General features: G+C 38.0%; 3 protein-coding genes across 3 annotated transcripts; 1 reads left to right on the plus strand and 2 right to left on the minus strand.

The window, feature by feature from the left end:
• The first annotated feature begins 14,493 nt into the window (after positions 1-14,493).
• On the plus strand, positions 14,494-56,019 carry mkln1 (muskelin 1, intracellular mediator containing kelch motifs). Its single transcript, XM_051689021.1, has 18 exons — positions 14,494-14,694; positions 18,419-18,488; positions 20,824-20,966; positions 24,785-24,873; positions 25,541-25,650; positions 26,596-26,788; positions 27,069-27,146; positions 27,461-27,526; positions 32,854-32,966; positions 35,078-35,290; positions 36,205-36,426; positions 37,596-37,725; positions 49,148-49,295; positions 49,988-50,102; positions 51,103-51,242; positions 52,596-52,698; positions 53,123-53,177; positions 53,353-56,019. The coding sequence occupies exons 1-18, from the start codon at positions 14,615-14,617 to the stop codon at positions 53,472-53,474; spliced, it is 2,190 nt and encodes a 729-aa protein (XP_051544981.1). The 5' UTR covers positions 14,494-14,614; the 3' UTR covers positions 53,475-56,019.
• Positions 56,020-56,846: 827 nt separating this feature from the next.
• On the minus strand, positions 56,847-73,140 carry LOC127435486 (podocalyxin-like). Its single transcript, XM_051689030.1, has 8 exons — positions 72,734-73,140; positions 62,940-63,563; positions 62,061-62,248; positions 61,943-61,972; positions 60,385-60,496; positions 59,947-59,990; positions 59,710-59,859; positions 56,847-59,204 (listed from the first exon to the last, which is right to left on the minus strand). The coding sequence occupies exons 1-8, from the start codon at positions 72,762-72,764 to the stop codon at positions 59,010-59,012; spliced, it is 1,374 nt and encodes a 457-aa protein (XP_051544990.1). The 5' UTR covers positions 72,765-73,140; the 3' UTR covers positions 56,847-59,009.
• A 22,511-nt stretch (positions 73,141-95,651) lies between these two features.
• Positions 95,652-135,039, minus strand: stab2 (stabilin 2). Its single transcript, XM_051689018.1, has 68 exons — positions 134,847-135,039; positions 133,565-133,692; positions 133,318-133,424; positions 126,800-126,885; positions 126,636-126,702; positions 126,440-126,535; positions 126,214-126,336; positions 125,876-126,072; positions 125,331-125,461; positions 124,472-124,605; positions 124,237-124,319; positions 124,010-124,153; positions 123,664-123,807; positions 123,379-123,441; positions 123,183-123,299; positions 123,001-123,054; positions 122,827-122,907; positions 121,435-121,587; positions 120,955-121,014; positions 120,611-120,706; positions 120,336-120,422; positions 119,524-119,635; positions 119,229-119,406; positions 118,981-119,074; positions 118,744-118,902; positions 118,561-118,656; positions 118,383-118,478; positions 118,203-118,250; positions 117,257-117,393; positions 116,987-117,095; positions 116,776-116,853; positions 116,578-116,667; positions 115,940-116,047; positions 115,694-115,825; positions 114,811-114,939; positions 112,933-112,995; positions 112,723-112,818; positions 112,270-112,465; positions 112,054-112,149; positions 110,595-110,640; positions 110,269-110,348; positions 110,044-110,169; positions 109,670-109,746; positions 109,096-109,167; positions 108,314-108,433; positions 108,181-108,225; positions 107,719-107,799; positions 106,315-106,473; positions 106,083-106,223; positions 105,547-105,606; positions 104,862-105,038; positions 103,891-103,980; positions 103,468-103,614; positions 103,206-103,265; positions 102,837-102,960; positions 102,354-102,503; positions 102,139-102,243; positions 101,933-102,040; positions 101,457-101,650; positions 100,713-100,854; positions 98,900-99,033; positions 98,609-98,774; positions 98,378-98,484; positions 97,420-97,539; positions 97,152-97,301; positions 96,449-96,697; positions 96,243-96,338; positions 95,652-95,960 (listed from the first exon to the last, which is right to left on the minus strand). Exons 1-68 carry the CDS (start codon positions 134,940-134,942, stop codon positions 95,901-95,903), a joined length of 7,650 nt encoding a protein of 2,549 aa, XP_051544978.1. The 5' UTR covers positions 134,943-135,039; the 3' UTR covers positions 95,652-95,900.
• Between the last annotated feature and the right edge of the window lie 9,140 nt (positions 135,040-144,179).

The following is a 144,179-nucleotide window of genomic DNA, read 5'->3' on the forward strand; positions in this document are numbered from 1 at the left end:
AGGACGTGGCCTTTCCATTGGCCTTGTTTTAACTTCCTTTCTGCCAATGAGAACTGATTCACATCCACCAAGAAATCTCTCCACCAAGTCTTTCCAGAGCATGTAAAACCAATTCTATGTGAGTACCTATGTGTTCAACTGAGACCTGCATTGATACTGCTTGGTCATAACGTCCTGCTCTTTGGCCGATGATGCCATGAGATCTCTTTCTTTTATCTGATGTAACAGCACCATATGGGTGGATACTAGACAACCTGGACTCTGGTTTAAAATTTCATGCAGACGGTGTTAAAAAAAGTAGGAATCAAACTTTGATAATAATCTGAGATACAGCATCAAAAGAGGCAAGCTAGTGATGCTCTTGGAAAAGGAGCGATTTGTATTGTAAAAATCTAAAAACAGGAAGTGGTACAGCAAATTAGCCATTACATCTCTCTAAGACATGAGTAACTCTTTATAGCTTGCCACTTTATTGACTTCACAAGCTTGCAAGCTGTGAGATTGGTTACACTATCAATACGTGTTCTGTAAATTTTGTGGCTGTTAGCAGAGGAGCGATGTGTGGCTGACCTCAGTTCTGCTTTCTGTGTTTTTTTTAATCAGCAACTCCAGGGAAAATCTGTGACCTGGCTAAATATGGTAACCACACTAAGTCCATTTTTATTGCATGTAGGCCATTCAAGCACACAGGAAAAGAAAGGAACAGAATCTAACACAGCAATCTAAAGGTCAGGATCCAGATATAATAGACACACTGGCTGATTGTATATAAGGGTGAAAAGTCAAGACATATGTCATATTTAATCCTAAAACGAAAAGAAAGAAATACATTTACTATGAAAACTAAGCCTATTTTTAGGCCTGTTAAGACTATTTGCATTGTAACTTTATTTGTTATTTATTTTAATTATCATTATTTTCATGATAATCCAATCATATTAGTCATATTTTAAAAAAAACTTCAGGACGAGCTGCTCATTAGTACATTTATTTTCCTAACTGGCTCAAGTAGCGTTCGATAATGCAACTGCCTGCATCTTTAGTTTTTTTTTTTTTTTTTTTTTTTTTGCTTGGGCATGAATCAGCAGTTTATGTGCTTGTTTAGCCTGACAGAAAGCATTTTTACAGGTTACTGAAAAACATCTGATTAGTATACCATTTCAAGACATTAGAGCTAGAAAGGAAAAGAAACCTTTGCCTTAAAATTGGGTTCTGCTACAAGAAAATGCATCTTAAAGGACTAGCCATGGAAAACAGACTTCATTGATTTGTTTGTTTGCATGGCTTCAGTTCACCCCTTTGGCTTGTTTACTTCTGCATCAGTGGCATTCAGATGACAGGGAGAGAAGAAAGCAAAGGGAAAGAAAGAAAGAAAGAAAGAGAGAGAGAGAGAGAGAGAGAGAGAGAGAGAGAGAGAGAGAGAGAGAGAGGATGGTTTTAAATATGGGATGAGGGAAGCTTTCCACTGACTGAAATGACCCAATGGAATTGACCCAAAGGTTTTGGATGATTGATTTTCAATTGCCCCAAAAGGTTTTGGATTCCAGCTAAACAAACACCCTGCCTAGATCCTTTTATAAGTTAGAAACAAGTCAATACTGTACCACCAAGGAATTTGCTAACCAAATAATCTTTACTCACCAACAAAAAGTGCTGCTTAACAATAATCTTCAGAATTTACCAGACTCGACCAAACAATTTGGGAGTCATGTAGGTTCTGTCCAAGCGAAAATGACTTATTATTGTGTATTATTACAAGTTTCTCAATAAAAAAAGCAAGACATCTTACTTGGAATTTCTTGCTCACATTTTTCTTTCATTGACAGAAGCTCTAAAATTTAGGGAAAAAACGCAGAGTTGGGAGTTTTTTGATGCAACTATGCTTAAGAACATAGCAAAGTTGTCTAAAGTTGTTAATGTAGCAAGTAAAACTGTAGATAAGACACAGAGGCAACTAAACGATAAATACATATATATCCAAAGTAAAACAAAAGGTTTTGGTGATTATAGAGGATCTTACTCATCCTCAGGGAGGCATTTTAGGCAACCACAGGCAATCAAGAATGTGTATCAGATGCCATTTGTGCCAAATGCAGTCAGATTATTAAACGCGTAGCTGTATATGTACATAGACATGTGTGTGGCTATTTAAATATGCCTGCAGAGGGTATACTTTTAATGGATCATATTTGTTTGTTTTTTCTATGCTGATGTGTAGTTTTTTTATTGTCTATGGTGAAGCCGAAGACAAATTTCCACATTGTGGATAATAAAGTCACTGAACTGAACTGAACATGTTGTCCTCTCCGTTTCGGCAGAATCAAAGCATTTTTGCCAAGTTGAGCTTGTGTCATTACTCTGTGAAAATGTAACCTCTTTATGCGGGTCACTTTGAAAGCCAAACCACAATAGCTCTCAAACTCCATCACACAAAAAACCTCATCGTGATAGATGGGGTATTGAGTAGGGTGGAACACAGTGCCCGTGGAGAGTTGCTTTTGTCAATGGCATCCTGAGTGAGATATGAATTCACATTAGGCAGTGAGGACTCGGGAAGGGGCCAAGCCAGCTTTGCTTGCCCGGGCGCATTCCTCTCCCATTCAGCACTTTGGGAACTGGGAACTCAGGGCACAAATATCGGCCATCCCTGCACTCTCCCTGCCAAACTTATAAGCCCTGGGAAGAGAGGAAGGATCTCTCACAAAGCCAGATCTGAATAAAGGATTTTAAACTCAAGTACCAGCAGTCTAGTGTTTTTCTTTAACACAAAGAGGTATTTAGTGCTTTGAATTGCTTAACTTGTATTGAGCTCTGAACACTCATTTAATGTTAACTGGCACTAAATTACTGCATTAAATATTACCTACAACAGGAAAATTAATACCAAATTTGGCTATTGCTTAATATTAACTAATACTCTGTATGTCATAGGTGGCATCAGCCAAAAAGTCAAGTCATTTCAGAGGCATAATAAGTCATTACATTTAACCAGTGTTGGGAAAGTTACTTAAAAATAGTAATCCACTACAAATTACTAATTATGTCTCTAAAATTTAATTTAGATTACTACTGACTTCATTGAAAAAGTAATCACATTACTAATTACTTAAAAGTTAAGTTACTTTCTAAAATACTTTTCTGCTCAACAAATTCAAAATAATCTCAATATTTCTTGCTCATTGTTACACACAAGTCAAACACTCTTCACCTCACATTTCTCCTTCAATGACTTGTTATTGGGCCATAATTAGTGTATTCTACATATATAAAATATCAGAAATAAGCATAACCCTATAATGTACTTAAAAGTAATTAAATTAATTGAAAGTCAGTAACTAATCTGACTAAAAGAAGTTAAAATGTAGCCTTTCCTCTTTTTTTATCTCTCTTTCCAACTTTTTCTCTTCCGATATTTTCTCTCTGCTGGTATCCGTCTTTTTAAGTCTTCTTCATTTCTTTTCTTTATTTATTCTGACTCTCTCTTTCTCCCTCTCTTTCACTATCTGTGCATGGTAATGGCGGCATCCTCAGCCTCTGTTCTGCTCCTCCTGCGTCATCACTCACTTCCCCTCCAATTCACTGTTGGATGTTTATACACTCAGTCACATGGGAGCAGTACATCATGACCACACACACCCCACAGCGGAAACACAGGTTTCTCAGCTGAGCTAAAGACCAGCATGAATCACATGCTCATCCACACTGAAAAAACCCTACTGCACGCATGCGTGCACAGACACACATGCATTTGAATATCATTACAACATGCTAATTCAAACCTTAACAACCTGACAAACACAGATGCATCTGTGCATGCCAACAACAACTTAAGAAACACATGTTAACACTGGAACAAATACACCGCGAGTGCTCATATAAATAGTGCCATTTTCATCAGGAAATGAAACACACATGGTGCTGCCGACTTTGCTTTTGCTGTTCTCTAGAATCGTACATTTAATCTCGGGTTTCCTGTAAAATGTTTGCATTAGGTGCCACGCCATAGTTGACTCATCAAAAGAGGAAGCTGATGAACGTCAGTCATTCAGGGCTTAAAAGTGTTGGAGCTGGCGTACAGCTTGTGAAGCGTGTGATCTTATTGCCTGGAAGACTTTATGGAGATTTGGAAAGGCATTTCGGATGATGCACAAAAGGTGATAGAAGTAGATGTAGTAACACCATGTAGAAGTTTAGCAGAATGCTTGAGCTGCTCTCTTCCATACAATGAAAGTGAATGGGGACCAGGAGATGTCAAACTTAAAAAAGACAAAAAGCACCATAGCAACACCATAAAAGTAGTCCATACAACACTATATTCCAAGTCGTATGAAGCTACATAAAGTGTGAAAAATAGACTGAAATTTAAGTCGTTATTCACTGAAAATCTTGCTTGAGAGTCACTATTTACTTTCATTGTATGGAAAAGAGCAGCTTGAACATTCTGCTATAAATATTTCCTTCTGTTTTCCACAGCAGAAAGAAAGCCAAACGGGTCTGGAATGACATGAGGGTGAGTAAATTATTAAAGAATTTTTGTTTTTTGGGAGAACTGGGTTGGGAACCACTGCTCTAGAATATGCTATGCAATTCTAGAGTTTTGTTGTCTGTATTTCTAGCAGTAACCCAGATACATTGTGGCTGATGACGCACATCATGATGTCTGTTTTTTTTTTCGGAGGGGAGGAACACACGTACACACGCACACACATTCATAACAGCCTCTCCCATACTTTAGCAGCTCTTGGTTCATTTTTAATGCAATGTTAATCGTATTGTTTTTCTCCATGCAGTAGTGAGTAAATGTGCTTATGCACTGTTCATCATTAAATCATGTTCCAGTTGTTCATATGGGGGGGAGGGGGTATTTAGACCTTTTTTTTTATTTATTTACTAATTTATTTACCTATATAACCTTGAGCTTGAGCTTGAAAATTGAATTTTCTTATGAATATTTTCTCAAATACTTAACCAATCCTCATAAATGATATACCGTTTGAAAGCTTAAAGTCTCAAGAATCAAACTGTGCTGGCCATTTAAAATAAATAAATACCAGATGAAATTACAAGTATGTAACAGTATAAGGATGGGCAAGTAGGAGGGGGGAACCAGCTGAACAGTCAACATAAAGTTTTATCAGACACTCAACATAAAACAAACATAAACATAAGGACACACATGCAACGCGGCCACGTGCGTCTCTCTCGAACTGGTTCCTCCGTCTCCCCTTTATCTCGCTCTCCTGCTGATCAGCTGATTCAGCACCAGCCGTGCACCATCACGGCCCGGCCATGCCCTCCTCCTCGTCACACTCCTCCCCCGCCCGATTCAGGTTGGGGTGCCACCGGTCTGACTAACTCCCCTTCATCTCTGGTGGTCCACCCTGCCTCCTGTGAACCTGGGGGAGAGACGAGGGGAGGCGTGGAGAGAGGGAAAGGGTGAGCGGAGACACACAGAGAGAGAGAGAGAGAGAGAGAGAGAGAGAACAACTTGCTTGCCGGCTCCCGGACGCACTGTCGCCCAGTCCTCAACCGCACCTCCACCCTCTGGCGGATGCCAGCTCGCTCCTCCCTCGGCAGATGTCAGTGAGTCCTCCGGTCCCTGCCGGACGAAACCGCTCTTCCCCTTCTTTGACAGACAGCAGCGGTTCCTCCGACTCTCGGTGGCCGGCAGCGACCCCTTCGACCCCAGGCTGACGGCCGCGGCCGCTCCCCTGGTGGATGGAAGCGGTAAGAACTCTGCGACAGCGCATCCCTCCTCCCTCCCGGGTTTCGGCACCACAGTAACAGTATAAGGATGGGCAAGGAGGAAGCGAGAACCGGCTGAATAGTCAACCTAAAGTTTAATCAGAAACTCAACGTAAAACAAACATAAACATAAGGACACACATGCAACGTGGCCACGTGCGTCTCTCGCTCTCTCGAACTGGCGCCTTCGGCTCCCCTTTATCTCGTTCTTCCGCTGATCACCTGATTCAGCACCGGCCGTGCACACCCTCCTCCTTGTCACAAAGTATAAACACTAGATGGCTGCAGAGAGCTACTTATTCATCCCTGCTTGAAGAGAAGACGATTTCTAGATTTTGTCACAAGTTCTGCATTTGGATATATATTTAAACATTATCAAAGACTATTTTTGTCAAAGTTTAGCATTTTGTTTGATTTGTTTGAGGTTATTTTTGTCAGGTTTTGCATCCCTGGAATGAGTAGAATAACAAGTAATAACCAAATTTATCCCTGGTTGTAACAAGATGAATGTGTGTGTGTGTGTGTGTTAGTGTGTTCTCCAATTTCTTTGTTTGTGTTCAGATATCAAATGGACGAAAATCTCCAAGTCTCGTACCCGTCAGATAAAGGAAACCAGTTTTATTGAAGAAACAAAATTGATTTCGGTCAAAAATGACCGAACAGTGCATGAGGGTTAATTCACTCCAGAGTGGAAATAACACCTTACAGCACACTGATCCACTTAACACTCAAAAGAACAACATGGCCTCCACTTGGTTTTTCCCATTCACCGACATGAGCTAGTCTTATAAATACCATCCTGTTCAGTGGAATGTTTACAAGGTACAAAACGATCAGAAAACCCATAAAAAAATCTGTCATATTAAGTCAAGTGACTTGTAATTCAAGTGACATAAAGTCAAGTATCAGACTTGATACATGGCATTGAGTTCCCAAGCCAACATTTGTTGACATGGAAACCAGCCTTTTGGATTATTCAGACATTTACGGAAGATGGGCAGACAAAGTTTTACCAGTTGTGATTTCTTTTATTAGTACAAATTGAACTTGCCTTATCTTTAAAATATTAGCATCCAGTTGTGTTTGATATCACTTAAAAGAATATTCCAGGTTACAAGTTAAGCTCAATCAACAGCATTTGTGGCATAATATTGATTACCACAAATATTTATTTTGACTTGCCCCTCCTTTTCTTAAAATAAATAAAAATAAATCGAGGTTACAGCGAGACCCTTACAATGGAAGTGAATGGGGCCAATCCGTAAATGTTAAAATACTCACTATTTCTAAAGTATAGCCACAAGACTAAAATATGATTTTAGTTTGATAAAATTGCCTACTAACCTTTTCTGTGTAAAGTTATAATCAATTTTACAATTTTGTTGCCATGATGAAATAAGGTCAACATGGGCTACCCTAAAACCCTAAATTGACTGTAAAATGATTATTTAAACAGCATTACAGCTCTTGTTCAGTCACTTGGCATAACTAGACTGGACTACTGTAATGCTCACATTGCAGGCCTCCCTGCATGTGCAATTAGACCCCTGCAAATGATCCAGAATGCAGCAGCACGTCTGGTCTTTAATCAACCAAAGAGAGCGCATGTTACATCACTCCTCGTCTCTCTTCACTGACTGCCGGTTGATGCACGTATCAAGTTCAAGGCTCTGATGCTGGCATACAGAACAGTCACTGGGTCTGCTCCAGCATACCTAAAATCATTTCTGCAGTGCTACGCGTCCACTAGAAGCCTGCGGTCGGCTAAGGAACGTTGTCTTGTTGTACCAACACAAAGAGGCACCGAAACACTTTCCCGGACTTTCGGCTTCATCATACCACGTTGGTGGAATGACGTTCCCAACTCCATCCGTGAAGCTGACTCACTTTCTGTCTTGAAAAAACGGCTAAAAACACATCCTTTCCAAGAGCACTTAACCACTCACTAAAAAAAAAAATCTTGTTGCATTTTAATCTGTTTTGAACGCTATTCTGATGCTAGTGAATCTTTGTAATATGGCACTTTTGTACCACTGTCTCCTTAAGATGATTTGCTTATGTGTTCCTCTTTTGTAATTCACTTTGGATAAAAGCGTCTGCCAAATGAATAAATGTAAATAATAAATTAGTTTTAACAGAAGAATTCATGTGTGCTTTTATGAAATTATAAGCTTCATATTTCTGCCTTTAAACCCTCCAAAATTGGCTCCATTAACTTCCATTGTAAGTGTCTCACTGTAACCTCGATTTTTGCATTAAGACAAAAAGAAAGAAAGAAAGAAAGAAAGAAAAGGATGGAGTCTAAGCTATTTTTTTGTGGCAATAAACATTATGCCAATATTCCTAAAAGTCACATAATCCAGAAAAGATATGTCAAAACAAATATTTAACATTATTTTCTTTCCAATTCTACTATCTATTCTAGTAGCTATAATGGTGTGTTGGTTACAAGTTTGATGACTGACACGGTTGGAACATTCAGTGTCAACGTCACCAATCCTCTAATACGCCCTTTACCTGCTATGTTGCTTAGCGACCTACTTTATGACCAGCAGTTTCGTCCAGGTTACGTCACTAACTATAAATCAAAACCATACTTCCCGCGTCCTTCGGACTCCGGTTTGCCACGCTTCGCTGTCTGGCGCACGCGACGGGTTCAACCTACATGTTGCGTGTTCTTGTCGTGGCTGCGCGCACGCTCAGGTTGTTGTCCGGTGCTCGGTTGTTTTACGCCCGACCCGACATTACCACGACAACACAGTAGTGGCGTCGCACGTTATTACGAAATAAATAGCTTAACAACCGCGAACTGAAACCTGAGGGAGTCTTATTCCCTCCAATATGGATCCACACACATGTCGTATGCTAATTTGTCACATCAGATGAAGAATATATTCGCGTATCAACGTATAAAGAAAATAAACGTAGCCTACAAGCTTTTAGGACATGCGCATTGATCAAACGCGCACTGAAACAGGCTGTCGCTTATGAAGATGCTGTATCATACCTATAACTTAAAATAACAACAGCAACTAAAACTAGTTTCACACTCATTTAAACACCTTCAAAGTACAACAAAAATAAATACAACCCTTAAAAATTCCTTTATACATGAATGCGGCAAATTCTTGTTAATGCGACTAAAGCGAAATATTAACAGAAGAATTCTCAAAGGCTAACACAGGCTAATATATAAATGTTTACACTGAACAACATTAAAATGTATTGAAAATCTCAAAAGTCTTACGTGGTTATCAGAGGCATCGAGCAACCGGCTCTTGTTTTCTTTGAAGTTTTGCTTCATATCGTCAAAGCTCCTGTTCCGCTTTATGTTGTGTAATGATGATGATGACGGTACTGAAATAAAAGCGCAACTTCTGAAAGTGCTTATACACACTTTAGATCTCCAACGAACTCTATCAGGTTTCTGAAAGCTTTGACACCTTAAAATATTCCGTTCATCGGAAATATTAAAGTCTGAGCTGCATGTACGCAGTAACATTTAGGTGATTCGGTTGCTGTGACATCCTACAGCAACTGCGCACTTACAGGGGGCGTGATGTTCTTCTTTAACAGAAGTGCACTGTTATTGCCAGGGGTTTTATAAAAAAGACATCCACATGTCACATTAAATGCAGGTTTATGGGTTTATATTTCCCCACCGTTCACCCCACAATTTTGGATTTTAATCTGCGCAACAGAACTCGGAATGCGGACGTTGGCAAGGGTTGGCAGAGTGAAAGAACCTTACATGTGGCACATCACCAAATATCTCCTCTTAGCAACAGGAGATCCTTTGCTTTATTCCAAAACACACACAAACATTGCAATAGCCTAAAGCATTATTCTACACACTTACTTCGGAGTTGTTGTTCATAACGAGCCTCGGGAGCACATATCATCCGTTCTCATATGCGCGAGGAGTTTGCAGCAATTGTGATATTTTTCGCAAATAACTTCATTTTCGATGCGCACGCCAAGACCGAGATGCGTCTTAATGCAATCTTCGCGTGCATTTATATAAAGTGCATATTATGCGTGGCAGCAGGTGCATTCGGCTCCGCGCAGCGACACCCATCACTGGCTGATGTTGGAAATACTGCTGCTCCAATAGCTCCAAATCAGATGGGCGGAAATGGGACGTTTACTGGACGATTGCGTTGCCTTACAGTCTTATTTTGTAGTCATGGACACACACGCACACTTGGCTTTTCTGTTCGCTGATTCATTATAGCATGTCCATCATGTGACAGCGCGGCCTCCCTCAATGGAAACTTAAAGGGACCTCCTATACTGACTGGCTGCTGGATCCTATTCGCAGTCCGTCCCGAGTGGGACACTCTTAGGTGATTTAACAGTTTGTTATGGGCCAGGCTGTTGATTTTTGTTAACAGGATGCCTAACGTTTCAGATTTCTATACATTCTATTAAGAAGGGCTATAAAAACAAGTATACAGCGTATAGCCTATTTATTACACATTTTCTATAAAATATTATTTTATATAATTCATCATATATTTTGTACTTACCTAATTCATCCACGACTTTTAAGTTATCATATAATAACTTTAATGTTTTTTTATTTATTTTATTATTTTTTTTATTGCAAGATTTTACTCATGGAAGAGGTTTGTTGTCTTGTGACATAATTTCTAAAGAAAATTATTATTAAAATCTGAAAGTTTCTCTACTTAGGGATATTAAAGGAATATTCTGGTTTCAATACAAGTTAAGCTCAATCGACAGCATTTGTGGTATAATGTTATTACCATAAAAATTAATTTGACTTTTCTTTAAAAAGAAAGCAACAATCCAGGTTACAGTGAGGCACTTGTAATAGAAGTGAATGGGGCCAGTTATTGGAAGCTTTAAAAGAAATGTGAAAAGGATAGTTCACCCAAAAATGGAAATTCTGTGATAATTTACTCACCCTCATGCCATCTGAGATGTGTATGAATTTCTTTCTTCTGCAAAACACTTTTACAAATTTGTAGAATAAGATCCAGGCTCAGCAGGTACTTAGAATAAGAGGGAATGGTGATTAGATTAGTCAGCATAAAAGTAATCCATCCTGTCTCCAGCAGTGACATTAATGTCTTCTAAAGCAAATCGATCACTTTGTGTATGAAAAAGAACAATATTTAAGCACTTTTTAACTATAAAAGATCGCTTCCAGTCAGGCGATGAAGAATGGCCGAATTTACCCGAGTCAGTACTCCTGTGACTCAAGCTTGAAGCTTATAATTTTATAAAAGCACTTGCATTAATTCTTCTTTAAAAACTGATGTATTATTTGGGCTGTAAATTTCTTTCAATCATAATTTTGACAGTCATTTTAAGGTTTGTTGACAACTTTACACAGAAAGGGTTAGTAAGTGATTTTATCACACTAAAATCATGTTAATATGCAGATTGTTTATGTCTTGTGGCTACACTTTTGAAATAGTGAGTATTTTAACATTTCCGGATTGGCCCCATTCACTTCCACTGTAAGTGTCTCACTGTAATTCAGATTTGTGCAATTTTTTATTTTTTTTTTAAGAAAAGGAGAGGAGAGTCAAAAATATTTGGTCATCAACATGATGCCACAAATGCTGTCGATTGAGCTTAACTTGTATAAAACCCGGAATATTCCTATAAGATATGCAATACAGATGTGCTGTATATTTTCCCCCACTATCCTCATACAAAATGTCCTTTACCTCATTGCACACAGGTTTAAACAAATTACGACACAAACTGTCCCCATCCATTTACGGTAAATTAAAAGAGCTCTTGCCAAGATCTGGCCATGCACTTAGCAGAAATGAAATTATCTCTCATTCCTTACATCAGCTTGTTTCCGGCAAAAGACAGCATCACTGTGGTGATTAACCGAAGGCAGAATACATTTGATCTGGAAGGTCATTGTGTTCTTCAGTGGTCTTGAATAATTAGCCTCACTGATAACACATTTTGACTTACAGGCATGTCCACAGTATTCCTTTAAATTTTGTTCAGGACAGTCATAGAGTGATTTTATACTGAGGTCTTCAATTTGTACAGTTTCACTAATTATCTATCTATCTATCTGTCTGTCTGTCTGTCTGTCTGTCTGTCTGTCTGCCTGCCTGCCTGCCTGCCTGCCTGCCTGTCTGCCTGTCTATCGATCTATCTCTTTTTCTTTTCTATCTGTCTGTCTGTCTCTCTCTCTCTCTCTTTCTCTCTCTGTCTGTCTCTCTCTCTGTCTGTTTGTCTGACTGATAGAGAGGATAATGAATGTAGGCATTGAATTAATGTTTTATTTATATCCAAAACTTTACAACTTCTTTAAGGATCAACCCTGTCTAATCTTCTCTTTTGTCTTCCAAGTATCGAAGAGCCCAGGAGATCGTGTGAAAGCAGAAGTCCACAGTTCTGCAGCCAATAAAAGACCCCTGATGCATGGAATTAGAGAGGATTACTGTTCACTCAAACAAAAAAGCACCTCCGCCTCCTCATCCCTCGCTTTGCTGTCTGGCTACGAGCATGGGATCGCCCCCTGGGCTGTTCGTTTGGCTACATAGCCTGTTCTCATGCTTGGAGAGTAGCCACTAGTTCATTTGCTTATGTCAAGAATAGCCTACTTTTGGGCTTAGCTGCAGTAAATTTGCTCAGAGCAATGTTGAAATGATTAATGATTCTTCTATAGCTGGATGATTCATTTATAGTACCAGTGTAATGTAGGTCCAATGAAAATATTAGGTGATGGAGGAGAGGGAAACGTTTTACTTTACAGCAGCCTAATGTGTTGTATAGCTGAATGAATATTAAGTCTCTTAGGAATTCCTTCAAAGTGGTACTAACATTATCTAGTTTACAAGTAAAAGACATGTAATTGTCTAATAATTAGTGTTTAATTGAAAACTTCTTTTAAAATATTCACACAGTAACTCTGACCTTGACCCTCATTTAATTTGGTAATCCACCATTTTGCATTAGTTGAGTTACCAGATGTATTACACATTATACTTTCAACACAACAATAACAAAACCAAGTTTTTATAGAAAATACAATAATAAAAAACACGTTTTTATAATACCAAAAACATCATCTCTCATCATCTACTCACCCTCATGCCATCGCAGATCCTTTCTTTCTTCTGCTGAACACAAAGATTTTTAGAAGAGTATCTCAGCTCTGTTGATCAATACAATGCAAGTGAATGGTGACCAAAACTTTGAAGCTCCAAAAGCACATAAAGGCAGCATAAAAGTAATCCAAACGACTCCAGTGGTTAAATCCATAGAAATACATAAGTAGACGCCTTATTCGGCTGGTTTGGATACTTCAACCGCAGCGCCATCTTGGAACAGTCAGGAACAGAGAGCTGTTTGATGCAAGTGAATGAGAGATGCCTCAGACTGCTGCATAAACGGCTTTTCTGTGGAAGCAGTTCATCAAGTAATGAACTGACTGGGTGCTAATTTTCAGTATGACGTAATTTGCAGTTTAAAACGAAAAAAATAAATAAATAAACAAATAAATAACTAAATAAAACCCATTTCAGAAGTGAAGTCAGGAAACTGCATCAGGTAAGTTTTATTTACAGTAACTTACTATCATAAAACTCTGAAAAGTTCTGTATATAAATACAACTTACTATGTGTAGTAATATGACCTTACTACTGATGTTATATTATATTTTAGATGTTAGATTAAAAAAACAAATGTATGATTTGTATAAACAAACATATTATGGAAGTTTTTGGAGTTAGATTCCTTTATGGTTTTTATGACGCATCTATCCCATTGCGTTTGTGATCACTAGAACCACCACTTATATATTTGAAGCTTCCAGCTTCAGACAGTGCCCTGATTTCAACATTATTTATAAGAGCGTTTTACCAATATTCAGTTTAATTGGGAATTGTATAACATCTAAAACGTTGCCCAGTGTTTATGGAAAATCAGATAAACATGAATGCTTTCATGTGTCAAAAAACGGCTCTTGACTGTTCCAATTTGGTGGCATACCAGTGTATTGCGGTCCATTGGAACAGCTGCTAATAAGGTATCTACATATGTATTTCTATGGTTAAATCCATATCTTCAGAAGCGATATGATACGTGTGGATGAGAAACAGATCAATATTTAAGCACTTTTTTACTTTCAATCTTCACTTTCAATTTCACATTCTTATTTTTGGCGATTCACATTCTTCGAGCATATCACCACCTACTGGACAGGAGAATTTCTAGTAAAAAAGGACTTAAACATTGATCTGTTTCTCACCCACGCTTATCACATTGCTTCTGAAGATATAGATTTAACCACATGAGTCTTATGGATTACTTTTATGCTGCCTTTTTGTGCTTTTTGGAGCTTCACAATTTTGGTACCCATTCACTTGCATTGTGAGGACCTACAGAGCTGAAATATTTTTCTAAAAATCTCCATTTGTGTTCAGCAGATCTCATCTGGGATGGCATGAAGGTGAGTAGCTAAATGACGAGAATTTTCATTTTTGGGTGAACTATCCCTTTAAATAATTAAGAATGAATAAATTACATAAATCAGATTTGCTCCATTACAAATCTATTAGCAAGTTGAATTATTATTTGTATTATTATGATGATTTTTTTTTTTTTGTTGTAATTATTATTTTTATTATTGTTATTATAACTACCCCTAGGGCCGCATTTAAACTTTAGGTGCCTGCGCTGTGTGTGTGTGTGTGTGTGTGTGTGTGTGTGTGTGTGTGTGTGTGTGTGTGTGTGTGTTGTGTGTTTGTGTTTGTGTCTGTGTCTGTGTGTGCGCGCGCGCACATGTGTGTATATGAGTGTGAATATGTATGCATATAAATACTGTATGTGATTGCGTATGTGTGTGTTTTTTTGCACATCAAGATGGCGGTGGCTCCTGACAGCAGAGTGCTCTCTTACAGTGTTTATAAATGGAGCTCGTACTCCTCTACATATTTACCCGAGTGAGTAACACACACTAAACACACATATTGTGTCATTATATGTTCAGCTTAACACAGACACAGTTTTAACTTTAATTTAAATCAAATCTATAGCTTTATTTATCAAACGGGCCGGGCTATAACAGTAGGGAATAGATGCATACAGCAGCCGCAAATGGATAAAGAGGAAACTGTACAACAAGCAAATTCTCTAAATGTACACATTTACGTGCACATGGATGCGGAAATGGCGCTAAATGAGGCAAAACATGCGTGTGAACGTGCTGATTTGACAGTGATGTTAGCATCTATCTCAGTTAGCTTGTGCTAAGCTAGTATGAAAGCATCTCATGTGATTTTATATAAATGACAAACCTGAAACACACGTAGTGTTTTATGTTACCTGTCCTTATACAGTTTATGATAAATCTTTAATAACAAGACAGTTGTCTTACTGTACTTAATGTTTCATTATTTGTTTTTAAACAAATATAAGAACTGGAGTGTTTTGCCAGTTAGCTTCATTGCTAATTAGCTAATGAGCTGTTAGATGAAGTAAATGAAACCGAAAACAGTGACGGACAATTGTAAACATATTTATTTAGTCTCAACTTCTCTCTTTAAAGGCATCTGGGCAAAATGCAACTAATTTAGGTTCATTGGACTGTATGTATAAATGTACGAAGATGCTGTGGTGGCTAATGCTAAACTGTGGGAACCTGACACCCTCAGTCACACACTATTTTTATCCTTTCTTTTTAATCTGCTGTTAGTGATACTACAGAGTTAGTCCACAAAATTATATAACCATACTTCCACGGCAAACTGTTTTAACAAAGGGGCTTGCATAGTGAGTACATGCTGTAACTTATTGCTGGCTTGCAAGACAGAAAGTGGCTGTGTTTCAAAACCTAGTGAGCTGCCTACCTAGACAGCATTTTTGGACATAATAGGCAGGGGTCCCCAAAAATGATGTCTGGATAGGCAGCTCACTAGGTTTTGAAACGTATTAAATGTGGTTTGGATGTCTATTGTGATATAACATGTAATATGTCTATAATGTGTGTTCTGTTTACCTTTGTGAAATAGCCTACATCATCTGCTACAAGCTTGCTTTCTTTCTAGTCTCTATTTTATGTCACAGCATATGCCGACATATGTTTCATCAGTTCATTAACTACTCAAGAAGGAGTGACATCTTGTAGCCAATTGCATTGTTGCAACACCAGTGAACCCCTTGTCACTTGTTCTTGCAGATTTCCTCAAGCCTATAGTGATGTTCTTTATGTATCTTTTATGTTCCCCTTTGTCTAGAAACCAGCAGTGTTAGATGGGTTTCGGACTTGAAATAGCCATATAATCCAGTTGAAAGAGTAATTGTGTAAAGTTGATCAAGTTAGAGTCACGTTTGTGCATGCAATCATCATGTTTAAGTGGACATCATCATTGCATAGGCGGCAAAGTAGACAATATGTTATTTATGAGTTAAAGGTGCACTCAACGATTCCTGAGAAACACTGCTGATATTCGAACTCAACTGCCAAAACAAACACACCCCTCCCTTCAATGCTCCTTTGGAAGCTCTGCCCTCGACTTATCATAATCCTTCTTTTTTAGTTTATATTCGTCTGACATTTTTCTCTTGGTCTGTTTCTCAGCCATTTGTCTTCCTTGGAGTTTAGAAAGTTTGCATCAGCCAGATTTGCCATCACTCTTCTAATGAATTTCTCTCTCGCTCTGCCCCCACCCCCATCATGTGCACGTGCAAGAACCACCCCCTGTTGCTGATTGGCTGGAGTAGTGTTGTGTGGATTGGTCTGATCCACTTTGTTTTTTGTCCCATTTACAGAGCCAGGGCTGTGTACAAATAGTAGATTTTTTTTCAGCCCACCCACAGAACGGACAGCTAGCAGACAGTTAGGAGATATTTGCAGAATTTGACAAAAAGTGTATTGGATTAGAATTACTGAGTGCACTTTTAAAGGGATAGTTCACCCAGAAATGAAAATTCTCTCATAATTTACTCACTTTCATGCCATCCCAGATGTGTATGACTTTCTTCAGCTGAACACAAACAACGATTTATAAAAGAATATTTCAGCTCTGTAGGTCCATGCAATGCAAGTGAATGGTGACCAGACATTTCAAGCTCCAAAGATCATATAAAAGCAGTAGGGGTGTAACGATCCATCAATCTGGATCCATGCATCAGTCCAATAACCAACGATCCAATGTTATCCATACTTTGCGTAAATATCGATATAGACATTTTTTAAGATGCACCTTTATTTTAATACTCTCATGTCAGCCACGGCTGTATGCATTTCCGTCAGGCGATGAAGCAACCTTATTACATTCATTTCACTTTATGAGCGCTAAATACAGCTTTTCATGTGGGATAAGGATGTGCGCAGGGTCTGTGAAGCCAAATTGGACTCTGCTATCTGTGCGCACACGTCAACCGAGCTTCCCGCGAAATGCGAGCTCCAGACCAGTGACAGGATCAGTGCGCACACGTCAACCGGGCGCTCCTTAAAATGTGAGCAAACACAGAGCGGCTCACATGCGTGATTAATTTGGGCTTCCATCGATATTGTTGCGCATGCAACCCGTTTGAAATTTACATGAATTTGCTATTTAAAAGTACCATGGAGCAGTTCAGCCATCATGTGAAAAATCTTGACAACGCCGACATTCTGAACAGCACTAACAAGGGAAAGAGAAACACCTGCTCAGCTCCAGCATCAGTTATAAGATTTTACACATCTACACATCAACACCCTTAATAAAATTTATCCCAGTTAACTGTAACAGACTTTTTCATTACAACTATGGAAGTTGTAGCCAAGAAAAGCACAGATAGTTGGAAACAAGTCATGGGTATGTAAGTAATTTGAATTGGATTAAACTGAAAAATAAGCTGTAATCAAACGATTGTGTGACATTATTTTTTATATTATTTTCTGTATAATTCTTTTCAACATCTGAAGTATCTTATTTCCCGGTGGGCCTGCCGCGAAATGGGGCCGCATGGGCCGCCACGTTATGCAAAACGTGCCACAAAATGGCGGAAAGGGGCAGCGATATGCAGAAAAGGACAGCACCACCCCCCATACACCCCCCCCGCTCAACTTTTGGGCCAGTTTCAATGTAAAATCCCAGGCCGAATTTTCTTCCCAGTCCGCCCCTGCCTTATTTTGTTGTAGATGTCCCAATGTGGATACTAAATTTGCACATTTCAGAGAGCTCAATAAAATTTTCAAATTATATTTAAGATCGTATTGTGATGAAACGTCTGATTTACACACCTAAAAAGCAGCATAAAAGTAATCCATATGACTCCAGTGGTTTAATAAATGTCCTCTGAAGCGATGCAGTCTGGGTGAGAAAAAGATCAATATTTAAGTCCTTTTTTTACTATACATTTATGGTAAAAGGGACTTGAATATTGATCTGTTTCTCACCCAATCCTATTATATCGCTTCTAAAGATATAGATTTACCACTGAAGTCGTATAGATTACTTTTGTGTCACCATTTACTTGCATTGTATGGACCTACAGAGCTGAAATATTTTTCATTTTTGGGTGAACTATTCCATTTAGTCAACACAAAAATTGTTACAGGTCCATATTCTTGCATTTTGACAGCATAATAGAAGCACAGCTTTGCTGCCATGCATGCAAGAAAGAAAGTATTTAAAAAAAAAAACCTTCTCTAACCTGCTGTCTGATCTTTTCTTGCAGGAATATTTTAGTGGACAAACCTAATGATCAGTCTTCCAGGTGGTCATCTGAGAGCAACTATCCTCCACAGGTAAATTCACCACTACAGTATACCTGTGCTGGTTTGCTTTAGTTAATTTCCTGACTCAATGCACAGTAAATGTCCACAAATGGTCTGATTAGTGGACTAGTTCTTGATTTTTAAAAAGGTCACCATGTCAGTTGTCAGTTTGGCTTCAAAGGTGTGTGTGATGCTCTGCATTGGCTATTTCAAGTGAAGTCATTTTTATTTGTATAGCGCTTTTCACAACACACATCATTTCAAAGCAGCTTTATAGAAAATTATGCTTTCACAGAAAAAGCTGTAATATAGTAATGTCTTACAAGTCATAATAGTGTGGTTTAATAAAAAACATGATTGTAAATTGCACCTTGGAATAAATAATACAAAATACGTAAATTATATTTATATTTAGACCCCCAGTTAGCAAGCTAAAGGCGACTGTGTCAAGGAACACAAAACTCCATAAGATGTTGGTTAATAGAGAAAAATAACCTCGGGGGAAACCAGGCCTCACTGTGGGGGCCAGTTTCTCTCTGGCTAAACAACATGAATATAATGCAAATATTAGTTATTTATGTGCAGTGCAGGTCATGGTTTAAAATAAGTAAACTAAGTAAGTGTTGGGGGCCAGTGTTTAAACAAAAAGATTTTGTATAAACTGTAAGATTAATTACTAAAGTCTTAGAATTAACATGCTGAATTATCTGCAGAAGTGCACAGAGATGCATTGTCCTTTGTTATTTGGCTGACGAAGGCTGCAATTAATTTATTATCTATGTATTCCATTTTAAAAGTGTAGTCCATCCTTTGACCAAGGTGATGCAGGCAGAGGTCAGTAAGATGCACTGCAGTTCGACTGTAGGCTTGTGGACTATTTATTACAGTAGATTGATGAATCAATTACAGTGCTTGTATATTTTGAAATTTTGTGGTTTGAAATTGTCATTCATTGACTATGTGACGTGCTTTCATCTCATTTGAAAAAGAGGAAGCCTCCACTCTCTGGCTGGCTCTATGGCACAGACCATGTTGTGCAGACAGACTTGTGGTTTTGCAATAAAAGGAAATCGAAAGTGCGTGTTGGCGGTACAGTTGCACGCATCCTCAACTTTTAACCTCCAGCCTAAACTCAAAGGCTTGTGTTTTCTCACTTGTGTGCTTCCACTCTTGTCCTTTCTCTTAAAAAAAAAAAAAAAAGCAAAACTACAGTCACCACCTCTACAGAGACCAGAATTTCCTGTCATTAGCTTGCAGTTTGTTCCCAGAAGCCTTCCATATGACCTATTTACATTTTTTAAATCATAACAGAAAATTCAATCAATATATGAGCTGTAGGATTGATGCACTAAATGTTGTAAAACCAATTCTTTACCAAGCTCTTAGTGGACTCAGCCATCAGCGATGATGGATGGTGAATTGCAGTCAATCCGTGTCAAACATTTCCTCCCTGTCTTCGATGACAGAAACACATAGATTTTTTTGGCTGGTCTGTCATTGATGTCTAGTCAATTAAAGAGGGTGCCATGAGTAATGGATTCCCTCCTCAACCCCTCCTGTCCACCTGAATTTGAAGAGGGTGTTGTCACTGAGTCCCTAACCATTTTAAGTGTGTTCTTTCAGATCAGATTATTTCAATACGTTCTAGATACATTCTGTGTGGTGTGGTCTATGGACTGTAGACTGCACATTTTGCCAAACCATAAAGGTACCATAATGCATTAATAAGATGCATTGCGTTTCTAAGGTGTTGTTTTTAGTCTGAAACAGTTTAGCTGAGACTTACCACTTTAAAATGAATGTATGGACAAGCTAATTTGATGTATCTTGGCTAGAATAGAGCCTAATAGAGCTGTTCAGCTTGTAGTCCAAAACCCAGAAGAGAATTCGCCGTGGGTTCCCGCTGGATTTTTCCTACGGGTTATTATAATGGGGTTTTTGAACTTATGGGTAAAATAAGGTCTGTGGTAAACTTTACTTAAGAAAACATGGAAGTTTTGATCTACAACATAAATTACATACAGTCATACCTCAAAAGTGAATTTTGAAGCCGTATTGTATTAAATACTTTTTATTTAAAAACACATTGCGGATTCAAAATTCACATTTGTGGTATGACTGTGTGAAATGTATGTTGTAGAACAAAACGTCCGCGTATCATCAAGTAATGTTTACCACAGACCTTATTTTACACAAGTTCAAAAACCCTATTATAAAAACCCATAGGAAAATCCAGAGGGAACACATGGCGAATTAGACTTCCGGGTTCACTTACAAATAGACGTCATGGCTGAAAAGCTCTATACTGTTGGCTATTTGAAGAGTAAAACATAACTGATCATAAGCCTTTTTTTGCTACCTCTAGTACTTAATCTTAAAACTTGAGAGACCAGCTATCGTTCTGAGCATCACCTATGGCAAATATGAAAAAACCCACGTGTGCAACCTGAAGAAGTTCAAGGTTTTTGGAGGCATGAGTGAAGAAAACATGACGGAACTCTTGTCCAGGTGAGTGGGGTCAGCGAATGATGATATGTGATTACAATCTTCTTACAGAGCACTCTAGGCTAATCTTTATGATAAATCAGTTTAACAGAATCTTTGCTTGTAGACTTTAGTCTTAAGAGAAGAAAACCAGGGGCTTCATTTATAAAGACTTTCGTAAAATTATCTTAAATGTGAACGTATGACAATTTCCTAAATGTTCCCATGAACTATTTATAAAACATTCGTACACATGAAGAAATGTTCCTAAATGCATCCAACTTTATAAATCGCAATTTATCTTAAAATCATGTAGATTAAAAGGGCATGCACAGGTTATTCTTTTTTTCATTTATTCATTTACAGTATATTTCTAAATAAGTGAGTGCAGATACCGGTTTGTGCACATATGATGTAGCCTATTCAACAACTCCTCATTAGTTATTCATTTTCATAAGAAATAAGAAATGCATTCATTGACTGCGTTTACTGTAAATGCACACCATTCTTCAACCAATGTCTATATTCCTGCTAAACTTTAAAGGGGTCAAGAAATGGAGAATCAAATTTTCCATGTTATTTAGGTATATAGGAGGTAACTGTCCTATAAAAACATTTCAGAACTCAAAACTTCCTCCTCAGTCTAAAAAAAGCATTTATTGTTGCCACCCTGCTGAAACATCTCGTTTTAAAATCTGTCTGTTTGTGCTGTCATGACACATTGCTCATTTGTATTTAAACATCCCACAACATGTGTCATTGCACCCTTGGCCCCACCCACTGGCGTGCTGTTCAAGTCAAGAGAGTAGGCCTTTTGTGGCTAACCATTTCTAACATAACACCAAAGGGGACCCATCTGGACTATTTTTAATTATTTTGTAAATGAACATGAACTACACAGACTCTTTGACCGCAGTCATGTTTCTCTCCACTTTTAAAAGAAGTGGTGTCAAGTTATAACTCTGAAAGTGAGAAGCAATTCTCTTTCATTCAGATGCTGTCTGTGTTGCTTTGAGCCCAAACGAGTCTTTGACGCGTCCTTTTGCCCATCTGCACTATTTTTAATTGTTGGTGTATGTAAACATAGGATATCTTTGACAATGTACATCTTTGATGATGGACGTCTTTGACTGTTTCATTGTGTTTCCGGCGATGTGCCTTCAGTATGTGTGTGTGTAATTTCACCGTGCTTTGGACAATGATGTGTTCGATTTTTTTCTCGGCTCATGTCAGTGTCGATTGTTTGTGAACCGTCACAATACGATTCCAGCTTTGCAAATGAATTACTATTGGCGTTCAAAACACTTAAAAAAAAAAAAAAAAAAAAACTTAAAGCATTTCATTCATAAATATTTCAAATGTCATGACTGTTTGATAGTTTATGGTGCTGAGTGTTAACAGTTGTGCTTGAGATGAACAGTTTAAATATTCGGGTGCAATGTGTTGGATGTACGTTATGTGTAAACACTTGTAATTTTGTTTTATTTTTGTTTTGTTGAGGGGCTTGTACATTCTCTTCCGATTGAGTTATAACAATGGCCGTTTATGTTGAAGTTTTAAGGAGGCGCCTAGGCTAAAACCATGCGTTTCTGACAGAGGGCCAAAAACAGGGTGGAAAATGATTATATATTACTCAATTGTGACTGTTTTGGTGCAAAAAACTTTTATAACATTATCATTGGACCTCAGGGAAGATAATAATTTTATAAAAAAATAGCCCTTCATGACCCCTTTAATTCCACAAAGACATTTGCATGCTCTTTTACCTTACCTTACAGTACATGCATACATGGTAATCATGTTCTGTATAAAATGCACTTTCTTTTTCCGCTATACTCTTTTTCTTGCTCTTGCCATTAATTACACTGCATTTTAGTATTTTAGTAAAATCATTTGTTTTTAATTATGTCCTCGTAACAGTAGACAAGAGGCTGAAGGATGAATTGCTGAAAAATTTATGAGGCAAATTTTATATATGAATAGTGCTTTCCACTCCAAAATAAAACATTTACATTACACATACATAATCCAAATAAGACCACATTCTGACTCCTATCGGAATATTCGGCTATGTTCGGACTGCCACTAAAAATCAGATTTTTTGCATATCCAGATTGTATCCAGATGAGTTTTGTTAGTCTGGACAGCAAAAAACCACATGAAATCTGATTTTTCTGAATCTGATTCAAACCGCATTGGGAGGTGGTTTCAAATGCAAGTGAAATCAGATTCTTTCAGATGCGTCTCAGTCCGGACGCTCTGGCTGCTCAAATCGGATTTCAAATGGTCTTTTGCATCACTCTTAACGCGACACACAACAATGATTTCAAAAATCGGTGACTACAGTGCGGAACATCACAATATTTACCAGTCACCTCCGTCGCTGAGTTTTTCTTGTGCGACGGAGGAGTTCTGCACCGCGACTGGACAGGGCGCTTATTTGGAGAGCGAGATGATGCACCTCCATTTTTCCCGCATCTGTTTTGAAAGCATTGTCACGTGGGTACACCTACGTCGTTACCAAAGCAACCCATGCAGATAGGTTGGTTATGTCTGAACGCGCAAATCTGATTTGATCACTTGCAATTAATAGTGCGGAAAAGATCAGGCAGTCTGCCTGAAAATATCTGATTTGAGAAAAAATCTGATTTGCCTGCAGTCTGAACATAGCCTTCTTGTTCACGTAAATGTGCTCACTCATTTGTTACTATATGTAGTCATTCACTGACTCGTATTTTGATCACTAAAAAAAAAAAAACATTAAGCGTGCACTTGCACACCGGAGCATAAGCACAAAAAATGTATGCATGCTTGTCAGTTGACGTACGCATAAGAACATTTTCAGGTCAGTTTCTGCCTTTTATAAATCCCCATTTGTTCCTCACTTTTGACCTAGGATCAAATCCATAAAATTTAAGATAAAATCTAATCGTACATATGTTTTTTTAAATGAGGCCCCAGGTATCCTGCACATAGTAATGAGTAGGGATGGGTCTTTCTTTCACCAACGGACTAGTGAATTTTTACCAGTGAACATTATTCTCATTTTTGTTTTAGCTTCAATATTTTTAGTGGTGGTGCTTTACAGGGGTTGAATTTAGAGACGCAACTTCTCGGAAAGGATTTTAGCATGCTAACAGCTTGCTATGCCTAAGAGGGCTGTCCGATAAGTTGCGTCTATAAATTCATCACCTTTAAATCACCGCAACAGCCATTAAAGCACCGCTTATGTAACAATCCACCGTCTTCAACAATACTTTTCAACAGTTACTTTTGGACTTAAGCCTATTAAGCCTTTTATACAGGATGTCCTTGAAGGAATAGTTCACAGAAAAATAAATTTTTTTTCTTCTTCTATGAAACACACAAAGAGATGTTAATGTTAGTCAGCATTCACTTTCATTAAATCTTTTTTTTTTTTTTCATACAATGGAAGTGAATGGTGACTGAGGCTGTCAATTCTGCTTAATATCTCCCTTTGTGTTACATGGAAGAAAGTCATACGGGTTTGGAACAACGTAAAAGTAAGTAAGTGGTAACAACATTTTCATTTTCATCTCTTTAAGACAGACAAGTCGTTTAGACAACCCCCCGACTATTCAATTATTAAAATATATTGTTTTTTGATAAATAATAAAGAAACAGAACAATTATATATCAGGCCATGGCTGTTTTTGCCTGTTAATGATATTCCTTTGCTGTTTGCTGAATTATTATTTTGTAATAGGTTTTCTTTGGCTTCAATTTGGACAGTAGTGCCAATTAAGACAAGGAGAATTTCTGGGGAAATGGCTTTTTGTAATGTAATGATGTCATTCACAATGTTCATCATCTAATCCTAGTGGCCTTAAGAATGACTTCAACAAGGAGACATTTACGCTAAAGCACAAGATCGATGAGCAGATGTTCCCCTGCAGGTTCATTAAAATAGGTGAGTGTTTACAAGCCAGTTAAAGACTGAGTGAACTCATGTGCTGACACATTTAGGCGAAAGATCAGTCATCACATGAGTTTAGAGGAAGACAGTGAATTTGGTGAATGCATTTGAATGACACTGCAAGTCTCGGAGGAAACAAACAAGTGCTTGTGTGAATGCTGAACGGGAAGAAACATTTATTTCTTAGAAAATGCAATGCAGAGTTGTACTGCTGACAATTAATCATACAGTCTGTTTTAGACATTGAAATCACTGTTATTAGTTTGAGAAGGTGCAGTCTGAGATCACAGTAATATAGATTAAAATATTAAATGGAAGATATTTGCTTGTATCTTTTTTCTACCCTCTATTAGAAAGATATTACATGTGTAAACCTGAAGAAAAACATTTGAAAGCAATGAAATAATTTCAAAATCTGTAAATGTTTCCTTTTTTTTACTTTTTTTTTACATGCTTTTTCTCTGAAATTTTCCACGGACCCATTGCGGCCCCCTGGGTGTCCCCAGACCCCAGTTTAAAAAACGTTTTTTTTTTTTTTTTGTAAACATTTTTTATTTATTTATTTTTTATTATATGGTTAACTGCTGTGAACTTACTGTTTGTCACCACATGTTTGAATGTCCCCTTTTGATGTATTCTGTGTGTGTTTGGTTGTATGCAGTGCCGCTGATGTCATGGGGGCCCAGTTTTAACTTTAGCATCTGGTATATTGAGTTACATGGCATAGAAGATCCAGATGTTGTCCAGCCCTGCCTTAACTGGTACAGTAAGGTGTGTTTTGTCATAACATACACCTGCATTGGAACTGTGGTTTGAGGGTGAATCACAAATAAATTATCTGGGTCATATTTCAAAATATTTCACCCCAAAAGCAAAATTATTATTGTTATTATTTGCATGAAGAAAAAAAGCATATTTTTAAGACCATTTAGATGCATTGCGACATTATTTGCATTGTGATTTATATGTAATTATCACAAACACATTTTCTCCCCAAATTCTCATTCATGTGAAAAGCGATTGACCGTTCTTATAACTTTAATACAGTAATAAAATAATCCTCTCTGTTTATCTGATTAAATCAAATTCAGTAGAACAAATGCATATATATAAATAAATACTTTACAATTTAAAATTATTATTATTATTGCCGTATGAGATGAATGAGAATGAGATTTTCATAATACAAAAAATGTTTAATCATTTTCTTTATGCAAAACAAAAATGAATGCATATATTGGCAGGTTTTGTGAGATTAACGTCTCAATTTCTTTAAAGGTTCACATTCTGCAGTTGTGTGCCATCACTAACCACTATGAATTAAAAAATTTAAAATATGTCCAAGCAGGTTATATTGTGTTGGTTATAAAGAGGAAGTGAAACATCGTTGTATTGTCAGGCAGCTCGGATCAATCATGTCGTCATCATTTTATATTTCCCTAACATCCAAGAAGAATATCTGCATGTTCATTAACAAAATAATCCCTGTAAATTTACTTCAGTAATAAAAATATGGCTTTCTTTCTTGTAAACTACGTCATTCTCTGTGTACGTCATAATTATTAACAGTTATTTCACACTGTTTTTAGGTTGCCAAGCTGTTCCAGCACTGATAAATACAATCATGTTTTTATATTATCCGCACACCATTTGCAAAAGCAGTTTCATACAGTATTAAACATGGATTGCAAATGACGTTCATTTTTGTCCGGACAGTACCGTGAACAGGAGGCTATCCGCCTGTGCCTGAAACACTTCCGGCAGCACAACTACACTGAAGCCTTCGAGTCCCTGCAGAAGAAAACACGTATCGCTCTGGAGCACCCCATGCTAACACACCTCCATGAACGACTGGTCCTCAGAGGAGACTTTGATGCCTGTGAAGAGCTCATAGACAAAGCCGTGAGAGGTACCTCGCCTCACCCAGTGTTTCATCATTAAGTTGGGAATGTGGGCATGTTGATTCAATGTAAGGAAGAGGCTTGGTGATCTGGATAAAAAACATGTTCACTGTAAAGTGTGTTTTGGATGAATTTTCAGTAGTTTTGATATCTGAAGTGTCATTTTAAAGACCCCATGAAATCAAAATGTGATATTTGTGGCTTTTAGTTAGCTTTGAAGTCATCTATTTGGGAGCACGCATTGTTAAATTAAAACACATCCATCACTCAATATCTTTTCTCTTCCAGATGGTTTGTTTAATCAGTACATCAGCCAGCAGGATTATAAGCCACGCTGGAGTCAGATCATCCCTAAATGTAACAAAGGTACGATTGCAGCCTGCAGAATACATGAAGCACGCGGCAGTGGTCGATGGCTCTGAATCTAATACTGTGTCCTTACCATATGCAATGCGATAGAGCTCCAGGACATTTTGCATATTGCTTGGTAGCCCTGCCCACTGTGAAATTTGTTTGGTTCAAAATCCAGCTCCACATAACAGAACATTAAATGTAAAATATCTTGTGTCACGTCCCGCAGCAGTTTCGCATTCAGTGTGGAGAGACAAATTGTTTGGTGCTGGAAACATTTCACATCGCACCTCTCTCCATTAACTTCCTATGTTCTCTCTTTGATGTAGGTGATGGTGATGATAACAGGCCTGGCATGAGAGGAGGTCATCAAATGGTCATTGATGTTCAGACAGGTAAGTCTTGCATCAGACGGCTGATTCGTGAAGTTTCAGAGTGGGTGGTTATCAACTCAACACAGCATCATTTAGCCTGTCGTCATTTAGCCTGCCATCATTTAGCCAGGCATCATTTAGCCTGTCTCTGGTTGGGCATTACATGCCCAACCAGAGACAAACATATATTGCGTCACTGCTACACAACAAAGGATGCATATCGCTCTGTCCCTAGAGCAGCTTTGGGACTCTGATCACTGTCTGGTTCATCTTCTTCCAAATTACAGACAGAAACTAAAATCTGCTAAGCCTGTAGTAAGGTCTGTAAAGAGATGGACCAATGAAGCAGAGCTGGAACTAAAAGCCTGCTTTGACTGCACTGATTGCAGTGTTTTTGAGGCTGCAGACACCAATCTGGATGAGCTCACAGATACTGTTACATCATATATCAGTTTCTGTGAGGATATGCGCATCCCTACTAGGACTTATTTAATGTTTAACAACGACAAACCATGGTTTACAGCAGAACTCAGCTTCGTCAGGCCAAAGAGGATGCTTACAGAGGTGGGGATAAAGTCTTGTACAGTCAGGCCAGGAACACACTGAATATGGAAATCAGAGTGGCTAAAAGAAGATGAGAAGCTGAAAAACAAGTTTTCAGCTAACGGCCCTGCATCAGTGTGGAGTGGCTTGAAACAACTTATGAATTACAGGACTCCTACCCCCAACCCTGTGGTGGACCAACAACTGGCTGATGACCTGGATGTGTTCTACTGTAGATTTGAAAGGCCCAATCTCACATCCCACACCCGCTATGACCTTCACTTCACACAAACACCAACACCTCCTTCAACCCCCTCTCCTCCCCCCTCCTGCTACTCACACTGCACTTAAGATCTGTGAAGATGATGTGTGCTGTGACTTTCAAAAACAAAAGATATGGAAAGCACAAGGCCCAGATGGCGTTTCACCTGCATGTCTTTAATCCTGTGCTAACCAGCTGGCCCCCATCTTCACAGTGATTTTCAATAGATCACTGGAGCAGTGTGAAGTTCCCTGCTGCTTCAAACCAAAAATTACAGGACTTAATGACTACAGACCTGTCGCCCTGACGTCTGTGGTCATGAAATAATTTGGGAGACTGGTGTTGGCCCACCTGAAGGACATCACTGGACCCTTTCTAAATCCCCTTCAATTTGTTTATCGAGCAAACAGGTCTGTGGATGATGCAGTCAACATGGGATTGCATCATATCCTGGACAGACCAGGGACATAGGCAAGGATCCTTTTTGTGGACTTCAGTTCGGCTTTCAACACCATCATCCCTAAATTACACCAACTCTCTGTTCCCATGTCTATCTGTCAGTGGATCACCAGCTTTCTGACGGACAGGCAGCAGCTTGTGAGACAGGGGAAATTCACTTCCAGCACCTGTACAATCAGCACTGGTGCCCCCCAGGGATGTGTGCTCTCCCCACTACTCTTCTCCCTCTACACCAACGATTGCATCGCCAAGGACCCCTCTGTCAAGCTCCTGAAGTTTGCAGATGACACCACAGTCATCGGCCTCATCCGAGATGACGATGAGTCTGCATACAGAAGGGAGGTTAAACAGCTGGCTGTCTGATGCAGTCAAAACAACCTTGAGCTCAACACGCTCAAAACGGTGGAGATGATTGTGGACTTTAGGAGGAACACCCCAACATTGTCCCCCCTCACCATTCTAAACAGCACTGTGGCAGCAGTGGAGTCATTCAGGTTCCTGGGCACTACCATCTCACAGGACCTGAAGTGGGAGACCCACATTGACTCCATTGTGAAAAAGGCCCAGCAGAGGTTGTACTTCCTTCACCAGTTGAGGAAGTTCAACCTGCCACAGGCGCTGCTGATACAGTTTTACTCAGCAGTCATTGAATCTGTCCTCTGCACTTTAACATCTGTCTGGTTTGGTTCAGCTGTGAAATTGGATATCAGAAGACTACAAAGGACAGTTCGGACTGCTGAGAGGATTATTGGTTGCCCCCTGCCCTCCCTTCGAGAACTATACACTTCCAGAGTGAGGAAAAAGGCTAGAAAATCACTCTGGACCCCACTCACCCTGCCCACTACCTTTTTGTGAACTGTTGCCTTCTGGCCGACACTTCAGAGCTCTGAGCACCAGAACCGTCAGCCACAGGAACAGTTTTTTCCCTCAGGCTATCCTTCTCATGAACAGTTAAAACTGCCCCATTGAGCAATAATTAATGTGCAATATATATAACCGATTTGTATTTAGATTTGCACTACCTGTGTGTGTGTGTGTATGTATGTGTGTGTATATACACTACCGGTCAAAAGTTTTGAAACACTTATTCTTTATTATAATTTTTTTCTTCACATTTTAGAATAATAGTAAAGTCATCAAAACTATGGAATAACATAAATGGAACTAAGGGAATTATGTTGTGACTAAACAAAATCCAAAATAAATCAAAACTGTGTTATATTTTAGCATCTTCAAAGTAGTCACCCTTTGCCTAGAATTTGCAGACATGTACTCTTGACATTTTCTCAACCAGCTTCTTGAGGTATCAGCCTGGGATTCTTTTTAAACAGTATTGAAGTAGTTCACATCTATGTTGGGCACTTATTGGCTGCTTTTCTTTATTATTTGGTCCAAGTCATCAATTTCTAAAAAAAATTTTTTTTAATTACATTTTAGTTTTATAATGAAATAAGTTAATATGGTGGCACAATTATATTTTTGTCTACAAAACTAATTTCAAACATTTAAGCTTTCGTCTTCAGATCAAAAGATTTTTAAGATCATGAGAAACATTTCAGTCAAGTGTTTCAAAACTTTTGACCGGGTGTGTGTGTGTGTGTGTGTGTGTGTGTGTGTGTGTGTGTGTGTGTGTGTGTGTGTGTTGTATTATATATATATATATACACACACACACATACATGTATCTGGATTGGAGTGGATCGCCTGTGACTGACTCAGATGTATTCTTCGTCTGACTGCATGCACCGAACCGTGACGTCAGTACCATGATGGTTCGGGACGAATACATGTACTGTTACACCCCTAATGTATATGTGTGTGTGTGTGTGTGTGTGTGCGTGTGTGTGTGTGTATGTATATATATATATAACTCAGCAAAAAAAGAAACGTCCTCTCACTTTCAACTGCTTTTATTTTCAGAAAATTTAACATGTGTAAATATTTGTATGAACATAAAAAGATTGAACAACTAAGACATAAACTGAACAAGTTTCACAGACATGTGACTAACAGAAATTGAATAATGTGTCCCTGAACAAAGGGGGGGTCAAAATCAAAAGTAACAGTCAGTATCTGGTGTGGCCACCAGCTGCATTAAGTACTGCAGTGCATCTCCTCCTCATGGACTGCACCAGATTTGCCAGTTCTTGCTGTGAGATGTTACCCCACTTTTCCTACTAGGCACTTGCAAGTTCCCGGACATTTCTGGGGGGAATGGCCCTAGCCCTCACCCTTCGATCCAACAGGTCCCAGACGTGCTCAGTGGGATTGAGATCCGGGCTCTTCGCTGGCCATGGCAGAACACTGACATTCCTGTCTTGCAGGAAGTCACGCACAGAACGAGCAGTATGGCTGGTGGCACTGTCATGCTGGAGGGTCATGTCAGCATGAGCCTGCAGAAAGGGTACCACATGAGGGAGGAGGATGTCTTCCCTGTAATGCACAGCATTGAGATTGCCTGCAGTGACAACAAGCTCAGTCCGATGATGCTGTGACACACTGCCCCAGACCATGATGGACCCTCCATCTCCAAATCGATCCCACTCCAGAGTACAGGCCTCAGTGTAACGCTCATTCCTTCAACAATAAACGCAAGTCCGACCATCACCCCCGGTGAGACAAAACTGTAACTCGTCAGTGAAGAGCAGTTTTTGCCATTCCAGTCTGGTCCAGCGAAGGTGGGTTTGTGTCCATAGGCGACGTTGTTGCCGGTGATGTCTGGTAAGGACCTGCCTTACAACAGGCCTACAAGCCCTCAGTCCAGCCTCTCTTGGCCTATTGCGGACAGTCTGAGCACTGATGGAGGGACTGTGCATTCCTGGTGTAACTCGGGCAGTTGCTGTTGCCATCCTGTACCTGTCCTGCAGGTGTGATATTTGGATGTACCGATCCTGTGCTGGTGTTTTTTTTTTTACACGTGGTCTGCCACTGCGAGGAAGATCAGCTGTCCTTCCTGTCTCCCTGTAGTGCTGTCTTAGGCGTCTCACAGCACAGATATTGCAATTTATTGCTGGCCACATCTGCGGTCCTCATGCCTCCATGCAGCATGCCTAAGGCACGTTCATGCAGATGAGCAGGGACCCTGGGCATCTTTCGTTTGGTGTTTTTCAGAGTCAGTACAAAGGTCTTTTTAGTGTCCTAAGTTTTTATAACTGTGACCTTAATTGCCTACCGTCTGTAAGCTGTTAGTGTCTTAACAACCGTTCCACAGGTGCATGTTCATTAGTTGTTTATGGTTCATTGAACAAGCATGGAAAACATTGTTTAAACCCTTTACAATAAAGATCTGTAAAGTTATTTGGATTTTTACTAAATTCTTTAAAATACAGTGTCCTGAAAAAGGGACGTTTCTTTTTTTGCTGAGTTTGTGTGTGTGTGTGTGTGTGTGTGTGTGTGTGTGTGTATGTATGTATATATATATATATATATATATATATATATATATATATATATATATATATATATATATATATATAATTGTGTATTCTATATATACTTTATTTTCTTTTCAAAATTTATTTTTTATTCAATTTTTAAATATTTTTTAAAAGTCTTGTTGCTGTTTTGTATTGTTATGTACTGGAAGCTCCTGTCACCAAGACAAATTCCTTGTATGTGTAAGCATACTTGGCAATAAAGCTCATTCTGATTCCGATTCTGTTCTGGCTTGCATGTAGTGGAATGCAAGCTAACACTGTGTTTTACCCAATAGTCGTGAGTTAAGGGCTGTTTAAAAATGTATGTGAATCTGTGAGCTTGTTGTTTTGGCGGGTTAGAGGAACAATTGATCTCCAAGCCCTCACGTAGCCCCCTGTGCTCAAAATGACCTCGAGTAACCCCTTCTACAGCTGAGCGCCTCTCAAATGCTCAAACAACTGTCTCTGCTTATCACCATGGCGACATCAGCTTCTCAACCTTACAACACAGTCTGTGGCTTTGTTGACCTGCTTTTGAAGAGTGATAATATGTTTTATAATTTGAAAATGCCATAATACTCTTATTTTTCTTTTTCCTTCGGTTTCGCATTCAGTATCTCACCCACTCACCCTTTCTTTCTCTTTGTGTTCGCCTTTTTGTTTGGCAGAAACCGTGTATCTGTTTGGAGGCTGGGATGGAACGCAGGACTTGGCCGACTTCTGGGCCTACAGTGTGAAGGAGAACCAATGGGCCTGTATCTCCAGGGACACAGAGAAAGAGGTACAAGTGAAAGTGAAAGACGAGAGTGGGGTTTTTTTCTATTATGGCTCGCACAAAAAAATCCCCTAGACTTTTTCCATCATGTCACTGAGTTTCACATTCTCCATCGCTCTTTGTGTGCAAGTGCATTGATAGACATAGTCTTTCATCTAGATTACTGAGATGGGAATTGTTGACTCATAGTTGCAATAGTTTATGGATGAGAATGAGAATGCGATGATTGTAATGACAGATATGTGCAGTGGTGGCCGTAATGCTGACAGAGGATATCATGGCGGTAGTCTCGCAGAGCTAGACTTTTGACTATCGGCACACACATTTGTACACAATGCAGTTTGTTCTGACCAAGAACTGCTCACTTAGACATGAAGGGGCTTTCTGACTGACAAGTCAAGTGAATAACCACAGTTTGATTTATTCATGTGACATTTAAAGCTACACTATGTAAGATTTTTTTGTTAGAAATGAACAAAATTTCATTAATGAGCAAGTACACCAACAATATGTCTTCGAAACCATGTTTTTGCCTTACCCTGATTAACTACGGTAATCCTATAATAATTATTAATATTTTAGAGCTATCAGGATGGATTTGGTGGGAAATTGCATACTTGGTCATTTGTCCGTGCGTGTTTACGTCATGTCCGTAAATGAAAGAAAAATAAGATCCAGCTACTACAGCGCATGTATATGTGCAGTGATAGTTGTGGTAGTAGTTTGAAGCTGAAAGTTTGTAGCCACAACAAATGAGCGACACTGACCATGGATCATTCAAAAAGGCAACCCTCTGGGGAATCACAAATTTTCAAAATAAAGAAACCGAGAAGAGTCTGGAAGCAAAATAGAAAAAACGACAGAACCCGTAATAATTTTCAGAGGTGGCGACAACTCCGAGATCTTAAAGGATTTAAAACCGACCATGAAATAGGGTTTTTCTTGCTGGGCAGGTAAGATATTTTATTGGAACGATAGTGAGCCAGGAAGCTCTTAGCGTGGTAATTCGTTAGATAACATTAGCCACTCTAATGGGGCATTTTATTATGGATTGTGATACTGCAGTGTTTTCAATTTCATTTTCGAGGAAGGAAGGAGAATGGAAAATGTAACTTTTATACTGGTAACAATGCCAACCTCTAAACTTGTTAATACCTTGGTCTATTTGCCTGCTTGTTAATGTATAATAGTTTTCACCATTTGATTTTATCTGATACGACTAGCATTCATTGTCTGATGTCATTGTTGCCTAACTTTTGTAATGCTATTTATTTTAAAACTGTTTTCAGTAATCAAAACAACAGCAGAATATATTCTACTTACCTGCTCATAAGGCATATTTTCAGATATCCGTCTTTCTCTTCCTTTTGTTATTTATTTATTTTTTGAGGGGAGGGGTGTGAGTTTTGTTGTCCTTATTGACATTCGCTCTGATGATCACCCGTAACCATGGTTACTCCTCAAACCATCAGATTCATCCGCGCAGAAGAGCGGAGGCAAAGCCCAACGTAATTTCCAAAGCAGTGTTCCTCAGTTAGTAACCTGCAGTTTTATGCTTCAACCGCTAGAGAGCCAAAAGTTACATAGTGTAGCTTTAAGAGGTGGGTACATTTTAATTCAATGACCCCACAATAATAGACACACATCAAAGAAATACAATTTGCGTAGACTTTGTCAGATTTTATGAAGTATAGGTCTCTGCGGAACAGTAATGGGCATTTCCTAATCTGTGGGCGTTTTCAAACTGGGATGGGCATTTCTCAACTATCCAATTAATGTAGGGAATCTCAGTGTAGTCTGATTGGGAAACACCCATTTTTTTTTCTTCAGACACACAAGTCTCGATTTTATGTCTGTCCTAAAGTAATAAGTATAGATATTTTCCCCACAACAAAACTCACGAAAAACTCAAAGAATATGCATTTGTGGTTGTGGATATTTAGTTTAGTTGCTACTAACCAGCCAGCCAGCCAGCCAGCCAGCCAGAGAGGAGCGTGTGATTTTTAGCGATTTTGAGAACCTTAATTGCAATATGCATCAGACGGTTTATGTGTGTATGCCATCAGAAGATTAAACTATAATGATGGTGAGGTTGTTGAGCATTGTGCTTCTTTTAGAATGGACCCAGTGCTCGCTCATGCCACAAGATGTGCATCGACTCTCAACGGAGGCAGATCTACACTCTGGGCCGTTATCTGGACTCCTCTGTCAGAAACAGCAAGTCCCTGAAGAGTGACTTCTACTGCTATGACATTGACGCCAACACGTGGACCCTGCTCAGTGAGGACACGTCTGCCGATGGGGGGCCCAAACTTGTGTTTGACCACCAGGTATATACTTGATGCTTCTTATTGGTGTACATAGGATTTGCACATACAAACCAACAGGAGTCTCCCTTTTGTAAACTGGTGGTTCGTAACGGCTCTCCTGGGTGAATTTTTAGGAAAAATTCTTACCGGCTGCTAAACACCTTCCTACTGCCACTGGTCCACGTCATCAGTAGGTGTGACCTAGAGCTCCACCTACCTTTGAGGCAGTACGATCGTTCACTTAGAGACATTTTCCAAGAACATGTAATGTATTTTTTTTTGTTTTGTTTAATTAGTCTGCAAAAGGAATCAAATGAATTCAGAAGACAAATTAAACATTTTCTACTGCAGGTATACTACTTTAAATCATCATTGAGTGGTTAAAACAACTTCTTTTAATGACCTTATGTGAATTCTATTCACAGAATGAGGCATAAAGTCATTGATAAAATTTTTTAGTGTCACATTGGTGAAGGTTTTACTGAGCGTCCTCATATTTAAATGTACTTCTAAACGCCTCCCACAGTGGTGTGGTGGGCGTGTAAATGTTCGCAAACAATATGCCGTTGCTCGGCTGTTTAGAACTTCTTTTTACCCCTGAACGAAGAATGAAGAAGAACTTCTCCGGAAGTATATCGGGGCCTTTGTGCTTTCTTTTTTCTGTAGAACACTAAAGATAATGTTTGGCAGTATGTTAGTCTCTGTCACCATTCACTTTCATTGCATCTTTTTTCCATTCAATGAAAGTGATTGGTGACTTGAGCATTCCGCCTAATCTCTTCTTTTGTGTTCTACAGAAGAAAGTAAGTCACACGAGTTTGGAACAACACAAGGGTGAGCAAATTATGTCAGAATGTTCATTTTTGGGTGAAACATCCCTTCAGAGTTCAGTATTAGGCAGGGTAAAAGTTTTTCTGTCTTTCCCTCTCTTTCAGATGTGCATGGACTCTGAGAAGCACATGATATACACTTTTGGCGGACGGATTCTGACTTGTAACGGCAGTGTGGATGACAGCAGGACGTCAGAACCTCAGTTCAGCGGGCTCTACGCGTATCGCTGTCAAGTTGGCAGCTGGAGTCTGCTCAGAGAGGACTCGTGTAACGCCGGGCCGGAGGACATCCAGTCACGAATTGGACACTGCATGCTCTTCCACACGGTCTGTCCCCATAGTAACGACCCAAAAAGAACACAGTTCCATTTGCAGCTCAGATATTTTACACATCTCACATGTCTAGTTATTTGTGTTTATTGTTGTTGCAGTTAACTGCAACAGCCAGTTACATTACAAGCTACCAGATTCAAATCAGCTTTCACACTGACACAGGCTGCACTGGTCAAGCGCCTGTAATTTATATTAGCTCAAACAGTTACTCATACAGTCTTTTAAACCACAAAATAAGTTTATTTTATATATATACATCTAACTCGTCACCAAAGTACCATGATAAAGTTTACAGCTCTTATACGCAGTCAATACATCAAACGCGATCTTCCTCCGATGCGTGCAGAAATGTTTGTTTACATTAGTAGCGGTTGTCATTCATCAAACAAAAAGTGACTCAAAGAGTCTTTTCAAGCACACAATATATTTGTTTTATGTAACAAACAGCCAAATTTAGACCCTACTCATGAAAAGTTTAATACTGTATATTAATTCTTGTCGTTTTGGGTGTGAATGTGCATAACATACCATGGGGCCAAAAGTCTGGTACTACTGGTGAAAATGGTGAAAGTTTTACTAATTTCATTAAAAAAATTTTTTTTAATTACAAATCATGTTAACAGCATAGCAATCTGAATACAAAGTTGAATGTCAGGAATTTGTTGTATTTATTATGTCCCCCTTTGGCTTCAAAGACAACATGCATTCGAGCTGGCATGGACCCCACAAGTTTGTGCAAAACCTGATGATCCATGTTATCTCAGCATGATTTGAGGATACTCCAAAGAGCATCTTATGTGCTTCAATGGAATCAGGGATATTTGACCTTTCTTACTTTCTTACTAGCAGCCTAGAAATAGAGCACAAACTTAAATATTTCTTATTAATTTTTAATCATACCTGTTCCTTTTTTATGTCCTAAAACTTTGATATTTCCAAGTTTAAATGGTTAAATGGTTTTCAATGAGGTCTCAGATTTTTTAATGCCACTGTATTTCCTGATGAAGAATGAAGTTAATTAGAAGAGAGATATTTGTACCGCTTCTTATTTTTTCAGATGTACTTTCATTTCAATAACATTGCCTTAGTTAGAAATTAGAATTTGTAGGTGGGCTTGACTGTAAATTTGATTGGATTATTTTTCTTCTCTCCGGCTCATGCAGAGAAATCGCTGCCTGTATGTTTTTGGAGGTCAGAGGTCCAAAACATACTTGAATGATTTCTTCAGTTACGATGTTGATGGCAACCATGTGGAGATCATCTCAGATGGCACCAAGAAGGACTCAGGCATGGGTATGATGATATCAGCAAGCTGTAAATGTGTAAATAATTTTATAAACTATGTGGAAGTTACCAATCTGGTTTTTCTGAATTTATTTTTGTATTTAAAGAAGCAAAAAATGTTTTTACTACTTGATTACATAATGGTGATATTTTTTTGATGGTCATCATGTGACTGACTCCTACAAAGCAATGCCCTGAGAAAACACTCCTTAAAAGGACAGCAGATGTATGTTGGGCATGAATGTGACATCATAGTTAGAAATAGTGGAATCAGGTGGGGATTACGTCACTGCTGTGGCTTGTTACACACAGCTTTGACGAGCATGTGATTTACCGCAGCCTACCATTCAAAAAGCTAAATCAGTTTGACATAATTTGTCTTCCCAGCACTGGTGTTTACAGATGTACAAGTTTGTAGTGGTGGTGAACGTTGCTCATGAGAATTGTCATAATGATGGGTAAAAAAAATAGCAGCAAATTTATGTAGATGTTCTCATGTGAAGACTCTGCATAAAACACGTTTTGCATTTTAAAAACCTTTGCTGGTGTACTAGCAATTTGTAGCATTAGAACTGATTGCTTTACATTTTCTTCCTGTGCAAAACTCGCCGCAATCATTCAGTCAGTGGTGTTGTGGGTTGTTGCCAGGGTGTTGGTATGCTGTTGTTAAGGTGTTCTAAGTGTTTTTTAGCTGGTTGCTAAGGCATTGCTAGATTTCTTTTTTTTTTTGTAATTAACATTTTCATTTATTCATATGCACATGACAGTGAAAAACTCAACACGTATATAAAGAATCAACATTTTACATTTAAACCCCACTAATACAGTCCCACCCTGACCCCTAACGAACACCCCTGTGGTCCCACATAACACACACACACACACACACACACACACACACACAAAAAAAATTAAAAAAAAAAAAAAATTATATATATATTATATAAAATAATAAGCATACATGATTAAACTAAACTACACTCTCCACATCCCCTCCCAGAGAGTCCCCAAAAAAGCTAAATATTTGCCCCATTTTTTTAACAAATAAGTCCCTAAACCCCAGCCTTCTACTTAGCTCTTCCTCAAATGCAGCTACCCTCCCCATTTCCATACACCACTCCGAAAAAGAGGGTGCTCCACTTGACTTCCAACCCCTTAAAATTACTTGTCTGCTGATCATGAGACTGGTCAGAACCCAATTTTTAATGTGATTTATCCCCTAAATTCATGACCGCCCCATCACCCAAAATACAAAGTCTGGGACAAAGCAAAACCTGAATGTTCAAAACATCACACAAATAACTCTGAATCCTCAACCAAAACTCCTGGATTTTAACACACCCCCAAAATACATGGGTAGTGTCTCTAACTTCTGATTGGCATCGCCAGCAGGTGGGTGTGTCTTTAAGACCAAGCCTATATAATCTAGAGGGCGTCCAATAAAATCTATGTAAAATCTTAAATTGCATAAGGTGAACCCTTGCATCTCTAGATACAGACTTGACATTTTTCAGAATCCTCCAATACCAAATTCAAATCTTTTTCCCATACTCTCTTGAGAGAAGTCAAGGCTCCATCCCCCAGACTCTGAATTAGCAGGGAGTAATACACTGATGCCTCATGACCTTTTCCAAAAGCAGCAATCACCTCTCCCAAAGCACCTGCTGCTTTAGGGGGGTGTGTGCTACTCCCAAAAACAGTACGGAGCATGTGGCGCAGCTGTAAATACTTATAGAACTGAGATCTGGGAATCCCAAAATAATGAACCAAATTCTCAAAAGATCTCAACACTCCACTCTCATACAGGTCGCCGAGTGTAGTAACCCCCCTCACAATCCACTCTGACCAGCAGAAAGGGGACTTGTTGATACATAATTTGGGGTTCAGCCATAGGCTTGAGGCAACATTTAAATAAATGTCCGAATGAAATACTCTGGCCACTCTTGTCCAAATCACGTGCAAATGTGAAATAACGGGGTGTGATTTAACTTCTCCGGTTACTTTGATAGAAAGGCTTTGCAGTGGCAAAATAGGGGCAAGGACTTCCTGTTCAATAGAAAACCAGGGAGGGTCTCTTTCAGGTGGAAGTGACCAATGAGCCAAGTGCCTGAGGCCAAACGCATAATAATAAAACAAAATCTTGGGTAGGCCTAGCCCACCTTTGTCTGTCGGCCTGTGTAACTTATTAAAATGCAATCTGGGACGTTTACCATTCCAAATGAAGGACTTCGCTATGCTATCAAATTGCTTGAAATAAGAGAGGGGGGACATCTACAGGGAGAGAATGTAGCAGGTAGTTAAATTTTGGAATACAATTAATTTTAATAACATTAACCTTCCCAATCATCGATAAATGTAATCAAGCCCACCTGCCCACATCACACGAAAACCTTTTTATATAAAGGGTCAAAATTAACACTAACTAAATCAGATACATTTGCTGGGAATAAAATCTCAAATACTTAATGCCCTGTTTGGGCCACTGGAAGGTGCCCGGCTGGAAAGCCGTTACTGGACAGTAGGCTGTCAGAGCCAAAGCTTCAGATATAGACCAATTGACTTTGTATCCTGAGAACTTGGAAAAGGAATGAATAATTCTGTGGAGGCAAGGCATAGATCTAGTAGGTTCAGAGACTAATAATAAAATATCATCTGCGTAAATGAGACTGATCATTCGCTACTGACCACATGATATTAATGAGACGCCTGATGTTATCAGAAGAGCTACGGCCCGAATAAATCCCACCTGATCTATATGTATAAGAGATGTCATAACCTTACTTAATTGGTTAGCCAGAATTTTTGACAATATTTTTACATCTAGTTGGATCAGGGAGATTGGACGGTAACTTTTACACGCTTTGATCTTTGTCCTTTTTAAGAATCAGACTGATCTGGGCTTGTGTCATGGTTGGAGGAAGCTTTCCATTCTTTAATGATTCAGTATAAACTTCTAACAAAAGTGGAGCCAGTTCTGTATCATAGGATCTAAAAAATTCTGCAGCAAAACCATCTGTCCCTGGAGCCTTGCCAGTAGGTAGGGACTTAATTACCTCGTCAAGCTCCTCCAAGGTTATCTCAGAATCAAGAGAGTTTTTTTGCTCAATCGTCAGTTTAGGAAGATCTAATGGTTCCACAAAGTTTCCAATATCTTCATCAGTAGACGAAGATGTGGAACTATAAAGATCAAGATAGAACTCTTTAAAGGCATTATTAATATCAATGGCTGAGGTAAAAATTTCACCACCAGCAGATTTCACTGAGGGAATGATAGAAAGAGACTCTCTGCTTTATATATCTAGCCAAAAGCTTCCCTGCTTTGTCACCCAACTCAAAGTATGACTGTCTTGACCTGAATAACCAAAACTCCACTTTCCGTGACAAAATAGTATTATATCTATATTTCAATCGGGTCAATTCTCTGAGGACATCAGCTGACATACGGCGCTTCAGCTCTGCCTCTGCACTTTTAATATTCTATTCCAACTCCACGAGTTCTCGTGCTTTGGATTTTTTGATGAATGAGGCATACTGTATGATCCAACCCCTAAGAATCGCCTTAAGTGCCTCCCAAGCCACGCCCACAGAGGATACTGAGGACCAGTTGGTCTCCATATAAACATTGATTTCAGTCTTTAACATTTGTTGGAAATCAGGATTTTGCAAAAGGGACACATTAAGGCGCAAACTATATGATTTCTTTTTCTCTGTATATGGCAACACCTCTAAACTCACCAGGGCATGATCTGAGACTAAGATATTTCCAATTGAGCAATCAACAACAGATGAAATGAGGGATTTGGATATCCAAAAAAAATCTATTCTAGAATAATTCTTATGGACTGATGAAAAAAATGTTTAGTCCCTACCCGATGGGTTCAAAAATCTCCAAATATCCATAAAACCAAGATTTTTACACATCCTGTGAAGCTTCAATGTTGCTCTAGGGGGTTTACACACTTTTGCTTCACTGTGATCAAGGACTGAGTCCATCAAAAGATTAAAGTCTCCTCCCAATATTATATCATGAGGGGTGCCAGCGGTTTGCAGCATCCCTTCAAGATCTATAAAAAAGCCCTGATCATCAGCATTAGGTACGTAAATGTTAGCCAAAATCAACTTTTACCCTTGAATTTCAGCTAAAACAATAATGACTCTCCCTAATTTATCTTTAGTCTGTTTGAGACATTTGAATTGTAGATGTTTATTAATCAATATAATGACTCCCTTGCTTTTACTTGAGCCAGCACTAAAAAAAAATGTCCACCCCATATCTTCCCAAATTTTTCAACTTCCTGCGGGGAGAGATGTGTTTCTTGAAGAAACAAAATATCGTATTTCTTATATTTAAGAAAAGTAATAACCTTCCTTCTTTTTATGGGGTGCCCCAACCCATTTACATTCCATGTGGAGAGAGATAGTACACTCATATTAACATTTGACATATTGATATTGTAGAAAAAGTTAATTGTCTGTCAAAAACAAAATTATACAGACCACATTCCCCATTAGTGAAACAATCAAACCCCGAACTTCCCCCCGAACAAAACAAACAGGAAAAAAGAAAAACGTGTGCATTAACCCCGCGCATGAAAGCGCCAACCGGCGACAATCCCTCTAAACTCAAAAGGTCCATGAACGCCTACGAGCCCCCACGACAACTTTGCCATCGGATTGCTCAATTTTGCCTCACAAATTTGTGAGGCAAAATTACATAACAGAAAATACTTTGTAAAAGCCAATAGGAAGAATGAAAACAAAGAACGTGTAGATTCATTCACAGAACTTTCTCAAAGGTGTGATCTTCCACAAAACAAATTCCAGCTGATATAAAACCATTCAAATTCCTTAGACAGACAAACGAATATTCAGTGAGCTGGCTGTTATGAGTTCAGCAGATGACGTAATCATTCCAGTGTCCCGTAAAAATACTCAACAAAACAAACTCCAGCCAGCAGAAGGCATAATCATGAAGAACGAAAGATTAATCCCCAGCTGTTCCAAAGGTGTGTTATTCAATAGAACAAGCTCCAGCCGCTAGGCAGAACCAATACAAAAAAAAAAACAACCGGCATCCCGGTTCCCCGGATGGTCGAGTCAATTCACTCGGCGGCCGCATAAAAGTATACACCATGACTTACACAATCCGTCAACTTTATAAAAGACATCCTTTGTGTGAGCATGTAGATATTTTGCGGTCATCCATATTGTCCACTCTCAAACTGGTCGGGAACTTCAATGCAAAAGTAGTCTTTCGTCAATGCAAAAGTTTCTTTAAGGAAAAATGTTATTCAAAAACAAACTCCAGCTGCTCAGCGGAGCCAATGCAAAAAGCAAAAAGAAACCAAAATGACGCCCAGCTTCCTCAAAAGCCAGAGTAAGTACAGCGAGTCGACCCACTCACATGAGAAACACCCAATGGTTTACTCACCCATTGATTCAATAAAAGACATGTAAAGACTTTGCGACCGTCCTTCGTTTCTATTCTCAGTTTGGCCAGAAACATCAGAGCAAAAGTGATCTTTCGCTGATGTAAGAGTTTCTTACATTCCTTGAACTGATCGCGTTTCTCTCTTGTCGAACTCGCAAAGTCCGGGAACAAAAAAATATTATGGTTCTTCCAAGAAAGCTTCCCTTTGCTCTTCGCCTGGCGCAACACAAGATCTTTATCGGATGATCTCAGAAATCTGCCCAGAATCGATCTGGGCCTATCTCCCTCAGCAATCTGTGAGCTGGGACTCTGTGAGCTCGCTCGATTTCCAGCTTGTGGCCTGTTATGTCGAGCAGACTCGGGAAAAGCTCGTCTAGGAATTTCACCATATCTCTGCCCTCCTCATGCTCAGGAATTCCAACAATTCAAAGTTATTCCTGCGGCTTCTATTCTCAAGATCTTCAAGCTTTTCAAGGAGATGTTCCAAATCAACTTTGGTCGCGGGCAGATTAGCGGTTAATTCCCTCTCCAAAGATTCCAGACAAATGATTCGTCTCTCAACATCAGTCACTCTTGTAACTAACTCAGAGAATTTTATTTCCATCGCCGTAATCGATCGACATATTACAGCGAGATCCTCCAAGTCAGCAAGAACCTTCGTCAACATCACCGACATGTTGGACAACTGACGCTGGATCACCTCTCCCGCCGCGCCATCCAAATCGTGTCCCCGGTCTGTAGGCCTGTCGGGGCTTTCATCCTGAACATGTAAGTGTCTTTTAATGTCTCCAGAGCCCGAGGATTTTGACTTTTTGAGGCTGTTTTGCCTCAAAGAGCAAATGTGTAACTAAATTTCACCAGATTATAACATGAAAATAATTAAAAATTTAGCAAAGTGCGCAGAGCTCGTCGCTCACACGTCTGCTTCTTGCATGGCGTCACGTGACCTCCTGCTAGGTTGTTTCTAACCCCAAGTGCTAACAGTATTAATCCTTGTGACTATTAAAAGTTAATGTAAGATATTTTGCAGATGTTAAAAGTGTGAACACAAGTCCTCTGCACAGTTTCTGCCCTCTGATGGCATGAAATCAACAGAAAACAATACCAATTTGGTTAAGTTCTCTGAACACTTTTATTGAATTCTAGAGAACTGACTGAGTTCTTATAAAATACTCCACACCCACACGCTTGTGGTGATTTGCTCACCTAAAGCCCCGGTGCACATTGTACGATTTTGGCCATGATTCTGCCGTCTGAGACAAATTTTGGGAATCCTAAAGGATTTCTGTCATCGTAGGGCAAAATTGGAAATCTTACATCGTTTAGTGTGACATTCTCACCGATGGCCGATTAATAGCCTTTGCGATGATCTTAATCCTCCGACAAAGTTCTGGCTGTGTCAGAAATATAGTATCGCATTCATGTAGTGTGACTGCTATTATGACAGCCATGGTCTGCTCCTCTCTCGCACCCCAATTCACTGTTTTCAGAGAAATCCCGATGAGTTGGCTCCTTGGAAAAAAAACCTGCTCCGCGTCTGCACCATTTTATATTAAATGTTTTAATAAATAAATAAGCAGAAAATACTTGGAGAAAAGGGTAACACTGCAGCAATATTCCCCGAGTATTACAAAATGAAAAAAAAAAAAAGAATGCATTTTCTTAACATGTTTCTTTACAACATTATTTTAATTACTACTTTTAATAAATTTACTTTAAGCGTCTGTAAACTACTTTAGTTAATATTCACACCACTCCAATGTCATAAAAAAAGTATTTATGGGAAGTTTCAATCCAAATCAGCAGATACAATTTGATACAGTTACAGAAATCTGTTGTGTTTGTGCATTTGCAAGAATTTCCAAGCGTGATATATTATTAGCCTAGGATACATGAATTTTAGAAATTCTGGGTGGTCTATAGGTTACTAATCTAAAAGAGAAGACGTAGTATAGCCCACCTTTTTTGTTTTCCCTATGTGAGCGTGGAACTTTGTAATTTTTCTAGCCACAAGTCTTCTTATTTCCACAAGAAATCTTTGCTTGTGGCAGCTGATTATTACTGTAGGCTACTTCCCCCACTTGTGTTCATTCTCTACATCTGTAATTTTCTGTATTTGTGATCAGGATGTTTCATTAGGCCGATAAAATCCATCTTTGTATATGTTATGCTCGTGATGTAGTGGTATTGGTGCAATGATGATGCCCTGACTTTTGGGGGGGAGGGGGAATGCTCCTCCGGGCAAATCTTGTTGTTTCGCTTCTATTCTGCAATGCTCACATTCACGGATCAGAACGATTGGGACCACAGTCGGCTACGATGTGTATCGTACAGTCTGACATAATATTGCACAGTGTGCCAACATGGCAATCTTAATGCATTCATATTGTACAGTCTGACAAGCTTAAAGGACTTAACACACTCAATTGATCGCTCACTCTAGCTATGCATGCAAACAAATGCAAACTCAAGAAATCTTGAATTAAGACAAAGCAGACTTTGTAAAACATCCTCTGATGGTAATGGAGAAGAATGCGGCGAGTAGAGAGGTCTTCATTTCACACTCCCACATAAAGCCCTGTGTTAAACATTTTTTAATTATATCAGTTCATGCAAGCCATACAATACTAAAAATAAACTAAAATTAAGAGTATAAAGTAGAAACTAAAAACATTTAAAAAACTAAAATCTCAAAACTGCAGCAACCCAAGGCTCTAGTGCCAAACTCATATAACGATCCAATATCGAACAGCTATTTCATAGCGAACAGAGGGAGTAAAAAGGTGAAAGAGTGTGAGTTCATTGAAGCATGAGAGAGAGATTGTGCAGACACAGGCCAGTGACACACTTCCTGTCCCCATAAACAGATTGTGTAAAATCTCAATGGGCGACTTGATGCAATGAGAGGGTATAAAAAGACCTCTGTGTTCTCTGTTATCGCGTGAGAGAGAGAGAGCGAGAGAGCGAGAGAGCGAGCGAGAGAGAGAGAGAGTGTGTGCTAAGGACTGGGATGACAGAAAGAGAACAAGAGCTTGAAGAGACAAAAATAAGACTGAACAGAACACAATTTACCAGAAAGGAAACAGTGAGCTTAAACAGAATGCACACATCCAGACCTTAATATTTAAAATTGCTCTTTCTAAATTATAAAAAGTTTCTGTATTATCCTTCTCTATTGGGACTCTTGCTGGTGGGAACCAGAACTGGAGCAATTTATGTGCTCTGTATCATAAAGAGAAGATGTCTAAATTTACATTTATGCATTTGGTAGGTGCTTTTATCCAAAGCGACTTTCACTTTGAGAATTCAAGGTATTTTATCAGTCTGGGAATCTAACACACAACTTTGGCATTACTAGGTCCTGTATCTCAACTGCCAGAGCATGGAACACTTAATCTGTGGTCCAATCCTTAATTTTGGAGGTTTTACATAAGTGTTTATAGTTATGCAAATAAATGCTTGTCGGTTTAGAACTCTTTGGTTTAACTGGATTGCATAGCAATGTCACAATGCTAAATTAAGATTTTATTACAAAAATATAAAAAATAATGATGTGGACAAAAACATAAACACAGTGGACAGGTACAATGTGAATATGATGAAGTGTTTTTTTTCCCCCCTCTTTGTTTCACTGTTTTAATTATTTGTTTGTTTGTGGCTGAAGTAATAAAAGATTTGTTCTTTTTAAGAGGACTCAAATGTTGTGACTCCAGCCAGGTCTCCTAAGCAACCAAATTGGCCCGGTTGTTAGGGAGGGTAGTCACACGGGGTAACCTCCTCGTGGTCGCTATAATGTGGTTCGCTCTCGTGGGGCGCGTGGTGAGTCATGCGTAGATGCCGCGGTGGATGGCGTGGGCCTCCACTCGCACTATGCGTTTTCCGTGGTAACGCGCTCAACGAGCCACGTGATAAGATTTGCGGGTTGATGGTCTCAGACGCGGAGGCAGCTGAGATTTGTCTACGCCACCACGAGGACTTGGAGCAAATTGGGAATTGGACATTCCAAATTGGGAGAAAAAGGGGAGAAAATCCCCCCCCCCCCCAAAAAAAAGAGGACTCATGTGAACCCTCATGAGTGGCCTATGTCTAAGAACATGGGCAAAACATTATAACATTTTGTTAGAAAAATAAAATAAATCACTTACTAGTTTTTTATCATCATATCGCAGTTCAAATCGCAATAGCGCTGCGTCTTATGCATGCTTTTATCCATATGGATAGTAAGACCGTCGATATAACGCATTTTTTCAGTGTGATTAATTACCTATAAAATAACACGTTATGGGCCCTATGAAATCCTTTTTATTTTTTCGAAATTCTGCTTACATTTTTCCCAAATTCCGTGTTTTCCATTTTATTATTTCTGAATTCCGTGTTTTAAAGTTTATTTTTTTATTATTTCATCAAAAAACTGTCTAATCAAATGAATTTTTAGAACTCTCTTTAATCTGCCACCTGCAGAGTGCGCGTGATGCTAATGATCAGAGACTAATTAGCCTTAAAATGGACCAATGCGTTGTCAGTGTATGAGCAGCAAGCTTCACATATTAATTTTGAAGAGCGCAGCACATGCAGACTGTATATTTATTTCATTAAATCACAGACTTTTGTGGTTTAATCATCACACCACGACATCACTATTTAATTTAATGATTTTTTTGCATTTTTTGCATAAATGTTATACCATATGTCCAATTCAATACGCATTTTATAGTTAATTCCATTTTTATGACTGCATTGCATGATTTTGTTCGTTTTCCTACGCGTAAAAAAATGTACGCAAGTAGTCATGCACCCTGACCATATGTAAATTCCATAATGAGGAATTTTTCTAAAAAATGATCCATTCAAGCTTGAAGTACCACCTTCATGTTTGTGTGAGTGGCACTCAGCAAGGGGTAGTAAGCGCAAATCCAGCTGTACAGGTAACACACAGCTGGTAACAAACAGGTAACAAACCTATAGCTGTTGAAAGACAGCTAGACGGAACAGAGTGCAGTGTCTCGAGACAAGCTTTTTAAAGTTTTGAATTGACACAGCGTCCTAAAATTGTGGGTGATCTTGATCGAGGCATTAACCAAATAATCAGCAATGCTGTGTTATCGATGCAATGCGTAAGCATTTTAAGATGCACATTTATTTTGACTCGTCCGTACTGCCAGCCTCATCCATACACATTTCCGTCAGGCGATGCAGCATCCTTATGATATTCATCTCACTTTATAAGTGCTAAATATGCTTCTCATGTGGGACATAGATGTGTGTATGTGTGAGTGATTAAAGCCAGAAGTTTCACTGTGCTCTATCCCTGCGCACCTGTCAACAGGGCTGCAAGCTCCGGTTACAGGGTAGCGCAGAGCCGATCACATACGTGATTAAATCGAGCTTCCTTCGATATTGTGGCACATGCAACACATTAGAATTGTACAGGAGAATTTTCTATTTTAAACCTTGTCAAACGGCTAAAGAACTGCGGTATTCTGAACAGCGCTGACGAGGGAAAAGAAAACACCAGCATCAATTACAACTCTCTTCCCATTTCGGTACGTCAGCAAACATCGGATCGCCGGCTAAGAAAATCGACATAAGATCGTATCGTGATGAGACTGGCGATTTACACCCCTATTGATTAATTGGTTGTCAGCTCTTATAATTAATGTCGACCTAAATGGTTTTTTAAATGGCTGATATCGATTTCAAGACAGTGGGGTGGCCAATATAATACTGATATATAGAAATGATAGAAACATTGCTGAAATTGAACACTTATAGACATTACTGGTGTATAAAGGTGGGTAGTCATGTGTGAATGTTTTAGCTAATCTGACATGTATCAGAAAATTCGGAAACAAAACATTTTTGCAGCTTAGATGTAATAGATTACGTTTTGAAAGTTACAGTAGGTTTACATAGTACAATTAACTTTAGTTTTCTTTTTTAATCAAAATTACATTTCTCATGATGTTTTCTTTTAAGGTTAACTGTATGTGTCTGTTACAGTGCCAATGACTGGTTTCACACAGCGTGCCACCATTGACCCGGAGCTGAACGAGATTCATGTCCTGTCAGGACTCAGCAAAGATAAAGACAAACGTGAGGAGAACGTACGCAACTCCTTCTGGATCTACGACATTGCACGCAACAACTGGTGCGTGGACTTCTTGCGCACACACTTTATCTGTATGGCATTGCACACTGAATACTAATAAGTATGTTAGAGTTGCCTTTATGCACTGTGGCCCAGAGGACAGTCTGCATCAGTAATCCACAACGTGCCTTCAAGCGCTTAATTCCTGAGGTTTTAGATTGCCCTCATAGATTGATGAGAAAATCTGTTCGCTGCTTGCTGAACGAGGCATGTTTGTAGGGTTTGTTCACTATTCAATGCATTGAAGAGTGTATGATGGCCGCAAATGTACATCATACATGGACCCGATATGTAAATGCTGTTTTCCGCTCACACACATTCACATATATTAAATAAAGTCAGAGCAAAAGGAGTATTTCAAAGGCCCGTCTGACCTTCAGAAAGGGAGTTGGTGACCATCAAACAGGAACAGAATGTTCTCTACTTGCATGTGGGTATAGCTGCTTATGTGTGTGTATTAAATGTACAGTACACTTAAACGGGGAAAAAAAAAAAAAAAAACATTTGTTCTCTCTGTATGTGAACTGAAGCTGTTGGCTTACTGTTTCTGAAAGATCAGACTGTTTCGTTTGGGTCTGACACGCTGGTTTCAGTCATTTGTTTATTTGGCGCAGTTTGGGTGGTATGCGCACTATGATAGGTTGGTATTCACTATATACTATGAAAAAGTAACTGTGTGTGTTTGTCTGCAGGTCGTGTGTTTATAAGAATGACCAGGCAGTGAAAGAGAACTCCACTAAGGCCCTGCAGGAAGAAGAACCTTGCCCTCGTTTTGCACACCAGCTAGTGTATGATGAATTGCACAAGGTATTAAAGATCATTACACTTTCAGGGATGGGCACGAGTACTCGGAAATGATCATGTGTGACACGACTTTTAACTTGATTCGAAATTTAGTGAAAACTATACACAAACGTGTGAAAGAGGGGCTTTATTTTTAATTTTGAGATTGAATACATAGTGATTTTTTGATACACCTTGATTGCCAACAAAGATGTCTCAGCAGCCAAACTAATTGTTCTACAGTTTTACGATAATCGAAAGAGTATAATTTACAGTGTTTTGAGCACCTATCTCAGCAAACATTTGTTAAACAAATGTTATCATCATGTAACGTAGGAATGTTGATCCATTAATAGATGATATTTAATAAAAGTGAATGTTTATCATTGACTCTGTAAATCTCCCTGGGTGCCAACATGTTTGTGTGACGTCACACACCTGCATCTTAAGGTTTCCGTACGAGTTTACAAGTTGGAAGTCCTACATAAAGTGGCGTTCCATTGCACTTCTCGCAGTAGGAAGTTGCAAATTCCAACTCACTTGAGTTGAATTGAGCGCAGCATGAATCATCACAGCAACAAGCTCCAATACAGTGTACTGTGACTTTCTGTCCTGGACAGAGACCGTGCTCAGCATTCTGGAGAAGCGCACACACACCAGGCGAGTTCTTCCTTTCAAACTGCTAGATGGAGCGCAGCTGAATGGAACAGACCGCAGGGTCTTCAAAACTATTTTCAACTTAACACTGCATTTTAAAAATGAAATAGTTATGTCCTATCCGTTCAAGCCAACCGTGGTTTGTGAATACATGGTTCAGCCTGTATTCATCATTGCATGTTATTCCACAGAATTATTATATTTTTTAGAATGTTAACATTAATGGTCAAAATGTTGAGCCATCTCAAAATAAATTCTTACTTAAAGCACTTTGACAGCTTCAACTTAAAACTCTCATTTCCTTCATGACTGTACTGAAAACCAAAGTAATTAGCAGTGGTTTGATATGATGATATGGTATACACAGGTGCATTACCTGTTCGGTGGAAACCCTGGGAAGTCCAGCTCTCCTAAAATGCGGCTGGACGATTTCTGGTCCCTAAAGCTGTGCCGCCCTTCCAAAGAATATCTGCTTCGACACTGCAAATACCTCATTCGCAAATACAGGTACAAACACATTAATATACTTTCATATTGTTTTGCCTGTTAAAATCTGCTTGAGTTTAAAATTTAGCTACATCTGCTGATCAATAGGTGTTGTTCATTTTTCTGACCTCAGTTCCAAAGCTTGATTGGGACATAGTGGTTGAAGTCTGGTCTGTCTCTGTTTGAAGCCAAAGAAAACTAGCAGATACGCTTTTTTTCCGAAACATCATTAGGAAAACTGTTTTGATGTCTGTTTCATGTTAAAATGTTTGGGTTAAAGCGTTAATGTGGAATACATAAACTTGCTTTGATGCTGCTGTGGTCTGTCTAGTCCAGGGTTGTCCAAAGTCTGGCCCGCGGGCCATCTGCGGCCCTCCAACTCCTTTGATGCGGCCTGCGAGAGATTTTAGAAAGAGACGCGTGAACCGAGCGTACTCTTCCAGAACGTCCTCTGTAGCACTGGGAAGTATACTGTAATTAACTGGTTCGTTGTTATATTTTGTTGAAACAAGAAAAATGATTCATGGGCTTCCCAGCGCCATTTGAGTGAGGACACACTGTAGGAGAGAGCGCTTAAAACCTTTGCACATCTGTGCCTGATGTGTGCGCTCAGCTTGCACAGGCACGTCTTCAAAATAAAATGAAGCGCCATAATTTTGATGAAATTTAAATCGTGTTTATAACGCAAGTAACAACAGAACAGAAGCTATAACTGGACAGCTATAAAGATGCATCACTTCATAAAAGGAAAATGTAATCTGATTCAGATTATTGTGATGGGTCACACCCAACAGGTATAGCAGCTCTATATTTGCTTTGCAGTGCCACTGAATGAACATCAAAAAATATAAAAATGTGAATGAGTATAATATTTTGTATAAGATGCATCACTGTTCCATTATACAGTAACTGTTCTTTGTGAGTGAAATACCCTGTCCTTTATTTACATGTAGCGCCTACACAAGCATACCATAGAGCACAAATTATGATTAAAACTTGCATAATATTAAGCATACAGTATAAAGATTATATGCATAGTGGCAATCTAGTAGCTTCTAGCCTGTTTTTTAATTACAGCAATGCAATATTATTTTCTGCATTTGGCCCACGACCGAAAGAGTTTGGACACCCCTGATCTAGTCTGAGTGTAAACTATTAGGGCTCAGCTGTAATGTTTTGCAGTTGCAGTATCATGCATCACTGCAGCTAGTGATTAAATTACTGTAGTAGTTTTCCATTGGTGCATTTGGTGTTTGCTCTCTTAGTGCCCTCTGGTGGCACATATAGTTACTGTGTTTCATATCTAAATGAATTCTCCATATTTATCAGTTTCTCTCATAAAGAAGTCATGAAACTACATTAAATGATTTGCAGGTTTGAGGAGAAAGCTCAGACAGAGCCCCTGAATGCACTGAAGTATCTACAGAATGACCTGTCTCGTACTGTGGACCACACAGATCCTGATGAGACAAAAGAGGTCAGGAGTCCCTTTGCAGTGAAATACTCCAAGCCTATGTTGTTAATCCTCATATTAGATTGTGCTATAAACTATAATGCATTTAAATATACAAACATCTTATGATGTTGTTTTCAGGTTTGTTATTTTTGCAGTAATTTTAGGTTCTTTTCATCTGTATTTATTGACAGTGAGTGAAGGGTTGGAAATTAACTTGTAATGGCTAGTGAATGGCTGATTTTTCCAGCCACATATATTTTTCCAATTCTAACACATAAAATTACTTGGTATACAAGTTAAATTAAACAAGCAAAGACCTTTTTTAAGTAGACCAAATAAATAAATAAATAAATGTCTCTTTGCATTCACACTGTCCCCATATTGGAAAAGTAAACTTTGATCCACTCCATAAATAATGTTTGCTTGTTGTGTCCATTTCCTGTAGTTCCAGCTCTTGCCCTCTGCTCTGTTCAAATCAAGCTCAGACTTCATTCCTCTAGGTAAGCTATCTGTCTGCTTAGATTAATTTCAAGGGCATGAATGTAATTAATTCTAGAAAAGAGTCCTCTATCTATTTCCTTCTTGTGTGTAATTCTGATCACAGAGTTCTGAGCATGGATTCTAATCAAACATGTTTATTAGTGCTTAATTTTTTTTTTCTTCTCTTATTCACAGGATTTTCAGATGTGGATCAGACGTACGCCCAGCGCACACAGCTCTTCGACACACTTGTTAACTTCTTCCCTGACAATATGACCCCGCCCAAGGGTAACCTTGTTGACCTCATCACCCTGTAGCCACGCCCACACATTAAACCACACCCTCTGATGCCTCTCAAACTCCTATCACTCAAAAATCAGAATTATTTTTCTACATTTCCCACCTGAGGTGTGTCATGCCCACCTGTTTTTCCTCTTCTACAGACCTAATGCAACTTATACATCGCTGATACATATTTGCAAAAATGCAAAAATACACTTTTCTACTCTGAAGTGCCAGGGTTGGATTTTGGTTTTAAAGTTGTTTCAGAGTGAATAGAAGTTGAAATCTTCATATCTGCCAAAATTTAGTTTTTTCCAAGTCTATTACAGTTTTATCAGTTTTTTTCTCAGACAGCTTGAAATATAGCGGAGTCATAAATCTGACCAGTTTACATTGTAAAAAGGGGTGGATTTGATTTATGAACAATTTTTGATTAACAGGGGTTCCATTCCACCTCCCTCTCTTAATTATTGACAAACATGCATGCGTAAAGTCAGTGGTGGGAGTAGAGGCAAAGATCAGGTGCCTCTAGAGTCAGTTTTCTGATTCCAGAGGCTGTTAATTGTGATTTTACATTTTTTATTTTTTTATCAAATGGGAACCATTCTGACACATTTGTCCATTTTCAATACTGGATTTAAATGCTGGCTTCCATCTTAAACCTGAGTGCTGCTATTGGATACTGTCATGACATCATTGTCGCTTTAAAAGTGATTAGACATCGAATTCCATAAGTACAGGTTGTCATCTACAAATCTTACAAGGAATATAGAAACATGTTTAAGGTAAATGTGGAGTGTACACATTTAGATGCACAAGAAATGTTTTCCACTGTGTGTGTGCGTGCGTGCGAGTAGAGAGGCAAATACTGGTAGCACTTGGTCAGTTGCAGTTCTTTTCAGATAAAATCTGAATCTACTTCAAGATCATATGCACTAATTTAAGACATTTATAACAGTTTATTACACTTATATAAGGAAGTATTGAGATACTATGTCCACCTTAGCACAATTGGAAAAACTGAAGAAGCTGATAAAATTAATTCCATTGAGTTATTGAAGTTCCCTAGCCATATAGATTGCTGATTGTGTTTGCTAAAGGTTATGTCCATGTGTGGCTGCATTTATCTAAAATTTAATATAGACAAGTTCATACTGCTGTTACATAGACTGTTCAGCTTTCAATGTGTAACTTAGTGGTACCAACTCAAAGGAGCTTTATTGGGACCACTGGATACTGAAGAGCCCCATAACTATTTATTATTAATAATATTATTATAATTTCTTTGTGAACATGAGTGTGTGTGTGTGGCCCTCATGTCTTATATTTTCCTCTATGATGCCATAGAGATGTTTGTGTGCCCATCATTCCTTATGAGCTTTAGAATGTTTACTATCCTAGACAGGCAAAAGCATGCTGGAGGGTTAGTCTTCCACATGGTTAAATGTGTAAGTGAGTTTGTGAATATATATATGTCGACTGGTTTGAAGTTCCGATAAAGCCCATAAAACCTGTGTTCCATTTGTTTGTCACATTAGTTTGACAGCAGTTTTGTTTTGTCTCCCTGTGCACATGAGTATGAAGTGTTTGCCTCCACTCTTAAGGAAAAATCTTCCAGTAGTTTGTTTTAAATTTGCTGTAGTCTTGGCCTAACTCATGCAAAACCAAAGGCTTAACGAACCATGAAACAGTACACTATGCTTCACTCTGCTGATAGTGTTTCCCAACCTCCCTAAGTGTCATATTTCAGTCCCCTGAACTCAGTATTATCTTTTGTTTTGGTTCTGTGCATTAAGATGTATATCTGTATAGATATACTTAAAGGGGTAATTCACAAAAATACAATTCTGTCATGATTTACATGCTCTTGAGTTGTTCTAAACCCTTATGTCATGCTTTCATCTGAGGAACACAAAAGGGAATTTAAAAAAAAAAAATCTTTTTTTTTTTTGTTTTCTGTGCAATGAAAGTGAATGGTGGCTAACATTCGACCTAAAATCTCCTTTTGTGTTCCATGTAAGAAAGAATGTCATACGGGTTTGGAACAACATGATGGTTTGTAAATAATGACAGAATTTTCATTTTTGGGTGAACTATCATTTGGACTCACCAGAGAGAAAAAAATTTACATCTCCATGATTAGCCCATTTGTGATTTCTAAGATTCATCGCTACTGATTTCTTTCCTGGAGCGGAAATGATTTGCGTGTTGACAATTTGGGTTTCAGGGCTTTCTTTGCCTTTTGTAGTTAGAATTGTCTTTGTGCCAGAAAGGAAGTTAAAAAAAGAAATGAAATCGAGGATACCAAGAGGATCAACACTTATAACCGGAGAATTATCTCGCACTCAATGCCAAATACATTTTCTTGCTACTAGTGTACATTTCTGAAGTATCAGATATGAAATTACAGGTTCTCTTTTCCTCTCTCCTGGAAATTCTCATCTTGGCGCGTCCCCTCAGCTCTTGAGCAAGGACAGCGAGATGTAAGCACTACACTGTGGCTCTCATGAATGTGTAGAACCTATTAAAGAAATACATTGTATGTAATGTATATAAAGAATAAAGATTGTATTTTGTTCAGGTTTTCTTAAATCCTTGTCTCGATCTTTTACATAGACCAATCAATATTATGTTACAATGGGTGATGTACAGAACATGAGCAACTTTTTTTTTCAACATCAAGATTAAAGGAATAGTCCGGGTTCAATACAAGTTAAGCTAAATTGACAGCATCTGTGACAATGTTAATTACCACAAAAAAAATTACTTAACTCATGCCTCCTTTTCTTTAAAAAAAGCAAAAATCTAAGTTACCGTGAGGCACTTAGAATGGAAGTGAATGGGGCCAATTTTTGGAGAGTTTAAAGGCAAAATGTGAAGCTTATAATTTTCTAAATGCACTAACATTAATTCTTCTGTTAAAACTTTTGTATTATTTGAGCTGTAAAGTTGTTTAAATTGTAATTTTTACAGTAATTTTAGGGTTTGTTTATATTACATCGTCATGGAAACGAAGTTGTAAAATTGGCTATATCTTTATACAGAAAAGGTTAGTAAGCGATTTTATCGCGCTGAAATTATGTTAACAGGCATATTGTTTGTCTTGTGGCTATACTTTTGAAATGGTGAGTATTTTAAAGTTTACAGATTGGCCCCATTCACTTCCATTTGTAAGTGCTTCACAGCAGCCCAGATTTTTTTAAAAAAAAATTTTAATTTTTTTTTTATATTATTCCACGAATGCTGTTGATTTGAGCTTAACTTGTATTGAACCCAATATTCCTTTAAGTTTAATTTATGTGTGCATATTGAATTTATGAGGTACAGTAAAGTGTCACCACTATTAAAATCAGCTTTTAGCTTTTTGGCATTTGATGTGAATGTCTTGTGGTTTGACAAATGTATTTTTTATAGCATTTATAGCATGTCACACTGCTTGATATGTCATGTCAACTAAAGTGCAGTTTGCATGAAAACACACTTTATTATAAAAAACTTTATTTGTATTAGAAATCATGGCCGTTCCCGTCTGATCTGACAGAGATGCGGCTTCCAGTGTATCAGACCCCTGTCGTTTGCACACAGCAGCAAACTGACTTGACATACAGGATACAGCTATAAATTCACCCTAAATACTGGTGGAAATAGATCAACTAAAAGAAGGCAGCAGTGAATCCCTTAACAAAAATTGGTGTAGTGCATGCAAATACAAAAGTAATTTAATGTTTTGGTGAAATCAACATCGAAAGTATTAAATAAAACATCTCTAAACAATAAGGTGATCAAAGTATAAAAAAACAAAAAAAAAATCAGATTAAAGACAGACAATTACACATGCAGATTTAATACCTGTAAATACACGTAATGAACTTGAGTTGGAATTGGAATTACCACCGAATGTTTCAGGTTAACAAAAAAACGCAACTCTTCATACTAGAATAATACCAACACAAAGACAAATGGAGTGGAGGGAAAATAATGATTCGGCAAACTCAGTCTTGCCTCAGGACTTCTACTTTAAAGGGATAGTTCACCCAAAATGTAAAATTCTCTCATCATTTACTCACCCTCATGCCATCCCAGAGGTGTTTGACTTTCTTTCTTCTGCAGAACACAAAGATCTCAGCTCTGTTGGTCCATACAATGCAAGTGAAGGGGGTCCAGACCTTTTGAAGCTCCAAAAATCACATAAAAGCAATCCATACAACTCCAGTGGTTAAATCCATGTCTCCAGAAGTGGTATGATAATTGTGAGTGAGAAACAGACCCATATTTTAGTCCTTATTTTAATTTTATTTATTTTTTTACCATAAATCTTTACTTTCAGTCTGAAATATTAAAAGTGAAAGATATGGTTTATCTTTCCAGTTTAACCACTGGAGTCTTATGGATTACTTTTATGTGGTCTTTGTTATTTTTGGCTACACATCTGGGATGGCATGAGTGAGTAAATGAGAGAATTTTCATTTTTGGGTTAACTATCTCTTTAAGGTGCCATTGAATATGTTAATCGAATTAAAGCGTTTAGAATGTCAGAGTACTGAGAAGGGATGTATAGATTTGTTAGATGTATTCATGAGGCCATTTTTATTATGCTCATGCTTAAAAATGGCCCATAGTCTTATTTACCAGGATGATTTATCCATTGGTCAGTATAATTTGTTGACTATGAATGTTAATCTTCCCTAAACAGGAAGCAAACAAATTGAGTAAGATGCATGAAAAATAAACATTATATACAGCCACAATAATGTACATTCCTCTCAAGATGTACATCACAAATAATCCTTAAATTATCCCTTTATAAAGAGTGAAATTTATTTATTTATTTTTTGTCTTTGTGTGTGAAACCAAAATAAAATATCTCTGTACTCAAACCCAGTGAGCTGCCTATCAATAAAATAATGCTGCCTTCGAAGATATCTCATTTTGGACAAATTCTAAGGCTACATCATGTATCAAATAAATTCGAAATATATGTTGATTTTATTCAATACTAAAAAAGTATCAGTAAAAGAAATTTAATTTAATTAGTAATTGAGTATTTTACCCAATAGTTGTTCATGATATCTATATTTTATTTTTGTTAGACTATTGCATTGCCAGTTTAGTAACATGCTAACACCAAATTCTATTGAAATCAGCAGTCACTTGTGAGGTGCACTGCAGTGAGGATGTTTTCTTAAAAGGTAGCTGCCTAAATAGGCAGAAGACAGCAAGGTAGTTCACTAGGTTTAGGATATGATCTGAGTGTGTTGAAATAAAAACACATAGACAGTTTAAGGCACGAGGAAAGACCACAGTGCTTTGATCCCATGTTTTGAACTCTAGATTTTCCCTTTTCCTCAGACAAATTGGAAGCATTTTACATACCATTAAGCTTTTCACTATCGCTAGCAAGTATATGATATTTAACTACTTAATTACAGCATGTACATCTGGGCACCAAAGTAAACTATGGTCTTTTGATAGTCTTTACAGCAATCTGTGCTCTCTTACATTCTGGCTGGTCACAATCTTTCGTTGTGAGAACAGCACGTATCATACACCTGACAGCTTATCCAGTGCCATTACAAGTGTGTGTCTTCTTCATCAGGTATGTCCTCTTTCAGCAGGTTATCTATGGGGACGATCCAGCTGTCGTTGAATTCTCCATTCAATGCCAGTTTCTTCTCTTGCATCTCCGGCTGTACCTCCATCACCTCCAGCGTGGGATTGTCATGGTAACCGTTCTCCACCGTCTGCATCTCTTCCGTCAGATGTTGCTACCAAGGTGGATGAATGTGTTGAGATATTAGGCAGTACGAAACTTAGGATTCAGTGCTTACCTTTAAACTTATAAAGTAACTAATTGAATTTGTCTAGGGGGGTTAAATCTGACATGAATAATGTGTCATAAATATTTAAAGGGGTCACATTATGAAAAATAAATTTTCTTTGGTCTTTTGAAATAAAAAGTTCACAGTGTCACAACAATGAATCCCCTTTTGCTTTTTTAACAATTAAAACACCTGATTCAACCAATTAGCTCACAAGTAGAGACTCCCAAGACCTAAAATAATAAGGAAAACATCCAAAATGTGCAGTGCTGGGAGAGTACACATCCCTTTAGAATATTTTATCTATACTTATTTTGACTAATCATTATGAGCAATGCATGTTATACCGTTCTTGAGGTTTTGAATGCCTAAAGCATTGCAAATATGTGATACTGTGTTTTGATTCATCTTTGTGTATGGAAGTGAGTGAGAGAGCTGTTATGGGTGTTACCTGATTTTTCCTGTAGGATCTCCGGTGATAGGTGCAGTATGCAGCAAAGCAGCACAGAATAAGCAACAATGCACCACACGAAGCCAAGATGGCTATCAGTGTATCTGGTATTGTCTCTGTGCTTGTATTCTCTTCATTTATAATCTTATCCTGCAAAGAAAACAAGAGGTGCCTTTGAGCATGAATGGTCATTCTGAGAGATTTGCAATATGTCTGTAAAACTGTAAAACCCTTTACCTGTTCTGGGGGATTGTAGAGTTCTTGTGGTATCAGTCGGTCAGCTATAAATAGAGAAAGATATGAATTACTATAGTATGGTTTACTATATTTGTGTGTTAAAGGTGATGTGTCTAACTTCTGAGCTGCTAGCAGCACCGAACAGAATTGCAAAAATAATAATTTTTTCAAATAATTTCCCGAACAATAATTCCTGTTGGGTTTCAATTCTAGGTAACATCACAAAAAAATTATATCACAGTTTACACATTTTGTTTAGACAGAATTTTGACCTTAGAGCAAGGCTATTATGATTGTTCTCCCTTCTAAAGGCCCTCTGAAGGCATTATTTTTGCTGCTTCGCATGTAGGCCAAAATGTGTAGTGCTGGGGGACCTCCAAAAACAGGGTTTGGAAATATTTCAGAAATGTTTGCAAGATATAACAACATTTCCCTTACCGTCTATTGTAAATGTTGCAATTAATTGTTTGCCATCTATCTTAAAGGTCACAGAGCACTGTCCTTTCATCTTCGGAGCCAAGTCTTTACAGGCTTCAAACAGGATATCCCCCTGTCCAATTAACAGAACAAATATTAACACGGTAGCACTTCATGTTTGGCTGCATATTCTGATCAATTTAAAGAGAATCTGTTTATAAATTCACAACTAAAATAATCATATACTGTTGCCCCAGAAAGTATTTGGACACTTTTGGGCATAAGTCAAACTTATATATCAATAATGCCATTACATTCGAGAACAAAAGTGTGTGTGTGTGTGTGTGTGTGTATATATATATATATATATATATATATATATATATATATATATATATTATATAAATAATATCCTCCTGAGACCCGCATCTACATGCGTGGACATTATGTTTTGGATTCACTATAGGCTATGCATAATTTCAATAAAACTGACTGATCTCAGTTCAGGAGACTCTAGGCTGTCATTAAAGAGTTAAAATTTCAAAGCACCAAGTCGTGTGACAAAACAACATGGCGCCGATCACAGCAGAGTTTGTCTTTGGGAGAAACGGCAACAAAAATATATCTGGGAAAAAATCTCATTAAGTTTATACATTAAAACCTGTTTAAGTCAAAAGAGTAGAGTCTATAGTTTCATCCAATATGCCATTTTAAAAATTTCACCGATATATCGCAAAATGGCACCCTGTTAAACACAATGACCACGTATGTTATTTAAAATATCCTATATTCACTGAACATTATCACATTGAGAATCAATGGATGCATCCAAAAGCTGGAAAATGTTACTTTCAGAGGCTGTATAAAGAGTTGGGATGAAAATAAGGTGCTTTTCAAACTGCACTGAGACAAGTGCAGACAGACAGCACACTGGCAGTTAAGTCATTCACTAATTAGGGGGCAAGGGAGCATACTATATCTTTTCTATGCAGCTAAATGCATTCACTCCTTACATCCGATTAAAAGTTCAGTTTCAGGCAGCAGATGATGTTTGGACCACTCAGTCTGTTTTGCAGATGTGGTAAAATGGTAATCAGTACATAGATTCAGAATTTTTCATGTAAAATGTTATTTTAGTATGGTTGGCAGTGATTGGATGATGCTGACCATTACTTTGAATCAGAATTATTTATAATTTCTGATGTAATGTCTTAATGTCTCAAAAACATGAATACCCAACACTCCTGGAAACATAATTAACAATTTAGAAAAAAAAAAAATCTGACTTTATATAGCTTGGTATTATTTAATGTATTACAACTTTGTCCCACTGTCCATCAATTTTGGATAACTATTTGGTCTACAGGGGGGGCAACTAATTTCAAATAAAAAAGGGGAATGGAAAAAGCACACAGCAGTCATGCTTGGGTCTCTGGAGGAGTAGGTGTGTGTGTGTGTGTGTATATATATATAAAATATGTGTGTATATATTAGTATGTTTGAATTTAATATTGGCTTTTTGTAGAAGGAATGGTGTAAAAATGTGTTTAAAATGTATTTAAATTTCAAGAATTCTCACCTCAGTTGCATTACTCAGATCAAATTTGCGCTGCAGAGGACAAAACAAAAATATTGATTTCAATATCAGCATGAAGAATGAAAAACAAGCATGTTAAAAATAAATACTAGTGTATTACAGGAGCAGATATTCTTGTAGTCCTATCCTCTATTTTGGGAGTAGAGATGCTAGTCGTGGAGTAATTGTCAGGTCCTAATGTGATTGGATAAGCGGTTGTTGGAATTTCCGGTGTCTGATGTTTCTGAGAGATGGCAGATGTGGAATCTGGTGCTGTTGGGTTCAGTGTTTCAGCATCTGAGAAGGAACCTTAAAAGGACAATCTTTTTAAAGGAGTACGTCACAAAAAAAATAATCATTGTCATCATTATTCGACATTAAGTTGTTCCAATTGTGTATTTTTCTTTCATCATTGGAACATTAAAGGAGATACTTTGAGATACTGTTCATGCCTCTCTTTCTGATATGCTTTAGTTGTTTGACAAAGAGCAACATGAACAGTCTTGAAAATGCCTTGTGTTCCATGGAAGAAAAAGTAATATGGGTTTGTAACAACGTAAGTGAATGATAACTGATTGAACTATCCCTTTAACACCACTGATACTAGATATTCAAGGGGTGTTGAAGTTGTGCCATTCTACTTGTGCAGATATCTTAGAGGCCATTCACATCAAACGCATTTTTGCATCCATCTGCGCTGTTTTTCAGTTGTTTTTCTATGTAAAAATGCAGTAGAGGGACCGTTTTGTCTCAAGCTGTTTTTCTCTGCATCTCGTGCAATTAAATTTTTTAGACACTTTGTCAGATTAAAAAAAGAGTATACAATTTTAAATGTGCTTCTCCAGTCACCTGCGTTCCGTTATATTTGTTGTGCTGTGTCTAGCTTTTTGGCGCAAGAATGCGTTCAGTCTGAGCAGCCCCTTATTCTGTTGAATTCTTTGTCTAATTCTGTTGAAATTGCTTTGCCATAAAGAATGTCATAATGAAATTGAAATCTTACTTGGTGGCACAGTGTTGGTATGTGTGCTGGTTGTAGTCTGTGTAGAGGATTCTGTAGGAGGCAATGAGTTGCTATGGGTTATGAGGTTCTCTGTTGTGGTTGGAACAGTTGTTGTTAATTGGTCTCTTAATGTTGTAATCTGGTCAGGCTGTGGTAAGGCAGCTGAGGTTACACCTGAACTGGACATTCCTTGGGGAATAGGAGTAGTAAGTGAATTTACAGGATTGTGAGTTGAGACTGTAAGAGCAGCGTTTGTCGAAGATATGTCAGTTGGGCTGGGTTGAGCTTGGGGTGTACTTGAGTCAGCAGCTTGAGAGGATGGTCCAGTGGTATTTGAAACTGTTGGTGGTGCGACGGAAAGTGTTTGGACAAGAGTTTGGGTCGAAGCAGCAGGACTGGATTGCGAGGGTGTGCTGGTAATGGCAGGTTGCTTGGATGGTGTTTTAGCTGGTTGCTGGGTTGGGATAGTTGTATTGGATTGTGGTGGTATGGTAGAAGCTGGTTGCTGGGTTGAGATAGTTATTTTGGATTGTGGTTGTGTGATGGTTGGAGTGGTTTGCATGGATAGGGTACTGGAATTCACTGTGTTGGAAGGATCAGAGTGCGTGCCATGCAGGAGGGCACCTGTGAGGAACATAGAGAGATATTAGTTAGGAAAGGAGCATAAGCAGGATATACTGATCTACAAATTTAACATCAGTTCTGTCTGATTGTGTTGACAGACTCTCCATGCAGCCTGTGATGCACTGAAGGTACACCAACATGATCACAACACGAAATGTTGCTACTGGATATTCCGGTACTCTGACATTGACCCTATTCTGCTGAGATACTGACAAGCGTGTTCACCTTTTCTTGTAGCGCTACTGATAACATGTTGCGTAAGCAGCCTTACAGACATCTTGGTTAGGATCCCTTGGAAACCAGGAAGTAATCGTGTTCACATAATTGATGAGTGTGATTTGGAGGTTGTGTTTTCCCTCTAAAAATACATTTTTACATCATCGACTGCTGGTTAGGTTTGGGGTGCATAGAGTTCATAAATGTGCATTCCTGTTGACTGAAAAGACCTTGATTTTGGTGCCACACTGTGGACATCTTACCTGGAAACTGGAGCTCACACATGCCCATATGTTCAACAACACTTCTTGCTTTGGCCACTGGGAGCAGTGGTTCCAATTTCAGTAAGCACAGACCGATTTTAGTTGAGGAACTTTCGACCTACTGAATTCACCTCGCCGAGTAAGATCAGTCTGTGTGCAGTGGCAGTGTAGTATGCTTTTTCAAGATGAAGTTAAAAAAAAAAAAAAAACATTTTTAATTAAGTAACTGCTTTGCTGATAAGTTGGAAATTAGTACAACCAGCCAGTGCAGTGCTGCAGCAATCAATTGAACTGAACAATTTCTAGAGTGTTCCACCAGTTTATTCTCAATTGCCAAACATCTTGAGGCAAATTTGAATCCTGAAATACTCTCTTCAGTCCTAACTCCTGTATTACTGCAACATCATCGTAACAATGAAGTCACGTATTATGATTATAGTTTACTTTGTTGACTGGCCTGAATGGCTCTATTTAATCATATACAGTACATTGGCAGTACTATGTTTAAAAATTGGCTTTGGAGAAAATTGGGTTCATGTACTTTAAATCCACTTTTTGTCCCTTTTTGTGTTTTATTACCAATCAATATACTGTATGTGGAGCAGTTTCCCTCTATCTCAGGGTATTATAGTAATTTATGTTTGTTCCTGATTGCCTTGCAAATAGTCAAATAATTAGATTAATCTATAAGTACAGTAACAATGTTTCATTTTCAGTATTCACAGTACATTATTATTAATAACCAGCACGGCAAATTTTGTAAATGTGTGATTTTATTTTGATTGATTTGTGCTCCTCTTATTGCTATTAATATGTCTTGATGTCACACTTCAGTGGGAGTTTATTTCTGTTTTTAGTGAACTTGAACAGGACACTCAATACAATAACTTAGGAAGTAACACACCTACTCTTATGGGTGGAACCGTAGATGCCTAAAACAATGGTGTCCAAATTTGCTTCATGGCCTCTGGAGGCTTAAAACAATAGCCTTTCCTTGGCTTATGGCTCTCAAGTTCATAATTATAAGTTTGCTCATTGACTGAGTGTTAGCCTACGGTTTCTGTGTTTGCTCAGAGTTATGCTCTGCCACCGTTTTACAAATATCTCATCTGCAAACATTAATTGGCAAACCAGGAGTTGTTACATAATAATTGAATATCCACAGCAGCACTGTGTCAACACTAATAACATCAAGCACAAGAAAGAAAACCAGCATTTATTTGAAGCTACTGTTGTTATTAACTGCATTTATACTACCAATGGCTGTTCATTTTAGACAGAAATTGCTGAGGTTATGTAACTTAAAAAATTATAGCTTTGTAATAGCATCATTATTTATGACAGTAAGTAGAATACTTTGGAAAAAAAAAAAAAAAAACACTCCTCTTCAGATAAAACATCTTTGGTTGACTCTAGATACCATTATGACTGTTTAGATTGATCAGTCCAAGACTTTATGTAATAAGTGACCTAAACTCCTACATTTGTGTGCAATTAATTTCCATTGCCAGTCGCTGGTCTTTTATCTTAACACTTCAGTGGCCACCCAGGATGAAGATCTTGTGAAACTTGACCCAATGGGTTGTCACGGTGATCAGTAGTGGTTGTTGTAGCAACAGGGCATTGTTGCCATCAGGATGGGAGGTAGTGACAAAAGAGGCTGTTTTATTTTGGTTGGTGGGCCAGTGGTGTCTTTTATTTAGCCCTAAGTCTAATCACCATCTTATCATGCAGCTTTGCGTCTCCAAAAATATGTCCATTGCTAATCAGCAACTCTAGTTCTAAGCTATTTAACTTACACCTTTGGTCCTGGATTTTAAGAACAAATTAGAAAAAAAATTGCAGTTAGATCCAAACGTCAATGAAAATTGATCAGTGACGGGATAGCATTCAGAAAGACTATTTGTGAGACGATGTGTCGTCTTTGCTGTTGTCGTTCTTCCATCTCCCTGTGGTTTCCAATGGTTTCATCATTAGGACTGACCCACATTGACCCTGCTGTCAACTGCGGTCTGGTTATTACCCACTGACAGGGCTGCTGGTCCTAACACTATCACCTATCAGTATAGGGACTGTTTGGACAAGATACAGACATTTCACATCCCCATACATCTTCCTGCTGCAAAAGTCCTCCTGCTTGGATAAGATACTCAGTATGCATGCTTACCCCCGCACAGAGGCACATAATATACCCTTATATCTGTGCTATGGGCTACCATGCTCCCACGGGGACTCTGGAGGTACCATTTCAGTAATCCCAGATAACAGGAGCTCACCTCTCTTGAGTACATGGTGGTATGGCTTAGCTGAACGGCTGAGATATTTGTACATTGGTTTTGCTACTCTGTAGACTAAAATACTTTATTTCTCTCTTTTGTTCTCACACCCAATCTCTTTGAGGTGTTAAAATTAATGTTTTCTGGTAGTCCTTGAAAGTATGTCACATTTAGTTGTTTCTGCATTAGGATGATTTATAATAAAAAAAAGTCCTCTTGTCTTTGCACAAATGTTTAAGAGTTCTGTAGAATGCTTTTAGTTATCTATGGTATGGCTGGGTAAAAATATTGATTTTCTGATACTGATTCTTAAAATCCCAAGATCTAAATTTTATCAATTTTACTTTCAAGTTTGCTTCAATTATGGTTGTGTGATCAGAATCAAATCGAATAAAATCGAGAGCTTGTGAATCAGAATCTATATAAATCAAGAAAACTAAATTGCATTTTTGAGGTTAATGAAGTGAATTTTCCCTAAATTTCACACTAAATTGCCCCTTGGGGATTAATAAAGTTGTAATATATTGTATACATTTCTTTTAATACTGGAGGCACACCCTCAGTCTGGCCCCCCAGCTGTGTCCTGGACCTCTTTTGTTCCCAACCCCACCCTTTCCCTCCTGCCCCTCTTCTAGTGATGGTGTCCTATTCAGGGGTAATTGAACAGACCATCGGCCAATGGGAAGGGGGCGAGGAAGATGGGGGAGCTCCTTTATGAAACTGAGTAAAAACTAACCCCCTCTATTGAGGTGTGGAGAAGGACTGTGAATATAAAAATTCTCGCAATGAATTAAAGGATGACAGGAGAAAGGGAGGAGTCGTGAGAGCTGGCAAGAGTCCAGAAAAGGTCAGCAGGCATTTGTGTGCCTTACTCAAATGCATTCCTCAAGACACACTAATAAACATTATTATGCTGTATTTATAGAATTGTATTAGAACTTAGAGAGACTGCGTATTAGTCAGGCTACATTCACATGACACAGATCAGCAAAAAAAAATTTGGGTGCATAATTTCTTTGACACTAATGGTCACTAATGTTTTTTTGCCTTTTTTACCTTCTCACCGTCATAATTTAATTGATGTGCCATTTTTACTCATACCTGGACATCAACTTTGTTGCACTGCTGATGAACATACCACGTTAAGATGTTTCTTGCATGCTGAGCCGTTTTGGAACATCACATGTTTTGACCAGTGTCTAATATGGGCCACATTTAACATTAAAATTGAAATTGGGCTCTTTATCATGTAAATGGTGTAGTCTCAAAGTGTGAGGTATATCTGATGTCTGACACACTGTGAAGCACTTCTGTTTTGGAGGGTATTTTTTTCTTCTTCTTTGAAAACAAACTGTTAAAAGGTGCAAAGTATCCTTGTGATGAAATGAAGGATTTGTGTGTTGAGAGGGGAGGCCCGGGTTAAGGTTGTCTTAGGGAAGGGAGTAGAGGACCATGGTGGTGCCAGTTGCAGACATTATACATAATAAGCAGAGCAAAGGAAGAGGGGAGGGAATGACAGGGGCCATCTTTGGAATCTCGAGATACATCAGCCGGTCTCTCTCTCGCTTGCTTTCCCTTACACATCTCTTTTCCTCTCATAAAGCATTCAGGCACTCCCACGACAAGCAGGGAATTACATTTCTCCTTGGTGCCATACTAAGAATTTAAAAGTATTAAAACACACCCTAAAACCCTTCCTCCCCCACCCCCTTTCCTTACTCTTCTTTCAGTTCAAAGCAATCCCTGTTTCTTTGATTTACATTACAAGTCAAAAGTTTGGACATGCTTATTCTTTATTATTGCTATTTTCCACATTTTAGAATAATAGTGAAGGCATAAAAACTATGAAATGACAAAAATGGAAGTATGTGAATTATGTAGTACTTATATTTTACTCTGGGCATTCTCTCAAACCACTCCATGAAGTGCTACCCGAGATGCTTTTTAACCCTTAAATGCATGGGAATTTCACCAAACGCTCTTACATATTCGGGTTTTTAGAGTTCCGGCACTTATATCTATCAGAAATGGATCTACAAAATGCCCATATAGTAAAAAAAAAAAAAAAAAAAAAAAAAGCCAAAATATTTTCAAGACAATTAGAAAATATTTTCATTATAAAAATATATTAGTTTTATTTGTCATATATCAAAGAGATAATGCAACAAATCTAGTACAGGATTCATTACTTTCACACTGAAATTTCGTAAGATGCAGTTAACCGTCCATCAAACACATATTGAGCTACACATAACACATAATATACACATAAGCTAAACAAGTATTTTCTCAGGCACTTATTGACTCTAAATAGATGCACAACTTACATAATTTCAGTAGTACACCCAAATGACAATAGTCATTTCATACTGTTCATGAGTTGTACTTGCTATAGTTTACTTCAATGTTGCTTCTTCATCAAAGCGCAACGTCACATGTAAATCAAGTTAATCACTGAAACAACAGCACTACTTTGAGAAATTGGCAGAAATTGTGAAATTTTGGCATTGATTTTGAAAATATGACTGATCATGCAAAATCCTTTTAAGGATAGTGATCATATGAAGCCATTTATTATCACATAGTTGTTTGACTCCTTTTTAAATCATAATGATAACAGAAATCACCCAAATGGCCCTGATTAAAAGTTTACACACCCTTGAATGTTTGGCCTTGTTACAGACACACAAGGTGACACATACAGGTTTAAATGGCAATTAAAGGTTAATTTCCCACACCTGTGGCTTTTTAAATTGCAATTAGTGTCTGTGTATAAATAGTCAATGAGTTTGTTAGCTCTCATGTGGATGCACTGAGCAGACTAGATACTGAGCCATGGGGAGCAGAAAATAACTGTCAAAAGACCTGCATAACAAGGTAATGGAACTTTATAAAGATGGAAAAAGATATCCAAAGCCTTGAAAATGCCAGTCAGTACTGTTCAATCACTTATTAAGAAGTGGAAAATTCAGGGATCTCTTGATACCAAGCCAAGGTCAGGTAGACCAAGAAAGATTTCAGCCACAACTGCCAGAAGAATTGTTTGGGTTACAAAGAAAAACCCACAGGTATCCTCAGGAGAAATACAGGCTGCTCTGGAAAAAGACGGTGTGGTTGTTTCGAGGAGCACAATACGACAATACTTGAACAAAAATGAGCTGCATGGTCGAGTTGCCAGAAAGAAGCCTTCACTGTGCCAATGCCACAAAAAAGCCCGGTTACAATATGCCCGACAACACCTTGACACGTCTCACAGCTTCTGGCACACTGTAATTTGGAGTGATGAGACCAAAACAGAGCTTTTTGGTCACAACCATAAGCGCTATGTTTGGAGAGGGGTCAACAAGGCCTATAGTGAAAAGAATACCATCCCCACTGTGAAGCATGGTGGTGGCTCACTGATGTTTTGGGGGTGTGTGAGCTCTAAAGGCACGGGAATCTTGTGAAAATTGATGGCAAGATGAATGCAGCATGTTATCAGAAAATACTGGCAGACAATTTGCATTCTTCTGCAAGAAAGCTGCGCATGGGATGCTCTTGGCCATCACAGTCTCCTGACCTTAATATCATCGAGCCACTCTGGGGAGATCTCAAACGTGCGGTTCATGCAAGACGACCAAAGACTTTGCTTGACCTGGAGGCATTTTGCCAAGACGAATGGGCAGCTATACCACCTGCAAGAATTTGGGGCCTCATAGACAACTATTACAAAAGACTGCACGCTGTCATTGATGCTAAAGGAGGCAATACACAGTATTAAGAACTAAGGGTATGCAGACTTTTGAACAGGGGTCATTTAATGTTTTTTTCTTTGTTGCCATGTTTTGTTTTATGATTGTGCCATTCTGTTATAACCTAAAGTTGAATATGAATCCCATAAGAAATGTGTTTTGCCTGCTCACTCATGTTTTCTTTAAAAACGGTACATATATTACCAATTCTCCAAGGGTATGCAAACTTTTGAGCACAACTGTATATGTTCATGCTTATGGGATACTGATAATTCACCATTGTTGCACAGGTAAACAACATGATATAGTATTTATTGGTATAAATATAGTACTAATTTCTCTTGTAATAAACAAAGAAATAGATGTCCTGTGCTAGTAAACTAATATGAAATAATAAAAAATGTACAATTTATGGAAGTGCCAAAAAAAAAAAAAAAAAAAAAAACAATAAGACACTCTTACATACCTAGGTACTCTAATGACCCTATACACTTTTGGTACTTAAACCATTATACTTTTATTTATTTTGTGTGTGTTACACTATGTATAAGAGAGATATTGAGAAATACTAAAGAGGTGTGGGCACAACTCCAAAAAATGGATGAGGTACAGGGGGTGAAATAAGGTTAAAATAAGGTCTCTTAAAAACCTGAGGTATTCGTTTAAGGGTTAAACAGTATTGAAGGAGTTCCCCTGTATGCTGGCCATTTGTTGGCTGATTTTGACTATGGGCTCCAGGTTCTCCATTTAAAGAAATATGTTTTTAATTATAATTTTAAAATGAAATTACAAAAATTGGAAGAAATTCATATGTAGGCACGATTTTAGCATAAACATATTTAAGATCTGTAATTCTGTCAAGTGTGTTCAAACATTTAATTGGCTGTGTATGGCAGATCTATGAGAAAGAGTTGAACTACTTGGGTGAGAGATGTAGAAAAAGTGAGCGAGAGGAGCAGACAAGAGGAGAGAGGAAGTTAGTGCCACACCTTCCATGGGAACAGGGATGTTGACAGAACACTTTCCTACCCATTGTTCTGCACGTTCCCAAGCCTAGAGTGAGACAGCCCTGTCAGGCCGCATCCAGACAAGAGCCTTGCCAAAGGATACTTTGTTGCATTCAGTTTAGCTAGGCTGTTTTAAAAGCGAAGGCTCTTGAGGATGGGGAAACCTTCCTTAACACAAAGAAGCAGTCAAAAGTTGCATTTGTCAACACTGGATGACCTTACTCTGGGAAAAAAACACTGACTTCACCAATTTCCCTTCCATCAAATTAATTGTTTACCCAAAATAAACAATTCATCTTTTTCCATAAAAGTGAACTGTGATTGAGGCTGTCATTCTGCATTGTATCTCCTTTTCTGTTTCATAACAGAAAGAAAGTCATACAGGTTTTGAAACAACATTCAGGGTGAGTAAATAATGACAGAACTTTTTTGGGGTGAACTATCCCTCTAAGTTCAGAAAGCCTGTGATTAAGAACATCCTGCAAACAATGAAAGCATTGAACACATTTAAAAATAACTAATGAGATCACTTAGAAAAGGCTGACAAGGACAAAGTATAGTCAGCAATGCTTATGTTACGGTTTTTACAAGGTCGGATAAACAAAACAGGGCAGCTCTTCTAATGATGTCAGTTCGGACAGGCAGGTGCACCATGCTGATAATTTAAGAATAACAGTCCTCCCTCTCATCCCTCTTAGCTAGTCAGAGATGCACTTTGTCTGTAATTGTGTCATTGTTTTTATTACAGCATAGCAGCTGACAGAAATGTTGAGTGGCACAGATGCTGCACTTCCCAGAGCTGTTTAAAGAATTTTCTGCCACTTTTAACAAAATATCTCCCCCTACACATGAGGTCAGTCAATCCCTTTGAGATTATTTGCTATTGCTGGAAGCAACATTTAAGAGGGTAATACTTGATAACAACAACATCAAAATCAATAGCAAACACAATGCTTTACAGACCATGCACATTATCAGCTGATGTCATATGAATGTATATGAAAATGTATGAATAATCTAATGTAATGCTTTGGCAACATTTTACAATAAGGTTACATTAGTTAATGCATTAGGTATCAATGAACAATATATATATATTTTACAGCATTTATTAATCTTTATTAATGTTAGGTAATAAAAATACAGTTGTTCATAGTGCATTAGCTAATTTTAGCATATCTTTTGATTTTAAAAATGTATTAAAATTAACATTAACAAAGATTAATTAATGCTGTAAAATTGTTAGTAACTAATGTAAACAAAGGAACCTTAATGTAAATGTTTCCAATGATTTTAATTAGCCTACATAATGCTTAACACAACATTAATATTTGTTAGTGATTTATTCAAGTTATTAAAAAGTGTCTCTAAGTGTATAAATGTAAATACAATTTTAAAGACTTTATATATATGTATATATATATATATATATTAAATATCTTAACAGGTGCTAAAGGAAAACGTTCCATCAAACGATTTAAATTATGACGGTGGTAATTATGTAGCAAGACCACTGAGAGAACAAATTTAAATATTTGAACACGTTCTAAAATCACGAACTGTTTTTATTCAAACGATCCGCTGTATCGTTTAAACGCTAATGCTATTTTCAGTATTGACAAATTAGACTATTAGGTTTACGATCATTAATGTAGGTCTATATTCAAATAAACTCACCTAGTACAATGATTGTCCATGCGATTGCCATTTCAGTCCTTAAATTTAATGCTCCGAGTTTAATAGCCGTAGATAAATGTGGAGATGCCGATCGGTTCCGCTTATCTTCTTGAATTTGTATCAGAACTAAATTATTTTGCAGCTGATATTTCTTTTAATTTAAATCTTAAAGCCAAAAAGACTGCTTTTGTTTGCTGTTCTTCTTCTTCTCTGCGTGTTTACCCCACCTTCAGGGTCCGGGGATTTGGGGGGCAAAGTTTTGGTGTGTTTCCTTGGCTGCGCGGATTGTGCTCTATTGAAAACGCGGAGTCCTCTTGAGTGAGCCGGAGACGTGCTGTGCCCTCTTCGCTCACACTGCTGCTGGTGTTGCGCGTGTAGAGATGCTCTCAAATTTTGAGACTCAAAGGCAAGTTTGAGATGTTCGAGTTTATCATGCAGAGCAGAGAGGGCTGGGCAGGCACAAGACTAGCCCATGAATAATTTTGTCCACTATAATGGACGTATGCTTTTTGTCCATGTGTCTGAGATCATACAGACATACAGAAAGTTTTAAGTCCTACATCCTGAGCTTTTTAGTGTATGCACATTATCTGGACCAGCCTGAAAAACAGTGTTTTTAGCGTGATCTTAGCGAAAGAAGCACATTTTATGATATAATCGTTGCTAGATTTTTACTGCATTTACTCCATGTACATTATGCATGGATCTATTCCTTTAAAATGTCATAATTTACACTGTAACAATGTTGTAATTTATACGTTATTTTGAGAAGTCTGCATTGCATGCATGTCAACAGGTATCTACTGAAGTTTGGCAGATACATTGGGAGAAAACCAATGGGTTAATTTGTCTGGGAAAGCCAAGTGTAAACGCAGCTGGCGCGCAGTTTGCTGTGCCGACTTTTGGACTGCGAAGGCCAACTCTGACTCTGTCATTGCAGACCACAGTCACCAAGCCAGTAACCATGACAACCAGACTTCAAAGCTCTTGTTTTAGCCTTGGAAATTCATGTTTACTTTTCAGTGCCATAAAAGACAAAACCTCCTTTCAATTTAAGTTTCATGAACTGTGACCTTTCGTGACCTCCACTCATGGGCATCTACTAATGCTCCATTAATTATAGCACTTAGTCAGTGTGGGCCCAGAGAGGCCCTGTGCTATAACCAGTCAATAGGAAACGTTAGATCAGAGCGGTGACAAAGCTCCTGTCATGTCATGTGTAATTGTTATGAATGGTGGAGGGGAAATGTTTTGGGTTCTGTACAGAGGGAGATAAACACATGGGTGTTGGTCTTACTTCCTGGGCGTCTCCGTCTCTGAAATTGTAACTTTTATGGCCTGATTGCCCTTTTAACTCTCTGAGCATGAAACTTTGACCCATAGAATAGTGTGGGGTTGCAAATTACTGTACATGGGCTAGCAAATTGGTTTAAAGGAATAGTTTACCTAAAAATGTTTAATTGTGTCATTGTTTGCTCACCCTCATGTTGTTCAAAACCTGTAGACTTTCTTTTCTTCGTACAACACAGAAGGCAAATTTTTGCAGAATATCTGGAAAGTTACAGGCTCCACTCATAAAAGTGGTCCAAGCGACATGTGCGCTGTATCCTCGTGCGACCCCATGTACACATGCGTGGACGTTGTATTTTGGCTTCGCTATACGCAACGCATAATTTAGATTCATTTAAACCGACTGATCTCAGCTCAGAAGACTCTGACTGGGCTGTCAGTAAGGGTTAAACTTTCGACGCACAGTGTCATGTGACAAAACAACATGCCGCCGTTAGTAGCGGAGTTTGTCTTTGGTAGAAACGGCTACAGAACTACATCTGGTAAGAAACCTAATTCAAAAGTTCAGTTTCAGGCTGTAGATGATGTTTGGACCACTCAACATGTTTGGCAGACATGGGGCAATCGTAATTAGTACACACAGTAGATTCAGAATTTATAATGTATCATTTTATTTTAACATGGTTGGCAGTGATTGGATGATGCTGGCCATTACTTTGAATCAGAATTAATTGTGCAAATTTTTGATGAAATGTCTGTAACATCTTAAAAACAAGAATATCCAACACTTCTGGAAACATAATAAGTTAATTAAATAAGATAAGACTTTCTATAACTTAGTCCCACTGTCCATGCATTTTTAGGAAAACTATTTGCTCTAGAATTATTATTTTTTTGTGTGCATGTTCAATAGGTGCTACTAGTAAGCAACACTATTCTTTTGAAACCCTATGATAGCAATTGTGTGATTAACATACTAAATTTAAGTCATATGGACCACTTTTATAATTTTCTGGTTCTTATTTTAATTTTGGAGCTTAACGCTCCCATGTTGGGGTAAACTATTCCTTTAAATTTTCTTTTTGTGTCTACTGTTTTTTATCTCACAGATTAGCCCAATATGTGAGGTGTGCTCTGCTGTGTGTCTCTTGTAAATAGACCACAATTGTGGCTGGAGGTCCACACTTTCTTTCCTGATTTTACCCATCATTAGCCTCCAACAGCAAAGCAATGTACCACCTTATCATGCCCACTGGCACCAAGCTGTTTGTGTTAGAGAAAGAAAGGATGAGAAAGTGTTTGTTGATCAAAGTTGCACTATGTTGAATTCTTTTCATATTGTCATATATCAGTTTGTGCATACATAATAACAGCAGCATGTAGTGTGTCTAGTTTATTTTATTATCTAATCTAGTTTGTGAACATTTTACAGTGATTTTATCATTCATTGTATGGTTTGATTTAATTTCAGATCTTTTGGGCTGATGTAAAGTTGACAAAGTTATATACCGGGTTCAATACAAGTTAAGCTCAATCGACAGCATTTGTGGCATGATGTTGATAACCACAAAAAATAATTATGACTCATGCCTCCTTTTCTTTAAAAAAAGCAAAAATCGAAGTTAACTCTTTTTTTAAAGAGTTAAAATCAATTTTTGTGGTAATCAATATTTTGCAACAAATACTGTCGATTGAGCTTAACTTGTATTGAACCCGGAATATTCCTTTAACATTACTTTATACAGGTCGCCCACACAATCACGCATATCAAGTTCTAAACAGTATTGTAACGCATTTGTATAGCTAGAGTACTTTGTTGAGACAGATTTTCAAGGGTGCCCTTCTGACACTCTTCACAGCACGACGAGTGACGCAGTGCATTTTAAACAGCTTGGGGGTCGCAAGGCTGCCGTTCTTACGTCTGGCTCTTTGCCTCACATCTATCGTTAACTCAGTGGCGCAAGGGTTTTGTCACTGGGAGAGCGCACGCTCGCCGTGCCTCATTAAAGAGTGGCAATGGGAGGGCTATTTCAAGAATGTGGGTGCTCATTCACTCTCTCTCTCTTTAAATGCGCTGAGATGCTGTGCCAAGCACTGACAAGGCAGGGTGAAGCCTCCCCCGTGATGAATACGATTTCTAAAACTTCTTTATTGGAATGATCTCTATGAGATTTATGTCATGCATTCTTCAAATATGCAGAGAGTATGCACTGTGCATGGTAGATGAGCGTTCTTACATTCAATGTTCCATTTAACATCACATTTTGTGACTCACAAGATGAAAATGTTTGAATCTTTCTGAATCATTCACTCTGCAAAGAGTTATTTTAACTTTTTCTTTTCTCTGTGAAACTCAAAAGGTGAAGTTTTGATAAATATCCTGGCCCTATAGTAAGAGTGAATAAAGGTGTCAAAATGACAAACACAAAAAGAAAAGCTTCATAAAAGTACCACAGAATAGTCCAAATGACTCCCATTTGATGGCTTTAAGTGAAGAACAGACCGAAATTTTAATTGTTATTTGCTGAAAATCTTCCCCTCTAAATTTGACCCCTCAAGACATGCTTCAGCCTATGGTGTCTGACATAACTGACATCACACTACACAACTGCGAATTAGATTTGTGACCTACAACAGAGAATTACGACTTCAGTTTAGTCTATTTCTCGCTCAAAGATATCAGACACATTTTCTAAATATTTTGTTAATATTTGTTTTTCTGAAGTAAACATAAATGATTATGAAAGCCTAAATAATAATGCATTGAATCAATATTTATGAGAAAATTAAAATTTTGCCTGTTTTGGAAAAAACTACAGTTAAATAAAAAGTAACACTTTACAATAAGGTTCCATTCGTTAACTTTAGTTAATGCATTAGGTATCATGAACTAACAATGAACAATATATATTTTTTACATCAATTATTAATCTTTGTTAATGTTAGTTAATAAAAACACAATTGTTCATTGTTAGTTCATGTTAGTTTATAGTGCATTAACTAATGTTAACAAATATAACTTTTGATTTTAAAAATGTATTACTATATATTGAAATTAATTAGTGCTGTCAATCGATTAATCGCATACTTTTTCATAATTGTGATTAATCGCAGATTTTAAAAATGTTGAAATTTGACCCTATATATACTTTTTTTTCTTATCAAAATGCATTCATTTCTTTTTTTAAGAAAGAAAACAAAACAATATGTAACAATATAATGCTTTATTAACATTTTCCAAACAAAGCCTTCCACAGTATAAAGATAGAAATGCACTAACATAGTACCAATTAAAGTAACATTAAACATTTCCTAAAGTCTAAGTGGAAGTTTGACTAATTGAAATAACTAAAAATAACTGAAATAACCCCATAGGTTGCATATTCATTTCAATGGGCATAAAATCTCTTAAACTCTTATCCTCCACAATATTAATCAGCCGGCAGACTGTGGCTCTCCGCTCTGTTACAGCAATCATGAAGCTGCTTTCATGATTCGCGTTAGGGTCACAAGCGTCAATTACCGCTTTGATCTCCACATGAAAAGCGCTTGCAGATAACGTCTCATTCTGCATTTTCGTGATAGTTAAGACTTGACCTGCCTCTGTGGTAATTAAATTGCTCCTTACAGAGGCTGCAAAGTACGTTTTCTGTCACAAGTCTTTCTTTGTACATGCAAATAGCGATAAGAGGTCCTTTCCCATCGCTGTTGTATTTGTGTTAGGGCGGAATCTTTGCGATGTGTTGCCCGAAGTGATTACGCTGATGCACACATCGCAAAGGTTCCGTTCTAGTCCCACCAGTGTTTTTGCTGGTTTATGCTTTATTAACTGTAACTAATTTTTTTAACTAATGTTACCAAATGGACCGTTATTGTAAAGTGTTACCAAAAAAATAACCGTAGAAAGGTGACAGTGTCATTATTCTATTTTTACACAGGGATATGTAGGTCTGCTATTAAAATCAGTTGACTTCAGTGCCCCTTATTGCATTATGTGGCAATGGTGTGTGTCCAAAAACTTTCCTTTTTTGTGTTGTTTTTCCAAAGTTGGAGTGCTTATAACTCCAGAAGTATTAAATATATCTCAATATCCTTTTAGATTCTGGTTCAGAACAAACTTTCCTTTTGGTATCTTCATATTGAAGGCTTTACATGGTTAAATCCCAAAGAAATGTGGCTCTCAGTGTGGCTCCATCTGTAAATTGTTAAATTTTACCCATTTTCAATTGTTGAAAACCATTGGTATGAAGCTACATTTTCTTGTCCAACAAAACAAATGTCTAAAATATCAAGTAGCAAAATTTTTAGCTGGGGACCTCTGGTTGAGTTGATACAGGATGACCCTTTGTTTTCTTCTCAGATGAAAGAAAGTATTACAGGTTTCGAATTATACAAAGCTGAGTAAATAATGACAGAATTTTCATTTTTCATCTGTTCCTTTAAAACAGAGACCTCTCACAAAGTCTTTTTTCTCAAGAAAGTGTTTTATCTTTAGGGCTTCATCATACAGCATGTCAGAGTCCCACATGGGAGAATTTTTAGTTGAGTTGAGAAAGTTGAGTTTGTCAGTATAGATAATGTAAGTATATATAGTGGTACTGGACTGATAAATGGACTGAGTGGACGAACAGAGAAGACTTTCAGAGGCACAGGTGGTCAGTGTGTCTATACGCACGCACAAACACTCAAAGTTTATAAGGCCAGAGGAATACAGGCAACGTAACACTCACAAGAATGTAACAAATTCAAAACAGCACAGACATTGCAGAATCTACCAAACATGTTGCATGATCTCTCAGAATGACCAAACTGACAATTGCATAAGCTTTTTGCATACGTCTTTCCTAGTGCAAAATGAATGTATACCTGACTGTGTATGTGTAAGTATCCTTGGAAGGGTATGATTTAGGAGTTGACATTACACAGAACTCTCTGCACATTCTTTATCAGATGCCTGGTACCAACCGGAGTCGATCCCTGGGAGAAAAAACAGCACCTTGTCTGTGTATGAGAAAGTGTTTGAACGAGTAACTCCTCCAATATTATGATCCAGAGGTCTCTAGTTTTTTCTCATCTCCTGCTGACAGTACCACTCTCCACAAATCCTTTTCATTCCAAAACACTCATTCATGTTTCATGTATTTAAAACCTCCTAATTTCAAACAGACAGGTGCTCTCAATCACAGTATGAGGCATCTGGTTTGTACTGCATAGGTTATACGAAGGTGTTAAGGTGAAAAACAAGGCATAATTTAATATGTATAGATATGTCTTTTATGTTATCCAGGTCTACTGTTGAAAACAGGCATCTACTACTTCAATAGATATATATTGATTATATTTAGTTTAGAACAGTATCAGTGGACAGCTACTGTTGGAAGCAACAGTGTAGGAAGGAGCCAGATTGGCCAGTGAAACTAAATTTGTACATTTTCTGAAGGAAATGTGAATGGTGCTTGCTCGTACAAAAGTCGCAACCATGATGCTAGGGTTTTGTTATGCTGTTGCTAAGGTAATCTAAATGGTTCCTAGCACATTGCTGTGAGCAGTGCTGGGTAGTAAAGGATGACATGTTATCTGGATTATGTAATCAGATTAAAAAAATCAAGAATTTGTAGATTACATTTTGAAATACCCATAATCAGATTATTTACTTTTTATGGATTACATGATTACATAATAATCAAGCAATGGAAGTAAATTGTTCATAATTTATCCCCCTAATTCTTATTTAAAAAAATTTTTTTCATTCAAAATCAACCTAATGCGGATATACTCTGATATTTCTTCCTCTTTGTATTTTTATATCAAAATGGCTATCCTACTTGAAGGCATGTGACATCAAATAAACAAGAGTTAGGTCAGGTAGTGCTGTCAGTCCATTCTGAAAGTGCTGAAATTCGACTTTTTATTTACTTCTTTTCCTGTCAAAATGCATGTATTTCTTTCTAAGCAAAGAAAACAAAACAATATGTAACAATGCTTTATTAAAATTTTCCAAATAAAGTATTCCAAAATATAAATATAGAAATGCACTAAAATAGCACCAATTCAAGTAACATTAAATGTTTCCCAAAGTCTAATTAAGTGAGAGGTTGAATAATTAAAAGAACTAGTCTCCTCATAGGTTCAATATTCATTGCAATGGAAATTAAATCTCTTAAACTCTCATCCTCAACAGTATTAATCAGCCGGCAGACTGTGGCTATTCGCTTTGATACAGCAATCTCACTTGCAGACAACGTCTCATTCTGCGTTTTCATGATAGTTAAGACTTGACCTGCTTCTGTGGTAATTAAACTGCGCCTTACATAGGCTGCAAAGTACTTGATTTCTATCACAATCTTGGCTTATTTTGTACAACAAATAACATTAAGAGGTCCTTTCTTCATGATCATGAACCCTTTTCACAATTCTGCCTTCGTGAAGTCGTAATAATTGGGTAAACTATGGCCACTACTGAGGTGTATGTGTTTTCACAGTCTTTAAAAGTTTTGCCTGCATTTACGTTTGGAGACGTTGACCGCATCATCCATCAACGGTTAAATCTAAACTCAACAAAGATTACAAGTTGTTTTTCGAGGGTTATCTGCACAAATACGAAGGTAAGTCGATAAAAATCAATTATTATTGTGAGGTTGTGCGTTAAATCAGCAGGCACATAATTATGTATTAAAGAAACAATCTACAAATCTGTTGCTGAAAATTGCAAAAATGCAAAAAAGAGGGCACAGTTAACAAATCTGTGAGTTGTACTTGGTGTACCTGATGGAGGGCGACGCAGGATGTGAAGGAGTGGAGAGACCAATGTCCAGCTCCATCTGCCTTCTAACCCTGCCAAACACACATACTCATGTCGGTTGTGATGTGTAATCATTCCACTGAAACCATAAGGTACAGCTCAGATTTCAAAGCATTTCACAATTCCACCTGTGCGCTACTTCTGTAAGTCCTCATCTTGAAAATACTGTTCAAAGACGAAAGTGCTTCCTCATTTAATAGCAAAGTTAAATTCTTCACGTTTAATTGCCTGAACCCACAGAGCTCGTTCAAAGTTCCACATCTTTTGGAAATCACACAAATCCAGACATTTTCTTTTATAGTTTGTGCAAATAGGAACACTGTAGTGGCACTTGTTATTACTGTTCTTCCTTATCACCACCATAGTTTACCAAACTATGACGACTTTCGCTTCGCGAACGCGGAAGTGAAAAAAGGGTCCATTGATACGGAATCACAGTTGTGTGTGTTGTGTACATCAGTGTAATGACTGTGGGCAGACACATTACAAAGGTTCCACACTCCCAACAAGTGTTTATGCTGGTTTATGCTTTATTAATGGTAAATGGGTTAATCGCGATTAAGAAAATTTAATGTGTTAAAACTTTTTAATCAACTGCATGCATTAACATGTTAATTTAAACAGCTCTAGTCAGAAGTGATCCAAAAGTAATTAAATTAATTATCCAAAACATGTAATTCAAAAGATCATTTTACAGATTACAATTTAAATCTGTAATCAATGCCAAATTACAATACAGAAGTGATCTACCCTGCACTGGTTATGAGGTTGTTAGGGTGTTCTTGGTGGTTGCAAAGGCAGTGCTAGGACAAAAGAACCCACCCCCAAGTATCTATGATATTCTGGTCCCTATATATGGCTCAGGTCATTCCTTCAGTATAAGTCTAAAAGGGTCTTTTGCCTGTTTTATTGTCCACCAGGCAGGGTCAGAAATTAATAGGGGCTCAGGGCAAAAAATGCCACCAAAAATGCCCCAGAAATTATAAATGTGGCGGTCCTTGTATAATTAATTTATGTTTTTATTTGCAACATCTGATATAACTCTTATTATTCTATTATAGTCCTAGTTATACATATTATGGTATAAAATATCATTTGATGCTGGTTGAATTTTTAGGGTAAGATGTAATGAATTCTCAGTCTTGATAAGTTGTATAAATTAATTCTTTAAATTAAGGTCAATGGATGAAGGTTATAAGGTTAGAAATGTAAAAATACCTTCTGACACTGTCACCAGGTGAAAATCATACATCTGTTAGCTTAGAAGAGCAATTGCACACCTCTCCTCAACAAGCCCCACAATTTGGGGCATATGGTGTGGGAAGTGTTAAGCACCAAAGTTTACTACTGTTTACTACTTCAGAGAATGGCACCTCAATGTCTTTGACACTAAATTGAAAAGCCCAAACATCTCAATGTTCTGGCATTAGTTTCTTGATGGATCTTTGTAATTTCATGACATATAATTTGCGAGATGAGGTGACGATACCAAGAACTGAGCAGGGAACAAAGAACAGTGGACCAAGATCTTAACCTCTAGGTGCTTAGATATAACCTTTGACCTGTAGAAGGGGCAACTATCTGCCTCTTGTCTGATACCCTGTAGCCTGTTGATTATCTCAGAATGCTACTATAAAGCCTCATTCTGAGGCAGATGGAGCCAGGACAGCAGATCTACACCAGCCCTCCTTATGACAAGAGCCCTGACAATGCGGTCACCTTTGATGGGTCCCCATCCTGGGTGTGTCTGAAAAATAGGATGCAGTTGGTTTGGGTTATTTTCAGCCTGTCGCTGTGTTTAAGGGATGAATGTGACCCATAGGAAGTGTTGAGTATACATTAAAGGGATGTATGAATGGATGTCTAAAACCATGCTTCTTAAAGGGATAGTTCACCCAAAAACTGTGTACTCACCCTCATGTCATTCCAGACCAGTATGACTTGGTGACTGAGTCACTGAGACTAAGATACTAACATCAACTTTTGTGTTCCATGGGAAAAAGAAAGTTATACAGTTTTGGAATGACATGATGGTGAGTAAAAGATGACGGAATGTTCATTTTTGGGGAACTATCCCTTTAAGGCAAAGGCTTCAAGCATACACCAATTGAAGAAGGTCATAGGAGGAGGGAAAGACCAGGATGAAGCGGAAAAGCAGAAGACGTTTTCTTCTAGGGGTGGGGGGTCTTCAGACTTCAATTAGTCAGACCCAGAAAAGTTTTGTTTATTCACAGAGTGGGCGTGGCACAGGAAGCTGCCAAGGGGCAATCCCTGCGTTTCTATAGGAGGAAATGGGGAGTATGGGCGTGGGTCTGCCACAGGCCACTTCCAGTCTGCTGCTTTGAGGTAACGCACACAGTACAAGAGGAAACTCATGTAACACACATCCATCATAAGAATGGCCACAGTCTACACTACTTAGAGAAAATGAGCACTCACATTGCACACAGAGCAAGGTGTACTCTCATTTACAAATAAATAGCAATCTCTGATGTCTGTATTGATGATATTGAATCTCACCAAGATGATGTCTGGGTCATGTTTCACCCTAAAAATCAAAGGAAATTATAAAAATAGAAATTAAATTAATGGATTAATAAAAGGAATAGTTCACCCAAAAATTATAATTCTCTCATCATTTAATCAATCTTATTCCTTTCGCAAACTTTCTTCCTTCTGTGGAACACAAACAAAGGTATTTGATGAAGATGAAGTGTTTTTGTCCATACATTGGAAGGGGTCCAACACTTTCAAGCTCCTAAAAAGACATAAAGGCAGCATAAAACGTAACTTGTTTAATTCATGTCCTCTGAAGTAATAAGACTGGTTTTGGGTGAGAAACGGACCAAACTATAACTCTTTTTTGCAATATATCTTGCCTTCTGCAGTCTCCATGGCAATCATGATTTAAAGCTCAATTACACTTCTCTTTACTGTAATAAAACATTTTTAATTATCATTAGTAATAATTTTTTATTAAATGAATGTATTTACTCACCCTCATGCCATCCCAGATGTGTATGACTTTCTTTTGCAAACTAAGATTTTTAGAAGAATATCTCAGCTCTGTTGGTCCTCACAAAGCAAGTGAATGGTGACCAGACCTTTGAAGCTCCAAAAATCACAATAAAGGCCACATAAAAGTAATCCATATGACTACAGTGGTTAAATCCATATATTCAGAAACAATATGATAGGTGTGAGTGAGAAAAAGATCGATATTTAAGTCCTTTTTTACTATAAATCTCCACTTTAACTTTCAGTTTCTTCTTTTGTTTTTGGCAATTCACATTCTTTGTGCATATCGGCACTATTTAACCACTGGAGTCTTATGGATTACTTTTACCGTTATGTAATATTTGGAGCTTCAAAGGTCTGGTCACATTCACTTGCATTGTACGGACCAACAGAGCTGAGATTTTCTTCTAAAAATCCTTGTTTGTGTTCTGCAGTAGAAAGAAAGTCATACACATCAGGGATGGCATGAGGGTGAATAAATGATGAGGGAATTTTTATTTTTGGGTGAACTATCTCTTTAATTAGATAAACCCATAAACTGTAATGAATAATTGAATAATAATAGTTCATAATATCATAATACATTAGAGGGACATGAAAAAGTAAGACAGGTGTGGCTTGCTGGTCCCCCTTGGGATGAAATTATGAAGAGGAAGGGAGGATAGGGACAAAAAAGGGATGACAGAGGAATTGTTGGAATGATTGAGGTAAGCAGCTATTTATGATACCATTAGTTTTTCCATTGCTGGAAACTCTGACCTGCTGTTAGGAAATTCACTTTACATTCAAAGCAATGTTCTTAGCAGGAGTGAAAGGGAATTCAAAACTTTAAACACACACAAAAGCCACTCAGCTGACACTTTTTAAGCTCTGGCTTTAAGCCACATATAGCCCACCATGGAAATACTTCCCTAACTTCCCTGTCGAGTCCATACACCAATCTGTTTGTCAGCATTTTTATTAATTTCACCTCTGGGGGAAACCTCTTTCTCAATGTCTCTGGCTATTTTTAGAATGGAATACTAGCATAATACTTTCTGGATACTGTGCAGTAGGCATAATAATATGCCTACTATTTAAAAGAAATGTAAGTGAAACAGTGGGAATTATTCCACGATAAACATTTCAAAAAGTATCATGTTTGTCACATAGGCTGTGTGCGAAAGCTAAGGCAGTTGCCTTGATTCAATGATCTAAAACTTTTTTATTGCAAATATTTAAAAAACTTCAATGATTATTTCTTGCTAGAGTCATTAGTTGAAAAAAAAAAAAAAAAAAAAAAACTGGGGGGATTTTAGTAATGGGTAAGCCCTTTTGTCCCAGAGTTATACAATAATTCACTTATCTGCCAGATACAGTCAACAAAGCATGCTTGTTTATTGACTGCAGACTCTTCGGTAAAATATTAATTCACCTAAAATGCACACTTGCAGTTTAAAGATAAGGGATAAACATTAAGTTGTCTAACTTTGGATATCTGTTAAATTATACAATGTCCTAGAGTTTTCAATTATGTATAATGTACATGAATGCATGAGAAGTGTAATGTTTAATGCTTATTTAGTGTGCACACTCTTCTAGATAACTGACATGTCTAACTATGCCCAGCGCATGGCTCGCCTGGAGATGTGGCTCATCACACTGACATCAGGTATATGAAAATGGTAGAACTGTTTTGCTCAGGGAAAGGAAGTGTATGATTGGAATCCCCCACACAATATAATATGTAATATCTAATATTACATGACACAGAAGCTCAGATACAGTACATGGGGATCTTGAGGTAGGCTACTGCACAAAATTATAGACACTTTATGAACTTGTTTTTTTGTGTATTTATTTATTTTATGTGGAATATACTGATATATTTTAGTTTTGGTAATATTGTAGAGATGAGCTTCAGGATTTCAAGGAGTAATTGAGGCACTGAGAAGAAAAGAAACACCAAAGAAGGGAGAAGGGAAGAGAGCCACAAAGAAGAAGTAGACCAGAATATTTCTGTGTTGGGGAGCTCTTATTGAACAGACACTTGAAATTTGATAAAGAGATTCTGTACATGAACTATAAACCTGCACAACAGGACATTTTTGTTACTATGGTGACATTATATAGGGAGAAATAATGGTGGATCCAAAACCTGCACTCACTTGATATCTGTGCAGTGCAGAGTATGAAATGCATTTCCAGGGCTCAAGTGTCTGACATCAGATCAAATTTACAAGTGCTGGCTAATGCTAAACATAGATTTTCAAAAATTGTTATTCATGTCGGCACTGATGATGTTCGACTTCGCCAGTTGGAGATCACTAAAGATAATGTTAAAGAGGTGTGTGAACTTGCAAAAACGATGTCAGACACTGTAATATGCTTAGCCTCCTCCCTGCTCATTGTAGTGACGAGGTTTATAGTAGATTAGTGTCATTGAATGGCTGGATGTCTGAGTGGTGTCTGGAGAATAGCATAGGATTTATAGACAACTGGAAGAGTTTTTGGGGTACACCTGACCTGCTAGAGAGAGACGGACTCCATCCCTCCAGGGAAGGTGCCGCTCTCCTCCCTAGTAATTTGGCTCATTGTCTTAATACTGATAGTATTTGACTAACTAGTGCCCAGGTCAGGAAGCAGACAAACTGGCTAATCCAAACGTCTGCTGGCTGCCTTGAGATGTCACAGAGGTCATATGAACTACATCACATAGAGACTGTATCACATAGATGTCATACAGAGACTGTGTCTGTTCCCCGAACTACCAAACACAAAACTCTCACTAAATCATTTAGAATTTTTTTTATTTAAGGTCAAACTTCATATAAATCATATAAAGGTAGTGCTACTAAACATTAGATCTTTATACCAAAACACTAATTGTAATGAAATTATTACAGATCATAGATTGGATGTACTCTGTTTGACTGAAACCTGTCTTAAACCGGATGAATATATTAGTTTAAATTAATCTACTCCCCCTACTTTTTGTTATAAACATGAGCCTCATCTGAAGGGACGAGGAGGAGGTGTTGCTACAATGTACAGTGAAGTTTTTGGTAAATAAAAAATCTTTTGCCCTTGCTGCAGTGTATAGATCACCCAGGCCATACTCTGGTTTCCTTGGTGAATTTGCAAATCTTCTATCAGATCTAGTAGTTAATGTAGATAGAGCTTAAACTGTTGGTGGCTTCAACATTCACATAGAAAATGAAAATGACACATTGGGATTAGCATTTATCGATACTCTCAACTCTCTTGGAGTCAGACAAAATGTGACAGGACCAACTCATCGCCATAATCATATGCTAGATGTAATTCTGTCATATGGAGTTGATGTTGATACTATAGAAATTCTAACGCAGAGCGATGACATCTCAGATCATTACCTCGTCTCTTGTTTGCTGCGATCAGCTAATGTCACTCAATCTAAACCATGCTATTGTTCAGGTAGAACTATTCTTTCGACCACTAAAGATAGCTTCACTAATAATCTTCCAGTATTGTCTCACATACTCAGTAAGCAAAAAAGTCTAGAAGAACTTGATGTAATAACAGAAAATATAAATACAGTCTTCTCTAGCACTCTTGATAGTGTCGTCCCCCCTTCGATTAAAGAAAATTCAAGAAAAAAGCCTCGCACCATGGCACAATGATCACACTCATGCTCTCAAGAGAGCAGCTTGGAAAATGGAGCGTAAGTGGAAGAATACAAATTTAGAGGTATTTCGCGGTGCATGGAAGGATAGTGTCTGTAGCTAAAGACAGGCACTAAAAGCTGCCAGGTCAGCATATTTTAGCAAACTTATAGAAAATAACCACAACAATCCTAGATGTTTATTCAGTATTGTAGCTAAATTGGTTCGGAACAAAGCATCGACTGAACCAGATATTCCGTCACAGCACAATAGTAATGACTTCATGAATTTCTTTACTGATAAAATTGAAATAATCAGAAATAAAATTGGAACTATGCAATCAACTGTCACAGCACCTCAGAAATCAGTCTCATAATTTTCCTCACAAGCAACTTCAATCCTTCGCTGTCATAGGTCATGAAGAGCAACAAAACTTATCAAAAAATCAAAAGCCACAACATATATGTTAGATCCAATACCAACTAAGCTCTTAAAAGATGTATTCTCTGTAATCTCAGAACCTCTTCTTAATATTGTTAACACCTCGTTATCCTTAGGACATGTCCCAAGAAACTTTAAAATGGCAATTATCAAACTGCTTATTAAGAAGCCACAGCTTGATCCTAGAGAATTGGCTAACTGCAGTCTGATTTAAAATCTACCATTTATGTCGAAAATACTAGAAAAGGTAGTGTCCTCCCAACTATGTTCATTTCTACAGAGAAATGGTATATATGAACAATTTCAGTCAGGATTTAGGCCCCATCACAGTACAGAGACTGCACTTATCAGAGTTACAAATGACTTGCTCTTATTGTCTGTTCACGGCTGCATTTCTCTACTAGTGCTTTTAGATCTTAGTGCTGCCTTCGACACAATGGATCACGACATTCTCTTGAATAGGCTGGAGAATTATGTTGGCATTAGTGGACTTGCATTAGCATGGTTTAGGTCCTATTTATTAGACTGCTACTGCTTTGTATGTGTAAATGAGGAATTGTCAAATCAAACTAAAGTTAAGTATGGAGTGCCACAGGGATCGGTTTTAGGGCCTCTGGTTTTCTCCTTATACTTGCTTCCTCTGGGAGATATTATCAAGAATAATGGAATAAGTTTCCACTGTTATGCTGATGATACCCAACTTTATATTTCTTCTAAACCCAACAAATTTCACAATTCTCCAAATTAGCAGAGTGTATCAATGAAATCAAAGATTGGATGGCCAGAAATGTCCTTCTACTCAATTCAGACAAAGCAGAGGTACTAATTATTGGACCTAAAACCTCTAAGAATAAGCCGCTAAAATATAATTTGACTCTCGATGGATGTACTATTACGTCGTCTTCTACAGCGAAGAACTTAGGTGTTATATTTGATACCAATCTGTCCTTTGAAAATCTAATTTCCAATGTTTGTAGAACAGCATTCTTCCACCTCAGAAATATTGCTAAATTACAACACATGCTCTCTGTTGCTGATACCAAAAAACTAATTAATGCGTTCATGACCTCAAAACTAGATAATTGTAATGCATTACTGGGAGGATGTCCCGCAAGTTCAAAATGCAGCTGACCAGAAAACCAATAAATATGATCATATTAGCCCCATTTTATCGTTGTTACATTGGCTACCTGTTAAATTTCATAATAATTTTAAAATTCTGTTGACTACATACAAAGCTTTGAATGGTCTAGCTCTGCAGTACTTAAGTGACCTGACATGCTATATTCCATCATGTTCATTATGATCACAAAATTCTGGCTTGTTAATAATTCCTAGAATATCAAAATCCACAAAAGGAGGTAGATCCTTTTCCTATTTGGCTCCTAAACTATGGAATAATCTCCCTAACACTGTTCGGGACACAGACACACTCTCTCAGTTTAAGTCTAGACTAAAGACTCTTCTATTTAGCCAGGCATACACCTAATTTATCCATCAACTCACAATTAGGCTGCTTTAGTTAGGTCTGCCAGAACCAGAAACATCTTTCATGATCTATAACTCTGCATACAATTGAATTGCATCTACACTAATATTATTCTATTTGTTATATAGAATAATTGTTCATATGCCAAGGTTACCAGGGCTGGCTAGATCCAGCTCCGTTGCTGCTTGGTGTCGCACTCCACTGCTACGTGTCGCTGAGTGATGACGACAAACTACAGCCGTGCTAGCCAGACATCACTTCAGTCTTTTGCGATGGACTTCAGAGGATGAACTGACGCCAACTCCAACTGTAAGACATCGGATTCTTCATATGCCACTGCCTGAACCTTGGACTTATGATGGACCCCACCGAACCTCCCCGAAATGACCTGCCGGTTGAACTGCGATGCACCTCATTGATTTCTGCCTGCATCACCTTTGTCTATTGATGGACTACACTCTTGAAACGGAATACATGGATTATCCTTTAATTGCCAACAAAAGCCTTCATCAGCCAACTAACAAAGGACAATGCATCTATGTGAATTTCTGCAGTTAATCCAGGATGGACTTCAAAGACATTAGTCATTAATCTTAAAATAAATAAAAATCTTTTTTTAAACACTGACCCTTAACACTTACTTGGTTTAATAATTTTAAACCATGACTTGCACTATACATAAGTAATACTGGCATTACATTCATGATGTTAGCCAGAGGAGAACTGGCCCTCACAGTGAGCCTGGTTTCTCCCAAGGTTATTTTTCTCCATTAACCAACATCTTATGGAGTTTTGTGTTCCTTGCCACAGTCGCCTTCGGCTTGCTCACTGGGGTTATAAATACAATTATTGTTTAAACACAATTCACAATCGTATTTTATCAAACTACACAATGATGACTCTAAGACATTATAGATATTACAGTTTCATTTTCTGTTAATGCATGATTTTCTGTGAAGCTGCTTTGAAACGATGTGTGTTGTGAAAAGCGCTATACAAATAAAAATGACTTGACTTGAATTGCTACACATCATCTCCATCTAGGGGTCATTTACACATGGCACAAAATTATTTCTGAACATTCTATCATATCTGACTCCCTAAATGTCTGGGCTCAAATCCAACAAGTTTTACGTTTCTTTTGCCATACAGTATGTTACAATAATCTACTCCAAAACACAACATAAAAGGCTTCAAACTTAGTGGCTCAGTGCATAAGCTTTCGCCTTTCATCCCTGAAAGTCTGGGTTCAAATTCTACAATGTCATATGTAACAAAACATGTCCCACACAGCAAATCAATCCAAACTCAGTGCTTCTGTGGATAAACTTTTGCCTTTCATTCCCTAAAGTCTGGGTTTAAATCTGACAGTCTGTACAATTCTTTCATCAAATGAAATAAATCCTCCCCTGCAAAAAACTCCTAGCTCCATAGATAAACTTTTGTCTTTTGTCCCCCAAAAGTCTGTTTTTTTTTTTCATCAAATGTAACAAAACCCACAAAAACACTATGAAATGCTCCAAACTCAGTAGCTAAACTTTTGCCTTTCATCCCTGAAAGTCTGGGTTCAAATATGTTTTTTTTTTTAATTATTTTTGGGTCATTTGTAACAATGTGACATGATCCAAACTCTGTGACATACTTCAAAAGTGTCTCAGTGGATACACTTTAAACTTTTGTCTCTTTCGTAATATGTAACAAAACATGCCCCTCCAAAAACCACTGTGTGCCATTACAAATTCAGTAGCTCAGTGGATAAATGTTCACCTTGTGCTCCTGAAATCTGGGTTCATATCTGGCAATTTTTTTTAGTTTCTTTCATCATTTGTAACAATGTGACATTCTCCAAACTCGGTGTCTCAGTGGATAAACTTTTGCCTTTCGTCCCCCAAAAGTCTTGGTTCGAATCTAACAATTTGTAAGTTTTTTTCGTCATATGTAACAAAACTTCTCCCTCAAAAACACATTGCAAAACACTCCAAACTCAGTGACTCAGTGGATACATTTTTGACTTTCGTCCCTACAATCTAGGTTCAAATTTGAGTTCAAATCAAAAGTTTATTTTGTCATATGTAACAAAAAATCTCCCTCAAAAACAAACTGCTAAATACTCTAGGCTCAGTGGATAAACTTTCACCTTTTGTACCCAGAGGTCTGGGTTCAAATCTGGCAAATTTTATGTTTCTTTCATCATATGTAACAAAACATCCCCCTCAAAAACATACTCTCAGTGGGTAAAATGCACCCTTTCATCCCTGAAATCCTTGGTTTGAATCCCACTATTACTTAAATTAAAACTTTGTCATCATATCAAACAAAGCAGGCAAAAACACCACAATTCCTGGCAAAAGACATGATGGTGTGGTGGTTGAATACAAACTCTCTGAGAACAGAGCTGCAAAGAAGCATGGGTCCAAGTCCCACCTCAGCATAATGGGTGAACACAGCAGCACAAGCAAAACACCTAGGGCAGTGAAGTGTGAACAAAGATGTGTAACAGTGGTAAACAGGTCTGTGACAAACCAATGGACTACCATAGCTGAGGTGGTAAAAGATTCAAAAGAAGTAAGATGGGACAATCCACAACTAACAACCATGTCTGGGGCTGTTACACATGAGAGAGGCAGGCTGGTGTGCAACAGATACAAGCTACCACAGCAAGGGTGGTAACACAGAGTAACAGGCCTGTAAAAACAAATGCACCATGGTACAATGATCACACTTATGCTCTCAAGAGAGCAGCTTGGAAAATGGAGCGTAAGTGGAAGAATACAAATTTAGAGGTATTTTGCGGTGCATGGAAGGATAGTGTCTGTAGCTAAAGACAGGCACTAAAAGCTGCCAGGTCAGCATATTTTAGCAAACGCATAGAAAATAACCACAACAATCCTAGATGTTTAGTCAGTACTGTGGCTAAATTGGTTATAATTGTATTTATTTATCACACATTTGCACATATATAGTGAAATTCCACATAGCCCAGCTAAGCTGGGGTCAGAGTGCAGGGTCAGCCATGATACAGCACCCCTGGAGCAGATAGAGTCAAGGGCCTTGCTCAAGGGCCCAACAGTGGCATCTTGGCAGTGCTTGAACCCCCAACCTTCTGATCAGTAACCCAGAGCCACCACCACTGCCCCTAGGTTAGGAATAAAGCATCAACTGAACCAGATATTCTGTCACAGCACAATAGACTTCATGAATTTCTTTACTGATAAAATTGAAATAATCAGGAATAATATTGGAACTATGAAATCAACTGTCACAGCACCTCAGAAAACAGTCTCATAATTTTCCTCACAAGCAACTTCAATCCTTCGCTGTCATAGGTCGTGAAGAGCAACAAAACTTATCAACAAATCAAAAGCCACAACATGTATGTTGGATCCAATACCAACTAAGCTCTTAAAAGATGTATTCTCTGTAATCCTAAATAAAAAAAAAATCTGACCTTTCTTTTGACCCTCCCAGTCCACCTTTTCCAAACCTAAATCCATCACACCCATTTCTAATTACAGCTGAAGGTGGATTTGAACCCAGGTATTTCACATTGGAACGCAAAGCCATGCAATGGGTTAACCACTGAGCCATCACCATCTTTCAGACACAGGTATTTTTTTCTTAAATTTTAAATCGCAATGTGTCTTGGTTGTGTTTGATGATGGGGTGAATATGTGACATTTAGAGTCGATCATCTGCCAGATTTACACTTGCTTGAGGCGAATGTTGTCAGGCGTCATGTTGCCAAGTATTGATATTTATGTTGTCTGGGATCAACAGGCAAACTGCACTTTAGTTTTCTATCATAGGAGTCGGATTATTGCCAGTAAATACACTAAACGTTGGTTGAAGTTTAACTCACTCGTTTATTCTGTGACAATAGGTCATAAATATGTAATCATAAGCTCCCTCTTGTAGCCAATAAGTGAACCAGCATGAATAAATGAAACGCCAAATTCGTCGTGAGAGAATACTGATTTTAATTGAATACAAATATATTTCTTAACCATAGATTCAAAAGTAATTCTCAACCAGCAGAGAAACATGGAATCAACAGGTCTCAGTAAATGACCCAGACCAGCTCTCAACTTATGGGCTATAACAGTTGAAGTAGAAATCACCTACCTCATTTATTTTAAGGTGATGTTTGTAGTTTCAAATTCGCAGAAATAGACCATTTCAAGGACTGTTCTTAGGTGAAGTCAGGTGACGTCACTGTTCCGTGAACATTTCCTGCTTGTCAAAACATAGAGCATTTAGCAGAGATGGGCCACTTATATTAAAATGAATGGAAGAAATTGGAACGCCCAACGGCAACCAACGGTCAGTGGAAAAAAATAAAATACAGCCTAATCACCACTGCCTTTAAACACCGAGTCAACCTCTCCTCGGGAGACCAGTCTCTGCCTGTTGGCGTATTCACGGGTCCAGGAAAGGAGCGGTGAGGGTCCGGGGATTGGAGCACGCGACGCGGCCGGGCCGCACGAGTGAAGCCGGCGCCACACGCGCCTCAGACCAATACAATTTTACTGCTTACTTGAAATATGTTCTTTTATCATAATATTGACCAACTGTTTTGGAGATTTCAGTCTTTTCCCATACAAGTAGATCATGACGCTTGTTTACATAGAAGAAATAGCTGCCTAAACTGTGCAAGAGCATTCCAAAAACTTACCTTGAAAAAGAGACTTTGTTGAAAAGATTCGGAAATACGTTTGGACCGTTCTAATTCATTTGTTTTTGTTTACATTCTTAAAATGGTCTATAATGATGGTTTCCAAACACATTTCTGAAATACTGCCACTTCTTCCATTGGTCGGCAAGCAGATAGTCCCGCCCCTAATTCACGCAATTGGTTGAGCCAATGTTACTGTGGCTGTGTCTCCGAGATCGCAATTGTCGGCCGCATACGTCATCGAGGCTGTCTTGTTTCAGAAAAGCGAGTAAGACACTTCGAATGCAGCCTTCGAATGCGACCTTCTTTCACGGGAATTCGGAGGATGCACGAGGTGTATCCTTCGTGGGCACTCACAACCCACAATTCTTTGCTTCATCGGAAAACAATTACGCCAATTTGCCCGTAAATATGATGTTCAAACGCACGTAATGTTAATTCCCAAGTTGAAGTCTCTCAGTAGATGGGTGCAGAGTATATAATATGTATAATTATATTAATATATAATTAAAATAAAGTATTAGACTAAAAGTACACCTGTAAAATCTATTTTCTTTTCCTTTACATCATTATAACTCTCCTAAAATGTACCTCATGCATTCCCTTCTAAAGGGACTTTGTTCCCTTCTCACTCAAAGTGCTCGCGCTTGTTAAAGAGTGGTGTGTGACTGTCATAGCAACCATGATACGTTTCGTTTCCGTTTGTCCTACGAAGGCCATCTCGTTTAAACGAGACTTGTTTAAAGAAGGACACTCGGTATACTGTAGCCTAGCACGCAGCCTTCGAAGCGAGACGCAGCCTGTGTCAGACTGGACAGGATGCTCAAACAATGTTGAAAGTGCCACAGTGTTTACTCTATTTGGGTAATCTATCTACAAATTGTTTACTTGTAGTTGTCTCTTCAGATTAATATGAGGAAGGAGAAAAGTGTTTTAACATTGATAAAATTACACAACTTTCCCTACATGGATTTAACCACTGGAGTCATATGGATTACGTTTATGCTTCCTTTATGTGATTTTTGGAGCTTCAAAGGTCTGGTCACCATTCACTTGCATTGTATGGACCTACAGAACTGAAATACTCTTCTAAAAATCTTCATCTGTATTCAGTAAAAGAAAGAAAGTAATACACATCTGGGATGACATTAAGGTGAGAAAATGAGAGAATTTTCATTTTGTGGTGAACTATCCCTTTAAAAGCCTTTTGGCCTTAAAAAAAAAAAAAAAACTAAATAAATACTTTCCCTTTTCACTTGACTTTATCGAAAGTCACACCATAATTATGTGATCTATTATTCCTTGGAATAAAATCATTCTCAGAGGAAATTCAAAGCAATTAAACCTGCATTGTTCCTAGAAGATGTACCCAGCATCCCACCTCAGCACCTGTCTATTTGATTAGTGCCAGTGGGACTTACTTCTTGAACTGTAAAGGCATGGCATCTTCCTCTCATCACGTCCAGTTTTAGTTGTATCTCGAAAGGAATGCTATGCTGCCCCCCATGTGCTATTTACAGCCCGATGTGGCCCCTAAACCAAAAAACATTTCCCTCCCCTTTTCTTGAGCAAGACACTTATGATAACATTGTACATTTATTAAAGCCTGTAGTACAACAGAATTTAGAGATTACAGATGACCAGGTCACTTACAAACATGTACACACACAAACACTCTCTCTACCAAAAGTATGCATACATCCACAACCTCAACTGATTTCTCAGACTAGCGTTGGTATTTCACTGTCCCATCACTGTGAAATAGAAGTTATGGTGCCCTCTTGTGGTCTCAAAGGGAACTGCATCATTAGACGACGCTTGATGTGATAATCTCAGCTGTTCTGGAGGAGGTCATAGGAACCACTTGAAATCACTTCATGTTTGTCTTCCTCCTTTCACAAAAGACAAGACAGAACCATTATATTGTACTTGTATAACAGTGTGACCCTAACCCAATTTGAACACCCTTTGAACAATATTTTAAATAATAATATACATTCAGTCATTATTGTAAAATAAACCTAGACAGGGTGATTAGGTGATTTTGTATCATCTTGAATAGGTTATTTTGATCATGATTGAACATTCAGCCTTGTAATATGTAAGACATGATTCATTCTTAGCATTTAAAAGAACATAAGCTTATACAATTATTTTTTGTTTAGCTCACTGACCATTGGAGCTTGCTCTTTAGGGGTGGGTGTAGACTCATACACAGGATTACTGATGTTTGGACTGGATTCTGATGGGTTAACATCTTCTCCATCATCCTAAAATTATCGAAAAAACAAACAAACATATCAACATACACAAACCACACAAAGACACATTTAAGTATATCCAACAATGAAAACAAAACAAAGTGAAATGTAAGGCTTACCTTAAAGTAGTGGAACTGGAACGGCTTTGTTTTATGTGTGTAGAAATTGTATCCCACAAATCCAGCCACTGCAATAAGAATGATGAGTCCTAAGACACCGATGCCCATCCCGGCCTTATGAGCTGGGTGGATGGATGGAGGTGGAGGCGGTGGAGCTTTCAGTGGGCTTTGCAGAACATGGATGACCCCATTGGAGGCAAAAATGTCATAATCAATGACATAGCGGTCGTTGATGTATCCAGAGGAAGTCTAAAAAAAGGAGAATTACCAGTATATCTAGTATAGCTGATATTAGCTAAAAGTGATGAATTTGGAATAATGTTAAAATTTCTTTAAGAATATATACAGTTTTTCTGGACTCTAGTTAATACTGTATAATATGTACAGTACATCTGTTTGCAATTCTGTGACAGCTGAAGAGCATGTGCCCCCTAACGAATCACTCGCGTGCGACAGTTTCATTATTTTGTATCGTTGAGTGGGAAAAATGTAAAGTAGCTTAAAAGTAATTAGTAATGTGATTACAATTTTACGTAAATAATTAATCATTTGTAGCAGATTACTTTTTTGAATAGCTTACCCTACACTGATAGTTACTGAGATATAGCCCTTGTGACAACTAATCCCGCTCTCCCCTATATTGTTTTTTGAGAATAAAACAATTCCTTGCATATGCATGACTGGAGTTAAGTTATATGCTCACCACTGTTTGAGGGTTTTGGAGATCAGGCACGCTGGTGATGGTCAGGCTTTGCCCCAGTCGTGTTCTGACATGAGTAATATTAATAAGTGCCTGCAGTACCAAAGCCCTCCCATCCAGTAGATGGTGCTCTATGTCTCTGCTACTCAAAGTCTGTTGAACACAGGGGATATTACAACAAGATCAGAAGTGAAAACTTTTTGAGTACATATTGTTGGCATTTATATATACTTAAAATATACAGGTAGGTGTGCAGTATATGTGGAGTCACCTGGTTGCTATAGAGACCATTGTTGTCAGGTACAAACAGAGTGGACTGGATAGTAACGTTGCTTATGCGATTCACAAACTCTTTCCCTGATGCAGAAAAACTTGAATAATTCAGGATTTGCTGAAAAAGACAAAGAGTAGTCAGATACCTAAATACCAAGCTCTACAATGTCCAGTTATTGTAATATGACACTGGGTCAAAACAAATCTTTCACCTATTCTTCAGTTTAAAAAAAAAAGTATCTAAAAATATATATAAAAGAGGAGTCCTCTAAATAAAGGGATAGTTCAACCAAAAATGAAAAGTCTCTCATCATTTGCTCACCTTTATGCCATCCCAGATATGTATGACTTTTTTCTACTGACACAAACAAAGATTTTTAGAAGAATATCTCAGCTCTGTAGGTCCATACAGTGCAAGTAAATGGTGGCCAGAAATGTGCAGGTCCAAAAAGTACATAAATGCAGCATTAAAGTAATGCATATGACTACAGTGGTTAAATATTTATCTTCAGAAGCGATATGATAATTGTGGGTAAGAAACAGAACAACATTTAAGTCCTTTTTACTGTAAATTCATTTCCCTGCCCAGTAGGTGGTGATATGCACGAAGAAAGCAAACTGCCAAAAACAGAAGAAGAATCTAGAAGTGAAAGTGGAGATTTATTGTAAAAAAGGACTTAAATATTAATCTGTTTTTCACCCACACCTATCATATCGCTTCTGTAGATATAGATTTAACCACTAGAGTCTTATGGATTACTTTTATGCTGCCTTTATGTGCTTTTTGAACCTTCAAAGTTCTGGCCACGATTCACTTGGATCATATGGAAAAATTCTAAAAATCTATGTTTGTGTTCTGCAGAAGAAAGAAAGTCATACACATCTGGGATGGCATGAGGTTGGGTACATATGAGAGAATTTTAATTTTTGGTCCCTTTAGTAGAAACTCTACTCACAGAGAGGAAATTGGAGAAGGTTGGTCTGGTTGAGAGGACCTGCAGCAGGTTTCCTGTACAGGAGTATCCATCACCGATGTAGCCAGTCTTACACTCACACTTCACATCTGCAACACACATATACACCAATAACACAAATCTTCTAAACCCAAACTTCAATCTGCTTGCATAAAGCCTTTGTGTTCAAAGTTGAGAGCAGCTTGATCCACATTTATCCCATATTAATTTTACCCTTCAATCGATAGCAGAATGTGTCCCACGTCTCGCTCAGGTTATTGCGTACACCATAGTCCACAATACCAACGTGTCCAAAGCCACATTTAGGGTTGGAGAAGCTCATGGGATACGCTACCCTTGCTTTGTCAAGCCAACCTGCGGCACAAAAGTTATAACCTGCCTGCAGTACAAAAATATAAGAGAAAAAGACACCCAATAACATTCACATATTAAGCACTAATGGTACAGCTGCCTAAAATAAACGTATCCCTCTAAAATAAATTTGGTCTTGTGTTGTGTGTCCACCTGCTGGGCATAGGAAAGCTGTGTGTAAGTAGCGATACTGCCTCCTGCCTCCTTGCATGCCTCCTGTGCCATGGTGTAGTTGAGTTTATACACTCCCATTGAGGAGCGAAAGTTGAAAACTCCCAGTGTTTTATCTAAAAGACAAAAAAGCCAGCCAAAATTGTGTTTGACAGGTCTCCAACAAAATTTGCTCTATTTCAAACCTATCTAGCTGCCTACCAGGACAGAATTTTAACATGCGGTTCCAAACGGTAGGCAGAAACATTATGCTACCTTCTAAGATACCTCATTGTGGCCAATTTCCAAGTCAGCAGCACATGAATTCTTAACGAAAAAAAAACAAAAAAACAATTCCAAAATGTCTTGCGATGAGTACAGGGGAAAACATCATCCAAAGAGGCTTACAAATCGAGAACAATGTTTATTATATATATTACGTTCATTACTGAAATTACAATTTACTATTTTTCTCAATATTTGAATGTGTTATGTATTTTTAATGCTTATTAAGGTATCATGCTGTTAGCTTAGCAACATACTAAATGAACTCTATTAGGATCAGTTGTGAGTCGATACACCTATGTGTTTCATTTGAGGAGCAGGGTCAGAAATTAATGGTGGCTTGGGGTAAAAATGCCCTTAAATTCAAAATGTGGGGGCAAACAGCCTGTGATGAAAACCTCTGTTTTTATTTGTCACATCTGATATATTTATATTCTAATTCTACTAGGCTTAATTACACATATTATACATGATTTAAAGGGATAGTTCACCCAAAAATCACCCTCATGCCATCCCAGATGAGTAAGACTTACTTTTTTCTACAAATGAAGATTTTTATTAGAATATCTCAGCTCTGTAGGTCCATCCAATGCAAGTGAATGGTGACCAGATCTTTGAAGGTTCAAAAAGGACATAAAGGTAGCATAAAAGTAATCCATAAGACTCCAGTGATTAAATCCATATCTTTATAGGCAATATGATAGGTGTGGTTGAGAAACAGATATATATTTTAGTAATTTTTTACTGTAAATATACACTTTCCCTTTCAAATTCTGGTGTGGAAGAGACTTTCACATTCAGCCACCTACTGGTTGGGGCTGGTCAAAGGTGGAGAATTTATAGTAAAAAAAAAAGGACTCAAATACTGATTGTTTCTCACACACATGTATCATATCGCTTCTGAAGACATGGATTTAACCACTGGAGTCGGATGAATTACTTTTATGCTGCCTTTATGTGCTTTTTTTAACTTCAAAGTTTTGATCACCATTTACTTGCATTGTATGAACCTCCAGAGCTGAAATGTTCTCCTAAAAATCTTTGTTTGTGTTCAGCAGAAAAAGAAAGTCATACACATCTGAGATGGCATGAGGGTAAGAAAATAATGAGAGAATTTTCATTTTTGAGTGAACTATTCCTATAATGCTGATTTAACCTTATGGCTAATTATTCAGATTGAGAATTTATGTTAATGAATTTATTTAAGTATTTTGGTTAGAACAAAAATGCCCCCATTACGGTAAAAAAAATGCCCCTGAAAATTAATTCCATGGGGAAAATATTGCCCCTTAAAAGAAAAGAAAATTTTTTTATGCACTGCAAAGAGTTGCTGCCTGTGTAGCACATTTCAGATCGGTAACATCTGAGGTTCCATGACAGTTGCCTATATAGGCAATAGACAACAAGGCAGCTCACTAGGTTTTACCATATACACAAAGGCATACATGAAATAAAACCTATGTACAGTAACTTGTAGGATGCTATAAGAATAATAGTCGGTAGCAGTGCATTCAGTATAAAAGATACAAACCCTCATAGTGCAGGTCAGTGCACTGAGCATCTGAATGGCACTGTCCATTATCTTGTAGACAACGATTGACTGGCAACTGCTTGACTTCACAATCAATCCCATCACCAACATAGTTGTCCTTACACTCACATTTCCTCTTGTCCTGGTGACCAAATTACATATAACACAACAAATATGTACAGTATATGTATGATTAAAAAATACTCTTTAATCAAAATTTGTTTATATGTGAAGCATGTATTTTCTTCACCCTTAGTGTCACAAAATGAAACTGCAAAAAAAAAAAAAAAAAAAAAACACAAAAAAAATTGAATTTCATGATTTCCATTGGTCAAACAAATAGTCCAGCCTGTTGTGTTCTCTTGTATTGGCTATGCTGTTACACTGCCTTACCGTTAATGTCCACTAGCTGGCATTGTGGGCTTATACATATTCAGTTGACTGTGTTGAGTGTTAAAAGAGAAGTTAAAAATCAGAGACATATACCTTGTTCTTGGTCTGGTTATTTTTTTATTTCTGACTTATAACACCACCCTAAACTCACATAATTGGAGTCAGTGCTGTTGTATTGGGCTGGTCAGGATTCTCAAACAAACAGAGCATTGTTTTGATCATTTTGGGGAATCAACCTACGAATGGCTTACTTATAGTTATCTCTGCATATCACTGAAAGTTGAAAAGTACATCTAAAAATTACACACTTCATCTTTAATCAGTCTGAATGAAGGAGAAAGCTCTGCTTACAGATCCTGTCATGGTGCAGGTAGCATGCTCATGGCATCCTCCGTTGTTGCTGTCTGCACAGGGGTCGACCGGTGTACACACATACCCATCGCCAGTGTAACCTTTCAGGCACGAGCAGCTCACCTTCTCCCCTTTTTGACTGCACTTAGCATGCTTAGAACAGCCGCCGTTCCAATGCTTGCACATGTTGGCCGCTGCAGAAAAGAAGAGAGTGGATGGTTGGTTTGACATTTCTACCCTTGCTGAGACAAGTATCACCAGTATTGCTGCAATGTTAGGGATTCTAAAAAAACCTAGTGTGGCAACTTTTCCACAGCCAAGCACCACTCACTTTTTTACCAGAAAATCTACAAAGCTAATCTCAGCTGTAATTCCTTTGCGAGGAATCATAACAGCTACAATGGAACGTTAAACTAATAAAGGCTCTTCAAATTGGAAAACGGGTGACAAGTGGGATCTTCATGCATGTACTGTACCTGTACAGGTGATCCCATCACCTTCATAGAAGGGTTTACAGACACAGGTATTGTTCTCCATGCAGACGCCCTTCTCATGGCAAGCCGGATTGCAAACTGGACCATCAGCTAAAACATTAGAGATAGATTCAGGGAAATGTGGGCTTGCAGGTATAAAGCAATGTTCTCCTTTCTCTTGTCTGAAAGAGTAAATAGAAGGTCTGTACCTAATTTGTTCTCACATCGGGGACCTGTCCAGCCCTCTTCACAAAAACAGGAACCAGTACCTTTCAGACCCTCATCACATGACCCGTGTTCTGTGCAATTACAGACTATAAAAAAAATACAAACGGAAGAGGAAATAGACCATGTTTATGACTATTATATTCTGTATATAAAACATTAATACTGTATGTAAAATTATTGCATTGTAAACACTCACCTATGCAGTCTGGTCCAAAATGGCCATCCACACACAGCTCACATGCTACACCTGTAAATCCAATATCACACGTGCAGGTGCCATTGCCTAAATGATCCTCATCACACTTGCCATGGTTACTGCAAGGGGATCCAGGACCACCAGGACATGCTGGAGAACAGGTAAAGTGCAGAACACCTCCTTATCAGTTGGAAACTGGCAAAGGAAGTGTTGTTCTACATATTTGATAGACCAATGCATGATAATCTAGAAATGTATTGCAAGCATAGCAATATTTTGGACCGGAATATGGGGATACAGTCTAAACTGTACAGCGAGATATGGTTTGGAATGTAATAAAAAAAAACTAACTGTTAATATTAAATTATTCGTCTGTGTATTCAATACACACAGAAAATGTGCATAGTGTGCACAGTAAACATACTGTATATACTGCAGAGATAGTACAGATACTATGCTATTCCAAACAAAGCCACTGCTTACCAAGACAATCCCTGCCATAGTACCCTGCACAGCACTTGGGCTTCCATATGACCATGGCACATATCGATTGGCAACCGGTGTTCTTAGCGACCAATAGATGAGGCAGGTCACACTTTTGTTTGGCCTAGTTTGAAAATACAATTGAGCTGGTTTGAAATTCTGTTGGGTATGTGCAAAGAATGTTTGATTTTCTTTTCAAACTTAACAGCATCTCAAGGCATCTTAAAAGATCAGACAAGTAAGAAAGTGACATAAATAGAGACAGACATAAAGATATATGGTGAAGTTAAATAGCAAGATTTACTAAAGGCCATAAAATAATGTTGCTCTCCAAAGGGCTTATTAGCTTCAAAGAAAAATGAAAATTACCTTTGGTTTGCTTCCAGGCGGGCAATCAGATAAAGTGCGACCACACTGCCTGCAAGACAACTATTTAAACAAAACACGAAAATTTAGCCATTCACTTGAGACTAAAATTTACACAAAGAAAAAAAGTAGATTTTTTTTAAACTGATCACTTAATCTTTGATAAAATTTACATGCTACATAATCTACAAGATATACAATGTACTACAGAGTGCAATTCTGCATTGTAACCAGTCACGTTACTTGGAACAATGTTATGACTCACTGTGATATCAATGGTGTCCTGATAGTCGCAACGCCCACCAAGGCTCGGAGGACTCAGCAGACAGTTAATACCATAAATCATGCCTCCATTGAAATCAATGTTTCTCTTTACAATCTGGCAGCTTTTATCATTCACATAAAGCTCTCCCTGATGGATAAACATGCATGGATGATACATCTTGATAATCACACATTTCTATTTTCAATAGTCTAAGAATGAAACAAAATCTTTATTAAAAAAAATTTAATAATATTACGATATTTTATTTATAATTTTAAAAAAAAAATCCTTTTCCATGGTCTAAGGACATTTTTAAAATAAAGAAAAACAAAATAATTAAATAAAAATAAAATATATATTTTTTAAATATAAATTAAGATATCTTAAAATATTTAAACATATTTTTCCTTTGATAATACTCACTATTTGCTCTTCCCCCATGCAGGCTACTGACAGATCTGAGCCTTGTAGAGTTTTTAAAGAGCTGACGTGGATGAGCTCCGCAGCCATGATCTAATAAACACACACAACACATTTCAGCACATTTAAATTATGCATTGGGAAGTCAACACTAAATTTCCAACTTGTTATAACTGTCTAATTATAAAATGCATTAGGTCTCATGAATGCATATATCAGGGGTCTTCAACCCTTTTCTGGCCAGGGAGCCTTTGGTGCATTGAGAGAGCCGGCACCCCCCGTTACTTGTTGTATGATATTGATTGTTGCATTTTAAGCCTGACCTATAATAACATGCATATAGTACCATATGAATGTATTTATACACTTTGTTATTATGCTTGCATTGCACAGCCATTTAAATAATAATTAATGATGTGGAGTTATATACTTGTACTTTTCAATGTGGGAAAGACAATAAAAAATTTAGCTGAACTTTTTTTTGTTGTTGTTGAAGTTAACTTATATTATATTTTTGTTAAAAGCTAGAGATCAACCGATATTGTTTTTTAATGACCGATAAGATACTGATCTTTTTGTGTGTGTTTCACTGTTCGATAACCGATATGCATAACCAATTTTTATGTTTTTATGATTTTTAAGTTTGTAGGCACAATATCAACTTAATTATTTCTCACTAACCTCTGAAGCTTTACAAAACTACTGATAATATTGTGCACAAAATTATATTGTGTCTACAAAGAATTAACTAGTTTTATTTGCAATACTTGTGAAAAGCCCCTCACTTACAATTATCAGTCAAACCGATTACTGGTCTCTCTCTCTCTATTAAATGCATATTTTTATTTTTTACGAAAATTTGTCTGGGATTAAAGCAATGATTGTCAGATTGTTCCTGCAGTAACTCAACTGTCAAATGCCTTTGTGGAAATTAAACTAAATTAGGCGATAAAACACACTGGATAGATACCGACCTTTGTGTCACGCAGGATGTGGTATTTAATGTACTCAGTCAGCTGCTCACGGTTATGTGGAGCATATAGGAAGTTTTTCTGTTCCTGGGCCAAAGCATCCATTGCACTGTCCGTGGGCAGGAACAGGGTGACGGGCTGGTGGATGGGGTCCATCACCAACTTCAACATATCTGTGATCTTTAAAAGAACAAACAACTTTGGTGGTCTTGCGTCCAAACATCACTTTCTTAATCAGTATTTTTTGTCTTGGTTTCCAGTAAAAAAAAAAAAAAAAAAAATAAATAAATAAATAAATAAATATATATATATATATATATATATATATATATATATATATATATATATATATATATATATATATATATATAAACAAATAAATGATTTGTTTTCAGCAAATATTTCTTAAAATTAAGTTTATATTTCTGACCTCATTGGCAAATTGCTTTTTCTTGTTTTAAGCATAATCTAACATCATTTTGTGAGGTTTGCACAAGATAAAACAATTTGCCAACGGGGAAAGAAAAAGAAATCAAAATTCAAGATAGAAATTTGCAATAAAATTCAAGATATTTCTCTCAAAACAAGTCTTATTTTTTTAACTTTGGTGGCTTTCAGGACAATGTTGTCATAAAGTAAATAAATAAGCTTCTTAGAAAAATGGAAATGGAGAGAAAACCATGCATACCTCCAGCATTTTGTACAATGTCTTGAAGCCATGGACATTAATCACATCTGAGAGGTTTCGCTTTCAAGAAAAAAGAAATGATTTGAACAATTCAATCAAATGCTATATTTACACCACAGATGAATGTGGCCCAAATACATTTTTTTATCTGATACGTAATCTGATATTTTCCAATTTGACTTCAGTGTGAACAATCAGGTGGAAATTTGTGTGATTTTCACATCAATCTAAGGTGACATTCATCATAATTGTAAGGTTGATTACCCATGGTGTAAATCATAAAATCATTTATGAATAGCTCTATATGAAGTGTAACATAGAAAGGTGCCAAGGCATATTTACTGGAAAATATAGAATAACGCACATTAGGTCTCTAATTAGGTGATATTTGCTTTAAAGCTGTTTGTGCAGAAAACTGGACCAGATTTGAGAATGTTTCCGGCAGAATGTTGGAAAATTGGGCACTTTGGCTGGTGGTGTGAACAAGATTCTTCCTTTTTTATACTGACATTCAGAGTTATCTTGTGAGGACTTACAGGGGTGGTGTCTTTTTCCCTGAATTTCTGGTTCTGAAGACTGGGAGGGATTAGGACAGTGTCAATCTCATGGAAAATTCCATTGCTACTTTCCAGATCGCTGAACACCACTTTGGCTTTGTTATTGATGTATATAGTATCCTGGAAAGAAATTATGTTTAATTGTGAATTATCCTTTGGAGTCATAATCATACGGAGTTATTTTTTTTTATATTTATAAGGTATACTGTACCTCAGAGTATGTAATGCTGAGGACTTCACCGGTAAGTGAGGTGAGGTTACGAGGTTGCATAAGGTCTTCCGGGAGGAGAGTACGGCAGGCCACTATGTGGTACCTCAGGATTTTGGCCTTGATGTTTTGATTACCACCCTGCTTTACCATATCCTTTGCCTAAAAAACAGGACACATCAGTGTCAATAAAGACACCCGCTATCACATCTTAAGATCCTCCTGTGTATGAAACTCATTGAAAGGTATATGAGAGTTGAATTTGGGTGAATCGCAAGAAATCTGTCAAAAACATGTCATTTCACCCCAAAATCAAAAGAAAAAATACGATTTATTATTATTATTATTATTATTATAAATAAATAAGAAAAATCTCCCCAAATTCTCATTACTTTAATGCATCCAGATGTTATACCTATGTGTTTATTTATAAGTCTAATTTTTCTTAAAAATGATTCCCATTATATTCTGTACTGTAATACAATGATTTTTTAAATTGAAATCAACATAAATTAAAGGTAGAACAAATGCTACAAATACTACAAGTACAAATACTTAAAAGATGTATAAATACTTACATAATATAATATATTTGCATTACTGTAATGAGAATTTGGGGGCCAAAATTGTGCTTAAATGTCACAAACATAATGTTACAACGCAACAATTCTTAATGGCCTTAAAAACAGGCTTCTTTGTTTAAATGTAAAATATAATTTCTTGAAACATTAGAAAGAAACATTATAATCAAAGGTCAAAGGAATTGCACCCCCCCCCCCCCCAAAAAAAAAAAAAAAAAAAAAAAAAATAGTAGCATTTGAACAGCAATTGGAATTGTGAACCAAAAAAAATCTTAAATTGCTCAATATTCTTTTACATTAAAATAATTGACTATATGAAACTAATGAAGTAAACATTAACCACTTTTATACACAAAACCTGTTAAATTGCAATAGAATGGCTGGATTTCCATTTCCAGTAAATATCTGTCTTTTACCATTATTGCTACCATTCACACATCAGCACCAAAACTCTGTAAGGTCAATGCTCCGCTTAGATGCAAAGCTGCTCCTTCACAATGTAGATAATCACAATTTTCGACTCCCGCATCACAGGCTTGCAACTAAACACGTGGGGTAATTGCATCAGCTCCTTCAGAACTTTGTGATTAGCTAAAACTCTTCAACAGCAGACTTCCTACGTCAGAGCATCGAAACCTCATATGAGCTCAAACCATTAATCTTACTTTGTTCACACATAGCATCAATATGAAACTTTTCCAGCAAAGCTACAACTTCTTATGACGACAAAAGGAAAATTTAAGGCTGTATGTGTGAAAGCGCCTACAGTATAGTTTCATTTTGTTCACACATATGTTATGATGCTCAGCAATAAAGACAGGCATACCTCCAATTTTTTATAGGCATCTGCATTAGGTGCGAAGACAGTGAAGGGGCCACGACCTCTAAGTTCATTTACATCTGCAAACTGTGAACAAATCCATATTTAGATTATTATCTCTCAGAATGTAACAAATAAACATATTACATTTGTGTAAAAATGAAAATTATGTCATCATGTTCTCACCCTTATGCTGTTCCAAATCAGTATGACTTTCTTTTTTTTTCTGTGGAACACAAAGGCGATGTTAGGCAGAATGTTAGCCTCAGTCACCATTCAATTTCATTGTATGGAAAAGATGCAATGAAAGTGAATGGTGACTGAGACTTTCTCTCCCTAAAATTCTCTTTTGTGTTCCACAGAAGAAGAAAAACAATGCATATGGGTTTGAACAACAGCAGGGTGAATACATGATGACCGCATTGTGAATTTTGATTTTTGGGTTAACTATCCGTTTAAGAAGCATACCATCAGTCCAAGATAAAAATCCCTCAACTTTCTGTATAAAAACTCCTGTGGGGGGGGGGAAACATTACAGTTACATTCACAAGACATATGTTAAGTTTGTGGTTATTCATGCAGATTTTGCTTTAGATCTCACTTTCTGCAAGGTGCCTTTGCAAGTCTCCCCATCTCCAATAAAGCCCTCCGGACAAGTGCAGTTCCTCTCCAGTGGTCCAGTCATGGTACACCTGGCATGCCTGTCACATCCTCCATTTTTCTGTCAGAAAATTAGTAATGAGAAAGAAATATCTCACAGAATAATTAATGCTATTCATTCTAGCCTGTGAATTGAGTGCAGCAGAAATGTTTGAAATAACCGTGGTATAATATAACTAATGTATTGTAATGCAGCAGTTCTTAACTGGTGGGTTGCAAATACAGACCAAAAATGGGGTCTGTTCTGACAGGGTTGGGGACAGCAGGGAAAAAAAAAACAATCCTAAATGCAAATAATAACATGTAACGAACCAAATAATTGTGTACAGTTAGGAAAGAAAAATAAATGTTGTTAGTGTCAAAGGCCGTGCGTCCAAACAACCTCTCAAATGTATCTCTCATTTGATAGAAGCTTTCCAAATTGGGCAGATACCATCATAGAACAGTTGCATTGCAGGATAAACATGGTTTGTGCAGACCACAACATGAAACTCTCGAAATTCACCAGACATTTAGAAACAAAAAAAACTGTTTTTTTTTTAAACCAGAACATTTTTTTGTATTGTACAATAAACAATTTCGATATTACATGCACTTGATTACCATTGCAAATCTGGGTCCACAAGCAAAACCATTTAAGAATCACTTATAAATTCAGTGTGATACTCTTAAAAATGTTGGTGCTTAAAGTTTTACCAATATCATTCAAAGAGGAAAACGTACCTCGAGACACATATCAATGGCTTCACACTGACTTCCATTTCCTGAAAAGCCTTTTTTGCAAATACACACTGTCTGAAAGCAGAGAGACATTCAGTGTAAATTTATCTGACACCAGACACTTTATTAAAAGAATATTAATTCATTATTAAAACTCCTTATAAAGGTGAATCTGTCAAGAACATGTCCCGGTGATATTTCTCAAAAGAAAGAAATTAAATGCAAAGAAATGCAATGAAAGTGAAAAGGAAATTTTTATTATTATTATTATTTATTTATTTATTTTGCACTGTAATATTATCTTCATGACCAGTCTCATAATTGTAATGCAGTCCCCTATCACTATAATGGAAAAAAATAATGATGATATGATATGATATATGATATGATATGATATGATATTATTAAATATATATATTTTTGACATTTGACCTGGACATTTTTTCATGAGATTCACCCAAAAACTAATTTATATAAAAGTAAAAAAAACAAAAAAACAAAACATGCTGTTTGATTTAATGAATATTTGATTTATTTGTTGACTGCCAGTTTGGCTGCATTTATATTTGACTCTTACCTTATTAGGACCTGTATGTATGCAGACAGCATCTGCGTGGCATCCCCCTTTATTACCATCCAGACATGGGTTGATAGCTTTAAAGACACACACACTCTCATAAACACATTGCAAAGACAATTATTTTACATTTACCTTCCGTTTGGAAAAGGCTTTTATCCAAAGTATCTAACAGTGCTTTTATACTATACATTTGATCAATATGTGTGTTCCCCTGGGAATCAAACCCATAACATTGGCATTGCTAGTGCCATGCTCTACCAGTTGTGCTACAGGAACAAATTCTGCCCCAAAGGTCATGCTCTCTTACCAACTCTACACTATAATGTGATTATGAGAACATAAGTGAATATTAGAAAAACAGACAGACTTACAAATGCATACTTGTCCATCGCCTCCATAACCCGTTTTGCACGCACATATTCTGCGTCCTGGGAGAGTTCGCTTACACACCGCATGGACAGAGCAGCCACCGTTATTCTCTGCACATGCGTCTACAGCTTGGGATACACAGCATGAAAGATATCAAACCACCATTCATAATGATTTGCTGCAAGCGTTTTCAAGTTGTTTTGATGGTTTGCTGAGATGCTCATTACCTGTGCAATATGTGCCGTTACCCTGAAATCCCGCTGCACAACTACAGTAATATGTATTGTCCACTACGTTCACAAGGCAACTGCAACACACACAAAGAGCTCCAATAAAACACAACATACTTTTATCATAAATATATTTAAGGCTACAGAACTATAGCTCCGGGATTACATTGGTGACATGTGTTTTTATGGAAAGTATTGTGGCGGCACCTTTTTACAGTGATATACCATGGTACTGAATGATTAACATGTCCCATGATACTACAAAGTTATTCAAAGAATACCATGTCACATTTTGGTTGTGAGTATTTCAAAATGAAACTTACTTTGCACTGCTGTGGCACTTTCCTCCACACATGTCTGATGTAATAGCTGAAAACAGTCAACATTATTCCTTCATTTTTATTTGCAGTTCCAATTTATTGTTGTAAATATATCACAAAATATCAAACCAAGTGGCATCTGCAAACAATGATGCTAGACGCTAAGCTCAATTGACAGTATTTGTGGCATAATTTTCATTACCAGAATTTTTTTTTCAACTCGTCCCTCCTTTTCTTTAAAAAAAGCAAAAATTGGGGTAATATTGACACACTTACTATAGAAGTGAATGGGGCCACGTTATGGATGGTTTAAAGGCAGAATTGTGAAGTTAATAATTTTATAAAGGCACTCACATTAATTCTTCTGTTAAAACTTGTGTATTATTTGAGTTGAAAAGTTGCACACAAATTTTGTCACACTTAATTCACAATGACACGCATATTGTTTATGTCTTGTGGTGATACTTTTGAAACGGTGAGTATTTTAGCATTTACGGATTGGCCCCATTCACTTTCATTGTAAGTGCCTCACTGTAACCTCGATTCTTGCTTTTTTTTTTTAGAGAAACGGAGGAACAGGTAGAGATTAATATTTGTGGTAATCAACATTATGCCACATTTGCTTTTAATTAGGCTTAACCAGAATATTCCTTTAACCAATGTCAAAGGTCATTCTAGTGGATGTACTATATAAAGTCAGTTCCATTCAAGTTAACAAAGGTGTCCTAGCAGAGTAACCACAGGTGTAGTTCATCACATTAACTATGGACACATTCCACTATGATTGAGAGAAAGTGTCCTAATATTGTTATATATATATATATATATATACATACACAGTACATACAGTATATATGTAACCGGTATCGGGATTCAAACCAGCATCTCTGGCAGGCGTACTAACAAGGAGGCTAAAGGCTACAGCATCTAGTGCGCCTCTTGAGGCCAGGGGAGTGAGGTTTACATACTGCACAGCTACCTACCAGATGGCTCCCTTTACACTCACCCCCCCTAAACCTCACTCCCATCTGGGTCACGGCAACACTGTAACCGGTCCGAGTAGGATTCAAACAGGGGTCTCAGTGTGGGAGGTGGGCGCGCTAACAAGGAGGCTAAAGGCTACAGCATCTAGCGTCAGTTGCTAGTGCGCCTCTTGAGGTCAGGGGACTGAGGTTTACATACTGCACAGCTACCTACCAGCTGGTTCCCGTTATGTATATAAATTGTATAATTTTTATTTAACTTATAAAATATATATATATATTTTCGTCAAATGCTTTGCTTAAAAAATGTGTGCTTCTGCTACATTTCTTTAAAAAAAAAAAAAAAAAGCCATTTGGTTTAATATGTTGTTACATCATGCACTAACATCTGTACATTTTTAAGTATGGCTTAAGTGTTTCAAATACTTTTTGGGGGCCGCTGTATGTATATTTCTGTGTTCAACAGGTGATTATCTTACCAATGTTGCAGTTTATTCCTCTCCAGCCCAGATCACACTCACAGCTGCCATCTCCATCCACACCGTCTTTACAGCGTCCGTTGACACACTTACACTCTAAGCAGAGAGAAAGTATTAAGTGCAAATGCAACATTTGAAAGAGCAAACAAATGACATGATGTTGTTCTCAGAGATGTATACAGTATGTGAAAGTATAATGTCTTGAAAGTTCGGTACCTTGGTCACAGTGAGTTCCATACTTGCCAGCTTGGCAATTCTCACAGGCAGTGCCATTAAAACCCTGGTTGCATTTACACACCCCTGTGCCATTGATCCCATCTCGACAGACACCGTAACCAAAACAGGGTTTACCCTCTGGCCCTGGGCACCTCTCACAGTTAATGCCATAATATCCTGCACAACACTTTCTTTTCTGCAAAGACAGAGAGAATATCACATGAAATTAAGTACACTGCAACCCAATTTTGTAACATTGTGCTAAAGTTTTATTTACCACAAAAAGAGGGTGTTGCATGTTCGTCTCAGTCACCATTCACTTTAATTAAATTTGTCCCATACCATTAAACAGAATGGAGACTGAGAGTGTCATTCCACCTAACATCCCCTTTTGTGTTCCACAGAAGAAAGAAAATCCTAAGCATTTGGAATATGACAGCATAATTCACATACAATGGTGACTTCCTCACAAGCGACTTTACATCCAATAGTCAGCAATGTCTCGCCAAGATATACTCGACTGTATATGCATCTTTTCTTTGGATTCATCTAAAAGAATAAACAATGAATAAAATACATTATGTAATTTCTTTAAGATATAAAGTATTCAGATGAGAGCAATATCTATGGTAATTAACTAAGAATAAATATACAGCAATTCACCTGTTTTCTTGTTCCTGATGGACAAGAGTTCTCAGTTGGGTGGAAACAGTCCACACAGCGTCCCTACAGACAAAAATTGACATACACTATATTGCCAAAAGTATTCGCTCATCTGCCTTTAGACGCATATGAACTTAAGTGACATCCCATTCTTAATCCATAGGGTTTAATATGACATCGGCCCACCCTTTGCAGCTATAACAGCTTCAACTCTTCTGGGAAGGCTTTCCACAAGGTTTAGGAGTGTGTTTATGGGAATTTCTGACCATTCTTCCAGAAGCGCATTTGTGAGGTCAGACACTGATGTTGGACGAGAAGGCCTGGCTCGCAGTCTTCACTCTAATTCATCCCAAAGGTGCTCTATCGGGTTGAGGTCAGGACTCTGTGCAGGCCAGTCAAGTTCTTCTACACCAAACTCGCTCATCCATGTCTTTATGGACCTTGCTTTGTGCACTGGTGCGCAGTCATGTTGGAACAGGAAGGGGCCATCCCCAAACTGTTCCCACAAAGTTGGGAGCATGGAATTGTCCAAAATCTCTTGGTATGCTGAAGCATTCAGAGTTCCTTTCACTGGAACTAAGGGGCCAAGCCCAGCTCCTGAAAAACAACCCCACACCATAATCCCCCCTCCACCAAACTTCACAGTTGGCACAATGCAGTCAGACAAGTACCGTTCTCCTTGCATCCGCCAAACCCAGACTCGTCCAACAGATTGCCAGATGGAGAAGCATGATTCGTCACTCCAGAGAACGCGTCTCCACTGCTCTAGAGTCCAGTGGCGGTGTGCTTTACACCACTGCATCCGACGCTTTGCATTGCACTTGGTGATGTATGGCTTGGATGCAGCTGCTCGGCCATGGAAACCCATTCCATGAAGCTCTCTACGCACTGTTCTTGAGCTAATCTGAAGGCCACATGAACTTTGGTGGTCTGTAGCGATTGACTCTGCAGAAAGTTGGCGACCTCTGCGCACTATGCGCCTCAGCATCCGCTGACCCCGCTCTGTCATTTTACATGGCCTACCACTTCGTGGCTGAGTTGCTGTCATTCCCAATCACTTCCACTTTGTTATAATACCACTGACAGTTGACTGTGGAATATTTAGTAGCGAGGAAATTTCACGACTGGACTTGTTGCACAGGTGGCATCCTATCACAGTACCACGCTGGAATTCACTGAGCTCCTGAGAGCGGCCCATTCCTTCACAAATGTTTGTAGAAGCAGTCTGCATGCCTAGGTGCTTCATTTTATACACCTGTGGCCATGGAAGTGATTGGAACACCTGAATTCAATTATTTGGATGGGTGAGCGAATACTTTTGGCAATATAGTGTATTTAGAACTATTTACAGTATATCAAATCAAATCAAATTACTTTTATTGTCACACAACCATATACACAAGTGCAATAGTGTGTGAAATTCATGGGTGCAGTTCCGAGCAACATAGCAGTCGTGAAAGTGATGAGACATATACCAATTTACAATAAACTTCAGATTTACACAACACATATACTGGGGGAAGTGGGTTTGCAATAATGAACTACGAGAACTACCATGAGAAGCCCAATCAAGTGAGGTAGTAAAGTCTATTTTATTCTATTATTTTATCACTGTAGACCAGCATGAATTTCCATGCAGTTCCAAGCTGGTATATGCTAATCAGGGCTGATCTGGTGCTGTTGAAGCTGGTTAACCAGCATGGACTTTCTTGGTCTCATGTATTAGTGAAGCTGGTAGACCAAGGAATTCTTGCTGACTGAGTTAGTTACAAAGCTTAATGGAAACACCAGCATCCAAATACTGGTGACTGGCTATACTGGCGTTGCTGGACTTTTCTGCAGGGAGGTTAAAAAGATTTTGAGACTGTCATATTGTACCCAAAATATGTTGGTGGAGACTCTATCACAGCGGTTGCTGGGGATAGTCAGAACAGCAGACACAGTGTGGATCACCCCTTTACTGGTCTCTATGTCTGTCGTGTTCACCTCAGCCTCATTTACAAACAACTATGAGAGACAGAGAGACAGAATAATTTTTGACTGGACACCATACTATGATTTAGCAAAAATTTAGCATTGTTGATCAAATTTATATAGATTAGAATTACTTAAGGAATATTCAGGGTTCAATACAAGTTAAGCTCAATCAACAGCGTTTGTGGCATAATGTTTTAAAAAAAAAATTATTTAGACATGTCCCTCAATTTCTTAAAAAAATAAAAAAGCAAAATTCTGGGTTACAGTGAGGCACTTACAATGAAAGTGAATGGCGCCAATTCGTAAACACTAAAATACTCACGGTTCAAAAGTATAGCCACAATATGTAAACAATATGTGTGCTCATTTTAATTTTAGTGTGTTAAAATCACTTACTAACCTGTTCTGAGTAAAGTTATATCCAGTTTTACAACTTCGTTGCCATAACAACTCATTTCTGTAAACCCTAAAACCCTAAAGCAACCGTAAAAACGAGCTTTAAACAACATTACAGCTCAAATAATACCCAAGTTTTACAGAAGAATTAATGTAAATGCTTTTATAAAATGATTAACTTCACATTTATGCCTTCAAATTCTACAAAAATTGGCTCCATTCACTTCCATTGTAAGTGTCTCACTGTAACCTCGATGATTGCTTTTTGATTAAAGAAAAGGAGGGACAAGTTGGAATAATTTTTGTGGCAATCAACATTATGGCACAAATGCTGTCGACTGAGCTTAACTTGTATTGACCTCGGAATTTTCCTTTAACATTGACTTACCTTGTTATCTCGGCGGAAAATTCCCAGTTGGTAAGAGAAGCCAAACATAGTATCTTTATAAAGTCCATCCACTAAGTCTCCATCTTTTAGAGCCTCATTCAAAATAATGTGATACTGGGTCACATTCAAATCCTGGAATCAAACACATACAAACACACATACAAAAATGATGGAGAATGTCACATACATATGTAAGATTATGCGTTTAAGTGTAGTAGAGTTAGTATTTGTGTGTTTGCATAGTACCAGTGAGTCTTTGCCCATTCTTTTGAGGTATTCTTGGACTGCACTGTCTGTTGGGGCGAACACAGTAAAACCAGAGGACTCCTCCATTTCATCAGTCAGGTTGTGTTTCTGGACAGGCAAGAAATAACCACAATTCAAAAACATAATTCCCCAAAAGTCTGCTCAAAAATCTGAGAGGGCACATTTGAATGGTGCTTCTGCTTCAGAAAATGGTTATTTTTTTCCTTCTGTGGTGTGGTTGGCCTACAAGACGTGAACAAAAAAGTTATTTTAAGGCACGAAAGTTCACTCGCCGGCCATCTTAGTTTTTTTATGTAGGCAATTGGAATACAAGTACAGCTCTTGTCTACTTAAATGGGGAAAGACAGAAATCCAAAACTGTTTGTCAAGTTGTCATATATTTTAAATCAAAAATAAAATCTGACCACAATGGTAACATAAATTTAGCTTATTTCACTTTTTAGCTTTTGCATGCACATTCTAGAGTAAATAAACAGGCAATGCCCCTGTCAAAAAGACAATTGGCTCTTTTAACTGTAAGGTGAGACAATTTTTAAAGCCATCATATTCATTCCCATTAATTTTCCTATGAGTGGTTCATCTTCTTCTCTTTAAACCATCTTTCACATGCCACTCACCATTAGAGAGCTGCGGAAGAGAGAGAGGTCTGACCTCAGACTGAGCACCTCCAGTAAACCCTCACTCATCTGTCGCTCAGCGATCAGCACCTGGGAGAAAACAACGGTGGCGTAGTTCTTATTGTCTATTAAAGTCTTACTGTTTTACTGGCTTCAGGTTTTATGATAACTAAATTGTGAAGTATTCTGTAATCATACTGTGTCAATTAGATGGATAACTCCATTCTTTGCGGCCATATCTCCATATATCACTTTTCCTCCTGCGACAATGGTTGTCTGAATAGAGAGAGATACACAAGAGAAATGATAAAGAAAATCCCTTAATCTTTCAATGCAAGATCAAATTTTGTGAGAAATGCACAGTAATTGCACTGCAACTAATATAAGATGTTTGACTCAGTGTTCTCACATCATTGGTAGTGTAAACAGGAAGTGTCCTTTTTAAAAGGGAAACCAGTCGTGGGGAAGGGGAGGTACGAAGATCATCCAGACCAAAAATCCCAGAAACAATGTGACTTCTGCAAGAAAAAAAAACAACATACAACTAGTTGTATTATGACACAGTAAAAGAGCACAAAAAGAATTCATCATTACCAAAGTATTTCAATATGATGGAATCTAAAGGCTTTTTGTTACATAGATGAAAATGTACATCTAAACTCTGTGATGATGTTCTTACTTGATAAGACTCGGAAGGTTACTGCGGGACACCCAAAAGTCTTTGTCCTCTTTACTAATTTTTTCTATTGCTTGAACAGATGGCACAAAAAGTGTGAAATTTTCTGCCTCTGACAGCAACTGAGAAAGATCCGCTACCTATAGAATATTCCAGAACAGAACAGAAAGTATGCATTATAGTACAGTGCATACAATTAGCCTAGAACATTCAAATGACTAAAATTATGAAAAGAAGTGCTTGTGTTAGATTTCATTTGGTAATTCGAGCCTGAACATGGGTTTCTCCACAATTCAAAACTATAAAATATGATCAAAGCTCCATATTTTTTATTTTTTTAAAACAAAGACATATTTAAGACAAAGTTTAACAATAAACTCACTGATTAACTTCTCTTCATGTTTTACAGTATTTTAATTGGGTTAATTGTAGGGCTGCGCAATCATTCAATCGCAATAAAATCACAATATTATCATGCGCAATTTCTATCTCGTAGCAAACTGCCATTTTATTTTATTGTATATTTTTTACACAGAATTCTGTGGTTTATTTCGCCATTTTGATCGGTGCACATCTGTTTCACACTAACGAGACCTTGCCAATCAGAATGCAATGGATAAAAAGTACCAGTGAGAGAACAGAAAAGAAATCGGGAATGTGAATAAAGAAAAACAAAAAGGCACAAAGTCATAACCAATGCTGTCATTTATGCAAAGACAATTTTTTTTGTCCAGAAATGTGTTTTGAACATTAAATTGCATTTTTTGAATGTAAGGAAAAACATCTGCCAAAATCACAATTATAATCGAAATCCCAACATCTGTCAAGCAAAAATTGCTATAGTATTGTTTTGTGCATATTGCACAGCCTTAGTTTATTGTACAACACTTTGTTTTTTTTAAATGTGCTTTATAAATAAATGTGACCGACTGACTGTAGTGTAACTTACAGTAACCCATTTGCTGAATTCTAGAAGGTCAGGATTTGCTGCCACCTCCTTTAAAAACAGATTGGAACGAATCTTAGAATACTTAGTTCATCAATTACTGTACGTGCAATTAGTAATACAACACTAAAACTGCCATACAGTAGATTAGATAAGTGGGGCTATAATGAAAATATCACATACCTGTGCTAGAGTTCCATAACAGATTTTTCCGTCACCAGCATAGCCGTCCTCACACACACACTGCCATCCACCTGGCATCAGGTACTGGCAGGTGGCCTACAGGGAAAAAGAAAGGATTCAGCTGATTCAGTATACATAAATACATTTCTCTATGATTGAACTTTGTATAAACACTCACCAGGTAATGACATCCACCCTTTTGTTCTACACACTGATTGATCGGTTCACACTCCCTCCCACTGCCATGGTAACCACTTTTGCAGGCACAGTCACTCTAGGGAAAATCGAGCATCAAAAAATGCTATACAAGGATGGATGGATGGATAGATGGAGTTTCAGAGAGCAGAATGGCCTCTCTTACCTGTCCTGGCCCTACATAGATACAGGAGGCATTGGGGTGACACCCTCCTCTGGATGGATCCAGACAGTTATTGATGGCCTGACACTCATCCCCATCTTCTCTCCATCCACTAAGACACTGGCATGTGTGTGTGCCCGGACCTGTCTTTATGCATTTGGCCTGAGGACAGAATATAAAGAACATAACATGCTATAACATGCAGCACAAATTACACACATACAGATGCATTTAACTTACATTGACACTGCAGCCTCCACGATGTGGTAAAGCACAAGGATCACTCTCCATGCACATGTATCCATCCCCTTGGAAACCAGGCTTACAAACACACCTATATCAAAACAATGCTTAATCGACAAGAACAAGCCATATACCACTGACCACCGAGTTAAATACAGTAATTAAATAATGCTAATACAATAACTATCTCTCTATCTATCTATCTCTGTCTCTGTTAAACAGAGAAGAACGCGGGGGATACTCACATGAAATCTCCCTTACTGAACACACAGTCCGCATGGGCGTGGCAGGGCTGGTTGGGTCCGCACTCTTGAGTTTGCTGTTCACAGAACTCTCCAGTATAACCTTCTTTACAGGAGCTCTGCTTACATTTACCACCGGACTCTGGACGATTGTCACACACACCATGTAAGCATCCACAGGCTGGTGTCATGGAAGAATGCCAAGAAAATATAATTACTATTACTCACCTGGTCAAAAACAATCCATTCGCTATTATGATTTTGCAAAGTTTTGATAGGTAGTGAAATTAAAAAGTACTTTTGTCACAGGACGGGCCATATTTGTTAGGATTGGCGCAGTACTGGCAGCGTGATCCTTTGAAATTGGGGTCACACTGACAGGTGCCATTTCCATCTATACCCTCAGAACACTGCAACAAAGAAAAGACAAGATCAAGACTACATAACAAGTTGGTAAACCATGGAGAGGGAAAATGTTGGGCAACATTTACACATTCAGTGTTTAGGATAAAAAAATAACTATTTACTAATAGGTGTGGCTCTTGAATTATCCTGTTCACACAACAACTAAAATACTGAACTCACTCTGAAAGTGCAGGTGTGAGTCCTGAATATTTAAGGGAGTTACTCTCATTTATAACCGAACTGTGTGTATACAAGAGTCAAAAATGAACTTTTCCATAAAGGGGCCCCATGGATTTGATTTTCAGTGGCATTTTTGTTATGTTTACGAGAAGTTTTGCATGTTTTTAAAACATATTAAAATTATACTGTCATTTTTTTTATTCAGATACTTCAGTTTAATCAATTCATTAGCATAGGTTTCCAATCTGAATAATTAGACTGAGAATATATTCCCTCCTACCCAAAAAATTAAATCTTTTAAGTGATAATGTTTCTAACTAGGCGTAGACTAGAATATTAAGAACTACTGTATATCAAATGTCATAAATACTAGCACCCCTACATTTTGATTGTCAGAGACATTTGTTACCCCTTTGGGGGCATTTTTTATTTATTTCTTATTTATTTTTTACCCTGGTGTGAACACCGCTATATTTAGCACTCTAAAACAGGACGGAAAATTGCATTCTGCTGCTTTTGGTTTACCTTGCCATGAGAGGAGCAGGGGGCAGTAAAACCACCCGGGCATGGGGAACAGTCTGGTCCGAAGAAACCTTTACAGCAGCGAGGGGTCTAATTGAGACAGATAATGGTACAGACTTTATTTATTTAGCTTTGACCACGCCAGACTGATCAGCAAAACTGGATGCAGTTGCAAATATAATAAAGTACATTTCATATGCTCTGTCTTGGCTGAAATCTAAAAACAAACACAACTCAACTTATATTACAACTAAAACTCTAGTGAAACAGATACTCACAGTTTTTGTCTCATTGCAGAAGAGAGCACAGCCAAGTGTCGGTATAGTCAAGCCTAAAGTTGTTTTCTTGAACACACAGCCTCTTGAGAATATATTCTGAGTATGAGGACGCCATAGGAGGGCGACAAAAACAAAACAGGCACAAATCAGTTTTGCCAGTGCCATATACAAGTTCGAAACACCAACCTAAAACAAACCTCTGTGATTAGTTTGACTCACATAAAGGAAGCATATGTAACAAAAATCTGCTCTTTTTTTTAATTAAACATAAATTTGACAGGTTTGTCTTTATTTTTCAACTAACAACACAGATAAAAAGCTAGACACATTTAGCCTGATCTTACCAGAGATTCACCAGTTGGACAGGTAGACCTGGAGGCCAGTGTGCAGCTAACACATGGACCCTGTGACAAAGAAACAATCATCTTATGTCACTTCAGTTACAATCACTTGTTGCATATTATGTTTCTGCAAAAGAGCAAACAGCTATACGCAAAAGTGAAGCGTGTTTTCAGCGCCACAAGAGGCACTAAACAGATTTCTAGAAAAAGTATGACTGTTGACAGGTTTCCAAAACATTCCTACCGCCCCTTCTGCCTCTTTTTTTTGTTTTTTTTTTTTGACAAGAATTCCCACACCAAACTCACTCCATTAGCTGAGTAAATGTCAAACAAATGAGAAACAAACACCACAGATCTGCAGTGTTTACAGTCTTCAGTAGGTTAACCTTCAAATGGCTTGTTTAAAGATGTCTCTGCACATTAAAATGAGACGGGATAATTTTTACATACAAAGGCTGGAGGAGACAGATAGAAACAGCTTACCTTATAAATATTGGTTTCTTTAGTGTCACACCTGTGAGGTATGATGGGCTCTATGGAAGCAGGGATCAGAAGCCCTTCAAGTGAATGGAGACGGCCATTCTTTGCCTCAACATCCAATTCCAGCACAGGTTCACCATTGACCAGGATCTGCCCCTGTATGTGTTCAGAATCCGTGGTTTCGAAGTAGGTCCATGACTTGTATTACATAATTTCATAATTGTGTTTAACATGTGTTTCCATTACGTACGGCAACCTCTTTTACTCAAACTACTACAAGCGAGAATTAACTTTGAGGCATTCAGCTCCCGTCTACTGAAATTCTAGGTTATAGCACCACTTAGCGGTTTAAGGCTGAAAATGCATTATTGCAGACAAATCGAGAAGGGTCTGTCTGTGTCCTGCAAGACTACTACAAGACACGCCAACTACAATGCCCCCTTCAAATAACCGCTGAAATGCTGAGGTCTTCCAGCAGTTGGATGTCACATACACTGTGTTTGTTGTGTTTATTTGAAGTCCCGCAGCAACCCTACAACTACACCTACCCCTAAACCTAACCATAACCCCTACACCTAACTCTTACCATAACAAATAAAACTGAACAGTCATACCCCCGTATCACTAGATGGCAAACGTTAGGAAAAACTTGATGAAAATGAAGAGGAGAAGAAACTATGCTAAGCTAATAGGCTAACCGGTTAGCTTGTGAGCAAACTGGAAAAAACAGAACAGAGAAATTTTGTCAGTTTAATAATATTATATGTGACATATTATTGAAAAAACGTATTCTTTGTCATATTTACATAGCTAAGACAATATGAATCATACAGCAGTTGTATAGGAGTTTAAAAGTTCTTTAGTCTTACTGTATCCCAGTGTGGATGTTTTGTGTTAACTTCTTTACCCAACAACCATTGCGAAAATTTAATGATATTGGAATTTTTATTTAAGAGGACAGAATCACAAAAATGTCCTAAAGATGGTTAAATTAAAGACAGTTTTGAACTAGGTGTTTGAAACCAACATATCCACCCTTACAAAAAACCTAGAGTTCTGGCAAACTTCCTGCAAACTTAACGCAAATTTGCAGAAAATTCGCCACTCATCATTTTCACATGCAAATGAGCTTTGCAGCAAACTCTTCATTGTCACCAAAGGTTTGCTGCAGGCAAACACTTGCGAGGAATCGAAAGCTCATTTTCATGTGAAAATAATGAGTGGGAAATTAGCGGCAAGTTTGCAGCAAGTTTGCCAGAACTCTAAATTTTTGTAAGGGAATAGAAACAATTATTTTTCAGTGCATGCATGCAGTGCACGTCTAAAGCATGTGGAGAAAAAAAAAAAAATTTATTTGCCACTTTCAGTTAGATATGATAAATGAAGATTACTCACAGCAGCCGTCACATTAAATGTCAGGACCTGTTCGGCCATGCTAACAGCACGAGGGTTTGACACAATGAAGCTGGCACTCAGCTGCATAAGAAATACAGATAGCCTACATAAAGAAATAACATACAGCAAATGATCAAGCAACAGATTTGAACACACACATATTCACACACAAACCTGGGCAGAGGACACTATGTGATTGCGCATGAGTTCCAGCAGTTTTGTCTTACCCTAAAATGGGAGAAATCAAAAGGAAATTAGATTTTGAAAGAAAATAAAAAGAGAATGTAAAATGACAAAAACTAATTATTAACTAAATTATTATATTTGCAATATAATAAATTATTATATGTCCTTACCTCCTCAGAGGTAATGAAGTCTAGATAGCCAGGCTTCAGAAAGGAAAAGGCTATATTAGTTGGAGCAAACAGTGTGTAAGGTCCCGCTCCTTCCAAAACAGTTGCCATATTGCTTTTCTGAGAAAAATAAATATCAGTTAAAGGTCTAGAAGTACATTTGTTTAGGGTTTAATAGAGGTTTAAAGAACTTTGTTACCTCCAGCAGAGTCTTAAACTGAGAGAACTTTCCATTTTCTGAGAGAATCTGCAACAAATTTTCCTACGAAAAGACAAATGAAGTGGCCCTCATACACAAAAACACTAAAAGTTTTTTTTATAGTAACAATTTCAGAGTTATTGAGAAATGTGCACAAGAGGCATTCCAAGTGTTTTTGGTTAACTGAAATATTTTTGGTTTAGCTTGATTTAAATGTTGTTTTTTTTATTCACAAAATTGAAGTTTATTGCTTAAGTGAAAAAAAAAAAAAACATCGTCACAAACCTCATTCTCGCTTATCACAGTGGAGGGGACTGCCTCCATCAACTTATCAACCAAATGAATAATTCCATTTGAGGCCAATATGTCCGACTCCACAACCGCTGCTTTCTTACGGCTGCCATACAGACGTATTTTCACCTGCTGTGCCTTTAAAATGAAAGTTTATCAGATAGAATTGAATGAATTGTTAGTCAACACAATACACACACACAGTGAAATATAAATAGATTAACTTCTCTGAAGCTCAGTAGGAAAGACTTCGGCTGTTGTATCTTGCACATGCACATCCTCGAATACAAATGGGACAAATGCACTCAAACACACACATGTTCTGGATTTAATCACATACATCTGTCATTGATTCTGCAGACATGCCCGTCAGAGTGTAGTAGAGGATTCCCTTCTTCAAAGAGTCCATGTTCAGCTCTCCTGCAACCATGTGGAGCTTAGCAAGATAGCGAGCTTTCATCTCATTTGCCAGTATGGTTTTCACCTGGAACAGAACAGTGCTTTTAGTATGTGTTTGTACTGTAGTTGTTTGCATATGTGGGTGTGTTTTTGTTTTGTCTAACTCACAGTTGTGCCTTTAAAAGCCTTGTTCACTGGCACAAACACAGTAAACGGTCCGAGGGAGGTCAGGGGCCACGACATGACTTTATCTGAAACAGCCGTGTAAAAATACACTGACATGCTGATCCCACTCCATCTCTCACTCTCTTTCTTTTTATGTGTTCAATAATGTTATTTAAATGGCAAAATGCCTAAAAACATTCTATTAACTCTGGTACTGGTTCGCCAGCCCATCACTTACCAAATAGTGTAATGGCACTGGAGAGCTGACCCGTCCACTCCCCTCCTGGCTTTGAATTCAGGTCCTGCAACTGCTGAATTATGTTCCCAAAGCATATCTTTCCATTGCCCAGGAAACCTTCACGGCACTTACATCTGGAAAAGGATAGAAATTAGAGTAAAATTTGCCACTGTGCAAAAGTCAAAGTCATTTAAAAGAAATAGAAAGACAGCAAACAAATTATGGTCTTTAACCATAAATTGTCTCAAAGGGATAGTTCACCCAAAAATGAAAATTCTCTCATAATTTACTCACCCTCACGCCATCCCAGATGTGTATGAGTTTATTTCTTCTGCAGAACACAAACAAATATTTTTAGAAGAATATCTCATCTCTGTTGGTCCTTTCAAGTATATGGTTGTGTACGACTTTCTTTTCAAGTATATGGTGACCAGACCTTTGAAGCTCCAAAAATCACTTAAAGGCCACATACTGTAAAAGTAATCCATAAGTCTCCAGTGGTTAAATCTATATCTCTGGAATGTGGGTGAGAAACAGATCAATATTTAATTTATTTAATCAATCTCCACTTTCACTTTCACATTCAAAATGTGAAAGAATGTGAAAATGAAAGTGGAGATTTATGATTTAAAAAAAAAAATAGATCTGTTTCTCACCCACACCTATCATATCGCTTCTGAAGATATAGATTTAACCACTGGAGAAGTATGGAATACTTTTATGTGGCCTTTATGTGATTTTTGGAGCTTCAAAGGTCTGGCCACCATATACTTGCAAAGAAAGTCGTACACATCTGGGTGAGTAAATGAGAGAATTTTCATTTTTGGGTGAAATATCCCTCTAAATTAAAGAGACCTACTCTGCAGTTCCTGGTTCTACTGTGGCACAGGTGGCATATTTATGGCAGGAGTCTGGTTTGCACACATCTTTCAGACTGCAGCCATTTCCTTCAACAAACTTCTCAAATCCCTCCAAACATTCACAGTGAGCCTGTGGATGTGAACAAGATTACCACCACCCAGACATATTCGAAAACAAGATGTGTACAAATATAAGACTCAAAATGCAGCTTACACTTAACGTTTTATCAACGCGTTGTTAAATGGGTAGTTCACATAAAAATGGTTCACCCATTTGACTTTCTTTCTACTGTGGACAACAAAAGGAGATTTTAGGCAGCATGACAGCCTCAGTCACCATTCATTTTCATTGTATTGAAAAAGATGCAATAAAACTGAATGTTTTCTGAGACAAATATTTAGCCTAACATTTCCTATTATGTTCCACAGTAAAAAAGAAAGTCAAACAGGTTTGGAACAACATGACGGTGAGTAAATGATTGCAGAATTTTCATTTTTGGGTGAATTACCCTTTTAAACATAAAATGTTATAAAACACACACACCTTTCCAGGACCATCATACACACAGCGTGTGGAGCCAGAAGTGCAGTTGCCCAGGTTAGTCTGGCATGGGTCAATGGGCATGCAAACATGCCCGTCACCACTGTAGCCTTCTGCACATGTGCAGACATACTGGTTTGGTCCTGTATGTGCACAAACTGCAACTTGATGGCACACACCTCTCCTGCAGGGGTTAATTGCTGCATAAAGAATGTGACAAAGACAAGTGACAGAGTTTGAACATCATGGACAATCAATCATGGAAGCCTCCCTTGAACTGTCAGTGAACTATCCCTTTAACAAACTTAACCTTTCATTAGCAATGTAAGTGGCATACTCACATGTACACTGGACTCCATCACCTTGATAACCAGGTTTGCACTTGCACACAAGTTTCCCAGTTGAGATTTCCTCAATACAACGAGCGTCCGGGCCACATTGCAAAGAAGCACAGGCTGGGAGCTCTGATGAGAGAAAACACAAACACACACATGCACACACACATCTGTTACTCAAATGTCCAATCCACATTTATCAAAAACACACAGAAATACTCTAACGTCTTACCCTGGTTGCAGTCTACACCAGTGTACCCAGACAGACATGTGCATTGGCCTGTGCCCTTCAGTCCGCTGTCACATATGCCATGCTTGCAGTGACACACTGAATATCACAAAACACACTCAACAGTCAACGGCAAGACCCAAATGTAACAATCTTGATATGTAGAAAGGTTTTTGTTGTATTTTTAGTGAACTCTCACCATTATTGCATGTTGGTCCATATAAGTTCTCTCCACATTCCTCACAAGCAGTTCCCACAAAACCTGGCTGCAAAAAAAAAAAAAAAAAAAAAAAATTCTCAAAGAGTATCATTAGCTGCTCAGTACCAGTATGAGTTAGACTAAGAGAAATGAAGGGAACTTACCGAACATGTGCAAGTTCCATTGCCACCTATACCATCAGAGCAGACGCCATTATTACTGCAGGGTTTCATCGCTGATCCGGGACACTCTATTGAAAGAAAAAGAAGGGAAAGAGATAAGGAAAGGGAAGAGAGAGGAAGGAGAGGGGGATATGACCTCTGACTGAATGAAGTTACAAGTGAAAAATGCACAAATATAAAGACTTTTGAAGACCTTTGTCATTTTAAATATTTTGTTTCAACCAGTCAAACTGCTAACTTGGAGATTCCTACACTGAAAAAAAAAAAAAAAAGATTTTGTTGTGAAGTAAATATAGCAGAAAATATTAAATAAAAAAAATAAAAAATACAGGTATTCAAACATGTAAAAAATAAATGCTTTAGCTTATAATTAAATATTATTTATTTTAATGCATCATCATGTATTAATCCTAAAGTAGGAAACCATGTCATATTTATTCGCTAATTTGAGTACGTTTCAGTGGTAAATAAAATAAGTAAATTTTACGTAACTTTTCGAAGCTGTTGTTCCCAGCATGAGTTTGAATAATTTATGAGCGTGCACTGTTTGCAAGATTATTAACATCATATTTATTGTTGATTTTTGGTTACGCTTGGTAACTTCTTGTTTTATGAAGTTGGAAGTTCATTTTCCACTCAAAATTACCCGTTCATGATAAAAATAAAAATAAAACTGTTAATTGTTATCATCATCGTGTTTTGTGCACCAAGTGGTAAGGTCTGAGTGCGCAGCTCCATTATGTGATCCTTTATGCCTGTTTTACACAGCACGCCAAAGCAGGGCAGAAGAAGTGTGTATTTTTTCATTGTCCATGTTAATAAGTAAGTGCATTTACATCGGAAGCAGTGCATCAGCCATATGTAAACAAAGACTGCATTAGATTACATCAGCATCATGTAAATAGGATTTCATGACAGTCAAGTTTGTAATACTTACCAATAGCTCACACCTGATAACCATTTTATAACTTTATTTTCTGTATGGAGTGCAGCAGAACACACGTTCTTTTCAACGAAAGTTGTCGTGATGCACTGCTTCATTCGGCTCATGCACTGCTTCAGCATGCAGTGTAAAACTGGTGTTAGCCAGTAATGAAAAGTGATGTTGTTTACTATACTACATAGCCTGCATGGAGCTTTTCAGTGGAAAGCTTACATATGTCATGTGGTATGTTATTTTCCATGTAAACAATGAAAATTCAAGATGTGGAATGTTCTAGTAAAATGTTCCTTTAAAATGACTAAGCTTATTTAAATGCCATGCAAATTAGATTTGTAAATAAAAGTTAAGGAAAGGTTTATGTTAAATTTACTCTCTAACTTCAAAGGTACAGTATGTAAGATTCAGAATTCCTTGTTATTAATGACACCTGTGGCTGTTAAGTGAACTGCAGCTTGTTACTCATGCACATACTCCATAGGGATGCGAGCGAGCGAGCATCGACCAAAACAATGATGTAACGTACAAAGGGACTGAACGTGATTCACCGACATCATGCTGACAGATGATGTAGCATAATTAAAATTACACAGTTATGACTGTTTTACTACAAACTTTGAGACTGTATAATATATTTGACTCTCCAGGGCTAAAACAATGTGTGGATATAGGTCTGTTTATGCGAGACTGTAGTTTGAAGTAATCACTTTTCTTTGCGTGATACATTGACTGCATTTATATGATAGCCTATGTTGGTGTTAGCTAGCTAGCCAGCTTTATCAATAGCTGTTAGCTAAATTTGGTGGATGATGACAGTAGCTGTTTATAAAATAGACTGAACATTATAAATATATTGACACAGTTCAGTATTGATGTGATTCCATCACAACTGTCATTTTGATATATCGATGCGCTGTTGTTTTATAATAATAGAATATATATATTTTCTGTATAACCAAGTTACGTTACACCAATGAATGGGTCTTTTTGCATTATCTTGAACATTGTCATTTCATGTGTTTTTGTAGTTTAGCTAAAATGACACAGATCAATGCTTATGGCACTATATTTCACATGCTTTGCAGTTATGTAAGCTTACTTGTCCAATAAGAAGAACGGCAATTCAGGGTCGGTTTTGATCCCTAAAACTGAATGAAGTTCCCTCCAGAAATCAAATGCCCTGCCGATGTTCACTCTAGTTTTCGCTCGACCACGTTCCTGCTTAGCCAGACTGGATTCAGTAGATAATTTGTTCTAGTTTTTTTGGCTTACTCTGAGTTTGTGTAGGAGTCGGTGTTGTGCTGGGAGCCGGACGTTTGCTAGATTCCATCTCTAAGATAATGTTACCTAGTGTTGCAGTTTGTTGTCGCTGTTGAATAACGGAAGAGAAGCTATTACTGTCTGAGGCAAGGCTCTCGGAAGTGCGCATAAACGTTTGGATTTTCCCAGCAAAAGTGACCCGCTCCCTTCGCATGTCTACAGGCTTTAATAGGCAACCTAGGAAGTCCGGGAAGGGCTTAATTTTTAAGTTGCGTTACAAGCTGTTCACACATTGGCAAAAAAAGTGTGAATATTACGTGAAAATTGTTACATATCGCACCTTTCGATTAAGATTGTCATAAAATTACTGTAAGTAGATTTTACTTAATTTTATACCATTCAAATTTACTTTAAAAAATGTGTGAAAAAACTTGCTGAGAAAAAAAAAAGATTTTTTTTTTTTCAGTGTATCATAAAATTAGCTTTCAGTAATTTGTTAATTCAATTTCACAATGCACACTTTGGGCCATTTTTACACTTAACCAAAATAGTTTTGATCTCAGATCAGTGGTTTGCTGTAACTGTGTGCATATTGAGACTGCTTGGAGGTCAGTGTGTTTGCAGAGACTGACTTGAGGTCAATATGTTGCTGTGACTGATCTGAAATCAGTCGGTTTGCTAAGACTGATCTGTTTGCTGTAGGGCTGCCAACTTTTAACCACACAAATACAGGACGCTTGAGCATTTTGAGCACTTCAATATGGGACGGGGGCCTCCTTAAACATTTCGCCACTAAAATCCGGGACAATAGGCGTCCCGTATGTTATGTCTTCATTTCGGCCAGAATAGGGAATGTTCCGGCTAATACAAGACAGCTGACAACCCTAGTGTGACAAGGTTCTTGTACTCTCTCAAGGAGGATGTGTGGGGCCAGGTGAACAGTTCTCGTAATTCTTTATTTTTACAAAGCTTTTCAGTGTGCGCGCACACACACGCACACACACACACACACACACACACACACACACACACACACACACACATACAAGTTCAAGCTCAGCTATCTCTCTCCCTCCAGCGGTCTGAATTGCCCTTTAAATCCCTCTCTGCTCTCACTGCAAACACAAAACAGCTGTTAGAGGTGATTTCCTACAGGTGTTAAACCTCACTGCACTCATGCTCTCGGCGTCGCTCTCCACAGACGTCACTCGGCCACGCCCCCATCACCACACCTAGTTTATTGAGACTGATCTGAGGTCAGTGTTTGCTGTGACTGATTTGAAGTCAGTGGATGTGCTAAGACTGATCTGAGGTCAGCGTGTTTGTTTCAGATCTGTTTGCTGAAACTGTTCAAAGATTAGTTTGTTTGTTGTGACTGAACTGAGGTCAGTGGGTTTGCTGAAACTGATCAAAGATGGGTGCAGTGGGTATGGGGTAAAATGGGCTCTGAGAGAGGATATGAGTTAGCAGAGTTTTTCTGTTCTTCAAACAACCCCTCTTCTGTTCCACTGACCCTCACTCCTCTTTTCCTTCCCGCCATTCTTGCTCTGAACACTTCGTTCTTACAAAATCACTGAGTTCAGAGCCTTCCCAGCAACTTACACTCACACACACACACATTAGACACAGATTCAACACAACATAAAAACCACACTCACAGCATATACAGACAGTCAGTCATGAGCAGAGAATCTGAGATGATTGTGAGAGAACATTTGCGGAAATTAGGCAGAATGTTAACCTCAGTCACTATTTACTTTCTTTATATGGAAAAGATGCAATGAAAGTAAATGGTGACTGACAACCATACTGCCGAACATCTCTTTTTGTGTTCCACAGGAAAAAGGAAGTCATATCTGATTGAAACAATCTTTGGAACAAACCTGAGTAAATTGTGACAGAATTTTCATTTTGGGGTGAACTATGCATTTTACTAACTTAACCAGGACTTGGTCAACCAACAGAAAGACCATGCTGGTTGACCAACAATTTTTGCTGGTGATCATGGTAATATTTGATCACCAGTTAGAACAGCACTAACCAGCATGAACTAGCATGGACAAGTACATCTAGATCTTCAAACAGGTCCAGACAAGGATCATTATTCTTGTTGTACTCTGTTAATCTGATTCAACCTATACTTGTCAAATATGAGGACAGATGCCAGAAAACAAACATCTGACAAGTCTCAAAAAACTTATTTCCTCCCACAATGCTTCTCTAAACTTTCATAATGCTGACCAATCTCATCGACATCAAAGGTCAAATCATTTAACTTCTGAGAAACAATGCAGGAAGTTCTGATGATAACAGACCAAAGAGATCAAGACAACATACGGTGACTTAAGTGCTTGACTCAGCTAACTCATAGTGGGGTCTGTTTGAATGCTGACAGACAGAGGAAGTTCTGGAAATGAGACCTCTGCATGATGGTCAGCACATTCCAGTGGTGAACAGAGCTGCCATATCCCTCTTGGAGGGAAGGAAGTCCGCAAGTTGCTTTTTCACAACTGCCCAAAGCTTCCTCTCATAGAGTGTTACAAGACAAATATGAGCAGACACACAATAATATGCCAATTTATATGTACATTATTGGGAGCTCCCATAGGAAAAACAATTGCGATGTGTACATAAATATGTTAAAAAATGGAAACAGAGAAGCAAAACCACAGACACACAAACACACTGTGCTTTCATTGTAGAAGACCACAGTCAGACATACAGGATTTATATCCCTGGTCAAACCCTAATGGAATGCTAATGGAATTTTTATCATAATTTGGAAACAATCCTAAAGGATCTTATAGGGATCAAATAAGAATTATGTAAGAATTTTCTAAGAATCAAGTAAGATCCTGCTGGATAAACTGAAATTCCTAGTTTTCAGTTTATTACGAAAGGAATGCTAATGGCATTTCTATCATAATCTGTAACCAATCCAAAAGGGTCTTCTTGGGACCAATTTAAAATCTTTTATGAATTCCCTTCGAGATCAACTGATTCTTATTTTAAATAGAATCTTTAGCACCAATTCCAAATTGTGATAGAAATTCCATTAGCATTCCTTTAGGACTTTTCAAATAGGGATGGAAATAATAATGTTCATAATTATATTTTTTACACTCTAAACACTAGTTCTTTTCCCAGAAGGAACTGATGCTTCCCCTTGTTTGTTTTCAGACTTTGTTAGTGTTCTCATAGGGATAGTTCCTGTACAACTCTTCCGATCAAAATATTCCCTGAGTGTCTCTTCCCTCACAGAATGGAGGAAATACCGAATGCCATTCAAAATGTACAAGTGACACAACAAAGGAAGAAAAAAAAAGTATATTTGAATTTTTTTATAATTTTAAGTAAAATCTACTTTATTTTATGACATAATATTGATTAAAGTGATTGAGTAAAATTCAGTAACTTTGACTTTCAAATCTGATGTACATGGTCCTTAAATAAACATTTTACAAAATTTAAATGAATGTTTCATTAGAACAATTCATATTATGATATTTTATTATTAACACAAGTTTAATTACATACCACATGATATAATGAAGCCTTCCACAGGGAAGCTTAATGCAAGCAATGTAGTCTTTAGACAAAATCACCTCGCATTACAGGCGATTGTAACAAGGTAAAGAGCTGCACACGCAGATCTCAACACTTGGTGCACAAAACATGATGATGGTCACAATCAACAGATAATTCATTTGATCACGAATAGGTAGGCCTTATTTTGATTAGAAAATGACCTTCAGACTTCCCAATACAAGAAGTTACCAAATGTAATATCAAAATCATAAATAAAATAAAAAAGTTAATAAACTTGCAAACAGTGAAACCATGCAAGCTCATTATTTATTTAAGCCTGGTGCATTCTGGGAATACCAGCTTCGAAAAGTTAAGTAAACTGTACTTACCTGTGAAGTTTACTCAATTTAGCTAATACATTTGACAAGGTTTTCTACTTTAGAATTAGTACATGATGATGCATTGCAAAGATAACAATCAGAAATAATATTTACTTAGAAGCTAGAGCATTAATTTAAATAAATTAAATAAATTGAGTACAAATATAGACTTAATATTTTCAAGTTCACTCTAACTTATTTTTTTATTTTTTTTTCAGTACATCTGGTTTAGTATTTATATTACATTAGTAGTATTTATTGGCATCATAGTGCTATGGCATAGAATTTATTTATTTATTTTTACACAATTCTGCATGAACAACTACAGCTATCTTCTTCAGAATATTACACTGTGCTTTCTGCTTAAACGTTTCATTGGGAAGAAAACTCACCAGTGCAGTCATTGCCCCAGTAACCTGGACAACACTGAGGCTCCACCGTGTCTTTATAGCACTCAAATGAACAGCCCGAGACACTCAAAGCGGCTGCAACAACAAATCTACATACACAAAAAAAAGATTATTGCATCTCTGAATTCAAGCTATACTGTTGTATATATATTTGTATATAGCACAGGGCAGATAAAACTTGCAGAAAACTATTTCTCTGATTCACTCTCACACATGCACACACATTCACCTGCAGTCCCTTGTGCTCTTTCCAGGTGGCTTCTTGGTGTAGCCATTGGGACACTTCATTAAAGACGTCAAGGAACAGGAATGACACTCGGATTTAGTCACCACCTGTATGTTCTTATCACAGCGGTTCTGATAACAACACACGTCAACACAATCACACATAACATTATTCACATTTCCACAATAAAAGCATTTTCCAAGGAGATTTGCCTGATTTGTTCATGAATTTACAGCTGGCCAGTCAAATTCTCAAAATTATTTTACCCAGGCCAGCATTCCACAGTGCACATCAGCCAAAACCACAAGTCAAACCAAAGAAGTTTGAATGAAACCGTATGTCTTAAAGGGCTGCACTAACCACATCAGTGTCAGAAATGAACTTTTCCAATAAGGGACAATGTTTTCCCCTTGAAGTTGTTTTTTAGGGGCATTTTTTTCCCTTTATGGGGGCCTTTTTAAGGCATATTTTTTTCTAACCATACAAAACATGACACAATTTGACAACATTATCAAATATACTTATTATATACAATCTAATCAATTCATTAAAATACTATTTTAATCTGAATAATCAGATAAGATGTTGCCTATAATTCAAATGAACATCAAAGAATTGTATGCAATAATTAGTATATTAGGCCTAGAATAGAACACTAAGACATTTATTTGATGCTACAAATAAGAAATAGAGGAATTAATTTCTTACTTTCAATTTCATGAGGCATATTTGTCGCATTCAGTGGCATTTTCGCCTTGTACCCTTGTTATAGTAATTGTTGACCCTGGACCACATACATATTTTTTATGACCACAGAGAAGTAAACATCTAACTAAATATAAATAACAGCTCATTTATTGGGAAATAAAAAAATGTTTTCAGGAAAGCAATTACATTGGCTTTTCCCTGGAAATGGATATGAACATTAACATTAACATCAAAGCATAAGCTGTGTGTTTATGTTGTTCTGTGCCTGCCTGTAGCCTGGCATATATAAATATGTGTAAACAGGAAATAGAAGTAGAGATTTGTTTGATTTGCCCAACTGAGGCCGATCTCAACTGCCCAACAGGAACGAATCCAAAACAAACTACCGTTTCTCCTATAACAGCAAATATTCCATTTATATTCAAAATACCAAATTTTTCCACTTTGTTTTACATTGTACTGTCTTTCAGAGAGAAATAGAAAATATCAGACAATTCGAAACCTTAAAGAATTTCACCTTCTGAGCATCCACCATATTTGGTGCACATTTGCAAGTGTGTATGTGAGTATATCTCACCTGAGATGTTGCACCAGCCACCCAGAGTATCTCAGTTCCCATCAGCAGCAGCAGCAGCAGTAAACTTCCACATATTGACTTTATTCTGAACTCCATGTCCACCCGTAATTACACTAATTCTATTACTCTCTCTTTCTAACTCTCTGGGAGGTTCTGCGCCAGACTGTGGCCTCACTTTTTGGCCTTCTGCCTTTTCAACAGCCCTCCCTCTCTTCTTTCCTATACCACAACAACACAAGAGTCAGTGGGCGACACCTTCCCCTAAAATTTTGGACACATCCCTCAATCCCTGACACATATTATACACGAAAACTTGTTACTCTTGCAGTAACATATACCACTTAACAAGTCAGTTAAACTAGAGAATGGATAATGTGATACATCCATGATATTATGTTAAGATCACGTATGGCAATACGATTTTACATGTGCTGAATTGGCATGCATGATCTTGGAGAAGAATATTGTGCATTAGGCATTGGTACAGCACATTTAAGATATTTAAGACAATTTCAAGAGAAACTTGTTCATCTAGGCCTGCCAGTCATATCCCAAGGATATACAGTGGCAAGAAAAAGTATGTGAACCCTTTGAAATTAGCTGGTTTTCTGCATTAATTGGTTATAAAATGTGATCTCATCTTCATCAAAGTCACAAGTGTGGTTTTAGTTTGGGGACATAATTATCATCAAAAGTGAGCTAAATCTATTTCCATAACGTTGTGACATCTAAATTAACTGGTTTTAGTCAATCGAAAACAAATGTTCTTTAATCTGATTAAATTTAAGTCACAAATTAGGTTACATATACTGTATAAACGTAATAATACATAGAAATAAATCCTTGAGGTAACAACTGCAGGTTACCACTGTTTTCATGTATTTACCCTTTTACAAAAACACTAGAAGTCTATGGTATGCCCTCATTTATTTAAGTAAATGTGTGTGTGCACCCATGTGTGTATGTACTGAAAAAAATAGAGCTAATGACAGAAGAATCACAGGATGTCCTCACTCATAAATAAGCCAAGTGGTCAGGTGAAGATACCCTGTCACACACACTTCCTGTATGTCCTGCTGCATCATGAATTTCCTCTTCCAGTTCCAGAACTTACTTACTAAGGAATTCCTTCTAGACCACATATGTGTGTGCCTGTGTTGAGGAGGAAGTGGAGATTTTATAATTATAAGTGTGTATATACAATATGCTGTTATTTTAAGTGTTGCTTGTTTTCTTGCCCAACCGCATATGTAAACAAATAAAGGGCACTCTAACTTCATGAGCATCAACACAATTGTCTCTTCCAATAGCCAAAAGAACAGTTGTACCACCACAACCACAAGAAAACAATGTCCAACAATATAACAACAGCCCTCTGTACTAACCACAATAATTGGTTTGGTTAGGGTTAGGGTTAGGATGCCCTGGATTCTTTACTCATCATCTTAGAATTATTTGACCATATATATATATATATATATTTTAACATAGAGCTACATAATTAACACATATCATCAAATCAGCTATTACCATTCCCAAACAGTTCCCAAACCTTGCATAGACCTACATCATTAATTATTCAAATACAACAAATTCTGGTCCCAAAGCACAAGCAGGCATTACAAAATATACTCACTGCGTACTTTATTAGGAACACCTTTATGCCTACTTATTCATGAGTAGCCAATTTTGTGGCAGCAGTGCAATGGATAAAATCATGCAAATTTGATCTCTGTGATTTCGACCGTGGCATGATTGGTGCCAGACGGGCTTGTTTGAGTATTTCTGTAACTGCTGATCTCCTGGGATTTTTGCATACAACAGTCTCTAAATTTTACTCAGAATGGTGCTAGAAACAAAAAACATCCAACGAGTGGCTGTTTTGAAGACGGAAACGCCTTGTTAATGAGAGAGGTCAGTGGAGAATGGCCAGAATGGTTTGAGCTGACAGAAAGGCTACGGTAACTCAGATAACCACTCTGTAAAATTGTAGTGAGCACAATAGCATCTCAGAATGCAAGACACACTGAACCTTGAGGCAAATGGGCTACAACAGCAGAAGGCCACGTCGGGCACTTTATTAGGACCATAGTGTTCCTAATTAAGTGCTAAGTGAGTGTATATTTATATCATGGACTAAATGTAATTAAAATAACATAAAAAAGTGGTCTGTTTAAATGTAGTATAAATATACATAGTCCTAAACAGGTAACTCAAAGGAACACTAATCTCTCCAAGGGTCACTTTAAATAACATAAAACTCCATAATTGACACAAAACAGAACTTGAAACAGAATTATAACCCCCAATTAAATGACAACTATTAACATTTCCAAACAGTCCTCAAAACTTTGCATAGACCTACCTTCATTAATTATTCAAATAGAACAGAAAAAATCTAGTCCCAAAGCATAACCAACAACAGCAGGCATTGAAAAATATACGTATATTCGTATACGACTAGTATGGTAGAAAACCAAAGTGAAGTTCAACATTCGCTCCACTACGTGGCACAAGTGGGCTTTACTTTCAGCATGGCACATGTGAATCCTTTGCAACATGACGCCTGATAACAGTAGCCTCAAAAGCTTTGGACTGTTTTAAACCCATGCAAATGTTTAATCCAGCAGATTATCAATTCTTAATCTCTTTCAACTGTACATATTCCACCCCATCAGCAAACACAACCAGGACACACTGCAATTAAGCGAATCAATCAGTATGACGCGCGACTCACCTGTAAGTATTTTCTGCATATTTAAAGCGCATTTCTACTGTCATACTATTACTAGCACGCATTCTGCAGCAGTCATTATTTTGCATAACTTTATTTCCACACCGGAAACTTCCTCTGATATGTCATAGGAGGACTAACCAGTCCTCAGTCAAATCGTTTAGATCACTGTCTAGAACTCTAATTAGGGCCAAAACACTGAAAGTGCGGAGACCCTGTTGTTCTTCTAAGGATTATTAGGGACCAAGCACTGAAAGTGTGGAGACCCTATTGTTCTTCCAAGGATTATGTGGTAGTGGGGGCGTGGTCAAACACTGGCTTGTGAATGGAGAGCGAGATCGGGAGATGAGAATGGTAAGGATCATCACCTGTCAATGATTGTCTCTAACCGCTGTTTGTCATTGCAGTGAGAGTGGAGATGGAGTTAAAAGCGAGCCAGATGCCAGTAGAGGAAGAGAGAGCCCCGCACACACCCCGCTGAGCCTGTGTGGCATGAGAGTGTTGCGAGAGAGTGCAAACATACCATTTGAGTTTAAGTTCACCGTTCCTGATTCCACTGTTCTCACCCCAAGAACCTGATTATTTTACACTGGTGCCTAAACCCGGCAAAAAGTAGGAAGAGTGTTGCCATAGAGTCTTCCTCGCTGGTGAAGTCATCCGTGCCCTTGCGGAGATTCAGGAAACTCAACACCAAATCCTCCTGGCTCAGGAACAGCGATTCTAGGAACTACTCCGGGCCCAAGTGGAGAACCAGCGGGTAGTGGTGGAGCTTGGCAGCCCAGGAATGATCTTCAGCCACGGACCCAGAGGTAGTGACCATGTCTCATCTGCAGCTGACGAAGATGGGACCCCAGGATGAGCCGTAGGCATTCATCAGGCTATTTGAACAAGCGACTACCGCTTCTGGCTGGCCGAAGTCTCAATGGGTGCTTCGTTAGTCACAACTCGTGGCTGATCAGCTTCCAGCGGAAACTCACCTGGCCTATGAGGACATGAAGAAGGCCATCCTTCAGCAGGTCGGGCATACACTGGAACAACACCGCCAGTGGTTCCGTTCCCTGAGGCTGGAGATGGTCGGCTGCCAGTTTGTGTACGCTCAGCTGCTCCGCGATGCCTGCTGGAGGTGGGTCCTGGCCCAGGAGGGTCGCTATGTCAGGGGTGTGATAGATCTGATGGTACTGGAGCAACTCACAAGCCATTTGCAGAGAACTGCAGAGTGGGTCCAGTGCCAATGCCCGGCGTCACTGGATGAGGCCGTCCAGCTGGTGGAGGACCATTTAGTGGCCTTTCCGTGGGCCGGCGAGCCCCCTTCTTCATCTCTCTCTCCCCTCTGCCCTCTCCTTCTACCCTTCCTCCTCCCTGGAGACGGGGAGTTCTCCCTCTGAAACCGGCTCTCCGGTTGTGGAGTCTACGCAGCCTGTCAGTTCACCCTGTCCCTCTCCCTCACAGGTCGACAGATCCGCCGCCGTGGGTGTGGGCGTGGAGTTTGGGCTGGTTTGCTGATGTTGTAGGGAGCCTTGGCATTTCCAGGACCAATGCCCGCTGATGGAGATGGGGACCATGGTCTGGCTCCCTGACATGCCACAAGCCACCCCCAATCGAACTGGGACATACTGCATACTTGTGAGTATCAAGGGGGGTACATACCAGGCCTTGGTGGATTCGGGTTGCAGCCAAACCTCCATCCATCAATGCCTGGTTCAAGGTGAGGCTTTGGGTGCGAGTCACAAGATGAAGGTAAGGTGTGTGCATGGGGATATCCACGATTATTCAGTAGTGACCATAACGATTCAATTCCGGGGGCAAAAGCATAGTGTCGAGGCGGCAGTTAGTCCCCACCTCAACCATTCGCTAATCCTGGGTAGGAATTGGCCAGTTTACCACTTTATTAAGGGAAATTTGTGCAGATGGGTCCTGTAACAAAGTGTCTTGATGTGGGATTTGTGATGCACTGGCTGGGGAGGCAGAGCCAGGGAAGTCTACATCAGCTCTGCATCAGGATGACATAAGGGAGGGGGAAGTCTCGACTTCCCCAGCCCTTAGAGGATTCCCCGCCGGGGATTGCCCTCTGGAGCAGACACGATACGAGTCCCTTAGGCACGCCTTCGACCAAGTGAAAGTGATTGATGGTCAGCGTCTTCAGCCAGACATCGCACTCTCATATTTCTCTATTATAAATTATCGGTTGTATCGAGTGATGCAGGATGCTCAGACAAAAGAGGATACAACCCTGTTGTTGATACCGATGAGCCATCGGGAAATGCTATCCAATGGTGGGTCACTTGGGGCGAGAAAAAACACTAAACCATCTAATGGCCCGTATTTATTGGCTGGGCATTCACAGGGATGTTCGCAGGACATCGCTTTGTGTTGGTTCTGGTGGACTATGCAACGCGATATCCGGAAGCAGTGCCTTTGCGCAACATTTCAACATGTAGTGTTGCGGAGGCACTCTTCAGAATTATCTCCCGAGTGGGGATTCCGAAAGAAATCCTCACTGATCAGGGCACTTTTATGTCACATACACTACGCAAACTGTACAAATTATTGGGCATTAAATCAATTCGGACAAGCGTGTATCACCCACATTTGGATGGCTTGTTAGAACGGTTAAATCAAACCCTGCAAAACATGATTCAGAAATTCGTGCACAAAGATGCCCGGAACTGGGATAAGTGGCAATGTCCTGTGAGAAAATGGCCTTCTCCACATTGTTTGGCTTACACCAATTAGTGACCCTTCTGTTCGGTTTGTTTGGGGCCCCAGCTATGTTTCAGCTTCTTATGGACCGAGTCCTCAGACCGCACTCCGCGTTCGCTGCTGCCTATCTGGATGACATCATGATATACAATAATGGTTGGCAGCAGCACATGCAGCATCTGAGGGCAGTTCTGAGGTTGCTGCAGTGGGCGGGACTCACGGCAAACCCCAAGAAGTGCGCAATTGGATGGGTGGAGGTATTGTATCTGGGGTTCCACTTGGGTCAAGGGCAGGTGCGTCAAGGGCAGATAGGTCAAGGACAGGCATGCCCAAGTCCCAAGACCAAAAAGGAGGTGAGATAATTAATGGGGCTGGCTGGCTACTATAGAAGATTTGTGCCTAAGTATTCGAATATCACCAGCCCACTGACTGATCTCACTAGAAAGGGAGCCCCAGACCCAGTCCAGTGGACGGAGCCGTGCCAACAGGCTTTTATACGTTGTTACATGCTCCTGATTTCTCTGTCCCTTTTTTTTTTTACAGACCAACGCATCGGACAGGGGGTTGAGAGCTGTGTTGTCCGAGCAGGTTGAGGGAGAGGAGTGCCCGGTACTGTAAATCAGTCAGAAGCTCTCTCGAGAGTGGCGAGGTACAGCACCACTGAGAAGGAGTATCTGGTCATCAATTGGGCAGTCCTCACCCTTCAGTATTACCTCCTTGGATGGGCTTTCACCCTCTGATGGCTCCATTGCATGAAAGATACCAATGCGCTGATCACCCGTTGGTATCTGGCTCTTTAGCCATTCAAGTCAGAGGTGATCCACAGGCCAGGTGTTGATCTGATTAGTAAATAAAAATACCATTTGAGTTTAAGTTCCCCCAAGAACCCGATTCTTTTACAGATTATTAGGGGCCAAGCACTGAAAGTGTGGTAGCCATATTGTTCTTCTAATGATTATTAGGGCCCAAGCACTGAAAGTGCAGATTTTTTTTTTTTTTTTAACAAATATTATATCACTTTCGTCAATTATTTAAAAACTCTAAATTTGTACTGTTTTTTTTTTTTTTTTTTTTTTTTGCCTGATTTACCTCAAAATTACTAAACTATACAATTAATTTGCATATAAAATAAGAAATGTATGTTACAAATTATGTTAAATTCCCTTAAGTGAACATCTATATTACTCAGTTATATAAATGAAGATTATGCCATGTGTTGGGGCAGATTGCTGCCATCTCCTGGTGAGAAAAAAACCTTTTTAAATAAAATTAAGTGAAATTACAATATATAACCAGCAGGTGGCTGCAGAGGACCATTTTATATGTATGGTTATTTTTTTTTAATCTTACCTTACCTCTTACCTAAGTAATGCATTTGGATGTATATTTAATTGCATATTTATATGTTTAATAATGTTTTTATGTTTTAATAATATATTTATATATTTTTAGTTATGCATATTTAGTATATTCAGCATATATATTTCTAATAAAGCTGGACAACTTTCATAATTATAGTCATTAGCTCCACCCAACAGGAAGTCAACCATTTTGGATTTTCTGAAAATCACAAGCTCTGAACTTTCAAATACTCCTCCTAGGGGATTCATGTGACTGGCACCAAATTTCATGCAGAGTCATTTTAGATGGTAAATTGCTAACAGATTTTTTATACTTTGAATGGTGTAGCCAAGGCGCAGCAATACATTTATGGCAACATAAATTTGAAACAGGAAGTTCCTTATATTTTCTGTGTGCATTGTGTGATTTTGATGAAAATTCAGCTGTATGTTTTGCAATGAGTGCTGATTACATGGATGTGTCTATTATGGGTCACGGTCATAGCACCACCAACTGGCAGCAGGAAGCATGGCACTTTTAACAGACTTTGATATAGCCCTCTTATGTTTATATGAATTGCTTCAAAATTCTTTAGAATAATGTCAAGACATTTTTGATGTAAATTTGTAAAGGGATATTTGATATCTTAAATACTGTTGCCATGACAATGCATTCATTTTTATTAGTTTTTTCTTCCTATATTTGGATGTTTTTTGAGGCACTTGGCATGCTTAATTTCATGAAATTTTGCACACACATCAGATTGCTGGCCATTGGGGGGGGGGGGGGGCTCTGTAGAACCCCCTTTAAAATGGGTGTGTAAGATGGCCTCTGTAGCACCCTCATTTTAACCTACAGTCACCAAAATTGGTACTTATATAGTTCTCATCAAGCCAGACAACTTTCATAATTATAGTCATTAGGTCCACCCAACAGGAAGTCAGCCATTTTGAATTTTTGGAATATTGCAGTCTCTGAACTTTTAAATACTCCTCCTAGGTGATTCATGAGACGGTCAACGAACGGTGTATCGAACGGTGTTGTCATGGTGAGGCATTAAATTAATGCTGAAAAATGGTAAACAGGATGTGTCTCATATCTTCTGTGCAATGTGTGATTTAAATCAAAATTGAGATGTATGTTTAGTCTTGGGGCTGATCACATGGATTTGACTATTTTGGATCACGGTCATAGCACCACCTCCTGGCAGCAGGAAGTGTGGATCTTACAACAGACTTTAAAATAGTCCTCTTATATTTACCCAAATTGCTTCAAAATTGTTTAGAATGGCAAATGCCAAATGCATGTGTCTACCTTGCATTGTTTCTGAATGCCACTGGGTGGAAATGGACCAGTTGTGCTTTGGCCTGTCATTGGTGCTTGCAGCTATGTTTGTATTTGGAGTTTTGCTGGAGGACAAGAAGGTAGAATGTTTTGTTAATGTAATGTAATGTCCTCTGTAAATGTTTTATTCTCAAGTGCAAATGTATGAAGACAAAGCCTTACTTTTCAGTTTTTAAAAGAGATTTTATTTGTAATTATTTACCTTCTTTAATGTTTACGAGAAGTAAACAAGCCTGTTGTTAATTGTTAAAGACCTTGATTTGTTAAATGAGTAAAAAGACCCCTCTTTGTTTTATTTTATTTTTTTCTTATTTATTTTTTATGGCTGCTTTTTGTCTTTTTCTTTTCTCACCTAAAAACCTAACAAAATCATGTGCCTTGCTTTATTGTTTATTCAATCACATTTACATTGCCATATTTGTTTGTATATTTGCAATGCCCAATAAAAAAATAAAAAGAGAGAGAGAGAGAGAGAGAGAAGATCAGTGAAATGCAACCAGGGGAACGTGTAGCTTAATCTTCCTGGGTGATTCTCACATGCAGTTAAACACACAGGAGTGACCGTAAACGACTGGACACATCACTATTAACAACCCCTGCCTCTTAAATAGAGGTATATTAAGATGTCATCATTTTCCTCTTTTTCATCTTGTAAATATGTGTTTTTTTTTATTGTAAAAAAAGTGAAAGAATTAAGTTCTACTGAGACATTGAAATGTAAGATTATATAGGAAATGTCTGATTTCATTATTTTAAGGTATATATTCCCAGAGACTCATTAGCCAGTATTCATGCAGAAAGTGAGTGTGATATAGATGCTTCATAAAGGCACATTTGTTTTCTTTCCAATTAAATAAGAAGTGAATAATATTTATATTTATATATTTATTTTATTGTAATTTACGAGTGCTAAAGGATTCAGGGCTCATTTCAACTTTTCAACTATTACAGCTATACTATAAATCTCCCCTTTCACATTCACATTCTTCTTCATTTGTTTTTTGTGATTGGCATTATTTGTGTATATCGCCACCTACTTTCAACTTTGGGTGGTAGGGCTTTCAGCGCTTTCAAAGCTCTGGAACACTCTGCCCCAAAATCACATCTCTCCAGACCTTTTAGACACTTGAAAACTAATTTATCCGCTTGGCCAGATCATTAAATTTTAAATAATTTTAAAAAGCAGAGAATAAAAAAAAAGAATGAACAAGATA

This window comes from Myxocyprinus asiaticus, chromosome 45 (assembly GCF_019703515.2).
Source record: "Myxocyprinus asiaticus isolate MX2 ecotype Aquarium Trade chromosome 45, UBuf_Myxa_2, whole genome shotgun sequence".
Taxonomy (NCBI): Eukaryota; Metazoa; Chordata; class Actinopteri; order Cypriniformes; family Catostomidae; genus Myxocyprinus; species Myxocyprinus asiaticus.

Excerpts from the sequence above, each read along its gene's own strand:
- mkln1 (XM_051689021.1), top strand. The coding sequence starts at position 14,615 with ATGGCGGTGGCTCCTGACAGCAGAGTGCTCTCTTACAGTGTTTATAAA. Across the intron at positions 49,296-49,987 it reads GACATTGCACGCAACAACTG|GTCGTGTGTTTATAAGAATG; the intron begins GTGCGTGGACTT and ends GTTTGTCTGCAG. Across the intron at positions 50,103-51,102 it reads TGTATGATGAATTGCACAAG|GTGCATTACCTGTTCGGTGG; the intron begins GTATTAAAGATC and ends TGGTATACACAG.
- LOC127435486 (XM_051689030.1), bottom strand. The coding sequence starts at position 72,764 with ATGGCAATCGCATGGACAATCATTGTACTAG. Across the intron at positions 62,249-62,939 it reads TACCAACACTGTGCCACCAA|GTTCCTTCTCAGATGCTGAA; the intron begins GTAAGATTTCAA and ends TGTCCTTTTAAG. Across the intron at positions 59,860-59,946 it reads TCTACAATCCCCCAGAACAG|GATAAGATTATAAATGAAGA; the intron begins GTAAAGGGTTTT and ends TTTTCTTTGCAG.
- stab2 (XM_051689018.1), bottom strand. The coding sequence starts at position 134,942 with ATGGAGTTCAGAATAAAGTCAATATGTGGAAGTTTACTGCTGCTGCTG. Across the intron at positions 123,055-123,182 it reads ACTTCATTACCTCTGAGGAG|GGTAAGACAAAACTGCTGGA; the intron begins GTAAGGACATAT and ends CTCCCATTTTAG. Across the intron at positions 112,466-112,722 it reads CTTGTGAGGAAGTCACCATT|AAAAGAAAGTGTTGTGCAGG; the intron begins GTATGTGAATTA and ends CTGTCTTTGCAG.